Source organism: Erpetoichthys calabaricus, chromosome 13 (assembly GCF_900747795.2).
Source record: "Erpetoichthys calabaricus chromosome 13, fErpCal1.3, whole genome shotgun sequence".
Classification (NCBI taxonomy): domain Eukaryota; kingdom Metazoa; phylum Chordata; class Cladistia; order Polypteriformes; family Polypteridae; genus Erpetoichthys; species Erpetoichthys calabaricus.
Window position 1 is genome coordinate 92,866,545 of NC_041406.2, and position 139,284 is coordinate 93,005,828.

The 139,284-nt window shown below is 39.7% G+C and overlaps 2 protein-coding genes across 4 annotated transcripts; one reads left to right on the forward strand and one right to left on the reverse strand.

Annotated features, from left to right (window-relative positions):
• Positions 1-6,326: 6,326 nt before the first annotated feature.
• cep72 (centrosomal protein 72) lies at positions 6,327-47,045 on the forward strand. Its single transcript, XM_028817704.2, has 15 exons — positions 6,327-6,547; positions 6,705-6,954; positions 11,115-11,242; positions 11,941-12,133; positions 12,299-12,410; positions 12,957-13,129; positions 15,001-15,074; positions 16,763-16,808; positions 24,976-25,182; positions 28,728-28,945; positions 32,551-32,650; positions 36,591-36,781; positions 37,633-37,756; positions 41,070-41,181; positions 46,442-47,045. Exons 2-15 carry the CDS (start codon positions 6,882-6,884, stop codon positions 46,578-46,580), a joined length of 1,890 nt encoding a protein of 629 aa, XP_028673537.2. The 5' UTR covers positions 6,327-6,547; positions 6,705-6,881; the 3' UTR covers positions 46,581-47,045.
• A 16,804-nt stretch (positions 47,046-63,849) lies between these two features.
• LOC114663496 (tubulin polymerization-promoting protein-like) lies at positions 63,850-104,922 on the reverse strand. 3 transcript variants are annotated; one of them, XM_028817260.2, is made up of 4 exons: positions 104,778-104,922; positions 79,449-79,685; positions 70,617-70,770; positions 63,850-64,772 (listed from the first exon to the last, which is right to left on the reverse strand). In XM_028817260.2, the coding sequence occupies exons 1-4, from the start codon at positions 104,801-104,803 to the stop codon at positions 64,575-64,577; spliced, it is 615 nt and encodes a 204-aa protein (XP_028673093.1). In that variant the 5' UTR covers positions 104,804-104,922; the 3' UTR covers positions 63,850-64,574. The 3 variants fall into 3 exon arrangements, with proteins under 3 accessions (XP_028673093.1, XP_028673094.1, XP_028673092.1); XM_028817261.2 differs by lacking the exon at positions 104,778-104,922 and adding an exon at positions 92,037-92,071; XM_028817259.2 differs by lacking the exon at positions 104,778-104,922 and adding an exon at positions 83,959-84,189.
• Between the last annotated feature and the right edge of the window lie 34,362 nt (positions 104,923-139,284).

Here is a 139,284-nt window from a genome sequence, read left to right on the forward strand (position 1 = left end):
ACACAGTGTGGTGTAGTTGTTAAGGCTTTGGACTTCAAAATCTTGAGGTTGTGGGTTCAGATCCCACTACTGACACTGTGTGACTCTGAGCAAATCACTTGACCTGCCTGGGCTCCAAATAGAAAACCAAAAGTAATGTAACCAATTGTATCATACATGTTGTAAGTCACTTTGGATAAAGGTGTCAGCCAAATAAGTAAATGTATATATTATGCACAGTATGTGTTTAAGTCTGTGGATCAAAGTTTATAATAAGAATATTGAAAGGTGTGTAAGAGTTATGTAATATTTTTCCATGGAATTAAGTAAAGTTTTCTTTTTGTGCAATCTATATATACAGTGCCCTCTATAATGTTTGTGAAAAATTCACACACAAACGTAATTCTTTGCAATAGATAATGTTTGTAATAATTTATTTAAGATTAAATCAGTACATCAAACATTGTATTCCTCAGTAGCATACAATATAATTTCTTGCTAACACCACCACACCAAAACCCTGTATGGAGTCTGCATGTTCTCGACATGTCTCGCTGGGTTTCCTTTGACATTACAAAGATGAATGCATTACGTTAATGACTGACTATAAACTGGTCCTAAAGTTTTTGCGTCAGACCCCAATGACTCTGCGCGTCTGCAAGCTCATTCTGAAATTATTCACAGTCTAAACAAAATTACAACATATCCACATCCTGTGAGACCTCTAGTGGCAGCAAAGTGATTTCTAAAGCACACTGCAATCGAGTTTAATCTGCTATACATGTCAGGTGTAAACCGTAAATGCAAGAGATGTGGGAATCAATTGTAAATCACCACAAAGAGTTGGGGTTTAAACTCTAAAGCACACCTGGCAGTGTAGGTGTCCCTGCAGTGGAAAGCCTTAGGGGTGATCTGATGAAGCACAACCTTAAGAGTTCCTGACATCCTTTATGATCCATGGAATAGAAACACACCTTTCTTTATGCGTATTCCCTTCTGGGCCAATTAATTCTCTTGCTAGTTAAGATTTCTTGTATCACTTTCTGGTACAAAGAATTATAAAATAACAGCCTGATTGTTAATATTACTTCTATTCCTTCAGTGATTCCATACTGGAATAACTTTGTTAAAAATAAGACAAAACAAATATCTTTTAAGAAACTTTAAAGTACACTATATGGGAAGGACCTAGGTGTCATACATAGTGGACTCATTACTATCTACCTTCAGAGAGAGTACAGAAGCTATCAAAAAAACTAATAGGATATTAGGTGTGGACAGTAGGGGGCACACCAGCTCCCCAAACACCCAACATTACAGACACAAGGCATAAGTATGGCACAACAAACAATTTTATTTAGGTGTGGGAAACGCTTCCCTTTCATTTCCCTCCTGCACAGCACAGTATAAAGCACAAGCACAGTCAGTAAAACAGCACTCAGCACTTTTTCTCTTCTCTCTCTGTCTTCTCTCTCTCTCCCTCCGCCTCTACTCCTCCTCCTCCTCCACTGGCAAGCGTCATACTCTTCCTCCTGACTCTGGCTCCCCAAGTGAAGTGAGGCTGTCCCTTGTATGCTGCACCTGGGAGCACTTCACATGGCCCATCAGTGTTATCTGTAAGTACTCCCAGGTGTGGTAGAAACCCAAAGCAGGGCTCTGCAGCTCCCCATGGAACCCAAACTCCAACTCCCATGGAGCCCTGTGGGAATGTGAAGTGTCATTGCAACCCAGGAGGTTCTGTCATCTAGCTCTCCATGGGAGACAGTGTCCTGTGCACATCTGCACCCCTAATCCTTCCAGAATATCAGCCTCTTGGACGTCCATCACATAGGTTATATAGCACGATGTGTGGAGTACAAGTCAAGGGAGTTTATGATTAAGTCATATGGCACCCTAGTGAGGCCTCACCTGAGGTACTGTGTACAGTTTTGGTCTCTATATTATAAAAAAAAGACCCAGCAACGATAGAGAAAGTCCAGAGGAGAGCGACAAGGCTGATTCCGAGACTAAGACAAATGAGCTATGAGGAGAGTCTGAAGGAGATCAATCTTTTCATCTTAAGTAAATGGAGAATAAAAGGTGGCCTGATTGAAGTGCTTAAAATTATGAAAGGCGGACCCCTAACTTGAAACTTTAAAATTAGTTCAACAGGAACATGGGGACATGGTTGGGAACTTGTCAAGGGCAGATTTTGTACAAATATAAGACAGTTTTTCATGCAATGAACCATAGACGCATGGAATAACTTAACAAGTAGTGTGGTGGAGTGTAGGACCTTAGGGACCATCAGATCTCAACTTAATGTTAATTTGGACAATCGAGGTGAACAAGATGGACGAGCTTGTTGGGCTGAATGGCCTTTTCTCATCAACATTTTCCTAATGTTCTGTTCTAATTACTCTATTGGCAGCTTCTTACGGAAATATAAAGTGGCGTGCAAAAGTATTCAATCCCCTTGAAAGTCATCATAAGTTTCTGTATGACAAAGGATTTGTACACATATTTCTCCATTCAGTATTTTTAATGTGAACATTTATGCTGTAACAATACATCTCCAAAGTCCAAATAAACCATTTTACTGTACATATTTAATTGAACCCCTTCTCGAACCTCCACCTTATCGTGGTGGAGGGGTTTGCGTGTCCCAATGATCCTAGGAGCTCTGTTGTCCGGGGCTTTATGCCCCTGGTAGGGCCACCCAAGGCAAACTGGTCCTAGGTGAGGGATGAGACAAAGTGCGGTTCAGCAGACCTTCTATGATGAATAAAAAATTTAGACAGCGTTTTCCCTCGCTCGGACACGGGTCACTGGGGCCCCCCTCTGGAGCCACGCCTGGAGGTGGGGCTCGATGGCGAGCGCCTGGTGGCCAGGCTTGCACCCATGGGGCTCGGCCAGGCACAGCCCGAAGAGGCAACGTGGGTCCCCCTTCCCATGGGCTCACCACCTATGGGAGGGGCCAAGAAGGTCGAGTGCAGTGTGAGTTGGGTGGTGGCCGAAGGTGGGGAGAGGTGAAGTCTGGACATCTCTGCTCAAGCTGCTGCCCCTGTGACCTGACCTCGGATAAGCGGAAGAAGATGGATGGATGGATGGATATTTAACTGAAGAAGAAACTCCAAAGTGAGTGTTTGCATAAGTATTTAAACCTCTGTGCTTTGGAAGCTCCAGGCTTATACAAATGACAAATTAATCACAAACGACACAAAGGTGACAGTCACTTAACGTTATTAAAATTAGACACTACTTGCGAGTCCTGTATACTGACTCTCTCTGGAAAGAAAAAGCACCCGTTGTAAGGTCCATAGTCTTTGTAGGACAATCTCTGCAAAAATGAAGACAAAAGTAGCATTCTGTTGATGAGACAAAGTCACTGAAATGCACAAGGCAGAAAAATGGCTACAAAAAATATCAAAAGAGTTTGGATGTCCTGTTAAGCACTGTTGGATCCATCATCAGAAAGTGAAAGGTTCATCACAGCACCCTGACTCTTACTAAAAGAGTAAAGATCAAGATATGCAAGATGTCGACTGGAGAGAGAGGCTACTAAAAATCCAACCGTCACCCTCAAAAGTCTGCAGTGCTCTTAGGCTGAAACTGGACTGAACATGCAGCGGTCCACAATTTCAAGAGCTCTCCATAAAACAGTCCTCCATGGGAGTTGTCACGCACAAGCGCATAGGGAGCAGCTTAAAGACCCGACAAGCAGCACGAAATCTCATGTCAGGGGACAACGGCAGTGTTCTAACCTTTCTCTCTTTGTTCCTTCAGGAAAGACGAAAATACACCACTGTGAGTTCACCCGAACACGGTAAACAACGCAAGCCACTTCCAGGTTTCTTCCTTCCCTCTGGTCCCCATCTGATGACGTCACCACTACCCATCTACCACTGCGGCTCCTTCCCAGCATTCCATATCAACTTCCGTTCCCACCTCAAAAATTGTCCGCCTGTCATTGTTTTGGGGGTCTGTGTGATATGTACAAACCTGACCGCATTTACAGAGAGAACTTCACAGTATACAAGAACGGATTCCCCAAACCTTTATAATCTCTTGTGTTTCTTCATTTTACAGAGGGTAGTAAGAAAGAAGCCATTCCTTCAGTAAGTCCACAATGAAGCATATACGGCATTTGCTACAAAGAAGGAGAATGACCCAGTTAAGATGTGGGAGGAGGTTTTATGGTCAGATGAGACCAAAATAAAGATTTTTGGCCAGACTTCAAAAAAGGTTCTGTATGTGTGGTGTGAAACTAACACTACCTATGCCTCAAAAAACGCCATACCTACAGTGAAACACGGTGGTGGCAGCATCACTGGGACAGGGGATCTAATTAGAATTGAAGGGACAATGGATGAATACAAATACCACACTATACTGCAGGAGAACCTGTTCCATTCTGCTATAAACCTACAGCTCAGGAGAAGATCCATCTTTCAGTATGATAATGACCCTAAGCACAAGGCCAAAGCAATGATGGAATTGCTCAGAAACAGAAAGATGAATGTTTTGGAATGGCCAAGGAAAAGTCCTGATCTTCACTCTATTGAGAATCTGTGGCACTATTTGAAAACTGCTGTCCCACCAACCAAGAGGATCTCTTATCAATTCTGCCAAAAAGAGTGGGGAAGAATCCCTCCTGGACAATGTGAAGAACTGGTCCATACTTAACATACCCAATAGAATGAAGGCTGTTATTGCAGCAAAAGGCTTCTCGACAAAGTATGAAGGTGTAGGGATTTAATAATTATACAAACACAAACTTTTGGAGTTTTCTTCTTCAGTTAAATATTTGCAGAAAATAACTTATGTTACAGCATAAGTGTTAGGGTGTTGTACCGTGTTAGCCATTATGAATGTAGAGAAAAGCCAAGCAAAATGACACCTTTTACTGGCTAACTAAAAAGATTACAATATGCAAGCTTTCGAGGCAACTCAGGCCCCTTCTTCAGGCAAGATGTAATCAAGTAAATATACTGAATGCATAAATATGTGTACAAATTTTTTGTCATGCAGAAAATTACAATTATTTTTAAGGGGACTGAAAACTTTTGCACACCACTGTTGATATGACATTGACAGAGAACGTTCATTTTGTAAATTACCTCCAGAAACCGTTCTTCCTTTATTTTTGGCCTGCAGTTATACTCACAAATATTGAAAGATATCAACACCTCCGCGCTCCTTCACCATACTCCATAACCAGAAAGCATGGGGTGTCAAATCAGGGGAGTGTGGAGGACATGGCAATCCATCGACCTGGAAGGGTGTGGTCGAGATAAAAATAATCCATTAGTGTTAACATAATTTTGACTCACCCTGTATTAGGATTTTCTTCTTGTTTTAGAAATATTATTTTGGTTACTATGATCATGAAGATAGTAAAGAGAATGCTTTCTTCCATCCATCCATCCATCCATTATCCAACCCGATATATCCTAACTACAGGGTCACAGGGGTCTGCTGGAGCCAATCCCAGCCAACACAGGGCACAAGGCAGGAACCAATCCCGGGCAGGGTGCCAGCCCACCGCAGGGCACGCACACACACACACCAAGCACACACTAGGGACAATTTACAATCGCCAATGCATGTCTTTGGACTGTGGGAGGAAACTGGAGCACCCAGAGGAAACCCATGCAGACACGGGGAGAACATGCAAACTCCATGCAGGGAGGACCCGGGAAGCGAACCCGGGTCTCCTTACTGCGAGGCACCAGCGCCACCCACTGCACTTTCTTCCCTATAATCTAATTTTACATTTAGGAAAATTTCACATTGATAAATGCAAATTAAAATCATTTTATCATTTTTATGAAGAAAATAAAACATTTCTTAGATAAAGTTTCTTCATCCTTAAATAAAAAAGCAGAGCAATGGAAGTGTGTTTAGTTTATTAAATATTGACTTAAATTTAAAATGTATTGCCTCATACTTTGCACTTCTTTTCTTTTCTTTCCCATTTTTGTGTTTTAATATCTTACAATCACAAACGTATAGTAATTTGTTATGTGCAGGTATTACTGAATTTTGTATATCTCACTCCTTTATTTGTAGTTGCTCTTGTTAAGTAAACTTTTATTATTTAAATAAAACATTATTTAAATTAAAATAAGAAAAATAAAACGAATTCATGGTCACTCATACGGGACAAATTTGAGGTGGGAAACTTATGAAGACGCGAGGGCTACATGCAAAATCCACACTGGCATAAAAATACAGTACGAAACTATAAAGCAAAGCTTCACTTACACAAAAATAAAGCAGAGACCCTTCATCTCTACTTGTGCGTTACCTCCACCGAAATGTCTTGGGAATATCTGAAAGGATGGGAGTGGCTCAGGGTGGGAGGTAAAGCAGGGGAACATTTTTAGCGCCACAATAAGGGGGCTTGGCGCTTTGACAACGGCAGTCCATCCAACCAAATCTCCTTCCTCAGTTCTTCACGGCTGCTCGAGTCGCACAGAATTGATGCATTCTTATAAAGGTGGATCAGTCCGGCAGCATAGCTGAGTCAGTAGGTCGCTTGTATGAAATATAAACGCGTACCCGATGATCATGAACACCAAGCAAGGTAACGTTTACTAATTGATGAACAGAGCAACTGCTGCAGATCAATATCGCGACAAAGGCATGCATTAAGTATTTAGACATGAACTGGTAAATACATTTAAAATCGCCGTCTTTTTTCTGACTTTTACCGTTAATTCTAACTGCGTTTTGTCTTACAGTTTAACTAACCAATGACCAAGCTAACAGGAATTCCGGGTTCTGCTGTCCGTTTCCTAGACGACGCGTACCACCGCTTGATGCCATTTGCTGTTGCCAGGGACGCCCGAGTTCCTGTACGGCTGTCGGCCGTGTGCTTTGCGCATGCCTGAACTCAGCAACCTCTGCCTTTTGAAACTATGGCGGCGGAGACTTTGTCAATTACGGAGCAGTGGATCAGGGAAAGATTAAACCTGCAACACCGGAATTTAGGTACGTTTATACCTAATAACACGTTTGCCGATTGTTCACAAAAATATGTTAATCATATTTGCATGAAAAGTCGGTTTGTGCGGTTTTGTATGCAAGCTTTTGGTTCTTCAGCAGTTTACTTTTTGCCCAGCAGTGTTGTTTTTTAAACGTTTTGCCTCCTTTAAATAAAGCATATCTGCATCGTCTGTATAGTATGTGCAAGGCATATGTTCCCCATGAAGTACCCGTTTACATGGTGAGCAACATATATATTATCGTATTAGTAGCAGTAATATACTGTAGTTGCCTAACCAAGCGTCTTTAAATAAATGGTCTACAGTTGTTATTTAAAGCGTTTACATTTATTTGCATAGCAGACGCTTTTATCCAAAGCGACTTATAAATAAGGTCAACAGAATCACGTAAACCTCAGTCTGGGAAAATTGGAACAGCTGTTACAGGACGAGGGTACAAAGTTGACGCTCACAAATGAAGTTTAGTTTAAGAATGTACTTCGTTATAAGAACCAAACTGCTCAGTTAGACAGAAATTCACCAAACGAGAGAGTCTTGAAACGCTTCCTAAATACGCCGAGGGACCTCGAATGGAGGTGGGCGGTTTATTCTACCAGCCAGAAGCTACACATGATCAGAATCTGGATTGAGATTTGATGCTACACAGAGGTGGCATCATCAGACCTGAGTGCGGGAGAAGAACCTCACAATTATTTAGGTTCTGATCCATTGACTCCTCTGTAGGTAAACATCGAGGATTTGAACTCCATACGTGGAGCCAATGTAGTGATCTGAAAAGAGCAGTGACATGTGCCCACCTCGGCTGGTTGAACAGTAGATGTGCTGTTGCATTTTGAATTATCTGCAGTGGCTTTGTGATTCTTCAGCCAGCAGAGAATTGCAGCAGTCCAGATATGTCAAAACCGAAATCTAGACCAGGAATTGTGCTGCATTCTCTCTCAGATATGGTCTTACCTTGCCGATGTTGTACAGAGTGAATCTGCAAGACGGAGAGACCGTAGCAACATGGGCTTTGAAGCACAGCTGGTTATTAGCCACCATCTCAAGATTGTGTACTGACTTGGCGAGGGTTAGTGGTAGTGAGCCAAGCTAAACAGAGATGTGGTGCTGAATAGATGAACAAGGTGAGATAGCAAGAAGGTTTGTCTTTGCCAGGTTGAGCTAGAGATGCTGTTCCTTCATCCAGGTTAAAATATCGGTGAGCCTGATAGCCAGTAGTCCTCTGGAGTTAAATCAGTTCTGTAAATGAGCAAAGCTTCAGTTTCATAAGATTAAGGGAGTTTGGAAATGAAATTTTCTAACAGCAGCTCGTAAGATATAGAACATTCCTGCACAAGATCCATTCAGTAATGTTAACAAATCACAAATTAATCACAGTTAGATAAAACTATAATGCCAAGAACATCCTTGTCTGCTGTCTATGGACTTATATGCAAAACATAAGGGGTGTAGGTCTGACATTCGTTTCTGTTAATGCATTAAGTCAAATAGAAAAAATGATATGTATTCAATAAATTGAGGAAACTATATCAGACATTAGTGTGGATTTAATTATAACCTGCAGTTGTGACTTTTTCGATTTTGTCGACTTCATGCAACACTTTCTGTTTGATATAAATCAGTTTAAGTGACTTTTCTTAATTAAGGCTTATTTTTACGTTGTCACCACACTCAAGAGCCCTGCGGTGGGCTGGCACCCTACCCGGGGATTTGTTCCTGCCTTGCACCCTGTGTTGGCTGGGATTGGCTCCAGCAGACCCCCGTGACCCTGTGTTAGGAAATAGCAGGTTGGATAATGACTGACTGACTGACCTCACTCAAGAGTGCATATTCAGATCATGTGCCTAAATTGTAACAAAGACATATTATTATGTAAATGTTCGTGAAATTAATTTGTTACTTCATTTGTGATTAGGCTTTGTCATTTTTGGGATACATTCTCCTTGCTTTGAAAAAAAAAAATATTTAGTACAAAAGTGAAAAATGATCATTGTTACTTCTGAAATATTTTGATCAAACACAGAGAAAATGAAAAGGACGTGTACTGAGATTTGCTCTTGAGCAACGCAGTGGCAAAGGTTAGCACTACTGTGTCACTTTCCATCAACTGGTTTTGAAATCTGGACCAGTAACTGTTTATGTGAACTTTGCATATTCTTCCTTGAGCATAGGAAAGGTGCTATATAAATAAAAGTTATTATTATGTGTCTGTGAGCTTTCAACCAGCATTCTAGATTCCTAGCACATCCCAAAGGTGTGCAAATTGAATTATTTGGATTCATTGTCTGAAAGTGGGTTCCTCCCTTGTGCACAATTCCTGGAAAATAGGCCCACCAGCCTGTAATAAGAAGAAGAATTTCTGAAAAAGAATAAGTAGAGGTTTGTTTCAAGTATGCATTAAAACCTGAATCATTTTATTTCACTTTTAATTTTTTTTTTTTTTTCTAAAACCTGAACATTACAATGGCGTGATTAAACAAACAATAAAAAAATTAACTGATGCAACTATTTACTTCCAAATGAATACTTATGAAAGAAAAAAAAAAAAAAACATAAAGCAAAAAAAAAAACAAATTCACCCCCACCGAAGATAAAGAGAAAAATAAGAGAGACGTAAAAAATATGATAAAACAAATAATAACATAAGAGGGTCAATCACAGGCTCAGCATTCTGAAAAAATATAAATGAAGTCTTGCCATGTTTTTAAAAAGTTTTGGACATATCCTGTAAGAGAGAATTCGTTTTTTTTAATTTTAGATAATCTAGAATGTCAGTTAACCTCTTGGGATGGTGGGTTGGGATTCTTTCAGTTGATCAGGCCTGTGTAATGGTTATGTGGTATAGACCAGGGGTCGCCAGCTCAGGTCCTGGAGGACCACCGTCGCTGCAGGCTTTCATTCTAACCCTTTTCTTAATGAGTGACCTGTTTTTATTTGACTTGCTCTTGAAGACTCAGACCCCGTAATTGTTTCTTTTTCCTTAATTAGCAGCCAAACAATAATTAGATACAAATGAGCCAAAACAACTGGTGTCCATCATACAATATCTGAAAATATTTTACCAGTGCTCTTAGAAAGAGAAAATCGACAATTTCGGAAATGTCTGCTAATGAACAACAAGAGCAGCAACAAGCCATGAAATTAAAGAATTGGTTTAATTAACAACAAGAATCGGCACCTCATTAAGCAGCTGGTTGGAGTGAAACTGTTTGGAGTTTTAGGCCCTGACTTCGTTGGTATTCTGTTGGCTCCCTCACTTCACATTTCATTTCTGTTTGGGTGCTATTTAAGGAAAGAAATGAAGCAATTCAGAGGAACGATGAAGAAATTCAGGGGAGCAAATCTTAAAAAAGCAATTCAATTAAAATGAATTCACAAGAAGTTAATTAGCAGCACAAACAGGACATTCATTAAAAAAGGGGTTAGAATGAAAATCTGCAGCCACGGTGGTCCTCCAGGACCGACTTGGCGACCCCTGGTATAGACCATTACAATTGATTTCTCACTATGCATCTTATTTCCATCCAGGAGTACATGAAATATCACCGATAATGGAATAGGAATGCTTGTGACACTGAAGCTGTCCAAAGTCTTTCCCAGAATTATGTTAATTGAGTACATTCCCAGAACATATGGCCTAGAGTGGCTAGGTCTAGAAGGCAGTGCGCACAGGTTAGGTCTTGGTCTGGGTACATGTTGGACAACTTTAAATGAGATAAATGTGATAGATGAAAGATATGTAGTTAAATTGTGGAATGCTTGGCACATATAGAACTAGATGTGTTCTGTGTATGGCCGAGGTCCACACCTTTTTGGAGATGCCAATTGAAAGGTCTCTTTCCCATTATTCACATTTAAATTTTGAATGCATTTAAATGAAGACTCTTGATGGTAATATTGGACAAATTTCATTATTGCTGGTTTGAGGCAAAGGTACCCAGAGTGACTGGACAATACAAGTTTTCAACAGAACATTAGCTTTTACGAAATGTTTTTTGAATTGCTTTGGAAACCAGAGTCAATTGGCGCTGAAAATAAATATTAGTCATTTTAACGAAGAAGGGAGCTTGAAACTGTGTAGAAGTAATTCAAATTAACAGTATTTGCATATAAATACATGTGAAGTTTTGTTTGTTTGCTTTGCAGCGGATGTCAGATCACTGTCTCTGCCTGGGAGTTATGAAGGAAAAATTGGACACTTGGGATATTCACTTAAAAACTTTGTTCGTCTGAAAACTCTCGACCTTTCACGGAATTCATTAGTTTCTTTGGAGGTAACTTTTAAATATTAATGAAACAAGCAAAATGAATAATGCTTTTAAATACTGTATATACTCACGGATAAGTCGGGGCTTGAAACCCAAAAAATTGATCATAAAATCAGACCCCGACTTGTACGCCCGTTCAAAAATGCGACACTTAATTATTATTTTTTTTTTTTACGTCTTCTTGCTTCCTCTGATCTCTTCTCAGAGACATTGAATTTTGTTGCAGTAGCGCAGTTACCAGTTTCTTTCGCCACTTCAATGACTTTTAATTTAAAACCAGCTTCATATTTTCTTATGATCGAATGGTCCATCGTAGATAAGGGATGCTCTTATAATAAAGGTGTGGGAGGGTGTGACATACAAAATACACAAATCAGTGCAATCTTTGCTTTGTAATAGTTTGGGTATTACCTTCCTAAAACCAGAGGAAATAAAGGCCGTGTGCTTTGTGGTTATTCTCTCAGGTGGTCATTAGCATATCATAATCTCTTGGATCAATAGCGTGAGTTTTCCGCATTTGACTTATATGACCGTCATTATAAAATACTGGTAATTATACGGTAAAATCAAGCCCCGACTTATCCGCAGGAGAACTTAAATGCGAGTATATACGGTACCAAGCATTTCACAGTTTAATTTACTAAGTGTTTTTCTACTCTTGTTGCATAAAGCACAAGTTGACAAGCTTTTGTGTCTAATTTTAGGGCATTCAGCATCTAAAGCACCTGGAGAAGCTTAATTTATACTACAACTGCATTCCCTTGTTAAAGGAGCTGTATTATCTCCGCAACTTGTCCTCTCTTAAAGAACTTGATCTTCGATTGAATCCTGTTGTAAAGAATGAACCTGACTATCGTCTTTTCCTTGTCCACATGCTTCCCAACCTAAGAAAATTAGGTATGCAGTTTATGAAGCTGTTAAGTATTATTTTGCAATGGTACTCCTTGTATTTTGTTGCCATTTGCACTAGGGGGATGCTAATGAATTTTTTTTCTGCCATCATTATTGTCCAGACTGAAATTTTACACACAAATCTTTTTCTTGTCTTTGATTTTTGAGTAGATGATCGTCCTGTGAGGGACAGTGAGCGAAAAGCAGCCATAATGCATTTCTCTACAGAGACATTGTATGACAATCTCGACCAATGTCCTCAGAATGAAATCGGCAATCCAAGGTATGGAATGTGTTTTGCTGTGTTTCATTCTGTTTTTAGAAAATAATCAATAATTAATTAAGTAAAAGAAAATGCATTACAACGTAATAATTCAGATGTAGACATGCGTATCGATAAGCATGTAAAACAACTGTGGTCCTCATAGCTTTTTTAAATTTTATTTCAATTTGTGTTTCAATTACATTCATATATTTATTATAAAATGCTGACATTACATGTTCTAATTAAAGTTACTGCTGTTAAAACTCGTATCAATCCATTTTTTCTATTTCTTTATTGCATTACTAGTTAAATTATATAGGTTACTTAGATACTATATGCCTCATTTATCATACTGTCTTAAATTAAGTAAGAAAGATTTCTGAAAATCCAATTTCTATTTCAAATTTACTTTATGCACTCCTAAATTAAATTGCTCAGATTCACTTTTCAAAGTTAGAGTTAATAGGTAAGATTTTTATTAAAAATTCTTAAATCGCATGATGTAATAATTTTGTTTATTCTTGTACTTTAGTTATTTGCCTTTATTTATTTATTTTTTTGCAGGGCTGGGCAGCCTAGGGTATCCTATGTAAGCTCACTTTCTAAAAAGTTATCTGCTATTGATGATGATGATGAAGCAGTTTTAAATCTTATTGCAAAATGTAACTGGGACCTGAATAGGCCTCCAACTATTTCGGGATCAGTTCAGAAGACGCTGGAAGCTGAACTCTTACAAAGTAAGAATATCACTGCATTTGTATAGAAAGAGTTCTGTAGGCCAGCTCTTCATTCTGTAGTCTTGAGCTGCAACATTAAGCAGGTGAACACTTGTTCATGCTTGTCTAGTTGTGTTGTTGTTTTTTTAATGAATTGTGAGAAACAAGAGCTCTCTACCTTTTTGTAATACTATTAATAGTGCAGGGAGGTGGGTGTGAAGTAGTTGTAGTTCAACGGGTTTGCTGTATCACGTCCCCTGTGGTCCACTTTTTGTGTCTCTTACTTGGTGCCCTGATTTTGTGTTGCTGCTGACTGTAGTGCAGGTGTTAGTGGAGCTTCCAGTTTTGGAACCAAAAAAAAAATCGGGAGTGGTCTCACCGCGACTTCTCGTATACTCAGATTTGGGGATAGATATTTGAGGAGAAAACTTCAAGACAAAGATTATATTTTTATATTATGTACATTAAAGAACCATCAACATCAATCAGACTCTGCAGCTGCATGAATAAAAAAGTACCACTTCTGGTTAGTAGAAATAGCTCAAATATTGATAGAAATATACGTTTTGTACCTAATATTTGTGTCCAATATTTGGTTGAACTAACTGAAAGCGTACTTAAGTATTCGTGTTTACATACACACACTCACAGACACAGACGTACTGTAATTCCAAAAACTGGTATTTTTGGACTCGGGCAGGTCTAAAATGTCAAGATTCATCAAAATCTCGAGGTTGAATTTTTGGATGATTACAATACTTTCCCTATACTTTGTACACAAGAAAGTAAAAAATTCTGTGGACGTATTGTTACAAATTCTTTCTTAACCCATTTCAACTACCATATATACTTGCATATAAGTTCTTCCACGGATAAGTCAGGACTTGATTTTATCATATAATTTCTGTTTTTTTCTAATGTCGGTCGTATAAGTTGAATGCGGAAAACTCAGGTTGGCGTTAGCATAGTATAATCTCTTGGACCAATAGCATGAGAGAGTAACTATGGAGCACACTGCTTTTTTTTCTATGTGGGTGCAGCAGTATCTGCGCGTGCTCCTAACCCCTCTCTCTCTTTCTCTTTCTCTCTCTCTGTCTCTCTCTTGCCCACACAGTAATACCCAAACTATTCCGAAGTGACGTTTGCACTGTTTTGTGTTTTTTGTATCTCACACCCTCATACACCTTTATCGTAAGAACATCCCTTATCTACAATGGAACGTTCGATCAGAAGAAATATGAAGCTGGTTTTAAATGAAATGTCATTGAAGTAGTGAAAGAAACTGGTAACTACGCTGCTGCAACAAAATTCGATGCATCTGAGAAACTGATGTAAGATTGGAGGAGGCAAGAAGATGTATAAAAAAAAAAAAAAAGAATTAAGTTCTGTATTTTTGAACGGGTGTATAAGTTGGGGTCTGATTTTATGATCGATTTTTTTGGTTTCAAGACCCAACTTATATGTGAGTATATATGGTATACTGCCCTTATTACTCATACGTACTAATACAGTATTAATCTTTCTTAATATTTTTTTTAAGTTAATGTAAAGATCTTTTAAAGAAAGCTTTTAATTATGATATTTACACTACTGCACAATGTCACCTCTGATAGATGTGTGTATTTGGGTTTATACTGAGGTTAATTATTAATTGCCTTATTTCCATAAAGGTATACTTGATGTGCACAATATTATAACAAATATGGTAGAATCATAACTTTACTGATGGTTATCAGTGTGCATTCCAAGAACTATAAATTTGGTTTTTGTTTTTCATTCATAAGAATTTTAAGTATTTTTTTTTTTATATTTGCTAAATGTCTCTCCCCAGTTAAGACCATGTCACACTGAGAAACTTTGGTAGATATAAAGTTGTTGTGTTTTTTTTATAGATAACTCTGGTGGCAATGAAGTTTTGTGTGCTAATGGGTATCAGTCATCTGATGAATTAATTGCTTCAAAGAAGGTAAAATGAAATGTATGGATAACAGAATTGTGTTAAACTCCCATTCTTCATTTGAAAATAAAAGCCTTTTTATGTTTTAAGTCAGGGGTCCTCAATCACAGTCCTGGAGGGCCGCAGTGGCTGCAGGTTTTTGTTCAAACCCAGCTGCTTAATAAGAAAGCAATTCTTGCCAATAATTGAATTTGATTGGCTTTTTAGTTCTTTAACTCCACTATGTCAGCTCATTCTCATATCCTGGATTTTCCTCCCCTTTCTAAGGATATCATCCAAATGATTTGAAGGCTAAAATGGAGGAGTAATTCTCAGTCTCTGACTTTTTTCTCTTCACTTTCTTCACAAGTATTTAATTAAACCCAATAATGCATGATAAATACACACAGGTGTAAATGGTAACAAGCTAAATGGAGAAATGCTGGTGTCTTTTGTCATTAGCATGTTATTGCTAATTAGGAGCAATTAAAAACCAAGAATACAGCTGATTAAGACTAAAATAAGCAATAGGGGTTCAAAATCATAATGAGCAAGACAACTGAAGTGAAGCAGAAGTGTTACTTGAGCAGTAAGTGCTTCTTATTAAGCAATTGGGTTGGAGAAGAAACTTGCAGCCACTGCGGCCCTCCAGGACCGTGATTGAGGACCCCTGTTCTAAGTAACTAAGTATAAAACTAAATTATAATCTGCTGTGGACACCAGGGGGTGCTCCAGCTCCCCAAACACCCTACACAAAGACTTGGACACAAGCGAGCTTTAAAAACAATACAAGTTTTTATTTTGGGGGAAAAAACGTCTCAGTAATCGTTTCCCACACCACAGCCACAAGTACAAGTACACAGCAATATACAGCACCCTGTAATACTCTGTCTTTCTCCTCTCACTCTCTGTTCAGATCACTGCCTCCTCTACTTCTTCATGCAAGCTTAGTCTTCCTTCCTCCCAACTCTGGCTTGATTCGAGTGTGTCAGGCAGCTCCTTTTATGTTACATCCAGAAGCACTTCAGGTGTTCCGAAGCTGAAGCTCAGAAGCGCTTCCTGGTGAAGCGAGAGACCAACAAAATAGGGCTCCACTGTCCCCACAGAACCCCCTGACAGCACCCATGGAACCCAAAAGGGCTGAGCTGACAAACTCCAAGTCTCATGGTGCCCTGTGGGAATCTGTGGCAATGCCTGCTATCTGGGTCTGCTATCTAGCACTCTAGGGGAGACAATGTCCTTCCATCTTGAGGTCATCCCAGTTGGCTAAGGATGCCCGCTGTGTCCCTCACACCACTCTTACTTTAGCTGGTTTTTTTTTTTGGTTTTTTTTAAACAAGCCTAAAATGTGTTTGTAATATTTCAGGCTTCGGCAAACAAAACAAAACAAGACAGAGCTGCAAGTCTTTACAAACGTATCAAGATTCAGCACAGGTTTTACAATACACAGAATGATGGTTTCTTTTCTGAAATAGTTGCTGTGAGTGTACTGTACATTACCATCACAGGTACCCTGGTGTTAAATTGAGATTTATCTCTAATTAAAGAATTCTGTTTACGAAAAATATTCTGTTCCATTAAGCATATTTTGTCTACAAAACTTTTATATCTATATGAATTATATTTGATTATTGAGATCTTTTTCATTTGTAATAGGACATGATTTTCATTTTTATGCTCCTATTTCTAATTTATTTCCCCTCTTTTTGAAATTTTAGGATTTTCAGAAACAAAGCTATCAGAAGCCTCTAGACACCACCGAAAGTATGTCATATTTAATATATATTATTTAACTAGGGATTAATATTACCTGCTAACAGTTTATTATTCTTTATGTTTCTTCTTTTAGCAGGTGACAATCTTTGAAAGTGGCACTCTATGAATGTTCAATTAGTAAATCAGTTGCATTTCAAACCAATGCCATCTCTACCTGCTACTGTAATAGTACACATGTAATGTGTTTGCTTTTTTCTCTCTCTGTCTCCATCTCTAACCAATCCTTTTTCTTGTTGCTCATCCCATTCGGAAAATGAGCACAGATAAAGTACACACGAGTCAGAATGTATCTTATGCTACAAAAAGTCGCCTTTCATTTTAGTTACGTTTTGTTGTGCATTGAAAGCTGTGAAGAAAAAAAAGAAAGACACTGGCATCATGACAGGATGTCTGTCACAAATGAGAACTGAATGTTTGAAATAATCCATCAAAATGTTTTTAAAGGAATACTCCACCCCAAAATTATTTTTTATATGTTAATTAGCCCCATATTGTCTTGTAGAGATGGCAGAGAAAAAAATTTTAACCTCCTGTTTTCACTGAATACGGAAATAAAGCAGTTTGATAGAATGGCAGTCTATGATGACCAACGCTGGACCACAGCGAACGTTATTATCAAAAACATCCGTATAAAAAAAAAAAAAAAATCTCGCGTTACTTGTGTTGCATATTCCACATGTCCGTTATCCAGGAATTTGTTCACAACACATAAAACATGGATGTTGTTCTAAAATATTATTAAATAAATGCTTCTACAAAAATCTGCACAAGGAATAACACGTTTCTCATGGGATTGAGTTTCACTATGGACTGCCATTCTATCATAAACATGATGTACTCCATGAAAATAATAGATTAAAACTTTTTCAGTCATCACTACCACAAATACCTGGTGTAAGCAGCATTAAAAAAGGAAAGAAAAATCATTTTTGGGTGGCATATTTGTTTAATGATAGCTTAAAAAATTAGGATTTCCGTTTAAATTTTAGAACTAGCCAGTAGGTGGCAGTAAATCCTCAAGCTGAACAGCACCAAAACTGAAGCTCTTTTAATTGGCACCCCCTATCAACTTCATTCCTCTGTAAATTGTATTTCCTTATCTGACCGTACCATTACCCTCTACCCTTCTGTTACAAATCTGGGTGTCAAGTTGGACTCCCATCTGTCATTTGATATACATATCCATCACCTTTGTAAAATTGCATTCCTTCATCTCCGAAACATAGCCAAACTCCATCCCTACCTCTCCCTCTGTGATGCTGAAAGGCTGGTTCATGCCTTTGTCTCATCCAGACTGGACTATTGTAATGCACTCCTCATCGGGATACCCAACAAGAGCCTTCAAAAGCTCCAACAAATTCAAAATAGTGCTGCAAGAATCCTGATGAGGGTGCGGAAATATGAACATATCTCACCAATCCTTCGGTCACTTCATTGGCTCCCTATCCATCTCCGTATCGAATACAAACTCTGTTAGTTCACTCACCAGTGTATCCATGGAAATGCTCCACAATATCTTAAAGAACTCCTTATATTACAATCCACTACAAGAAACCTCTGTTTTACAAATACCCACCGCCTTCACCCCCCTGTGACCAAACTTCATACAGTGGGTGACCAAGCCTTTGCAGCCACTGCTCCACGGCTCTGGAATGCCCTACCAGAGAGCCTAAGAACACAGCAGATTGTGGGCTGTTTTAAAAAACAGCTAAAGACTTTTTTATTTTGGAAAGCTTAGTAACAAGAATGCTAGAATTATTGTTGTTTTATCTCTGTTTTTATCTTACCTTGCCTTTGTTTAATTTTTTTATGTTGCACTTTGAGATTTACTGCTAATGTAAAGTGCCCCTATTAATAAAATGCATTATTATTATTATTATTATTAAATCATTTATTATACAGCATTCCAGTGCTGCCTCATCAAGTATTTTAATATTTTTTTAACCAGGCATAGTTCATTTATTAATTTTGTTCTAACGTACTGCACATTAAGTAAGTAAGGTGCATAAAAGACAAGTTCATGCAAGTTCATTACAAACATTTTATACAGAAAGTAGGTAAGACAGCGCAAGGCAGCACAGTACAAACAATAAATACAAAAGATATATATATATAAATGTAAGCCAGTCAGTGGGTGAAATATAATATGAAAGAAAATATTGCACAGCGTTTTACAGTGATTGTGTTATTGCATTATATGGATACAATATATACAATGTAATATTGTACAATATTACAATACAATATAATGTAAACTTAAGACCTATTTGTGGTAATAAAGTGCACAGTAAGTAAGAGAGCAAAAGGTCAAAGATTATTTAACAGAGTTAAATTATACTCCTATATCACAGAATTTTCTTGATAGTAGAGTTTGCTGGTTTTCTCTTTTTCATTGTGGGACGAGGTTTTCCAATCTTTGCTTAATGCTGCCAGATTCATTAAGGGCTGCATGCATGAGTACATGAAATTGCATTGCCATTTCTATGTGTTGTTTTTATGTTGGATTTTTAAAGATAAAGACTTCAAACTTTATAATCAAATTTATAAGACAGTAGGCTCCAGACATACTGCATGTTTGAATACAGTAATCCCTCGCTATATCGCGCTTCACTTTATCGCGGATTTTAAATGTAAGCATATCTAAATATATATTGCGGATTTTTTGCTGGTTCGCGTATTTCTGCGGACAATGGGTCTTTTTATTTCTGGTACATGCTTCCTCAGTTGGTTTGCCCAGTTGATTTCACACAAGGGACGCTATTGGCGGATGGCTGAGAAGTTACCCAATCAGAGCATGCCGTTAAGTTCCTGGGTGCTGTTGGCTCAGCGACGGAGCAGCATTTGATTCTGCTTTGCGTTAGCCAGCATCTCGTCTCGCTCATTAAGCATCAGTGTGTTCCGCTGTGTACAGAGTTAACTTTTGTGCTCTTTTGTGTTTATCTTTGTGTGTAGTCAAGCCCTTCGTTATGTCTCCAAAATGATCTGCTCCTGCTACTGCCTTTGGGGCCGTGCCCAAGCGCCAACGGAAGATGCTAATGATTGCCGAAAAGGTAAAAGTTTTGGATATGTTGAAGGAAGGAAACAGCTACGGCACTGTAGGACGCCATTACGGCATCAATGAGTCCACAGTTCGTTATATTAAAAAGGATGAAAAGAATATAAGATCTATGGCCGCAGTGTCCTTTTAACCAGGGCGCGAAACAAGTTGTAAGTGGACGTAATAAGGCGGTTTATGCTGTATAACTGTCCGGGAAATGTTTATAAGATTGTGGCAGAGTTTATAAGGGCTAAAAATATATAAAAATAACCATATAAACATATGGTTTTTACTTCGCGGATTTTCACCTTTTGCTGGGGGTTCTGGAGCGCAACCACCGCAATCGAGGGGGGATCACTGTACTGAATAAATCATCTTATTGGCTGTGCCCATTCTTATTTCACAGTCATTGCCGTTTATCTTTTTTTTTTTTTTTTTCTCATGAATCTTTAAAATATTTATTTTGGATGTTTTATTCCTTTTATATTTTTTATTAATTTAATTTTTCAGTAATTTAAAAATAGAATTTAGATAGATAATGAAAGGCACTATATAATAGATAGATAGTTAGATAGATAGATACTTTATTAATCCCAAGGGGAAATTCACAAACTGACACAAAAAACAATATTAAATTAAAGAGTAATAAAAATGCAGGTAAAAACAGAAAATAACTTTGAATAATGTTAACGTTTACCCCCCTGGGTGGAATTGAAGAGTCGCATAATTTGGGGGAGGAACAATCTCCTCAGTGGAGCAGGATGGTGACAGCAGTCTGTCGCTGAAGCTGCTCCTCTGTCTGGAGATGACACTGTTCAGTGGATGCAGTGGATTCTCCATAATTGATAGGAGCCTTTTGAGTGCCAGTCGCTCTGCCACGGATGTCAGACTGTCCAGCTCCATGCCTACAATAGAGCCTGCCTTCCTCACCAGTTTGTCCAGGCGTGAGGCGTCCTTCTTCTTAATGCTGTCTCCCCAGCACCCCACTGAGTAGAAAAGGGCGCTCGCCACAACCGTCTGATTGAGCATCTGCCGCATCTTATTGCAGATGTTGAAGGACGCCAGTCTTCTAAAGAAATATAGTTGGCTCTGTCCTCTCTTGCACAGAGAATCAGTATTGGCAGTCCAGTCTAATTTATCATCCAGCTGCACACCCAGATATTTATAGGTCTGCACCATCTGCACACAGTCACCTCTGACGATCACGGGGTCCATGAGGGGTCTGGGCCTCCTAAAATCCACCACCAGCTCCTTGGTTTTGCTGGTGTTCAGGTGTAGGTGGTTTGAGTCGCACCATTTAACAAAGTCCTTGATGAGGTTCTTATACTCCTCCTGCTGCCCACTTCTGATGCAGCCCACGACAGCAGTGTCATAAGCGAACTTTTGCACGTGGCAGGACTCTGAGTTGTATTGAAAGTCCGATGTATATAGGCTGAACAGGACCGGAGAAAGTACAGTCCCCTGCGGCGCTCCTGTGTTGCTGACCACAATGTCAGACCTGCAGTTCCCGAGATGCACATACTAAGGTCTGTTTGTAAGATAGTCCACGATCCATGCCGCCAGGTATGAATCTACTCCCATCTCTGTCAGCTTGTCCCTAAGGAGCAGAGGTTGGATTGTGTTGAAGGCGCTAGGGAAGTCCAGAAACATAATTCTTACAGCACCACTGCCTCTGTCCAAGTGGGAGAGTGATCGGTGTAGCATATAGATGATGGCATCCTCCGCTCCCACCTTCTCCTGGTATGCGAACTGCAGAGGGTCGAGGGCATACCTGTGGCCTCAGGTGGTGAAGCAGCAGCCACTCCATGGTCTTCATCGCATGTGATGTCAGAGCAACAGGCCGGAAGTCATTCAGCTCACTAGGACGTGATACCTTTGGGACTGGAGTGATACAAAATGTTTCCCAAAGCCTCGGGACTCTCCCCTGTTCCAGGCTCAGGTTGAAAATGCGCTGTAGAGGACTCCCCAGCTCCAACGCACAGGCCTTCAACAGTCGTGGTGATACTCCATCTGGACCCGCTGCTTTGCTGGCACGAAGTCTCCTAAGCTCTCTGCCCACCTGCGCTGCTGTAATTGTGGGTGGGGATCTCTCTCCTATGCTGGTATCAGCAGAAGGATGGGTGGAGGGTTTAGTACTCCGAGGTGAAAGTGGGTTAGGGTGGTCAAACCTGTTAAAGAAGTTGCTCATTTGATTTGCTCTCTTCACGTCTCTCACGATGGTGGCACTATGCTTCGAGCTGCTGCCAGTGATGATCTTCATCCCATCCCACACTTCCTTCATGCTGTTATTCTGCAACTTCTGCTCCAGCTTTCTCCTGGACTGCTCCTTCGCCGCCCTGAGCTGGACTCTGAGTTCCTTCTGCACGCGCTTGAGCTCATGCTGATCACCGTCTTTAAAAGCCCTTTTCTTCTGGTTCAAAAGGCCCTTGATGTCACTTGTAATCCATGGCTTGTTGTTAGCATAGCAGCGTACTGTTCTTACTGGAACTACAATGTCCATACAGAAGTTGATGTAGTCGGTAGTGCAGTCAACAACCTCTTCAATGTTCTCACTATGAGATCCCTGCAGGATATCCCAGTCTGTAGTTCCAAAGCATTCTCTCAGAGTCTTCTCTGCCTCCGGGGTCCACTTCCTGAATGATCGTGTGGTTGTAGGTAGGACCCTCACTCTTGGTTTGTAGTGAGGCTGAAACAGAACCAGGTTATGATCTGCTTTCCCAAGCGCAAGCAGCGGGGTGGCGCTGTAAGCATCTTTAACATTTGCATACAGTAAGTCAATAGTCTTATTTCCCCAGGTGTTACAGTCCACATACTGGGAGAAGGCAGGTAATGTTTTGTCCAGCGTCACATGGTTAAAGTCTCCAGCAATTAGCACAAGCGCCTCAGGATGTTGCGTTTGTAACTTAGCAACAGCGGAATGGATGATGTCACCCGCTATCTCCACGTCCACACGAGGAGGGATGTACACGATGACAACAATGACGTGTCCAAACTCCCTGGGCAAGTAATAGGGATGCAGACTCATAGCCAACAGTTTGATGTCCCTGCAGCAAGTGGAGACTTTGACGTTAACATGTCCAGAGTTACACCACCGTGTATTAACATAGAGAGCAAGTCCTCCTCCTTTGTGCTTCCCGTAGGTACTTGCGTCTCTGTCCGCTCTAACTGTGCTAAACCCGGGTAGTTCCATGTTAGCATCTGGGATGGTGGTAGTTAGCCATGTTTTGCAAAAGCACAACAAACTGCATTCTCTGTAGGTTCTGACATTTTTCACCAGCGCAGCCGGTCCGTCGCTCTTATTTGATATTGAGTTTACATTTCGATCACAGAAGGCACCAAAGGCTTAAAACGCCACTTTCTCGCAAGCCGCTTCATTTTTAGCTTGGTGCCGGCTCTGCTGCCACGATACCACCTCCTTACCTCGTCGGGTAAATAGGGAACCACACCGACACTTGCATTTGTTCTCAGCGCTTGAAGTTGACTACTTGAATAGACGAGTCTCGGTGTGTAATAATCCATGTCCACGTTGTAAAAGTAAAAGTGTCCAGGGAATGAATCCACATAAAAGAAAGTGATAGGAGTGATCAATAAAAAAAGAAAAATAAAGTCGTACACAGAGCTGCTGAAAAGGCTGCCACTCTCGGTGGCGCCTGAGTCATACATGTCATAGTGTCACTGTCTATGATGGTACTGTACACCCATACAGTTTCTCTATTCAAATTTTCCTTTAACTGCATCATGAGAAGCCTATTCCTGCACCCATAGTTAACAGAAATTGACTTCTTTGACATATGTTTCATACATCAGTAAGCCATACTTGTCAGGTCACCCTCTCTGTCTATTAGACTGTGATTTGTGTATTCTGATGATGCCCTTACCTCCGCAGCTGTGCCCTTTATCTCCTTTCTTTTCCATTTAGATTCTGTTGAGTCCCAACAGAGAAGCACAGCAGTTAATAATAATAGATAAATCAAGAGTGTTACAAAAAAGTTAAAAACTAAATAAAGGTTATTGATAAAAAAATTTTAAGATTGTAACAATGAGAAAGGAAATATTTAGCTTGCATGCTATGGTCAGATGGCCAACAAAGAAAGATTAACAAAATCTATGGCTGGCAAGGATTCAGGAAAAAATAATGAGGTTTTATCTTAAAGGCAGGATAACTGAACTGGGATAATACCAAGTATAGTAAACTCTAAAGCCCCTGTCTAAAATGTAAGGTGGCTCGTCCACATTTCCACAAACACTCCACTGCTTACCATCTTTTAATATAAGAAAATGCACCCTCTTCACATCCTGGTCAGGCATATTTGAACTAAGATCCTGAAATCCCCAGTTACATCTCAGCAGCGCCCACTGTTGATCACATAAGGACAGTGCTTGCATTTCTTTTACACTCCTGTATATATCTTCTTTTTGGACTTCTGGCTAAATTAAAAATGAGCAGATGCAAAAGTAAATTTATGTGAAATCCAACCTGCATCCAGCCCTGCAAGCAGGTCCTTCAACTTGCAAGGGAAAATTTGGGGTTTGGTGGCAGGACTGGCACTCCAGCCACAGTAAAAAAAAAAAAAAAAACCTGACACTGTTCCATTTCATCCAGACTAGTGTGGTGTTCAGGTGTCACCCGTTGCACTGCTGCACTTGGGTCCTAATTTGGATCCGGAGGTGGCTCGTCATGTGGAAGGTGCGGCAACATGCTGAATCAGTGCACGCTCTCAACCTCTTTAAGTTTAATTAGTTGGGATGAAAGTCATTAGCTTTCATAAATTACTATGCATGTGAGCTACATTGAGTCTATATATCAAGTTTGAAAGAATTCATTCACCTTGGATTCATAATAGACATTGTGAATTTTGAGAATAATATGTACCTGTTAGAGTTTATAAGCTTTAACTTTCAAGTAAAAAAAAATTGCACTTTCTGAAATGTTTTGCCCTCTTCCTGATAAGGTGTCTCCGTTTATCGAGCATTTTTTTTTTTTTTAAGAACTGGCCAATCAAAATTTAGAAACACTAATTTCTGCCAATGCTTTGTTTAATTTTATTTATTTATTTAAGTATTCAATCATTTATTTGCTTGCTTACCTACTTATTTATTTATTTATTTATATTCCAGAGTTCCGACACCAGTCTAATCTTCCTGCGGCCAAAGCCACGTACAAGAAAGCGACAGAGAATGGAAAAAGAACTGGTGAAGGAATACGGGTGACCTTCACAGATGAGCAGCCAAAAGCATCATGTTTGGATACAAATCTGAAATTTCAAGATGAGGCTGAAGCTTACTATAAAATCACAGGTCGGGGGCACTTCACACCACATCCAGGTAACCTACTGGTAACAGTATTTCAAAATCGAATAGTCACTAGTGGTTTATCAATCAAAAACGGGACCAATTATAATAAATTGCTGAGAGAGCTTACATATCATCCTAATTTTCATTAGCTACTCTTACATCGGTGAAAGATTTGTTCTATAAGAATGTGCTTCACTTCTCATTGCATCCATAATGGCTAACACAGTACAACACCCTAATTCTATAACAATGTAAATAGACTGCTGCTGTAAAGTATACTGCTGAAAAAAAATTAACGGAACCCTTTTTAATCCAAATATAGCATCAAGTCAGTTAAACTTCTGGGCTATTGATCTGTTCAGTTGAGTAGCAGAGGGGCTTGTTAATCAGTTTCAGCTGCTTTGGTGTTTATGAAATGAACAACCGGAGCACTAGAGGGGTAACAATGAGACGACCCCCAAAACAGGAATGAATGGTTTAACAGGTGGAGGCCACTGACATTTTTCCCTCCTCATCTGTATTTTCACTCATTTTGCATTTGGCTATGGTCAGTGTCACTACTGGTAGCATGAGGCGATACCTGGACCCTACAGAGCTCACACAGGTAATCCGACTTCTCCAGGATGGCACATCAATACGTGCCATTGCCAGAAGGTTTACTGTGTCTCCCAGCACAGTCCCAAGGGCATAGAGGAGATTCCAGGAGATAGGCAGTTACTCTAGGAGAGCTGGACAGGGCCATAGAAGGTTCTTAACCCATCAGCAGGACCCGGTATCTGCTCCTTTGATAGATAGATAGATAGATAGATAGATAGATAGATAGATAGATAGATAGATAGATAGATAGATAGATAGATAGATAGATAGATAGATAGATAGATAGATAGATAGATAGATAGATAGATAGATAGATAGATAGATACTTTATTAATCCCAATGGGCAAGGAGGAACAGGATGAGCACTGTAAGAGCCTACAAAATGACCTTCAGCAGGCAGGTCACTGGTGTGAATGTCTCTGACCAAACAATCAGAAACAGACTTCATGAGGGTGGCCTGTGGGCCCACCATCCTCTAGTGGGTCCTGTGCTCACTGCCTGGCACCATGGAGCTCGATTGGTATTTGCCATGGAATACCAGAATTTGCAGGTCCACCACTGGCGCCCTGTGCTTTTCACAGATGAGAGCACATGTGACAGAAGTGAAAGGGTCTGAGGAAGCCGTGGAGAACGTTATGCTGCCTGTAACATCGTTCAGCATGACCGGTTTGGTGGCGGGTCAGTGATGGTCTGGTGAGGCATATCTATGGAGGGACACACAGACCTCTACAGGCTAGACAACGACACCTTGACTGCCATTAGGTATCAGGATGAAATCCTTGGACCCATTGTCAGACCCTGTGCTGGTGCAGTGGCTCCTGGGTTCCTCCTGGCGCACGACAATGCCAGGCCTCATGTGGCAAGAGTATGCAGGCAGTTCCTGGAGGATGAAGGAATTGATGCCATTGACTGGCCCCCACGCTCACTCGCCTGACCTCAATCCAGTAGAACACCTCTGGGTGGGACATTATGTTTCGGTCCATCTGATGCTGCCATGTTGCACCTCAGACTGTCCAGGAGCTCAGTGATGCCCTGGTCCAGATCTGGGAGGAGATCCCCCAGGACACCATCCGTCATCTCATTAGGACATTGTCAGGCATGAATACAAGCACGTTGGCATACAAACTACTGAGTACGATTTGGAGTTGCTGCAATGAACATATATATATATATATATATATATATATATATATATATATATATATATATATATATATACAGTGCATCCGGAAAGTATTCACAGCGTATCACTTTTTCCACATTTTGTTATGTTACAGCCTTATTCCAAAATGGATTAAATTCATTTTTTTACTCAAAATTCTACACACAACACCCCATAATGACAACGTGAAAAAGTTTACTTGAGGTTTTTGCAAATTTATTAAAAATAAAAAAACTGAGAAAGCACATGTACATAAGTATTCACAGCCTTTGCTCAATACTTTGTCGATGCACCTTTTGCAGCAATTACAGCCTCAAGTCTTGTTGAATATGATGCCACAAGCTTGGCACACCTATCCTTGGCCAGTTTCGCCCATTCCTCTTTGCAGCACCTCTCAAGCTCCATCAGGTTGGATGGGAAGCTTCGGTGCACAGCCATTTTAAGATCTCTCCAGAGATGTTCAATCGGATTCAAGTCTGGGCTCTGGCTGGGCCACTCAAAGACATTCACAGAGTTGTCCTGAAGCCACTCCTTTGATATCTTGGCTGTGTGCTTAGGGTCGTTGTCCTGCTGAAAGATGAACCGTCGCCCCAGTCTGAGGTCAAAAGCACTCTGGAACAGGTTTTCATCCAGGATGTCTCTGTACATTGCTGCAGTCATCTTTCCCTTTATCCTGACTAGTCTCCCAGTCCCTGCCGCTGAAAAACAACCCCACAGCATGATGCTGCCACCACCATGCTTCACTGTAGGGATGGTGCCAGGATTCCTCCAAACGTGACACCTGGCATTCACGCCAAAGAGTTCAATCTTTGTCTCATCAGACCAGAGAATTTTCTTTCTCATGGTCTGAGAGTCCTTCAGGTGCCTTTTGGCAAACTCCAGGCAGGCTGCCATGTGCCCTAAGGAGTGGCTTCCGTCTGGCCACTCTACTATACAGGCCTGATTGGTGGATTGCTGCAGAGATGGTTGTCCTTCTGGAAGGTTCTCCTGTCTCCACAGAGGACCTCTGGAGCTCTGACAGAGTGACCATTGGGTTCTTGGTCACCTCCCTGACTAAGGCCCTTCTCCCCCGATTGCTCAGTTTAGATGGCCGGCCAGCTCTAGGAAGAGTCCTGGTGGTTTCGAACTTCTTCCACTTATGGATGATGGAGGCCACTGTGCTCATTGGGACCTTCAAAGCAGCAGAAATTTTTCTGTAACCTTCCCCAGATTTGTGCCTCGAGACAATCCTGTCTCGGAGGTCTACAGACAGTTCCTTTGACTTCATGCTTGGTTTGTGCTCTGACATGAACTGTCAACTGTGGGACCTCATATAGACAGGTGTGTGCCTTTCCAAATCAGGTCCAACCAACTGAATTTACCACAGGTGGACTCCAATTAAACTGCAGAAACATCTCAAGGATGATCAGGGGAAACAGGATGCACCTGAGCTCAATTTTCGAGCTTCATGGCAAAGGCTGTGAATACTTATGTACATGTGCTTTCTCAATTTTATTATTTTTAATAAATTTGCAAAAATCTCAAGTAAACTTTTTTCATGTTGTCATTATGGGGTGTTGTGTGTAGAATTCTGAGGAAAAAAATGAATTTAATCCATTTTGGAATAAGGCTGTAACATAACAAAATGTGGAAAAAGTGATGAAGCGCTGTGAATACTTTCCGGATGCACTGTATGTATATATATATATATATATATATATATATATATATATATATATATATATATATATATATATATAATAAAATATACAAAATTATATATAATATAAATTTTGGGTGTGCTGAATTTCAAGCACTTCTCTTCTTATTATTTTAGGTTTGTCTGTGTCTGATCCTGTAAATGTAGAAAGGCCACTTCCACACCCTTCAAAATTAGCAGCTTCACTAGCTAATGAATCTCCTGCTTTTGTGATGAACCAGAATGGGCCCTCTGGGGGAAGGGAGCAGCAACAGACCATACCTGTCCATAATGAGCTTCCAAAAAATGAAACAAGAGCTGCTTATTCATATGCCAGTCAGCTCCCAAGGGATAAGGTACGTAGAAGCCATGTGAATGTGTGTAATAGTATATGTCTAAGTAGAACATTTATAGTGCCAATGAGTAGATTTAATAAAGATTTCAAGGATCTTTAATTGTATGGTAGTCTGTGATGAATTTAATAAAGCTCCCTATGTATATTTAAATTCTATATTGGGTCTTAAGATGAGATCCATGTTGATGGAGCCTGTTAAATTCTGATTTTCATTATATTGAGTTGAGATTAGTAAAGTGCACTCTTTAGCCATACCTAAACCCAGACTAAACATAATAAATTATTAATAGAAGCAAGGCAATTATTGTACACAGATGAAAACAAAATATAAAGAAGTGAAAACAAAAATAAAGTCACGACTACACCACTGCCCTTAACTAAAATGTTCAGCCCTTGAGTATCAGACAGGGTGCCTAACACACATCAAGCAGAATACAAAATTCACCTTCCTCACCTCTTTTCAATGGCCTTGCTGCCTCCTGACAGTTGAACAGTTGTTCTTCTTCCAAGAACTCTTTAAGTTCAATGGCATACCAGAAGAAAAGGGAATGTTACACAACCAGATTGAGACCTCTACCAGAAACTATTTTTCAGGGTCTATTATGTTGTACCAGTAACGGTGCACTGCACAATAATAAGCAGTGAATACGCTTGACTTGAGCATTCCTAGGTTTCATCCTCTTTCTCTGTACGTTTAGCATTTATTTGCTCAGAGGTTGATGCGCTTGCTGCTTCCTGAGCAGTTCTTCTTGTCTCCACCCTAGCGGTCCACTTCTTCTCTTCTTTCGTTGGCATCTTTTCACGTTAAAACTGATTAAGTCAGTGTTTGTGTTGCCCTAATTTTTCACGTAAGCTGGCACTTAAGTCTTCAATATGCCTCAAGAATGATTTAAGATATGAAGAGGAGGAGAAGTGACGGCGAAGGTGGTAGGGATGAGAAAGGAGCCCGTACCCATGTGCCATACGCTGCCAAGACTTGATTCTACAATAAATTAAAAAAGGGGAATAACCTTGGAGGTCAATCATTGCATCGAAAGCAGATAGTAGACGTCACGTAGTATATGTGTACCAAATTTCAGGTCAATAGGTCACACGGTTTGCGAGCTACAGGTGATTTAAAATCCTGGACAGACAAACGGACAGCCACAGTAGCGTGTTATATATAGAGATAAAAGCCTTCAGGCCATATGCTTAGAGCTCCTCAGGCCTCAGGTACCCCTATGCTACCAGGTTTTCTCTGTTAGTTAAGGGTCAAGTAACTGCCAGGACATCTTTTCATTATACTGAGGAGCAGGGTACCATCTCTTATATGTATTTGTTTTCTGGTTCGTCCTGCTTCCACTTCAAAACCGGTCCCGCTCACACGCAGCCGACACTGCATTTCTCTATTCCTATTAGTCGTCTTCCATGTCACGCACTATACTGGCCTGCTGAGCGTAATACATCCAACAAGTACTCGAGGTGCTGCCACAACGGTAAAGTAGCTTTACCACCCTTGCGGGAGCCACCTGTGTCTTTACAACAGCTTCTTACACAGCAAACATCAGAAGCTAAAAATGATCGTGAACACATTCAAGAATACAACCCTTCACTAGCGTTTGCTTCCATGGGTGCACAGATAACTCAACCTTCTGGCCACGGACCATACTGTTTTAAAATACACGGGCAAACTTATCACCAAATCTCTCCACTATACGCTAACACTTCTATCTCTCCAGGATATGGACAGTTGTATATTTTTGACACAGTGCAAGCTGCTAAAGTACACTTACAAAATAAAGCAAATTCTGCATGCAGCGAAAATGTACTTCTCCAGCTAGATTCCTTGCTCAGAACCATCAACCCCTTCGCTAAATCATACAGACACATACATGAAATCGCTCAGTCCAATCCAACAGCATCTGTACGAATGGTTTTCAAGGAAAACCTCTAGGCAGGATTTACGACGATACAATGCCTCGACATGTCACACCAATGTTGCAGCAATTTTCATCGGAGAAGATGGCGAAACGCCTGCCGAAAGGGACATTTGCATCTATCCCATAGGCAACTCCTGTAAACAGATTTCCACACTCAATATGAATTGCGATCCTATGGTTAACCCACTTTTATTCCCTTATGGAGACATTGGCTGGGACAAAGATTTACAACATGTTCCCGATAAAAGAACCGCCAAGCAAATAAGGCTTACTCAATACCAATTTTACGCTTACAGATTAGCAATGAGGAGTACATTTAGTATTTTGCACTCCAGCGGCAAACTATTCCAACAGTACGTCATAGATGCGTATGTTAAAACAGAGGGTGCACGTCTCAACTATCTCAGATTAGATCAACAAGATCTGCGCGTGGAACAATACAAAGGACTATCAGACGCACTGCAAGCAAACGCTGCAAAATGATCATATTACTGTCCACATTTCCAGGAAGTCTAAGATACATGCAACAAAACTATCCGGATGCCATGGCCATAGTACGTAAATTCGGAAAGCCTGATTTATTTATCACTTTCACATGTAATTCTCCTTGGCTGGAAATTCTATATGCACACTGCGTCTTTCAAGAAGTATTTATTTCTTCTTGACTTCTGAATTTCCTTTCTCGCCGTTTTCCATTCCTATTCTTACACCGCCGTATGCTATGGCGGGCGTCGGCTAGTTTATAACATAATAGGTCTTCCTGCCACTACCTAGTAAGTCTGAAACTACTGTTCACTGTCATTATTTTAACATTCTGAAGTGGTGATGATTTAGCCACACTAACACATCCAGGCAAGCAGTGCTTGTCAATGTAGAGTTAAATTGAACTTCTTCAAGTCCAACTCCCATCCTGAACCACATGACTGCTCCTGCAATGCTGGTGCCAACAAGGTCTCCTCCACATAGTTTCTTAATGAGTTTTGTATTCATTTAAGAGGAATTCATCCTCTTAATAACAATACCCACATATCAGTCACTTTAATTTAAGTCACTGGTTAGCAGCTGCAATTAAAATGTCATTGAAGAAATTCATGAATAAAGAGATATCACATAATGTAGGTCAAAATCAGATACATTTTATTATATATCTATCAAATTTATACCCATAGTTGATTATTTGAAAGCAATGTAATGGTGTGAAGAGAAAGTGGCAGGAATTCCAAATGGATTACTTAGCAGTTTTCCAGTTCTTCTTATGCAGCCACCGGGTGCTTAGATACAGTATTTAGTTTGTCCTCATTGTAAAGCCGAGGAATGCAGACACAATTTAATTCATCTTCCATATACAGTATGCTTTAAGCTGTCAGATACTCTCCTGCTGTTAGAGTAATGAAAATGGTATTGTTATTCTTTTCCGTTTTGTAGTGATGAGTCAGAAGTACAACAGACAGTCTAAACACAGATCAGTAAATGGCTGCCTACTTTTCTTCAAACATCTTTGTCATTAATAAATTAACTTTTCATTGTCATTTTGTGTCCTGTGTTATTTATAATTTATATTGCTCTTTTGGAGGGCACTTTCTTGTTCTTGTTGGAGGGCACTTTCTTGATCACAGTATTGAGTCGTGGTTTTCAGAATAACATCTTGATTGTTACTATTTAATTCTTATTTCTTATGATTTTGTAGAAATTCCGTATCAGTCCAGTTCACTTGGAGCCACTTTTGGATGTTGTGGATAAGTACTGGAATGGCAAGAAGTCACTACATTGCAATGAAAAATTTTTGAGTAAGTGTAATCTGTTTCAGTTTAAATTGCCTGGATTTTTCTTTGTTCCAGATTTTAATCAGTTTGCCTTACCCACAGAAAACAATACTGCGTTTTTTGAAGCATGCTGCAGGTTCGGGAAATTTATTGTAAAGCCAGGACTTGAAATGAAATGTAAATTCTGGCCAGTATCAAATAGCAGAGTCTACAGGCATTGTCATTGTGGCACAGTGGCTTGTGCCGCTGCCTCAAGGATCTAGCATGGGTTTAACTCTCAGGCTCAACCATTCCCACGCCTCCAAGGACATGCAGGTTATAACCGTATTTAATTAGTTTAAATGGGAGCAAGAAATTCAGAAGTAAATTAATAGAAAGTCTCAGTGCAGATCGCCCACATATATGAGCGAGAAGTGCATTACAAAAAGCAGCGTCACTTGGAGAGTGCAAACATCAGTTTTAGGGTCAGCACTCTCTCTTTGTTATATTTGTAGGAAGTCTCTATTGCTGGGATCTGATTTGGATTTATTTGGGACATGCATTTTTGTAAATTAAACATAGTGGGATATTTTATTTGATTACTTTTGTTTGGTTATGTCATTAACCTACAGAGAACATATACAGTTTTATTTAGTGGTTATGTAAAAGTACATAAACATTAATGTACATAGATTGGCTTTGTAAATGTAAAATATCCTATAACGTGTGTTTAATATATATATAATATATATATTGTGAGAAGCAGCCCGGACACAGACAGACGGACATCGTAAGTTCTCCCAACACACGTTTATTTACACTATTTACAGTTATTGCAGTCGCACAAACCCAATGCCTCCAGCACCAATCCCCCAAAGTCCAGGCCTCTCCTTCCAGTGCCTGCTTCCTTCAGGCTGCCTCCACTCTTCTCCACCAAGATTTCATCCACTCCTCGCCCGACTCCAGTCACTGTCTGAAGGGAGGCGGCCCCTTTTATGCACCCCCGGATGGGCTCCAGGTGCTCCCCGACACTCCTCCGCCGACACTCCCCTGTGTGGCGGAAGTGCCAGCTGCGCACCAGGAAGGACTCGGGGATGAGAAGAAAGGGGACACCCGATCACTTCCGGGTGTGGCGGAAGTGCTGAGGTCCAGGGCTCTCTAGGCACTGGGGTGGCCCCTGGCGGGGACCATGGGGCCCTACAGGGTTGGACTTCCAAACCCTGCACCCGTGGCCCCCAACACAACCAGGGCAGTCGCCCCCTCGTGGTCTGGAGGAGGCGCAAGCCCTCCTCCGGTCCTCTCGGGCGTCCCGGCTGGGTACCATCCCCAGCAGTCTGTCACAATATATAAAATACAAATAGTCATAAAAAACAGATGCAAGAGTCGTATAAAGGTTTGGGGCAGCCACCCGTATAATATTTCTTGGCTGCAAAAGGATAAATTGTTCACACTGATGTGCTCAGTACGGAGTCCAAAACAGAACAGATGAGTTAGGGTAAATATGACGGCTTTAAAGCTAGCAAGGGAAGTGAGGTCATTGAGGGCGGAAGCGGAAGGGTCCTCTTCCATAGGCACGGACCTAGACGTGACGTCCTCAAAAGGGCCGGGGAATGCTCTTTGTTCATAGGTTCCACGGCGGAAGTGACGTCATCAGACGGGCCAGCACCGGAAGTGACGTCATCAGGGCCAGGTGGAATCTCCCGTGAACGGTCTGCAGGAAAGTGGGGGGAAAAAAGGTCAGCGCACACTGCCACCCCCTGGTCTGGTGTGGAATTACTCTCATTTAGACCCTTTAGCTGCCTCCCATGCGCACATGTTGACTGTGTGTGTGTGTGTATATATATACTGTATATATATATATATATATATATATATATATACAGTAATCCCTCCTCCATCGTGGGGGTTGCGTTCCAGACCCCCCCGCGAAAGGTGAAAATCCGCGAAGTAGAAACCATATGTTTATATGGTTATTTTTATATTGTCATGCTTGGGTCACAGATTTGCACAGAAACACAGGAGGTTGTAGAGAGACAGGAACGTTATTCAAACACTGCAAACAAACATTTGTCTCTTTTTCAAAAGTTTAAACTGTGCTCCATGACAAGACAGAGATGACAGTTCCGTCTCACAATTAAAAGAATGCAAACATAACTTCCTCTTCAAAGGAGTGCGCGTCAGGAGCACAGACTGTCAGAAAGAGAGAGGAAAGCAAACAAATCAATAGGGCTGTTTGCCTTTTAAGTATGCGAAGCACCGCGGCACAAAGCTGTTGAAGGCGGCAGCTCACACCCCCTTCGTCAGGAGCAGAGAGAGAGACAGAGAAAAACAAACAAGCAAAAATCAATACGTGCCCTTCGAGCTTTTAAGTATGCGAAGCACCGCGCAGCATGTCGCTTCACTAAGCAGCTGCACAGAAGGTAGCAACGTGAAGATAATCTTTCAGCATTTTTAGATGAGCGTCCCTTTCGTCTAGGTGTGCGAACAGCCCCCCTGCTCAATCCCCCTACGTCAGGATTAGAGAAAGTCAGCGCAAGAGAGAGAGAAAAGTAAGTTGGGTAGCTTCTCAGCCATCTGCCAATAGCGTCCATTGTATGAAATCAACTGGGCAAACCAACTGAGGAAGCATGTACCAGAAATTAAAAGACACATTGTCCTCAGAAAACCGCAAACCAGCAAAAAATCCGCGATATATATTTAAATATGCTTACATATAAAATCCACAATAGAGTGAAGCTGCGAAAGGCGAAGCGCGATATAGCGAGGGATTACTGTATATATATATATATATATATACACAGTATATATGTAATATATTTACAGTAATCCTTCGCTATATCGCGCTTCGACTTTCGCAGCTTCATTCTATCGCGGATTTTATATGTAAGCATATCTAAATATATAACGCAGGTTTCTGCGGACAATGGGTCTTTTTACTTCTGGTACATGCTTCCTAAGTTGCTTTGCCCAGTTGATTTCATACAAGGGATGCTATTGGCGGATGGCTGAGAAGCTACCCAATCAGAGCATGTATTACGTATTAAATAAAACTCCTCAAATATATTGTGAGCAGGGGAGCTGTTCGCATTCCTAGAGGATACGGACGCTCCTCTAAAAAATGCTGAAAGACTACCTTCACATTGTTCCCTTCCTTGCTGGGCTTACTTGCGGCTGCTTTGTCAAGCGATATGCTTCCCGCACGGTGCTTCACATACTTAAAAGCCCAAACAGCACCTATTGATTTTTGATTGTTTGCTTTTCTCTTTCTCTCTTTCTGACATTCTCTGTTCCTGACGTGCACTCCTTTGAAGAGGAAGATATGTTTGCATTCCTTTAATTGTGAGACGGAACTGTCATCTCTGTCTTGTCATGGAGCACAGTTTAAACTTTTGAAAAAGAGACAAATGTTTGTTTGCAGTTTTTGAATAAAGTTCCTGTCTCTACAACCTTCTGTGTTTCTGTGCAAATCTGTGACCCAATCGTGACAATATAAAAATAACCATATAAACATATGGTTTTTACTTCTCAGATTTTCACCTTTCGTGGGGAGTCCTGGAACGCAACCCCTGTGATCGAGGAGGGATCACTGTATATATGTATGTATGCGTGTGTGTGTGTGTGTGTATGTATACATATATATTCATATGTTTCAAACCATTTCCTAACCTGTACATTTAGTTCAGGGTTGCAGGGTGCCACAATCCATCCTGGCATTACAAAGCAGGAACCAACCCTGGACAGGGCACAAGGTGCCACCCCAGCCACTCATTTTCATAACCACATTTACTCATTCAGGACAAGTTTACTAGGTAGCTTCATTTTTGGAGTGCAGTAAAGCATGCAAGCTGCACACAATGAGTGCTGTCGTTGGGACTCTGGAACTGTGAAACAGCAGCACTAACTAGTACCTACTGGGTCACTGTGCTTCACCATTTTATCAAAACTTTTAATTTAGCTTTGCATTTTTTTTTTTCTTTTCTTACAGGTAAAGCCGTTAGTGTCCTTTCAACAATCTACATGGTAGAAGAAACGGACAACCGAAAATATCGTGATGAAATCCTCAAGCTAAAAGAAGAAAATAAAGTACTACAAATTCAGAAAGAAAACCAGGAGAATATATATAAATCAGACACAGAGGGCCTGTCTGTTCAGCTAAATCAAGCACGGCAACAAATAGTATGTCACTGTGTGTCTCTTCTGTATATCTTTGTTACATTTTAAATCTTTCTCTTCACTAATTTTACTAGCACCAACCTAATTTCAAGGATTTGTTTGTGGAGGTGTGTCAAAGATTTCTAGGCAATGAACACCTCTTTTGTGCAAAAGATCATTTCTTTGTTTGATATAGTGCCTTTCATGCTGACTTTTATCCCCTTCTAAACCTTAATGTAGTCATATAATATAAAAGTAAGCAAATGCTGTAGACATTTGTAAAAAGTGGTTAGGGAGAAGAAACCTATAAGCTTACTGTTCCCATTTCCGACATCTTGGGTTGTCCCGAGTGAATCGCTTGATCCTCTGGATGCGTTGGTATCCTGTACAAATATCCTCTATTTTCTTATGAATATTTTGCTTGTTACTGTCGCTGTAAACAGCGACAGAATGGTTCCCTGTCAAATAAACATTGTACTATTTATTATAAATAACTAGGAATTTTGTGTTTTTTGCTATTATATACAAACTGTACTAACATTTCTGACTGTAGACAGTAAATGCTTAGCTGAATTTTTAATTAATGCAAATATATGGTAATGTGGACAGCGATATAGTCATTTTGGATGTTCCATTTGTGATCAAAATATTTGCTAGTATTGCAGTCAAATTAAGGGAGAAACAAGGATGGCTCATCTTTACAGTGGCAATGTGTTTATTTTTATAAAGCATATCTGAAAGAAAATAGTCACACAGATGTGGACAGGTCTTGAAGACTAAATATTAAATATTATACTTCTCAGAGATGTTTTTTTTAGCGTTTTTAATACAGAACATTGATTAATAAAAGATGTGTCTTTTCAAACAATTTGTAGGCTTCTCTGGAGAGGCAGTTAAATGTCAAAGTAGAAGAGAATTACTCCTTACATAACAAACTGACTTCTATGGAACAAGAGATCTTAAATGCCAAAAATCCAACATCAGATTTAAGACTCGGTGGTAAGATGTGTATATTTTTGTTCCCTTACAAATTACACTAATCATGTGAATTTTAAATTAAAAATTATTGCAATCAATCATATTTATTATCTGTTTAGCAAAGAAGAAATAATACGGAATTGGTTATTTTTTGATTTTTGCTTTAGTTAAAAGTATAGTCTCTTTGAACTTTTTATGTCCAGTTAAACACGTTAAGATTTCATATTACAATGCAGTAAAATCTGGACTAATCCGAGGTGCTTGGGAATGAGTACATTTAAAGCTTAGAAATACTCTCAGACGACACTTTATTAGATAGATAGATAAATAGATAGATAGATACATAGATACATACATACATACATACATACATACATACATACATACATACATACATACATACATACTTTATTAATCCCAATGGGAAATTCACATTCTCCAGCAGCAGCATACTGATACAATAAATAATATTAAATTAAAGAATGATAATAATGCAGGTGAAAAACAGACAATAACTTTGTATAATGTTAAATGTTAACGTTTACACCCCCGTGTGGAATTAAAGAGTCGCATAGTTTGGGGGAGGAACGATCTCCTCAATCTGTCAGTGGAGCAGGACAGTGACAGCAGTCTGTCGCTGAAGCTGCTCTTCTGTCTTGAGATGATACTATTTAGTGGATGCAGTGGATTCTCCATAATTGATAGGAGCCTGCTGAGCGCCCTTCGCTCTGCCACAGATGTTAAACTGTCCAGCTCCATGCCAACAATAGAGCCTGCCTTCCTCACCAGTTTGTCCAGGCGTGAAGCGTCTTTCCTCTTAATGCTGCCTCCCCAGCACACCACCTAGTAGAAGAGGGCGCTCGCCACAGCTGTCTGATAGAACATCTGCAGCATCTTATTGCAGATGTTGAAGGACGCCAGCCTTCTATGGAAGTATAGCCGGCTCTGTCCTTTCTTGCACAGCGCATCAGTATTGGCAGTCCAGTCTAATTTATCATCCAGCTGCACTCCCAGATATTTATAGGTCTGCACCATCTGCACACAGTCACCTCTGATGATCATGGGGTCCATGAAGGGTCTGGGCCTCCTAAATCCACCACCAGCTCTTTGGTTTTGCTGGTGTTCAGGTGTAGGTGGTTTGAGTTGCACCATTTAACAAAGTCATTGATTAGGTCCCTATCCTCATCCTCCAGCCTATTCCTGATGCAGCCCACGACAGCAGTGTCATCAGCGAACTTTTGCACATGGCAGGACTCAGAGTTGTATTGGAAGTCTGATGTATATAGGCTGAACAGAACCGGAGAAAGTAAGTCCCTTGTGGCGCTCCTGTGTTGCTGACCACAATGTCAGACCTGCAGTTCCCAAGACGCAAATACTGAGGTCTGTCTGTAAGATAGTCCACGATCCATGCCACCAGGTATGAATCTAATCCCATCTCTGTCAGCTTGTCCCTAAGGAGCAGAGGTTGGATTGTGTTGTAGGCGCTAGAGAAGTCTAGAAACATAATTCTTACAGCACCACTGCCTCTGTCCAAGTGAGAAAGGGATAGGTGTAGCATATAGATGATGGCATCCTCCGCTCCCACCTTCTCCTGATATGCAAACTGCAGAGGGTCAAGGGCGTGTTGAACCTGTGGCCTAAGGTGGTGAAGCAGCAGCCTCTCCATGGTCTTCATCACATGTGACGTCAGAGCAACAGGCCAAAAGTCATTCAGCTCACTAGGATGTGATACCTTTGGGACTGGGGTGATACAAGATGTTTTCCAAAGCCTCGGGACTCTCCCCTGTTCCGGGCTCAGGTTGAAGATACGCTGTAGAGGACCCCCCAGCTCCGATGCACAGACCTTCAGCAGTCATGGTTCTGTCTTTTAATTGGCACGAATAGGCTGTTTCTTCAAACAGCCCATCATGCCACTCACAATGAACTGAATGCAGACACGGCCAAGAGGCTTAGGCATGTTTCAACCAAAGATTACAATTAGCAACGCGCATGACGTAAATGACTTAGACGGCGGTGTGATTGTTGGTCTCAAACATTGTGGTCCCAGCATCTCTGAAACAGCTGTGCTCCTGTGAACATCGTAGACAACAATCTGGAATGGTGCGATAAATAAAAACTCCCCAGTGACTGGCATTTTCCATGGAGAAAACACCTTGTTAATGAAAGAGGTCTGTTATCCTTAAAGCTAACAGAAACGGCAGCTACTCAAACGACATCTTTTTACAACAGTAGTGTGCAGAAGGGCATCACTAAATGCACATGACAGTCGGTGTGGAAGCTGATATTGTTATGCTGCTGGTATGACCTAACAGAAGGCTATAGTGGGGATGTGCTCACCAACACCGGGTGATTGAAGATTGGAAAAAAGTTGCCTGCTCTGACAAATCTGAATTTCATGGATTCATGCTGACTTGTGTCAAGATTACAGTCTGACAGTGATAGTGTAATGGCGTGGGTTTTATTTATTTTTTTGGTGGCACACATTAAACTACGGGTGGCACAGTGGTGCAGTGGTAGCGCTGCTGCCTCGCAGTAAGGAGACCTGGGTTCGCTTCCCGGGTCCTCCCTGCGTGGAGTTTGCATGTTCTCCCCATGTCTGCGTGGGTTTCCTCCCACAGTTCAAAGACATGCAGGTTAGGTGCATTGACGATCCTAAAATTGTCCCTAGTGTGTGCTTGGTGTGTGTGTGTGTGCGCCCTGCGGTGGGCTGGCGCCCTGCCCAGGGATTTGTTCCTGCCTTGTGCCATGTGCTGGCTAGGATTGGCTCCAGCAGACACCCATGACCCTGTGTTAGGATATAGCAGATTGGAAAATGACTGACTGACATTAAACTACTTATTACCAGGTAAGTGCCAATTGAATGCCATAGCATGCATAAACATGATTGTTTTCTCTGTGCGCATTTAGTTATAGCCACAGTCCTTTTTCAGATGGGCACTTCCATCAAGGTAATGCACCATGCCGCAAAGCAAACCTAATCTCACAATGGTTCCACAAGCATGACTTCACTTTACTCCAGCAGCCTGCACAGTGCCCAGCACTCCGTGTAGTTGAGTACATTTAGGGTGCGGTGCAAAAGGAGGTTCATGGTATGAATGTTTGGGTGAAAAATCTGCGGGAACTTCATGATGCTACTGATTTGGCATGGACCAAAACTTCAAAGGAACATTTCTAGCATCGTGATGAATCCATTCCTTGAAGAGGCAAAAGGGGGACCTCACCCAATGCTAGATAGGATTACCTAAAAAGTATCTTTCGTGTAGATCCCAAAATATTTGTCTTTTTGTGAAATCTTGCTACTATTTCTTTTCTGACTTGAGGTGTTTTCATTTAGAGTTGCAAAGTCACAATCAGCAGCTGATGATAGAAATTGACAGCCTGAAGAGACAACTTCAGCATTTTGACACAATACAGGAGTTAACAAGTATGCTACAAGAAAGTCACAGGTATGTTCTTAATAACCTTTCACAAAAACAGTTAGAAGTAATGCTGTTACCCTTCATTGGAAATGCTATCATTGAAAGTCACGTGAAATTCAGCATTCATTAAAATATGAAAAATAACTCATTAAGTTAGCCTTTTATGTCTGAGGAAGCTGAATCTTTTTAACAAGAGTTTTATGTTATTTTTTTTTTTTTTTTTTTTTTGCCAAATAATTCTTATATTTCATCAAATTAAACTTAGCACCTCAAATTGTGACATGGAACAAGAACATGAGTAACTCCTATTAGCAATATCATTGCAGAAAGCAGATTTTTTTCTTTTTGGGCAAAACTCACCCACTGCATCAGAATCTCAGCTGGCACGACCAGTGCAGGGATTCAAGTTAGACGATAAGAAGCAATGTCATTCGATATCCTTGCTATTAAAGGATATAAGTAAGGAATGTTTGAAGTCCATTATTTTTTCAGAATTGTGGCATACATTCAAGTGAAGCATGATTTGTAAAATGAAAAGAGCATCTCCCCCGGTAGCTTACCGTGAGGGTCAATAAAGCACTTGAAGAAACATGAAACAAAAGCCTTAAAACCTACCAAATACAGGTGGAATACTTTTGTAACAAAACTCTTGGGACCATAAAAATATTTCGTTGTACTGGAAATTTTGTTATAATGAATATGGGGAAAACACGTATACTATTGTGACTAGGGTCGCCAGTGATTTGCCATCTCTAATGGCACCAGCACTAGGACAATACCGTGGCTGCTTTGCTGTGTTCTGGTAACCAGTAAACCAAGGGCAAAGTAATTGGTTGAAGTAATGGCTCCAATTGTGAGTGAAGTCTTGAGACTGTTCCTGCCTTCTCTACACAGTAATAAAGTATCTGTATTTTCCTTGAAAACCTGGACACCGTCCTGTCTCTCAAGCAACTCTGTGACCCAGGCTCGACAAAACTTGTATAAAAAAAACTGCAAAAAAAGGTAGTCCCCAGGTTAAGGACATCCAACCTGCGACTTACGAACGAGGACACAGCTGCGACACATGCGCCTCAGTAACTGCCGCTCCATCAACTTCGGCCCGGGGATGCTGCAAGCGGTGGCTAGAGGGGTGCGATTTCGCTGCTCATGCAGTGTAGTGTTCCTTAGGTGGCTCCCGGTGGCAAGCGGTGACCCGTGGTCCATAGTCACCAGGGCCACAGCTGTCGCTCGTGTGCAGGACGATGGTTCGCTGCCCGCCCACTATGCCGCCGCAGGTTCTGCTCCTGACTGGACGCAGGCTGGAAGGAGCGGAGGGGGGCTTTTTACTGCCTGCCCAACACACACGGCTGGTAATGCTGCAAGCGGTGACCCAGTTGTGGCTGAACGGGGCAGCGGGGGTAGCATTGTAGTGTGCCTCGGATGGCTGCCTGTTGAGTTTGGGTTGGGCGATTCACTACACGCCTTTGGCCACACCATGTTCATTCTCAGTGAGCGGACACTGCAAGCAGCATACTGTAGTGGAGGTGACTGTGAGGTGGGCTGGTGATGAACCGCCCCTCGCCGCCCCCATTCATTCTCAATAGCAAGCCTGCTTGTACTGTTACGCACATAGCAGGAAGTTGTGTTATGTCAGTACATCAGACGTGTTGACAGGTGCCTTCCTGCTGTGATAGCGTGTACAGTGCTGTGCAGAAGAGCTCATCTTAACCTTTTGTCTTCACCCTTCAAGAATGTCTCTGAAATACAAATGATGCAAATGCTGGTGATACAGTAAAGAAGAGAAAAACCATCACCATTGAAAATAAAGCAGAAATAATAAAAAGGTCAGAGAGAGCTGACACTCCATCATTCATTGGCAGAGCACTTGGTTACAGTCGGTCAACAATACCATTTATTAAAATATGTACCTGTTCCGACTTACATACAAATTCAACTTAAGTACAAACCTACAGTCCCTATCTCGTACGTAACCCGGGGACTGCCTGTATATTTAACTTTTTTTTTATAAAAATACAGGAATGATAATACAGGATTAAAACGAGACATTAGATGAAGTGAAGGCGCGTTTACGAATGCTTTCTCCACATAGTTTTTCTTCATTCCGTTATCAAATGTTTCCAGAATTGTTCATTTTTTTCTTTCAGCGTAAACGGACGCTGTTTCTCACTTCTTTTGTTTTTCATCTCAAAGAACACATTGAGAACCACTAAGAAACTTGGAACACTACAGTATCCGTACACGACACAACTACCCACGTGGTGCATGTTGGAGCACTGCTTCAGAATTTGGCTATTTGTATGATCAGAGTTGCGCAAGGTCACACCTCACAAGAACTAGCTCAAAGTTCAGTTCACACAGATTAAAGTTCAATTTTGAACTCGTTCATGTTCAGGTCATTTTGTTTTTTTTAAGGAATGAGAAGAAATGACCCGTGAGCTTACTTTTTTCAATTTTGCATGCCTTATATTAGGTTATTACAGTGTTCTTGAATTAAATACAATAATTATGAAGACTTTTTTAATGTAAATACACTTTATTGAGTTATAACACGTATAGCCATATATGCTAATATTCTCCCAGTCAAAAATGAAATAGATGCAAGTATACATATAAATTACTGCTCTATTTCAAACTGTGTGACACAAATGGTGACTGTGGGACCAACGTGTAGGTAAACTAACTTATTACACTGCCATTCAAAATTCATGTCACATATCGCATGTCCAACAGGGAAAAATATAAAGTTGCCTCGCAAAGTACAACGTTTTCCTAAAAGCAAAAGCGGAGCTTCACCGCATGCTGTGTCAGCGGGGGTGCAGTGTAAGCACAAGCAGGCAGACACAGACAGCGCCTGTTTGATTTTACGTTATTTTTTCCGATTACGAATAAATTGCAAGAAATTCGTACGAAATAAATACAGTGGAACCTCGGTTCACGACCATAATTCGTTCCAAACCTCTGGTCGTAAACCGAATTGGTCATGATCCGAAGCAATTTCCCCCATAGGATTGTATGTAAATACAATTAATCCGTTCCAGACCGTATGAACTGTATGTAAATATATTTTTTTAAATATTTTTAAGCACAAATATAGTTAATTACACCACAGAATGCACAGTGTAATAGTAAACTAATGTAAAAACATTGAATAACACTGACAAACACCCAGGCTCCCTGCTCAGCTGCACGTACAGGCTCGCTCTCAGCTGCACGCGCTCTCTCATCAGCACACGAGCCTGCCTGCTCTCTCTCTCTGTCTCTCTCTCTCTCATCAGCACACGAGCCTGCCTGCTCTCTCTCTCTCTCTCTCTCTCTCTCTCTCATCAGCACACGAGCCTGCCTGCTCTCTCTCTCTCTCTCTCTCATCAGCACACGAGCCTGCCTGCTCTCTCTCTCTCTCTCTCTCTCTCTCATCAGCACACGAGCCTGCCTGCTCTCTCTCTCTCTCTCTCTCTCTCTCATCAGCACACGAGCCTGCCTTCTCTCTCTCTCTCTCTCTCTCTCTCTCATCAGCACACGAGCCTGCCTTCTCTCTCTCTCTCTCTCTCTCTCATCAGCACACGAGCCTGCCTGCTCTCTCTCTCTCTCTCTCTCTCTCTCTCTTTCATCAGCACACGAGCCTGCCTGCTCTCTCTCTCTCTCTCTCTCTCTCATCAGCACACGAGCCTGCCTGCTCTCTCTCTCTCTCTCTCTCTCTCTCTCTCTCTCTCTCATATCAGCACACGAGCCTGCCTGCTCTCTCTCTCTCTCTCTCTCTCTCTCTCTCTCATCAGCACACGAGCCTGCCTGCTCTCTCTCTCTCTCTCTCTCTCTCTCTCTCTCTCTCTCTCTCATCAGCACACGAGCCTGCCTGCTCTCTCTCTCTCTCTCTCATCAGCACACGAGCCTGCCTGCTCTCTCTCTCTCTCTCTCTCTCTCTCTCATATCAGCACACGAGCCTGCCTTCTCTCTCTCTCTCTCTCTCTCTCATATCAGCACACGAGCCTGCCTGCTCTCTCTCTCTCTCTCTCTCTCTCTCTCTCTCTCTCATCAGCACACGAGCCTGCCTGCTCTCTCTCTCTCTCTCTAGCACACGAGCCTGCCTGCTCTCTCTCTCTCTCTCTTACATTGCAGCAGTTCACGTCTGACCGAGAACAATGCAACACATGCAGAAATCATCAGCGCGCACAAACCGAAAGGGAAACTGGCTTGTTCGTATACCGAGTGTGTGGTTGTGAACCGAGGCAAAAGTTTGGCGAACTTTTTGGTCGTAAACCGAGTTGTACGTGTACCGAGGCGTTCGTGACCCGAGGTTCCACTGTATTTGTAAAAATCCACTGTTTGTGCTTATCTGAATACCGTATTCGGATTCGCCTCCACCCCTACATTACAGGGTAAAGCAAAACATTTAATCTGGAGCTAAACCAGATCTAGAATGTCACATAAAACTGAACAAGCTCACGTTCAAGTTCTTCACTTGCAAATAAGTAACGTTAAGTTCACCATTCTTAGAAAAATGAGCTTGTTCAATGAAGGCGCTCTTTTGAACTCGTTCAAGCACAACACTGCGTATGATGCCACGTTTACACTCTCGCCGAGACCAGAAATTTCGCAACAGACAGTCATTTTGTTTGAGACAGCCTGTTGGAGGGTTCCCGAGATGCAGCGTGGAAAGTGTGTGTGTTTTGGCATTAAATATTCTTTGCATCGCATTATTATCTTCGTTGGCCATTTTTGGTCGAACAAAACGTTTGTTACACTGAAATTTACATTTCATTAAAATGAAATGTTGTATGAACTTTTGTTCAGGCCAACAAAAAGTATTCGTTATTCTTGAAATTTCATTACTTCGGTATTCGTTATAATGGGATTTTACCAGTGCATCCATTTCGAAGCAGCAAAGGTTGATGTAATAAAACGTACTTTCCATGTTTGTATGTTTATGACAACAAAAGAACGGCGGAAAAAAAATGTATTAAGATTCTCGGCACTGTCTTTCCAGCGGGAAGGCTACGTTTCTCTTTTCTGTTCATGGTGACTGGCATGGGTGGAGTTTTCATGTAAAAACAGACTAGACGCACTGGAGTGGAGGGTCATTCAGTTGTATTGAAAGCAACATTCTTCACAAATGTAAAGTCCAAAGAACGCAACGCTTTGTTTATTGGGCCGGAACGATTTACATTTTATTTACCGTTATTTTTGTCTCCTATGAATGAATAAGCAGATGCTATAAAGAACACAAGCAAAAGTGGCTCGGGTGGGCACAAACATAACAGACGCTTTTTTTGTTTTTTTGTTTCCCCTTCAGAACATTGGTTTCGACAAATGAGCATTTGTTGGCAGAGCTGGAGGCGACGCGTTCTCGTCATAAGTCGGAAGTGGAGCAGCTCCACTGGAGTTACAATGAACTTAAAAAAACTCTGGATGTTTTCCCACACCGAGCTTAAGCACACCACCAGCCTCTTCGTTTTCTAAGGTCACTTGTCCAGTTGTTGTTATGTTTGAGTATCTGTTATTATGTGTATTTTTAGAATGCTTTAACAATTTTATCGTAAAAATCACTGTGTCTTAATTTAAGAGCTTTTGTTAAGTCAAAGCAGATTCATTTTACTGTACAGGAGCATGTAAATAGGAAAAATAATTATTTTTTTATTTTCTTTATAAATTTAGCTGTTAATTAAAGTTGCTTACCAGGAATTTTTTTTTTTTCCAGAACTTTTTAGGTTTGGCTGCTTTGATATTTAACTATGATAATTGTCTTCTTTTGACTATGTAATGTTTAAAACATTCCTAATTATGAATCGTTTCTTAATGACTTACTAATTTATTATTGTGTAATATAAATGTGACTCCTAAATGTTATCTGGTGAGAATGTCGTGTTTTAAGTCTTAGATGTGTTCAGCATTAACGTATGTAACGTCACTGTATTTGTTGTCTCTGTGACTAAATGACAAATTAGCGCCCGATGCCTCCTATGACACTGGACTGAAGTAAGCCGTTCTCGTAATCGATTGAGAGAGTGCGTCTACAGTGTCTCCACAAAGTATTTGGACCCCTTCGCTTTTAAGACATTTAGTTATCTTGCAGTTTTAGACAAAAATCATTTAATTTTTTTTTTCCCCTCAAGCTACACCCAATACCCCCGAATAATAAAGTGAAAATGGGATTTTTGGCAAAATTTTTTTTTTTTTTAATAAAAAAAATGAAATTTCCCACTGACATACGTACTCGGACCCTTTCGTTAATACTTAGTTGAAGCCCCTTAGATTTCAGCCCAGAGTCTTCCTGGGTCTGACGCGACAAGCCTCACACAACTGCATTTTGGGGATTCTCCTCTGTAGGTCTTCTCAAGTTCTGTCAAGTTGGATGGGGACCTTTGGTGGTCCACTGCCAGAGATGTTCGATTTGGTTCAAGTCTGGGCCACAAAAGGAAATTCCCAGAGTTGTCGCTTAGAGACATTGTCCTGTTGGAAGGTGAACCTTCCGCCCAGTCTGAGGTCCATAGCACTCAGAGGCAGGTTTTCATTAAGGATAATTTCCATACTCTTCCACCCCATCTATCCATCCATCCATTATCCAACCCGCTATATCCTAACTACAGGGTCACGGGGGTCTGCTGGAGCCAATCCCAGGCAACACAGGGCGCAAGGCAAGAAACAAACCCCGGGCAGGGCGCACACACACACACACCCACACACCAAGCACACTCTAGGGACAATTTAGGATCGCCAATCCACCTAACCTGCATGTCTTTGGACTGTGGGAGGGAACCGGAGCACCCAGAGGAAACCCACGCAGACACGGGGAGAACATGCAAACTCCACGCAGGGAGGACCCGGGAAGCGAACCAGGGTCTCCTAACTGCGAGGCAGCAGCACTACCCACTGCGCCACCATGTGAATTTCCCATTGGGATTAATAAAGTATCTATCTATCTATCTATCTATCTATCTATCTATCTACCATGCCACCCTCCTCCCCATTCAGCTTTCCCTTAAACCTGACTAAGTCTCCGAGTCCCTGTTACTGAAAGGCAACGCCACAGCATGATGATACCGCCATCGTGTGTCAGTGTTGGAATGGTGCTGTGCAAGTGATGAGCACACATGATGCTTAGAACTGAGGTCATACAGTTGAATCAAACCAGAGAGTCTTATTTCTTGTATTCAGAGAGTCAGGACGGGGAGCATACAATGGTACAGCATTTTGCCGCACCCACCACACGACAAAACTGCTCGGGATCCCTGCTGGCAACCCCCCAGGCAGACACGCGGCCCAATTCCACCCACCGGAAATGACCCACCATCTGCCGCAAGCAGGTGTTACGTGGGCATCCCCTTGGCCTGCTCCAGCCACTTGGGCTCCGTTTTGTCTTGGTAGATTATTTATATTACTCCACTTTCCCATTTTGTATTATTAATTTGTAGCCTTTGCAGAATTCCTCAAATCCCACAAATCCTACAGACTTCGCACTGTTTATAAGGTACTGTACCATATAACTTCTCCCCACCATCCCTTTTATAACCTCAGGAAATTAGACGTAGTAAAAGACAAGGAGTTAAGTTACAATTGGATAATGTATTATTGATAATATTCATAAACAATAACAATAGGTAAAGTACAAGTGAATATTGGCAACCATACAACCTGATAATTGTTGATGTGTAGTTTCAGGCGGCACACAAACTTGTTGGTTACTTAAAAATGTCCCTAGTTAAGGCATCATTTGTGGTCCGCTTTCTCCAGAACAGGCCGCATGCCTGTCTCAATATGCCTGCCTGGCTGTGCTCTTCATTGTGTTGTCTGTTTCAGTTCTTGGTGTGTGAGATGATCTTTCATCAGTTTGGTAAGAGAGAGAGAAATATATAGATTTTCTGTCCAACCCCTAAAGCCAATAGGGTAGGGGTACTCAAACGGCGGACCGCGGTCCACAATCCGGACCACCAAGACGTTTTTGGCGGACCGCGACTGTCTTCTGCGTAAGTCAAAAGTCCGAATATAAAAGCACCAAAATTATTGTTGTTTTATTATTTACTCTGTAGCAGGGTTGCCAACTGGTATTTTTTATGCCAAATAACTGAAATCTGGCATTTTTGAAAACTGTTTGGCATATAAAATTTGCGTTTGGTCATCTGGCATTTTTTGGTCTTTTTTACAATGCGAACTATCCACCAAAGTCAGAGCTCCGTTCGCATAAGATCGACGTCCTTAAGTCGTCGTTGGTAGCGAGTTCATCGCTGATGACGAAAGCGACCACCACACAGTCAAATGTTACAGAAGCTTCGCTACGCATTGTTTGGGTTCTTGGCAGACATAAGAAAGCATTTACTGATGCAGAGGTTGTTAAAGAATGCATGATGTCTGCTTCTTCGGTTCTGTTTAGCGACAAAAGTGTGTTGAACTGATTCAGCAGATACCATTATCAGACAGTACTGCTAGTCGTCGTGCAGATGACCTTTCTGACAATAGATAGATAGATAGATAGATAGATAGATAGATAGATAGATAGATAGATAGATAGATAGATAGATAGATAGATACTTTATTAATCCCAATGGGAAATTCACATGTGGTCGGTGGTCAGTTAATAATCAGATCTTAAACAGGCTAAATTGTTTGCTCTCGCGTGCGATGAATCCACTGATAAAACTGACATGTCTCAACTCTGTATGTTCACAAGATTTTTTTGATGGCCATAATTTTGTTGAAGAGTTTCTGGCATTACTACCGCTAGCAAAACAGACCCGCGGTGAGGACGTGTTTTCAGCATTATCGCAGTTTATGCACGCAGCTGGATTGGATGTAACAAATATGGTTTCCCTTACAACAGACGGGGCACCAGCAATGACTGGTAAAGATAGGGGACTTGTCACTCATATGAAGGCACTTCAGCCCAACCTTGTTGCTTATCACTGCATCATTCATCAGTCTGCCCTCTGTTCAAAACTTTGTGACGAACTGGCGGAAGTGATGTCTACTCTTGTGAGATTAGTGAATTTTTTACGATGTAATTCGTCTCTGCAGCATCATCTGTTTCGTTCTTTTCTTGAAGAGATGTCTGCAGAATTTGGAGATTTGCTGCTTCACAATGACGTCAGATGGTTAAGCAAGGGCCGTGTGTTGGAAAGGTTCTGGAATCTCCGTGAAGATGTAGCTGATTTCCTGCAGTCCTTGAATACAAAGAAGCTGCAGAATTTTTAACATTTATTCAAGACAGTGACAAGGTCGCACTGCTGGCATTTCTTGTTGATATTATGGGACATATAAATACACTGAATTTGTCACTTCAGGGTGCAGACAAAACCATTGTCGAATTGCAAGAAAAATGTTGTGCCTTTGAAACAAAACTGAGCATTTTCATCAATGACTTGGAAGGTGGCAAGATGCTGCATTTCCCAAACCTGAAGAGCTGCATGACAGCTGATCAACAGGCATGTTTTCAGTTGATTTCCACATTTCTACATCATTTGAAGGTCGAGTTTGATGAACATTTTAAGGATTGCAGAAAACTGAAGCCTGTGTTTTTGTTTGTTGCTGATCCTTTCATTGTCCAGCCTGACGGTGAATGGACTCAAACCTGTCACTGTTGCAAATGGAAGCAGCTGATTTGCAAGCTTCTCACGTTTTGAAAGCAAAATTGAACGAAGTCGGCATAACAATTTTTTGGTCAAAGTTTGTTCCAGATTCTCAGTATCCTGCTGCAAAGAAACTGGCGATTTCCGTGCTCACTATGTTTGGTTCAACATATTCTTGTGAGTGTGCGTTCTCCACTATGAACACTATCAAGACGAAACATCGAAGTGTATTTACCGACCAGAACCTCAGGAATGCAATAAGAATTGCACTGACTGGTTACTCACAGAACTATGCTGCCATTATGAAATCGAAACAACAGTTTCACACTTCACACTGAGTGACAATCATTTACGTACCAACTGTTGTAATTGGTGTGTTAATTGCAAGTAATCATGTGACTTTTTTTAATTGTTTTCCATGTTTTGTGCATGTCTTGGTCTTCTGTAAAAATGTTATCATTTGCGTTGAATCTATTACTAGCCTCCTACACCTACAGTCCTACAGACCTACACGGTAAACCTGGCTATAGCGGACCCCGATGGTTGGTGGCGAACTGAATGTGGACCGGCATTCAAAAACTTTGAGTACCCCTGCAATAGGGTGTCATGGTACTTAAAGGCTTCTGATACAGGCCAATTCCAAACAGCCATACTTCAGACCAATGGGGGGGACAGAATACCTTCACACCTGCCACCCCCCAAAACCATTTCTTGAGCTAAAGTTTACCAGCTAGGCAGTCTGGCTTTCCTGTGGGGGTTGAGAAACATTTACCAAACATGTTTTAGGCACTTCACCCCAACCCTGTCGTAAAATTCAAAGAGACTCGTTCCTTAAAGGGGGATAAACATGAATGCTTCTCACTAATGTAACACTAATATTACTTTGCTTAAGTTACAAATGAAGACATACAAAATATTTATCAACTTGTACGCAAAATTTCACATCACAACAGGTCCTCAACAATGAGGAATCCTACAAGCCGGATCACCATCGGGTAATCGCACCACATGGCTATAATGTCGTAACTGACGCTCCTTCACAATCCAGGTAATGTGCCTCATTCGGGACTCCATGAGCAACACAAAGTCAAACCAGCGGTACCCAATGATTCTCTGAAGAGACACAGTAATGAAGGAGTCCAGTCTTCATCTCAGATCACTGGATGGCGTCCATGTCTCACAACCATATGGCAAGACAGGAAGCACCAGGACTCTAAAGACTTGGACCTTCGTCCTTTTGCAGAGATATCGGGAGCGCCACACACCCCTTTCCAGTGACCTCATGACCCCCTCCATGCTCTCCTAATCCATCTACTGACTTCATAAGAAGAGTCACCAGAGACATGAATGTCACTACCAAGGTAAGTAAACCTCTTGATGTGGTCGACACTCTCTCCGCAGACAGACACACTGCTGATGGCCGTGCCCAGGAGAGTCCTTTAGGTGAATTTGTGCAAACTCCAAGTTGGCCTTTATGTGTCACCTGGCAGTCTGCCATAAAGCTACCGGATTAGTGGAATGTTACAGTGATGGTTGTCCCTTCTAGAAGGTTCTTCCATCTCCACACAGGTTTTCCAGAGTTCAGTCAGAGGGACCATCTGGTTCTTGGTCACCTCTCTTAACATGGACCTTCTATCCTGATTGCTCAGTTTGGTTAGGTGTCCCGCTCCCACTCTCTAATGTTGTTTCAGTCTCACTCCGTTTAAGAGTTATGGAGGCCGCTGTGCCCTTGGGATGCTTTAATGCAGCAGAAATGTTTTTGTAGCCCTGCTCGACACAAACCGGTCTCTAAATTCTGTAGGCAATTCGTTTGACTTCATGATTTGGTTGTTACTCAACAGCAGGGCCTGCTATTGACAGGTGTGTGCCACTCCTAATATACAGTAGGTCATCAGTTGAACCGAACCACAGGTGGGCACCACAAAAAGGTGTAGAAACATCTCAGTGATGATCAATAAAATGGGGTACATCTGAGCCACATTCCAAGTGGCATATGAAAGGGTCTGAATCCTTGTGTCTACAAATTTGATAAAATTCTGCTTTCGCTTTGTCATTCTGGAGTACTGAGTGTTGTTTGAGGGGAATTTAAATGATTGTAGCCGAACAAAATGTGATAAAAGTGAAGTGAAGAGGGTGTGAACTTGAATACGTTCTAGACCAGGGGTCCCCAACTCCGGTGCTGGAGGGCCGCAGTGGCTGAAGGTTTTCATCTATTATCCAACCCGCTGTATCCTAACACAGGGTCACGGGGGTCTGCTGGAGCCAATCACAGCCAACACAGGGTGCAAGGCAGGAAACAAACCCCGGGCACGGTGCCAGCCCACCACAGGGCACACACACAGCACACACTAGGGACAAATTAGGATCGCCAATGCACCTAACCTGCATGTCTTTGGACTGTGGGAGGAAACCCAATGCAGACACGGGGAGAGCATGCAAACTCCACGCAGGAAAGTGAACCTGGGTCTCCTAACAGCGAGGCAGCAGCGCTACCCACTGCGCCACCACGCCGCCCGGTTTTCATTCTAACCCTTTTCTTAATTAGTGACCTGTTTTTGTTGCTAATTAACTTCTTTTACATTCATTTTCATTGACTTGCTCTTGAAGACCCAGACTCCTTAATTGTTTCTTTTTCCTTAATTAGCAGCCAAACAATAATGAGATACAAAATGAGCCAAAACAACTGGCATCCATCACACAATATTTGAAAATAAAGAAAGGTGAAGGTCTCAGGAATGCTGATCTGCTCAGATCCCCAAAACATTTGACCAGAGCTCTTAGAAAAGAGAAAATCATCAATTTCAGAAATGTCTGCTATTGCACAATGAGAGCAGCAACAAGCCATGGAATTAAAGAACGAGTTTAATGAACAACAAGAATCGGTGACTAATGGAGCAAATGGTTGGAGTTTGAGGCCCTGACTTAGTTGGTCTTCTGTTGGCTCCCTCACTTCACAGTTCATTTCTGTTTGGGTGCCATTTGAGGAAAGAAATGGAGCAATTCAGGGGAACAATGAAGAAATTCAAGGGAACAAATCTTAAAAAACAAGTGAACGAAAATGAAAGGAAAAGGAGTTAATTAGCAACAAAACCTGGTCACCAATTACGAAAAGAGTTTAGGAAAATGTGTACTATTGCACAATGAGAGCAGCGACAAGCCATGGAATTAAAGAACGGGTTTAAATTAATAAAGTATCTATCTATCTATCTATCTATCTATCTATCTATCTATCTATCTAATGAACATCAAGAATCGGCACCCAATTGAGCAACTGGTTGGAGTTTGAGGCCCTGACTTAGGTGGTCTTCTGTTGGCTCCCTCACTTTTCACATTTCATTTCTGTTTGGGTGCCATTTGAGGAAAGAAATGAAGCAATTCAGAGGAACAAATCCTAAAGAAACAAGTCAAAAAAATGCGAGGAAAAGGAATTAATTAGCAGCAAAAACAGGTCACAAATTAAGAAAAGCGTTAGAATGAAAACCTGCAGCCACTGCGGCCCTCCAGGACCGGAGTTGGGGACCCCTGTGTTAGGTGTAACGTTGCTGATAAAATTAACAGCTTCAAGTACTCGCACTTCTCTGCACCTCTGGACGCTGAGTGCTGTGCCTTCTGTGCACGTCCGCTACATTTTATTGTTTAGACCAGCAGGCCCATCCTGCATGCTCCTGTATGTTCCCAATGCCATTGTCTTGTCTGTGTAATCTCGGATGACCGGACCTCTCTTTTCAGAAGCTGGTGTTGCCCCTTAATCTTAAAGAAGGCCAAAGGTGATTCATTTGCTTATAAAGATGGTTCCTTCAGTTTGTTTTTGAGCCTTTCCAGAAAATGGCTGGGCTGACTAACAAGATTCTTACCTGACACGTTATCAAAAAAAAAACCAAAAAGCCTCGCTTCTGATTTCTTAACTGTGGTGAGCACATCTCGAAAATCACTTCACGCTGGACCTTCATGTCATGTAAACTGGTTGCACGTGTCTCATTATTTATTATAGTTGGTGCTGTTTTTCTACTTTGGCAGTTTGGTCCTGGGGTGGCCAGTGGCTGATAGCGCACACTTCAGGATAACATGAACGTGCAGTTGTAACTGTGTAACGCTGCTCATTGGAGTCACAGATAAACAATTTGCCAAAGTTTTCTCCTTTTTAAATTGGGTGTTGCGAGTGTGGACTTGGCACCTTATTCGCAAGTTCACAATAATTTCTGTCAGATTAGGGATCGGCTCTGAGCCCTTTCTTATTTGTAATGGTGATGGACAGGTTGACAGATGAGATTAGACAGGAGTCCCCGTGGACTATGATGTTTGCTGATGACATTGTGATCTGTAGCGATAGTAGGAAGCAGGTTGAGGAGACCCTGGAGAGGTGGAGATATGCTCTAGAGAGGAGAAGAATGAAGGTCAGTAGGAACAAGACAGAATACATGTGTGTAAATGAGAGGGAGGTCAGTGGAATGGTGAGGATGCAGGGAGTAGAGTTGGCGAAGGTGGATGAGTTTAAATACTTGGGATCAACAGTACAGAGTAATGGGGATTGTGGAAGAGCAGTGCAGGATTTACGTATAAGCTACACAAGCTATAGCTTGGGGGCCCCCAAAACAAATTGTCCGAGTGAGCAATTGTCATATATACTTAAATATACTACAGCATTATTTGTCCCAATCAGGCCCGGCCTTAGGCATAGGCGAAGTAGGCGACCGCCTAGGGTCCTGGTGTCCGGGGGGCCCCGGATCGATTCCTTGGTCTAATTTTCATGCATTTCACAGAGCTTCCAGGGGGGCCCCTGGACCCCCCTTTCACCTAGGGCCCCATAATACCTAAGACCGGGCCTGTGAAAGAGAGGAGAAAAAGAGAGTGCAGGCAGGGTGGAATGGGTGGAGAAGAGTGTCAGGAGTGATTTGTGACAGACGGATATCAGCAAGAGTGAAAGGGAAGGTCTACAGGACGTTAGTGAGACCAGCTATGTTATATGGGTTGGAGACGGTGGCACTGACCAGAAAGCAGGAGACAGAGCTGGAGGTGGAAGAGTTAAAGATGCTAAGATTTGCATTGGGTGTGATGAGGATGGATAGGATTAGAAATGAGGACATTAGAGGGTCAGCTCAAGTTGGACAGTTGGGAGACAAAGTCAGAGAGGTGAGATTGTGTTGGTTTGGACATGAGCAGAGGAGAGATGCTGGGTATGTTGGGTGAAGGATGCTAAGGATAGAGCTGCCAAGCAAGAGGAAAAGAGGAAGGCCTAAGCGAAGGTTTATGGATGTGGTGAGAGAGGACATGCAGGTGACGGGTGTAACAGAACAAGATACAGAGGAGAGAAAGATACAGAAGAAGATGATCTGCTGTGGTGACCCCTAACGGGAGCAGCAGAAAGAAGAAGACAGCTCTGGGATCTTCATCCACATGCCAGTGATGTGCACTTTAGGCCGCTCAAAATTAATAATCCGTGAGTGTGCCTTGGAATAGAGCGGTGTCTTATTATTGAGATGAGTAAATGAATATACAGTGTCAAAAAAAAAAAAAAGTAGTCCCGTTCCCCTGTGGCATTTTTTTGTTATACAACATTAAATCACAATGGATTTGTCAGCAGCCACCCTACATGCACTTCAGGAGAGCCCCCCCCCCCAAGTAGGGCTCAAGTGCAGCCTCTCAACGGGTGACCCCTCAGCACCACATTAGGGTATCTATAATGTCCACCACAAATTGAGTGGCACAGTGTGAGGTTTTTCTTCGGTGGCTGGAGTGCCAGTCCTGCCACCAACGCCCAAGTTTTCCCTCTAAGGTAGAGGACCCGCTTAACGTCACACTCAGGACGGAGCAGTTGCAGGTTGAGGGTCTTGCTCAAGGGCCCAGCGGAGTGGAATCACTTCTGGCATTTATTTGATTCAAACCGGCAACCATCCAATGGCGTCTGAGCCACCACTTGTATAAAGTGTGCTGTCATTTCTACGTGCTGTGACCAAAATGTCAGCAAATCCCCTTAAATGAAAGCCTGTGATGTGCATGATGTCTGAATTGTATGAATTTGTAATTTTAAACTGTGAAGCAGAGGAGTAAATCAAGGAGAAATGGGTCACTGGCCCAAACACTATGGGGGGCAATGTACACCAGTTCTACCAGCTCAGCCCACAGTGCTTATACAAATCTTGTGACATGAGCGCGTCTTCCTAAATTTGTATTTAACGTTGTATTCCCTGCAGGAAAAAAATAATCTGAACTGAAGCCAAGACCGCCTGACTGGGTGGCAGTGACGATGACAAACCTAACAGACGAATGGCAGTCCGTGACGGCGATCGTTCGGTGCGGGCCATACGCAGATGAGGCGGCTGAAACAGAACTGAAGATGGCGGACGGGAGCTAAAACAAGGCAGGCGAGTGACAAACACACACGTGTTACGTGCTGAAAGCGAGCTCCTCGTGTTGAAGAGAGTAGATGAGCTCTGCGTCTTTCTGTTCTATTGCTGTAACTTTTAAAAGAGTCGGGCTGAGAGACAGGTCAGCCATTATTAGCCGGTCGTCCATTTGTAAAAATGTCGGATCTCCAAAGTGAGATTCTAAAGGGCTGTTCATCTCCTTTCAAGTGCAGTTCTAAGAAACGCTGATGTCCGACTTGAAGTTTCGGAGCTAAACGGAACGAGCAGCCCACCTGACAATCCTCCAATTTCAGTACACGCGTACTTTTAAAAATAACGGGATCAAACCGGAGCAATCCAGTTCGCGGCCACAGCAAAATAATTCAGTTCTGGACGGGTCACCAGGGTGGTCCAGGTTGGCGCCACAGTCCTTGGGCAGCCATCAATCACGAAACTGAGGATGAGTCGGATAAAAGGGTCTAAAGTGTAGTGCTTCGGTCTTCTTCTATAATACGCTACCGTGGCTGTTCGTTTGTCTGTCCAGGATTTTAAATCACCTGTAGCTCGCAAACTGTTTCACCTGAAATTTGGTACACATATACTACGTGACGTCTACTATCCGCTTTTGGGGTGATTGTAACAATGTGATTATTTGACTCATGTTGTAGCACGGACCTTTTATTATGTGGCACTGTTCAGTAAACAGAGAGTTACGAAACATAATGGTAGTGGTCTGAGTTATTTATATACTCACTCTAGAGAATAGACAAGAGTGAAACAGTGATGATTTGTATTACTCTTTTTATTTTATTTTATTGTTGAATCAACTCTCGGCACCGCGCAGCTGGGCGGCCGTGCGGCGCATGCGTATGGGCGCCGTTCTCATTCCCCCACCACCTTCGCTAATCATTCTTGAGGTAGATTGAAGACTTAAGTGCCAGCTTAAGTGAAAAATTAAAGAAAACGTACTAAGTAATTGCAACACAAAAACTAACTTAATCAGTATTAACGCGAAAAGATGCCAACGAAAGAAGAGAAGCAGCGGGCCGCTAGGATGGTGAACTGAAGAGCTGCTCAGGAAGGAACAAGCGCATCAACCTCTGAGCAAACGAACGCTAAACAGAGACGGAGAAAGAGGAGGAAAACTAGGAATGCTCAAGTCAAGTGTATTCACGTTATCGTGTAGTACGCCGTTACTGGTAAATAAATAAAACAAAATCAAGATGATCAATGAGGAGGTCAAAAGCTATTAAACAATAAATAATCTTTAAAAACGAGGTTTATATCCACGGCTGACTCCACGATGCTTCTTTCTAAAATCGACATCTCTGCTTATACAAGATGGATTCCTTGCAGCAAGAGGAGACGTCCTCCCACCAGGGGCACAGTCACCCTTCTGCCAGTCTGCGGTCTCCCACCAAACTGTGCTCCTTCCTCTTGCCCGCCATCCATTGGCTTTCGGTGAGAGCCCACTCGCAGTGCTTGGTCACTTTGCTCCTCAGAGAGCTCAGAAAGATGATCCCTCTGCCCCAACCTCGAGTGTCAGGCGCACACTCCACTTCTGGGGCTTGCTTTCCTAACTGCCTGCCTACCCTCCTAAAGTATCTGCTCCAACGTGATTCTACCCGGAGCCCGTAGCGTGGGTGGTGCCAACTGTGCACCCGCACCAGGCGCAGATCGACAACGTGGTTGTTTTGGGTTAAAAAAAGAACAATAATTAAAAACTTAATTTCAATGAAAATGAGTAAAACTTTTCCTTTACTTTTTATGATTGTGTAAACAAATTGCTTATTGAAATGTGTTCTTTTAAAAAACAACTCCAAACTCATCTGTTCAGGAAGGCTTTTAGCTCTACTTGACTTTATTACCCTTCTCTCAGTTTACTTCTTTGTCAAGGTGCCAATGTAACCTGTGTGTGTGTGCGAGACCATCAATTATGTTGTCTGTTTCTTTTTTTTTTTAAGAATTCACTGTCTTAATCTTCTTTATTTATTTATCTGGTTTGTACAATGCTATATACTGAATACGCTGCCGTTCTTTATTATATTCTGTAAGTGCCTTGAGCATGGGAAAGGCGCTATATAAATAAAATGTATTATTTTATTATTATATTATCAATTTACAATCACAGCCGAATTATTGGAAATAAAAGTGCAGTTCTAAGTAAAATAACAATGAGAATGACGCACAGCTTTAAAAACCGCTACACCACTAATATGGAAACGCACGACTGAGCGGTGCGCGCCTTTCTCGTCGGTACTGCGATGCACAACCCGACATTACGCTCTCACAGTGATAAGTGAGCCTCTGTCCACTCGTTCTCTACGCTCTCGGCGCGTTTGAAGCTAGTTAGATTTTAATTAAGCTTAGGGTTGCCAGACGTCCCATATATACGGGACATGTGCTACATTTGATCATTTGTCTCCTGTCCCGTACTGACCTTCCAGGGACACCCACATGTCCCGTATTTAGTTCATTTTCAAATTTCGTAATAAAAATATATTTTCACTACCTTCTTACGGTACTTAGTTGTAACTTTATAAGTAATTATACTTTCTTTTCTCAGATTCTCTTGATGAAAATAACCCAAATGTAACGAGGAAGCTCGTGTTTGCTGCTTGGCTGATTGTAACTTGTTCAGTTGCTCTGATTGGCTGAGGACAGCGACACTCTTACCGTGTTCCTCTCCAGCCGCGCTGAGGTACAGTTCTGGATCAGCATTGACACTTACAGTGACTGTCAACAAAGGGTGCTGTTACTGCTCGCCACGGCCCACTTTTTGCCTCTATTAAATAATAATAATAATATTTCTCTGTTGTCTGTATTAAATAAATATTTTCAAATGATTTCACTTTTACAGAATTTATTTTAGCTTGTATTAAATAATTTTCAAATGATTTTACTTTTGTTTTCTTCACAACCCATTAAAACCCTTGCTTTATGTTTTTAACTTATGTCTCTGCTTTTATAGAATATATTGTTCTGGGTGTGTAGGGGGCATGTATACATTTATATACATAATTATAGTGAGAGAGATTTTAAGAGTGTCCCAAATTTCTAATTTTCTAATCTGGTAACACTAATTAAACCTGATAAGGCGCAATGCATTCGACCATTACAAACGGCCTAATTTTGTTCTGTCATGAATCTTTTTTTATATATTGTGTTAATTTTATCAGACGTTTTGTAAATTGTTTATGTAAATAAATAAAAATGTTGTTTTCTTTGTGAATATAATAACATTTGTTTTATCCATTTAGATTGAAGAATGGCGCTTATTTTTACCTTTCAGCACCAGACGTCATTTTGCCACGCTACGACACTGATTCTACCATCTTTGTCTTGTCTCGTCCTCTTCTTTTGTTCCTCCATTGTTTCCTGTCGAATTCGTGCAGGCTCGCTTTATATCGCCAATCGGGTGGAGGTGCTGCCATCATCTGCTCCAAGGGGTAAATGAAGAACTTAACGGTCTTGCCACACGTTTGCATGGGACACCCCAAACAACTTCGGAGCAGCGACTGCAAATTCCCATGTGCACCTGCACCCACTTGTACGCTCCGAGACTTCCAATTATTTATTTAAAATGCGCAGCGCCACAACCCTCTCCCCCTACAATCAATCACCAGACCCCGAGATGTCTCACAAAGGACTCAAGGTTGGTTTCTTTTTTTATTCCCAGCAGTCTTGCATTTACTTTTCCTTTCTGTCTTGATGGCCAAATCAAATTCATCACATCTTCTTCGTTCGCGTGACTAGAAGAAGCTCCGGTAAAATGACAAGCGGTGGGCCGATGGGTCCCGGTGGACCATCTACAGCAGGACACGGTAGCCGAGGTTTGGGGCAGTGATGTGACAAAGATGACATGGTTTACAATTTCCATGCAAAGGTTTGAAAACTTATTGGTACTTGATAACGATCAGTAAATACAAACTAAATATCATTTCTATGACAATGTCAATGTACAGCCACAAGTTATTTGATGAACTATAAAAAATAAAATATCTAAAGAGTGTTTGAGCACCTTGTATGTTGTAAGCTCTCAGAAAAAGGTGCAAAGTTTAAAATCAATCCATCATAGGTAAAAGTTTGTGAGACTTTTGATACTCTGGCTTTGTGACAACACTTTATGCTGCCTTTTTAACTTAACCCTTTACTAGCTGTGCTACTTGTCTATGACAAACTGAAATCTAATAAGCAGTTACTGTACTCTCTGTTGGACGTATTCCTCATTAATGTTTGCAGGTCGCCATCTCTTGAAATGTATTTTATAATGAATACAGCGCATTGCTGCACCCACCACATGACAAACCAACTCAGGATCGCACCCGAGTGTAGCCATGAAACAGGTGACACCTCAGCACCACACTAGTTCAGATGGAGTGGAACAGTGTGAGTTTTTTTTTTTTTTTTAAATGGTGGATGTAGTAATAAAATACATTATTTTTCATTCCAACAGATGGCACATCATAAATATCACTGGTTTTACGAATTCCAAATTAAATGGCATATAATAGAGACATAGTAACCAGACAGACATGCAAACACTTGTCCTTTTATTAAGATGGATACCAGGGGTCTGCAAAGTCTGTCCTGGAGGGCCATAATATATAGCTGCAGGTTTTTGTACCAACTTGATTTCTCAATGTGAAGTCAATTCACGTTGTTGAAACACACTTGTTCAAGCAACATTTTTATGCTTCATTTTAAGCCCGTGTCACATTAGAATCATTGCCGTCATTGACCTAAGCTCAGTGAGTGGGAATCTGTCAGTGGAACAGCCAATCCCATAATGTGAAATACACCGCGACTCACTCCAACTTGTCCACAGTGTGCTCCGACAGAATCAAACACATCTGATTTTACCATTAGAAGTACGGCTGGGCTCTGTATGCACAAGAGCCAACACGATGAACACTCATCCAGAAGTACAATGCATGACTATGGCAGGGAGGAATAAGGAACAAACGTATTTTGGACCTCACAAACACTAGAGAAGCTTCTCTGTCTGATTCCTCATGTTTTACGCACCAGGAGAGGATGGAGAAATTAAATTAAAAAAAGGCCTGTGGTTGAGGCTGAACTCTCTGTAGCTATTACAACAAAACCCTTTGTACAACATCGGCACCATCAGGCAGCATACATCAGGCCGTTAGAAACGGGGGCGAGCCAAAAGACTTCACTGGAAAATAGGCATGGAGTCGGTAACACTGATATACCCAACGATTTTCAGACATGGTCCGGTGACAAGATCAGCAACTGCCGTCAGCAAGTTTGACACACCCAACAACTAGAAGTCATGCAATGTAACATCGGCTTTAATGGCCTCATTTGTGAAGATGTACCACCCTTAATTGCTTATTTCAGTCATAAACAGAGGCATTCACTGTTTTTAATTGCTCCTTATTAGCAATAAGACACAAATAACAAAGGAACTGGCAGTTCTCCATATAACTTGTTTCCATTTACACCAGTGTGTGTGTTCATCATGAACTGAATCCAATTTAATAAAATATTTATAAGGAAAATGTAGGGGAGAAAAATGAGAAGAGCTGAGAATGACGCACCTAATTCAGTCTATAAATCATTTAGGTGGTATATTTGGAAATGAAAAAAATCTACAATATAAAAAAAATAAGCTGACCTGGCAGAATGAAAATACTAATATGCCATAAAATGAATTAAGGTCTGTTATCGGCAAGGACTGGTTTCTAATTAAGCAATCAGGTTGGAAATGGCCTGTTCTTGTCAAAATTGTTCTAATGTTCGAAGTCAAATCATTTCTTCAATATTATTATGCTGAAATTGTACACTTTTTATACTTTTACTTGTGCCTTCGGCGCCCAACTCCCCCAGCATCTTTGGCACCCAACCCGAGTTGTGGCCAGAATATTAGTAAAATCTGTAAATGTACAAAAGAAAAATGATTATTTATTGGAGTCAAAGTCACGTAATTCTATAAATATCCATCCATCCATTTTCCAACCCGTTGAATCCGAACACAGGGTCACAGGGGTCTGCTGGAGCCAATCCCAGCCAACACAGGGCACAAGGCAGGAAACAATCCCAGGCAGGGTGCCAACCTACCGCAGTTCTATAAATATGTAAAAGAAAAATTAATTATTATTTAACAGAGTAAAAATCATGAAATGAGAAAATATTTACTCTCTTACCGATTGGCATACTCCTATTAAACTGAGGTCCACTCTGCTCAATGATTATTTATAAGAGACTAAAGAAACGATCCATTTGTTTTAACTGACATTCTTAATATAGATAAAACTTTTTTTAAAAAACGACTCATTTAAATAACAGGAAAAATCAGGTGAAAACTAAAGTGGTCTGCAAAGGGTCAGCTAACTAAATCACCTAAATACAAACATTGGTGTTATGAATACATCTTTTTTTTTTTTTTTTAACAGTTTGTTCCTGTGAAAGAAAATTTACTCAATAAAAAATAAAAACCATGACTTTCTTGAAATTTTAGTTTACAATTTAAAAACGGAATAAGAATCTGAAAATCTATTATCATTACATTAAAGTTCGATAAATTCTGAAAAGAATGATACCAAACACATATACTGTATGTAGGTTTTACAATAAGCCCGATTTAAACCGTGACATAAAATCGTTGCACTTTTCGGCTTAGGATTTTATATACTGTATATATAGAGTAGATATTTGTAGTTCTTAAGTCACAAACCTGCAAAATGATCTCACATGTCCAGGATAACAATTTCAAAAATGATGACAAGATAGGCACAGCATAAACAATCTGCAAAGAATGACATGCAAACATCTGACTGTTTAAATCTTTATATTCTAAGTTTTGGGGAATATAAGAAAGCAGGGACTATAACTAAAACAAATTAAAAAAAACACAAAATACCTGAATTTTTTTGGAAACAGAGTCCTCAGCAATACAGCGACATTAGTAGGTATTATAGTTTTTATCTGTGGGTCTTTAAACAGAGATTAAACCATAAACGATTGTTTAGTTTAATATCTATCAAATTGCATAGAATTTTATACTAATCAGTGCATTGGCAAAGCTGCAGCTATTACTGTTCACAACATTATTTTTGTAAAACCCAGTTCAAAGATGACATCTAACAGCTGTTAACAAAACATTTCAGTTTTCATAAACCTTTCCCAGCTTACTGCACCCCAGTATCTAAAATGTTGCTAAAGTTATGTTTTCGGTAACTTGCAACTGTGGCCCACCACAGTTTATTTTATAATTTAAATTTATATTTATTGGCCCACTAGCACACAGTTGAAGTAGAAGGAGAATGCAAATGCAGGCAATTGAAGACCAAACTCGGGTGTTCTGTTATCCAAGTAACTTGCACACAAATGCCAGGCTTGCGGAATGTCCTGTCTGGAAGGGTCTCTTCAGAGGGATGAGCTAATGGATTCCAGTTCATTTCTGAATGAGGCTCCAGTGTAAAACTGCCTTGCTTTCTGGAGCATACACAGCTTACTGACTTCTCTCTTTCGGTATCATTTTTACTCTACTTTACATTTATTTTGATCTTCCTTTTACCTTTTGTTCATATGTACCAGCATGTTTATACCCAGATACATAACCAGAGTCATCTACTATTTCCACACGGCCAGCTTTGCCTTTTCCTTTGCCACTCTCATCAAATCGCTCTTTATGGGAACCTGTGAACTTGCTGGTATCGGTCAGCCGGGATACAGTAGGAGAATCCACTGCAACCTGTAACAACAGATAATACAGATCATGAAACAGTATGATCAAATATGGTGCAAGACAATCACTGCTAATTACTTCTTATTTCAACACAAACTATTATTCTGTGACTTGAAACGTCTATGAAGTTCCCAGATTATTGAAGAACTGCACAAAATAACATACAAATGAGAAGATCGATAAGGTTTTATCAGCAAAATTGTTTTTATACTTTCCCATAAATTTCCATACGGTGGACAAAATAATGGAAACACCACATGAAAAAGGAGATAAACTTTGAAGTAAGTATGTCACAGTTACAGAAGCAGCTGCAAAGATGGGTCATGTGAGGTGGTGTTGGACTATAAGCAGTAGGTGCCACCTATAAAGAGGTCAGTCAGTCAGTCATTTTCCAACCCGCTACATCCTAACACAGGGTCTGCTGGAGCCAATCCCAGCCAACACAGGGCGCAAGGCAGGAACAAATCCCCAGACAGGGTGCCAGCCCACCTACCCACACACCAAGGGACAATTTAGGATCGCCAATGCACCTAATCTGTATGTCTTCAGACAGTGGGAGGAAACCCACACAGACACGGGGAGAACATGCAAACTCCACGCAGGGAGGACCCGGGAAGCAAACCCAGGTCTCCTTACTGCGAGGCAGCAGCGCTACCAATGTGCCACCCCTATAAAGAGGGCTGACCATTAATTAGCACTTTAACAGGTGAATTATCAAAGCGACACAAGGTCACTAACAGAGTTCAAAGGAAGGTGTATAATTGGTGGCCAAATTTTAGGTGTATCAGTCACAAACCTGCAAAATTATCTCATGTGTCCAAGATAACACTATCAAAAATGAGGACTGCAAATGCAAAGCATAAACAATCTGCATCGCCAAAGAGAAAGAGCGGCTATAAGTAGATGATCACCAACAGTTCACAGAAACAGTTCACAAAAATTCACAGAATTTTTGCTAAATGCTACAAAAATCAACATTAAAAATGAAACTGAATCATGCCCCTCCGACCCATTTTCAACAAACAATTAAACATTGTGAACTTCAAAAATCTAGAATTTACAGCAGTGCCGCCTTTCTGAAACAGTTTGTATGGAAGGCCATTGCACGAAGGCCAATGATCTGGTGTAAGGAGCAAAGAAGCAGGGCCCATCTTTCAGTCTATTTCCCATATCAAATCAAATTTTATTTGTTACATACAAAGTATCTATCTATCTATCTATAAATACAGTACAATATGTAGCAAAATGCTTAGTTGCTCAACTCCAATGACTGTCCATATCTCTCTATTATAAAAAAAATCTTGGAAGGAGACGATACGTGATCTTCTCGGAAGACAATTTGACGTCCTGCGAGAAACACTTTAACGTCACGCGAGACAAGGCAGTGAGACAAAAGGACAGCTGCTGTACAGGCTTTTAAATGATCGACACACAGCGCGACAAACAGAACATGCAGCTCGGCAGCAGCAGCAGCAGAAAGACAGCAGCGGATCAGACCACATCTCCTTACCGTGCGTTCAGCCCCCCCTTGACAATGCGAGCGGCACAGACACAAAGTGGCTGGAGTGTAGCACACCCAACATGACTTTATAAAATATCAAAAATTTTAAATGTGTGATAAATAAGAACTAAAAGATAACTCAAAAGACTCAATGCAAGAGAGTTAACAAAAGGGTATCATGTATTTCTAGACACTTTCCTTATTCAAGTTGCATATGGACTGTGGACAGGGGCGCCTCCTCAGTCTTTCTGAACCTGACTTTAGGCAGCGGTAGCGTTTACTGATTTTCTTTGCTATGGTTTGACTCTGCTTGGTGTAAATACCCTGGAAGTTACAGAGTCCCCACCCAGTGATGAGTTCGGCTGACCGCACCACTCTCTGCAGAGCCTTGCAGTACTGAGTGGGAGAAGTTTAAGTTGAGATATAACTAAAGGATGCTTTCAATCCACAATGGCTATTGCCAGCTGTTGAATATGGTGGGCTGTCATCTCATGGGACGCAATAGATCTGATAATTGCTCGGCGTGGTCATATAATTGCCAAGGAAAATGAAGCCCTTTTACAGAACCAAGTATTTGGAGAAATATTTCAGATAAAATTAAATAAATATGCAAATAAATAAAAGTCCTGTGAAACGTGACAACAAATAACAACAACATGAAATACATATACTTGTGGGTTGAAATAATTAAATGTGCCATGAAATATATTTTTGTTGCATATTTCTTTATATATTTATTTCTTCATTAATTTATTTCAGTGGCACATCATGAAATAAACAACAAGAAATAAGCTCTGCAGTTTCACTTGTCAAAGTTAAGATTGAGGATTCTAACGAGTCCTGTGTTTTGACTGGTGAATTGCCCATAGAGTGGACTTTTGCGCTTTGCTTGACTTGGAAATCCTGTGGCAAGAAAAAATTGCCCCAAAATTGCTTTGTAAAGCAGCTACTTTATTTAAAGAAACTTCAAATTTATCATCATCTGAATTGCCTGCATTAAATGTGGCTCTCGATGACTAAAGGTTTATGTCCACTCTAGTGAAAATTCACCAATCAAAAAACAGTACTCTTGTTAGAGCCCACCTTCTAGAGAAAGTGACAATTTTTAAGTACAAGGCTTATTTCATGTTGAATATGCGTCACAGAAATAAATACATGAAGAAATAAATAAATACATAAAAAAAATACGCAACAAAAATATACTTTGTGAAGCATTTATATATTCTCACATTTCATGATGTTATTCTATATTTATTGTCACATATCACAGTACTTTTATTTATTTGTTTAATAGTATTTCGAGATATTCTTCCATACAGATGCAGCTTATGATACAAACACTATTCCCTAGTGATGTTCCCCTAATACATAATGATAATAATGCCTCTGTGCTATCTGCTAAACTAATTCATACCTGGAGGAATTCAAGTGCCTTCAATGGCCTTCACAATCACCAGATCTAAACACCATTACACCTTTACAGAAAGTTGTGGAACAGCGCATAAACAGGTCTTTCACTCCCTTTGCCCCTCAAAGAACTGCAGACCCTTTCTCTTGAATAGTCTAATATCCCACCACACAGTACAGGTATAGGACATCTAAGATGGACTGAAGTCACTCTGAAAGCAAAGGGTGGCCCTATTCTTCATCAGGTCCTTGATATTAATATACTATATTGTTGAGTGCTTGATTATTTTATCCCTCCCTATAGCTTTATAATGTTTTAAATCGTTTTAAAAGTAAACTTTACATTAATCTACAGTTAACTGCAGCTTTATTTTTTTTTACATGAACAAGCTTTAGAAAAATATACCAGTGTTGGACTTGCCATATTATGCCATCAGACAGTGATGCAGATATAATGGCTTCCACACGCAAATCTGAATTCCGTTATAAAACAAACATTTTTTAATCTCAGTCTTAGAGAAAATTCTTTCCAGTGTCACAACTGCACAAAAATAGAGAAGCTTGGTGTAGGTGTGTGTCATAGACAAGACAGCTGCACTGCAGATGTTGTGCAGCCCAGAATAGTTTCTACCTTTTAGGAAAATGCTTCACACCCTGAAATTAATGTTCTGCTTTAAAGCAAAAGAAAAACGCAAACTGGCCCAAGACTGCTATGCTCCACACTTTTAGCCTCCACAAAGTCAAATGTCCATAAACATAGTAACACTTATGAATGTAGTCTTTATTCTAAATGAGGTCTGAGGGAATGTATTGTATTTTCTTTTTTTCTGCTTGAATGAAACACAGTTGGCTTTGTCTTTTTTAATAAGCAATTCTTCTTCATGGACTGCTGCCATGGTTGTAATGAGACAATAGCAGTGATTAAAAAACAGGCACAAAAAAAAAAAAAAAAGTACAGCTGATATGTTGATAAAAACATGTGGGTTATTTCAGGAATTTTCAAGGTCATGTGAGAAAAATTTGGCTGAATATGCACAGAAAGTTTGACATAGTAATTTACTAGAACAACAAACAGCACCGTTCCTTGGAATACACCACCTCAGTCTTGGTGTCTGAGCAAAGGTCAAATATGCTGATGATCCTAACAGCCCTATACATGTTGTGTATTAAGACAAGTGAATTAATCAAAAGTCACACTCGTAATGATGAATAAAAGCCAAGGACTTGCTTGAAAGTATCCAAACTCAACAACAGAATTAAAGTGAAATTGTTACACAGATGTCTGAAAAAATGTTATTTTAAAATAAGATCACTACTATCCATATGAGTAAAGGAGAAATTACAAAAACGTGAAAGAGATTTGTATTTCAGACACAAAAGTGAACTTTTACACTGAGTTCCTGTGGGGGTGCCACCAGGGAGGAGATCTGGATGGAGATAGACTCATGGGAGCTGTTGTTTCTACAGGCAATCCAGTATGGACACTGGGTTAAGGAGGATCGCAGGAATCATCGGATATTGGGGTTCTTTCATCGGATTGGCTGACCCAGCACTGACTCAGCTGTGGAATGGCCAATAGAGGGAGGCAGCTTGATGGCCGAGGTCTCCAGGACTCTGTACAAATCGGAATCTTATTATGTGATATCATCTACTCTTGAATTCTGCTCTGTACCTGTAATATTTTTATTTTACTATTGTATTGAGGATACTTTTGTTCTGTTCTGTGTATTGTATTATATTGACCCCCTTTTTTTTGACACCCACTGCATGCCCAACCTACCCGGAAAGGGGTCTCTCTTTGAACTGCCTTTCCCAAGGTTTCTTCCATTTTTTACCCTACAAGGTTATTTTTTGGAAGTTTTTCCTTGTCTTCGTAGAGAATCAAGGCTGGGGGGCTGTCAAAAGGCAGGGCTTGTTAAAGCCCATTGCGGCACTCCTTGTGTGATTTTGGGCTATACAAAAATAAATTTATTGTATTGTATTGTATTGTATTGAAACACCTAGCACATGTACAAAGTATTACAAAAAGTATCTGCTAATTCTAAAGAATTACCCATGGCAGTGAACATTGGCCCGAAGTAGTGGAGGTATTATTTTGGAAAAACGTTGCACATCTTCAAGAATTCTTTGCTATGGTGTGATTACGAGTATAATTGTTGCGAGTTGTGCTTATTGCCAGCAGCAGCAATGTTGACAAGGAGTTACCAGAAAAATGTATTTTACCAACCCAGTTAAGGTCTCACGAAAAATAGTAGATTTTTCTTTTTACTTATTTTTCTATCCCTGGCAATATTTGAATTTGGCTCAATAGCAACCTCTAAAGACAACAACTGATGTATGTAATGCTGGACATACTTACCATACTCATAAAGGAGTAGATAAGCTGATTTGTGTTTTCTGTCAAATAAAATTATGTATTTTAACACTTTCTTATTTATCATGATACCAGAGAGTGTACACATGTTGCACATTGGTTGGATATGCAAGTAAGAATTTCACTGTACTCTGCACACTACTGCTATTTTATGAAGTACATGAATTTGCTTGGTATGTACAGTTAGATTGGGTTCATTTTATACAAACAAACTACTGAAAAATATAATTGTGTGAAAATCAATAGTAACCAGAGCAAGCAAATCACTTGTTCACTGCTGTTTGGCTACATTTTAAGATAAAATCAGCATCCCAACCCTCTTAAGACTGTAAAGTACAAAATCTGTTGACCCAAAAAATGAAGTGTAGTCACCCTGACAACTATGAATATGTGAATACTACCAATATCCTGGGATTGTTAATCAGAAATATGTCCAGTGAATTCTATTGGATTCCTGGGATAGTAAATTCCTACATCCCAGATTGTCCAGAAATGTTCTGGATTTTATATGTGAAAAAGTGGTTACAATGATTCATTTGTAATCATCAAAAAAGTCTGCATTGTGTACCGTTATTCCAGATACAACAGGTCCTTTTCCTTCAATCATCTTATAAACCTGCTGTACAGCTTCTTCTCCAGTTTTTTCTTTAAAGCGCTTTTCTGCAAGTTCTTGTAGAGCTTCCTTGAACTGTTCATATGTGATTGTTCGACCAGATTTGTTCCTAAAACATAAACATAGAAAAATAACTCATAGCCATATGATAAATATTTAAGTCAGAATTACATTTTGAAAATAAAAACTCAAACATAATTTGGCACATAGAGAGAATGTAACTTTCCAACTACAAGTATTTGTAAGTTATAAGCTTCAATACAGAAAACCTAAATAACTGTAGAAATTCTACAGGGAAAACCTACTTCTATTCTAGTTTGTCCCCAAAAGGTACAATTTCCTTCCTCTACCATCACCCAGCCCAAGACAGGCCCTTGACCAAACTCGCTCTAGTGGCTCTTCTGCACAGCTCTTGTGTCCTTCTTTGCCTTCTCATTTTCTCCTCTCCCTTTGTCTTTTCAGACATTCCATTTAAACAAGGCACCCTGTGCAGCAGAGCCCAGTCCGACTCTACTTTGTCACACTAAGGGCTTTAAACATTATAACGAGCTACACCTGTTGAAATTTCACAGTTTGCCTTCAACTTTTTTTATTGTTCAATGTAATTCAAAATTACAGAAAGATTAACAGTATTATAGAAACTGCTTTGTGTCTTTAATAATTTCTATGTTTAGAACTGATCATATGACAAATGTTCAGTGACATCCTGTATAAGAATAATGTGAGTATCATTGAATAAAAACAAATCAGTGGAAGAGTTTAATGCACAAACAAGAGATTAGTGTAAATAAAAAAAAAAGTTGCAATCATGCTATCCCCTCATTTTGTAATTATTGTATAAAATAGACAAGAAACCTGATGCAGTTTTAGAAAGGGGTGATCACATTATCTGACATATGAACCTCCTGCTTCTCTTAAGATCATAAAAGACAAGTGTTTAAAGAAGGTATCAGCTGCTTTAAATGCATCTTGGATTTTCAACTGCTATACAGATGCCACCATTATTTTGAAATGTGACCATTTTTAACCTCAATGTAGTAAAACCATGTGAACCTTGATAGCCTTTTCTTTAGTGTGTGTGTGTGTGTATTTCAGTGGCAGACCAAAAAAGGACATTAATATTAATTGCTGGCACATTGTTTTACTTTTCAGTTATTTAAAGTTTCAGATAAAGTATATCTTTTAACTAGCAATGTTGTTGCCAAGGAAACAGGAATCCACACATAGCAACTTAAAACAAACATGCTGCATGTTGTCATGGTGACCAATTTTCTAAACATTGTCCAAAGTCTGTTGTCACCCAAGACTGCATGCTGCCATGGTAACATGCCAACATAAACAGCAAACGTTTAATTGCATTTTTGTAAAGCATTTTTTAACATCTTCATTAATTCCAAGGGTAGTCACAAACAGAAGTGTCTTGCATGGCAAATATTCACATATTGACAAAAAATGGCAGAACACAACATTACTTCATTTCTCCTTTTTATTCTTTTTATATTTATATAGCGCTTTTCTCACTTCTTAAAGTGCTCCACGCAGGGAGGACCCAGGATGCGAACCCATGGTCTCCTTATTGTGCCCCGGTTCTCAAAGCATTTCCCTGTAGAGGTTATGCTTTATACATTTGAAAACTGCCCTTAATATTGGTCATTTCTTCATGGTGGTCACTAGACAGCTAAAAGGCACTAGTGCACATATGTCACACCCCGGTCCTAAAGGTCTTGAAGGTCTGAGAAGTATTAAACTGTTCCGGGCCACAAAACATGATGATGGTGCTCTGAGAAAAAGACAATCAGCACTTTGGGAAATGTCTGGTGTACCACAATGAGGGCACTAAGAAGCCATAGTATTAAATAACGTCTTTCATTAACAGCAGGAAATAGCTTAAAATTAAGAAGATGACTGAAGCAAAAATGGAGATCGAGACTGCCGAGTTAGCTGGTCATCTGTTCAATATGTATGTCATTATTTAAAGCAGGGGTGAGCAGCATCACTCCTGGAGGGCCACAGTGGCTACAGGTTTTTGTTCCAACCCAGCTGCTTAATTTGAAACCAATCCTCACCAATAACAGATCCATGGCTTCTTGGAACTTCAAGTCCATAATATCAGTTCATTCTTATATCATAGATTTTTTCCTTTCGAAGTGTATCACCCAAATGATCTGAAGCCTAAAACGAATGAGTAATTTTCAGCTCTTCACTTTCTCCTCTTTAGTTTCCTTCTGAGTACTTTATTAAGCCAAATAGTGCATGATGAATAAACACAGGTGTAAATGGAAACAAGCTAGATGGAGAATTACTGGTTGTTTTGTTATTTGCATCTTATTGCTAATAAGGAGCAATAAATAACTGACTGTGTGAATGCATCTGTTTAAGGCTAAACATAAGTGATTAAGTGTTTGGAATCTTAACAAAACAGAAAACTAAAACATGTCACTCGAGTAATAAGTGCTTTATTAGCAATAGCTGACTTCTTCTTAAGCAACTGGACTGGAACAAAAACCTGTAGCCACCGAGGCCCTCCAGGACCAACACTGCTCACCACCTATTTAAATCTTAAAAAGCTGGTAAATTAAAATTAATGCAAAATTATCAGTTCCTTCAGCAACAGAAAATGGCTGCTAATTAAAAATGTACCTGCAGCAACTTCAGGTTTTGGATTTTGGCACCCCTGAAGTAGTGGCACCTTCAGCCATATTGTACCAGATTAGCTGAGCATTGAGTACTCCAGGTTCTAAAACCCTATACTAGAGTCCAGTTATGAGATTACAACATCTGACCCTTAGGAACCACATTACCTCATTTCTATACACATGATTCAACAGTGATTGATTTGTAAAATAGTCCTTTATAGTTTTTGTCCAACTGAGCAATTATTGCTAAGCATATCAGTACTTTTAAGATAAAATGCAAGTCCTAAATACAACCAAATGTGCAAAAGGAGTGTCAATGCCAAGTCATCTGCTCTGAAGTAAAATAATACTATTAAGTCTTTCAAGGATTAGATCATAATAGAGAAACAAAAGGAGATGATTTCTAAAAATAAAGTATTAACAAAGAAAAATAAAACTAGTAAAGAGAGAATTCAGAACCACTTTGAAATTTGTAAGTGGCATGGCCAAAACTACAACCTGCATCTTGCAAGGCATTACAGACAGAAATTCTTTGTATAAAACAAATGGGCATTGTCACTCTCAAGCAAACTAACCAGAATGCCTCAGGTTTGACATAGTAATGCCAGTTTATGACAATGTGTAATTGTCCCTTTTGTGATTGTGTTTTAAAGGCTTTACTGCATCATCTCTATTTATATAGTTTGTTTTTTTTCCTTGGTGGTCTGTTTAAAAGTCATTGATTTATATCCTTTGCTCTGGGTACACCACAAGATGATGCCAGATGTGCCTAAAGTGACTCTGAAAGATTGTCACTCATTACTATATTCACTCATTGATTGGCAGCAGTTTGCATGGTTAAATATAATGTCCTTACAAAATGGTAAAGTCATCCATACTTGCCCAACAGATATCAGGTACCTGACTGCTGTCATGCCAACATTGCTACCCAATACCAAGAACTCATACAAACAAGTGGGAAATACATGAACTAACACAAAAGGCACCCAAGTAAGTGCCGTCACCCACTAAGTTGCCAAATATGTTTTATTTTCTTAATTTATTAAGCTGATCAGAAGTCCAGTAATAATTTGAAGAATGAAGGAGGAGAAACATCCTCAGAAGAAAGGTACTGTTAGTTTAGTGTCCATTCCCCAATCAAGTCAAGTAATGGGATGACTCAAAAGATGGACATATAAAATTCTGACCTGTAAAATGGCATCTTGCACTTTAATGAGCCTAGCTCTCTGAAATTGTTTGGCAAGGGAAGCACTACTCACCATCCAATTCTGGAATTCTGGTATGTTCCTTCTTGTTTACATTACTTTACAGATTTATTTTTCTCTCCTTTATATACTACACTCTGTTAACTGAAATAAGCATACCGGATGTGGGATTATGTCATTAAAGGTCCTAACTATTGCCATGTATCATTGCATTGTTGCCCTGTGCTGTTTTTGCGAGGATCTTTCAATTTAAAACCTTATGTCACACCTTTAGCATTCAGTAGCTCTGAAAGATTGTTGATTTAAATGGATAACAAATGGGATGAAAAGCAAACAGCAGAAATGAAGAAAATGAATTTGAATTGGTCATCTCAGGGCAGGCATGGACTGGGGACAAGCAAACAAAACTCTAATTAAAAATACAAGTTCATAAATACAAAGAATGAAGTTCAAAGAGGCACACCAGTATGAGTGGCTGAAAAAGAAAGCAACATAAAAACAATCAGATATGAAGCAATTCTTACTTAAGTATTTGATTAATTACTAACTGGCTGCATGTGAAAAAGAAATGAAGAATCTGCTCCAACCAGCTAGAGCTGTTATAAAGGCAAAACACCTGTCATTTAGTTAAGGAAAGACCATTCACACAAAGTCCACTGATTGAACACTGTCCCCATTTCTGGTTGCAGGAGGACAAGGATAAAAAGAAACGTCAAGCTAATGCAAAATCAACACAAATCACCAATTAGAAACAAAGCAACACTTTTCTAAATATACCACTGAGGAAATCAATAACAAGCAGCTAAAGTTGCCGTAAGAGGAGAAAAAATGACAACAAGACATGACCTTGGCAGATAAAAATGAACAGATTCTCAAGTCAGTGGCCATGGAGTAAACGATGCAACAGTGTCTGTCAGTGTTTAAAGGCTACATCAATAATTACTTTTACTAATGCTATTTTACTAAGATTTTCAGAAATCTGATAAATTAATATGGCTCTGAGGCTAAGGATCTGTGCTGTCATCCACAAGGTTGCCGGTTTGAATCCCCGTCACTGCCAAAAGAGATCCTACTCTGCTGGGCCCTTGAGCAAGACCCTTAACCTATGCTTACTCCAGGGGCGCTGTACAATGGCTGACCCTGCGCTCTGACCCCAAGGGGTATGAGAAAACTAACAAATTCCTAATACAAGAAATTGTATAAGGTGAAATAAATAACAGAAAAAAAAAATCTAATAAATTAATATGTCTTCTAATGGTGGAATGTGTTCTGATATTTTTCAAGTGGAAGTTTCAAGGTTAAGGCTGTTGAACTCATTAGTCATGGCAAAAGAGAGTGGTGACATTTATATATTGATTAGCACATGCAAGTTAAGACTTTTACTGTATTCTGAACACAAGATAATAATGACCCAATCATCAACCTATGATCCTATCAGCAATCTTTAAAAAACTGATACAACAATACCATATATTATCTTTTTCATTTTTCACATTAAACTCCCATTCCTTTCACAAGAAAGGATAACTTAAAAAAGAATTTATCAGGAAAAACAAGCAAGTGAGAAAAAAACTCTGCAGGAATCAAAAATTCACTGGTTTGGACATGTGGCGTGTCGGCAGTAAGAATATGTGGACCAATGATATACCTGGAGAGAGAAGAAGAGGAAGGCCAAGAAAAAGATGAAGGGGTGCAATTAAGACTGAGATAGGTGATTAAGGGTTTGAAGAGACTGAGGCAGTAGATAGAACTGAAAGGAGGATGATGATCCACTGTGGTGACACCAACAGTGTATTGAGTTAAAAACTGAAAGGAGAACAGCAGCTGAATTTTCTTGTTGAATGCTATGTCACAAAAAGCCAGTTGTAGTCTTGAGTGTACTCTACATATAAATATGCTTGCAGCTCGGTACTGTTGGCTGGAAAAAAAAGTTTGTAAATAATAATAAAGGAAATCTGAATGTGAATTATACAGTTAAGTGAAGTATTGAAATGGCGCCTCCAGAGAAGTGCTTGTTGGTAAACAGTGAGGAAAAGAAATAAACGGTACAAAACTGAAATTAATCAACTTTTAAGTATACTGAGAGCAAAAATCCACAGATGTCTCGTTGCAGTTCCATCACTGCAGGACAACATATTGGTGGGCTGCTCTTACAATCTGAGATAAAATAACACTGCACAATTAAATGTGAGCCTTATGAAACAAGTGACAAAATTCTTTAATTAACAAAGGGATTCAAAACATGACCAGAATCCCATCCATTTTTATTCCTAAATGGCTAAGGGGAATTGTTCAGTATTTTAACATATAGGCCCTCCTTATACTTGGTTGATGTCCTTTGCTAGCATGACTATTTTGAATAAGATACACTAAAATGAGTAGCAGATAATCAGGATATACATTTAGAATGTATAAATTTACAACAAAAAGAACAGGAAGTAGTGTCAGGTTAACATCGGAAAGGGCAAAGACAAGACTAATAAGCAAACCTCTTAACAAAAATTAAACATTTTTGCATTCTTTCCTTTTTTTTTCTCTGACTGTTTATAGGTGTGCCCCTTCCTGTAGTATTTTATTTCTCTTGAGTTACTTCTCCAGTGACCACTTCCATTAGGTTCCTAGATCTGGAATGCTAAGTTGCTGGCCTTGGAATTTTCACAGTGAAGGATTTAAATCCCACTTTTGACTCACTGTGTAATGTTGAGCATGTGTGCCAGGGTTGCCAATGTCTTGTTCCTTGTTGAAAGTATAATTGTTTTACATTCCATTGCTCAAGTACACCATTTTAAGATTAGATCTTTCAAATGCTGTACCTCACAACTTGAACATATAAAAGTGAATATACACATTTTAGTGGATATTTGATAGGTGTATCTATCTCACCTATGTCTCAACCTGTATTTTCTAATTAAGCATGACATAGCCTATCCAGACAGCATTATGTGTTAGGCAAGATGTAGTATGCACACCCAAACTCATTTTTGGCCAATTTAGAGTTGCCAGTTAATCCAGAATACATGTTTGCAGGTCCTGGAGCCTGACATAATGATTTTTTACAATGGTCACAAAATAGTGGCACAAGTGAAAAAGTCTAAAGATAGTCAAATTGGGCAACTAAGCAACTGCATTTCTGTGGTGTTGGGGAGGAAACCCACATGAAGAATGTGCAGAAATCACACAGAAGCCATTACAAGTATGGAGTGAGCAACAAGATTACCAATCACAGAGTGGAGGACCAATACTCTTATTCAAAATGTTTCACAGTGCTAAATGTTTCAACATGATCAATGAAATGTGTGGTGTATTTCAGCGCCTTATTACGTCTATATTTTTAAAGTACAGTCTCCAATTGTGTGTTTAATTCTCATGAGCAACTTTGGGCACAAAGATACTTCTCACTACAAGCTTAAGTTCAGAGTAATGGTAAGAAATACTACATTGTGATCTATTAATAAAGAAACTGTATCACACAGATGGTGGTGTAGTGGTTAGCATGTTTGCCCTTCTACCAAGCACTCTGATTTTGATTCCTGCTGTTACTTTTCCCCTTGCTGTTTTTTTTGACACTCTTAGTTGGGTTATTTATTATAATTTGGGGTCGCAAGTGTCATCTCTCACTATTAAACCATTATTACAATCTGTCCTGATCTATTCCTTTGTTATATTTAAACCTGCAATACAAATAGCATCTGGTCTTGCACCCCCTGGAAAGTGGCAGGGGCAGCTCAGGGTCAAAGTGAGTAGTTGTAACTGCACAGATTACTCAGATTTCATTAACATACTATATCTAGACTAAACAATATCACTTTTTTCTCCTACTTTAAATTTTCATGCCTCCCCAAATGGACCACATAAGTCCATAGACAGCAAGTACAGTTTGGTGTTCTTTGCACTAGAAGGGAAAACCAAGAAATACTTTATGCAAATAAGCTTTAGAATACTAACAATAGCTGTGCATTAAATGCGGTATGTTTTAAGGGCAATAATGTTTGGTAATATAAAATTTGCAATTACCTTTTTACTTTGTAGTTTTTCACCCAGGTAAGACTGCAACTTTACAATAGCTTAAGGGCATGGCACAGTGGTTAACATTGCTGCTTTATAGCTCTAGGAGTCTTACACTGGGCACTCTTTCTTGAGGAGTTTGCACATTCAACATGTCTTTTCATGTGTGTTTTCTTCAGATGATTTGTAATCATCCCAAAGACATTCAGGTTAGGTTGATTGGTACCTTTAAATTGGCCCAGTGAATGTGAGTGAGTTTTGGAAAGGATTGGCACTCTGTTTAGATTAGGTGTCAGTCTTGCACTTCATGTTGTCAGAATAAGGTTTGATCTGTTACTGTGACAGTGAGATTCAAAGAGGGTCAATTAAATTTAGTAACATGAAAGTGGCTGCACTGTAAGTGTATTTTAAAATAATATCACAAATGCACCTTTCTTTGAATAATAATACATTGAAAATCAAAACAGTATCTGTAACAGAAGAAAAATGAAGGGCATGGTTTTCTTGTCCCCTATTTTGACCATTAATTTTACTGAAGGAGTGAAAATATGTTTTAAAAAAAACATAGCTGGGGCAGAATGGTGGTGCAGCGGCACCAGTGCTGCCTTGCAGTAAGGAGATCGAGGTTCACATCCCTGTTGCTCCCTGCATGGAGCTTGTATAGCATGCCAGTGTCTGCATGGGTTTCCTCTCACCATCAAAAGACATGCAGATTAGATGAATTGGTGTTGCTAAATTGGCCCTAGTGTGTGTGTTCATCCTGTGATGCACTGGTGCCCTGGCCAGGTGTTGTTACTGCCTTATGCCCAATAATTGCCAAGGTAGACTCCAGTTGCCCTGTGACCCTGCCCTGGATACAGGTTACGAAAATGGGTGGGTGGGTAATATAGTTTTTTGATGAGGAAAGGCCTAATTGCAGACAGCAAGAACAATTTGCTTACTTTACTTTGGAGAAGACAATGTCTACATCTGTTATAGTGACATTTTTTCCATCAATAATGCCACAATCTTTGCAAAGTTTTGACCAGTTCTTCCCATTCAATTCTCTTCCTGTTGCTCGGGTGTCCCCATGAACTGCAAATTTTCGGAAGGCTTCTTCTAACTCTCCAATCTCATTAGAGACAGACCCTGCTTCACTTGTCCCATTAGAGTCTGGGGTTTTGTTTTCAGCCATTGCCCTATAAACACAAAAAATACAGCAAAGTATTACAAAACAATCATAATGTATAGCATGGTTAATTTAACAGCAAAGACAACATTTGTAAGCTGTTGTTAGTTTATTTTAATGTATGCAAGAGTGTTTCCCCACACAAAGACTTAAAACACATGATGCCATTGATTGAGTTAGCACATCATCCTTCTTCACCAGCAACAGGTCCCATTCACCATCACTCAAGTAGTATTAGAACCAAAAAAAAAACATTGTATTGTTTTCAGAACTTTCTAAATGTCACAATTGTGCATAGCAGATTATGAAATTGTGTCTACAAAAAACAAGTTTTCAGTTATGTAAAAGATGTAGTGCTTGTCCTCCAGCTCTGTGTAATTCTTTGTTTAGCATATAATAGTCAATATTCAAAGAACAAGCTCACATATATTTTGTGTAAATTTGTAAATACAGCAAAAAATTGAGCATTTAAACAATACTTCAGAGTATTATTTATTAATCACTACAATCTGTCATTATATTTTATGTTATTATCAGTATTACATGCTTTAACATCCATCCATCCATCCATTATCCAACCTGCTATATCCTAACACAGGGTCATGGGGGTCTGCTGGAGCCAATCCCAGCCAACACAGGGCGCAAGGCAGGGACAAATCCCGGGCAGGGCGCCCGCCCACCGCAGCATGCTTTAACAACAAATTTAAAAATATCCAGACAGGGCAAAATGGACTAAACAAAAGGCAAAGATAGAACTGTTAAGTCACAACAGATGAATTAGAGCATATTTCCCAATTACACAACTAAAACTCTCTCTGACTTTTCTGGTCCTTAACTACATACACATTTGTCTATACTGTGTCTTTAAACAGATTTCATGACAGGCCCACAATTTTTCTTAGGACTGCAGGTGACATTCCTGTTACTGAGCATCACAACTCAAGCCATTACCACTCAATCATGACAGACTGTAAGGCAATGAGTGAATACCTATGGAGCTACACACAAGTCTAATTGTTACGAGACATGTAGTGTGTCTTAGCGATTATTGTAAGTAGTCAAAAAGACTGGGTGAGAAGACTTTTAAAGAGTAAACAAAATTAAAGGGGTAAGAATCAAATGCAACATGAACGTCAGAAACTAAAATACAAATCCTAAACCTTGGGCCTACTTGAGAAAGTAAGTTTACTACACTAGTGAAACAAGACAGTTTGTATCCATTGAGGGATAGTATATAGTATAGGTATCATGTTTTTACAATGTCATTTTCCGTGATATCACCATTGTGACAACAAGAGTCACGTGATGCATTTCCAGAAGCATTTTGATAAGCAAAATGGAGAAAAAAAGTAAACTTTTATAAACAACATCAAAATGAATAATGACTCACAAGAATGGAATCCTTGGGTTAAAAAAACCCAAAAAACAACTTATATGTATAATAAATACTTTGTACTACAGCAGTGAGGTCAGGGAAGTGACTGGACAGGCAAGGGGTCATTGGTGAAAGAGATGGATCAGCATGGCAGAAAAGGAAAATACTGGAAAAAAGTAGCAACTTTTGTTTGAGGATGCAGGAAAGATGCCAATCAGCAAGAACCAAAAACTTGAAGTAGGTCCAATGTGGTCAGTGTCATGTATTTAAAGCAGGTTCTTTAACAGTTACAGTTACATAATAGAAAGCTGGTCTGGCACGTGCACTCGGAACAGCCTGGGTTTATTAAAGACCGGGGTCAGGCAGGGTGCCAAAAGGAATACTTGGGTACTAACACGCTATGCTGCACACTTGCTGATAGCAGATTTCTACAATAAACAGTTTTCCATGGTTATGCTAATGGAGCCACTTCAGGACTTTCTTGAAGTGGATTAAAGGCCAGAAGTCCACATGACCGTCATCATCAAGTTCTTCCATGTGAACCCTGAATACCATGAGTTCTGATTGTGAGGTCATTTATGTTAGGTAGAATGCCTAGAGGGGGCTGGGTGGTCTTGTGGCCTCGGGACCCCTGCATATTTTATTTTTTTTCTCCAGCCGTCTGGAGTTTTTTTTGTGTTTTCTGTCCTCCCTGGCCATTGGACTTTACTTTTATTCTATGTCAATTAGTGTTCCCTAATTCTATTTTCTTATTTATTTTGTCTTTTTTCTCTTTCTTCATTATGTAAAGCACTTTGAGCTACATCATTTGTATGAAAATGTGCTATATAAATAGATGTTGTTGTTGCTGTTGTTTCCTAGCCTTGTAGCATGGATCATTTATCAGCTGAAGACCATTCTCAGCTGTCACATAGACATGCATCCACTTTTACGGATTTCCTGTGTCCTCCCAATGCTACTTTTCCCATATCAAGAATGCAAATGTATTTCATAAAGCCACATGTTACACTGCCATAACTGCATGCCTGTATTGTTGCCATCCATCCAGATAAACATATGGGGAGATCACCACCTTATTGTATTCCATCATCATAAACAGGACCTTATATAACTGGGAGCTTTTTGAGTGGTGACCAGTACTCAATCTACTGCATTCCATATACTCCCATGTTAAAATGCCTGACACCTCCCTCATGTTCTTTTTAAAGCCCCTTAAACATTTAGTCTTGCAACATTTTCAGTCTGAATTACACATCCATACAAACAGTTGTTACTGCCCTACCCATTTTAAATGTTACTATCTGTGGTTATATCATGGAAGTGAATCAGCCACTCAGTGAATTATGGGCAAACAAGAAAATGCACCTAAAGTATTAAAAGAGATTTTGCTGTAGTTCACATTGGAATATAACACAAATTCAAATATTTGTTACACAATATAATTTAACCTGAATCCGTCAAAACTCCATGCAAGAATTGAGCAAGTAATGGACTTGCTCAGAGTCAAACAATGAGCTAGCCAAGAGAATTGAAATGACAGAATTCCAGTTGCCCTTTTCCAGTTAATGTAAGTTGTGTGTTAAATAACAAGCCTTTAATACACTATATACTGGGACTAACAGATTAACCAAAATTTAAGGCTGAATATTTATAATAACATGCTTATTTTAGCCCTATATGAAAATGGGATTGTCAGTAGGCACAAATTTACATGATCAGATAGAAACAATTTTTTTGCTTTTTTTGTGCAAATTAGCCTGATTGGATTGGCTCCAGCAGACCCCCGTGACCCTGTGTTCGGATTCAGCGGGTTGGAAAATGGATGGATGGATGGATGGACAAAGATGTTAAACACAATAAAAAATGCATCCATTAGACAACAGAATAGGTGTGCAGGACTATATCTGACTTGATACTTCTTAGCATGGGACGAAATTCAATTCCATTTCACCTTTTTATAATAAAGGAGAGCTTAAAATTCTGAGAGCTACATATGTTTTATATTTATACTATTATTACAGACATTTTTACTTGCTTAAAAGATGTACATGAAGACTGAAACTAATATGACACTTAAAAACACAGCACTTCACAAAGACGGGATTTACCCCCTGTGCAAAGTAACATGATCAAATAGAATGCAGACCCCAGGGACACTTTTCACTGCCCGTAATACACATAATAAACCAACATAAAATTTCTTGTGACTGTTATAAAATGTTACAATGGTTTTTCATAGCTGGAGGTCAGAAGTAATAGGAAGTCTGTCCACCTCTCTTTTATTAAACTGAGGCACTGTGAACCTGTACATGTTTCACAAATAAAAAATAATGCAACAATAAATACAATCAGTTGTTTCTCCACATTACTGTTCATTTAGTGGACAGCTTCACTTGCAGCAACTTCTGCAAATATGCCAAAATAACTCGGTGCATATCAACAAACTACCAAGTTAACAAGCAATACAAAACAGGTTGTGAGATACCCTGATGATCTTAAAGCAAATCACAAGAACAAATGATAGTGATTTACCAGTTGTGCTGGACCCCGCTTGATACCTTGCAGCGTGGAACACTAGTTCAATGCTATAAGCAGGAACAAATAATCAAAATATGATATGCATAACTAAGCTAAACTGAATTTCTCTTTTTTTCTCCCTTTATGGTTTCAGCAGAAATGTAATAGAGTTGTGTATCCAGCAGGGGGCGCATGCACCCTGGGCATGTGTTCTGTTAAGATTGCAGTTATACTCAAGACAACATATCCCTCCCAAGAACAACGGCCGAGATTTTAAGACAAGAAAATTATGATACAAAACAAAGGATATATTTAACTTGCTTCTAACTGCCACATTTACTCCTACTAAGAAATACGTGAGGAAGCATATAGGACGGTACAATTAACTTACAATGTTTCAGCAGGGTCTTCGACGACAGTATGCCCATCTTCGGAAGAGCGAAGGCATGGTCCTAGGCACAAACAGCAGGGCATGACTCCCATCCATCCATAAGAAAGGCATCAATAAGTGACAGAGGAGGAGGGTGGGACAGAGCTGCATGCTATTTATTACCCATAGAACAAGCTCTTTGTTCAAAACTGACCAATCAAATAAGAACACCTGCTAACATTACATCATATTCCATTATGATGTTGACTATTAGCTCTTATTAACTATTAACAGACCAGTTCTTTTGACCAACTATTACTTTAGTATTAGCTTTCTCCATTAGCTATATTGACCATTAGATTTTAACCATTTACATAAAATACACCAATTAGCTCTCTTTTTTTTAGTCCTCTGGTTGACCCTCCATTAAGCCAAATTGACCTTCAGGGTACGTTTTCTGCTGTCCATCTAACTCTTTAGCCTCCAACCACAATAGTCAATATCCAGTTTATAGTCTACGGCCTCATCATATCCAATCATCCACCCTGAGCTGGGTCACAGGGAAGCTGAAGCCCATCCCAACAAGCATAAGGCACAAAGAAAGAACAATCCCTTGACAAGGTGCCAGTCCATTGCAAGATGAACACACACACACATTAGGATCAATTTATCATCACCAGTCCACCTAACCTGCATGTCTCTGGACTGAGGGAGGAAATTGTAGCACCCAGAGGGAACCCACGCACACACAGGGAAAAACAGGCAAACTCCATGCTGGATGGACCTGGGATGTCAACTGTGGTCTCCTACCTGTAAGGTAGTAGTGCTACCATTGAGCTACAGTTATGTAGTTGTACATTAAGTTAAAATGTAATTTTGTATCTTAATTGAATTGCTCACACTGAAACATTTAGACTTACTGTTTTATGCAACATCTGTATATTTTAACCTATGGGCACATTTTAGTTTCTCAGTCTATAAAGTATATATTTACTGCATATATCAAACTACATTTAAAAAGCTGGCTCACAGATCACAATGCATTGACTAAGTTATTTTATATCTCTGACCACAAGGTAAATCAAATATACAGTGTAAATGTTTAAATTATGCCTATATGTGTTGCTAAAGTAGCTAAATGACCATTGCTGACCTGCAAAAAGGTTTTTGTAAATGGTAATTTTGAAGCCATTATAATAAGACGACCAAAATTATAGCTATAGCGGTTATTTTTAATTCCTTTTAGTGATACTATCAGCAACTATCAATCAGCATCAAAGATGCAATACCTAAAATACCTAAAATAAGTCAACATTTTAACAAGTACAAAGACAGAGAAACATCATGCAGGAAGAGCTACTTGAGACCTGAGATAATGAGAGTATTTATTGTTTTATTCACAGCACTGCTATTTAAATCACCTACACCACGAGTGTCCAGTCTCTAGAAAGAGGTGGAACATAAGGGATGCTTTTAGAGATTTTGCTGCCAATCAGGTAGCTTTGGCTCTGCCCTAGCAATGATCTGCCCTCATCAGCTTATCACCACACTATTATCTCTTAACTTCCACTACAATATTTGCAAAAAGACAAACTCTTGATAAGGTCAGACTTCTGACTCCCACTAGTGGATCGGCCAGTGGTGGAACAATACTGTTGTAATTTGCTGCAGGGGGTGTCCTCATTAGGCCCCTGTTGCTCCAGGAAATCAATGGCTTTTCTAAGTATGCCAGCAACTTTATATTATATATATATATATATATATATATATATATATATATATATATATATATATACATACACACACACACATAAAAAAAAACCCAAGCTCAATGATCACATTAAAATGACCATGTTTTATACTCAATATTTAGAAAGTTAATGCTACAAATATTTTCATCTTCAATATTAACTGCAATGAATAAGCAGCAAATAACAGACTACTCAACCTAACAGTAAACACTATCAATGAAAACGAGACTACACCTGTCACATTTTTATTAAATCATGTATTATCTGTTGAAGAACACATTTGTAGTGAGTGTGTGTGCCAGAACACCGTCGTGAGCTCAACTCCTTCTTGCCCCTACTGTTTATGTGCTTCGCCACACCTGTTGATTGATGCTGATTGGTAATTTGATTTCTCTTTGGTTTAGAATGATCATGAAAGGAAATGCAATATGCTCCAACCAGACACTAAGGGAAATGTCATATGTCTGCTCTATTTCTAGTTAAGAAACTTTCGGAGCACAATCAAATGGACATGGATTAAAATATACAAAGCCTCTATAAAGCATTTCATTGCACATTGTATTGAAAAGCCATGAATCATTTGATTGACCTCTTAATTACAACACAAAACAAAAGTCATGCCAAATTTAATGCATTTTACATGTTAGAGTCAATTTCATTTTTGCAGAAATAATCTTAAATACTAACTACATAGAGCCTTTCGTAGCAACAGCTGATGCAAGAGTGGGAACCAGTCCTTGATATAACACTAGTCCTTACTCATAACAGTCCAGTTTAGAGTTGCCAGTTAATTGACATGTATGATTAGAATGAAGAAAAAAAAAATACAAGCATACAAGGGGAATGTGAACATTACACACAGACAGTAACAGGGTTACGCAGTGAACCCATATGGAGGAGGCTTCACATGTGGACTTCCCTCTTCTACAATGTCTTTATAAAGTTATAATTAAATAAATTTATAATTCCAACAGTAGAATTGAACCCAAAACACAACAAACACTTAAGTGTATTCAAAGACAAGCATTTTTCAATATAAGCAAAAAGTACAGGTTAATTCTAGATTTGCCATTTTTATTAACTGCAAATTTATTAAACAGGCCTATGCATACGTTTGGCTTAAAAGGCTTAAGAAAATCTTTTTTAACTTACTGGGCTTACTTTTTCCTTGGTAAATTATCAATTCATAGCTTTACTGTGCATTCATTCCAAGGCCCACATGTATCAAGTTTAACAATGTTTCACTCTTTTACCCAAATCCATCTCTCCAGTTTGTCACTTCTTGAAAACAAAGCCCAGCTAGCACTCTTGGCGACATCTCTGTTGAATACTGTTCCTAAGCCAACTTCTTCAGACGACACATTCATATTTTTCCAAGTATGTAGTACACAACTGTATATGTCTTCATCTATCAAATACTGACTTGTTTATGCATTTTGCCTTAGTTTGCTTCTACAATTGTGCTATCCAACTCAAATAGAATGCAGATTTCATGCTTTTGTAAAATCTCAGATTGTTAGAAGGTTGATTCTGTAGTATTTTTGTGGTGTTGAAAGGTTATTTATGCAGAAGCATCTTTAAACCATTGTCATGATTCACAAAAAGGCTATTGTTCAACATGAAACGAGTGAAGTGCACATCATTTTGCTCTCTAAAGTCAAGAGCAAAACTTGTAAAATAATTAACGGATAAGGACAGATAAAAACTTCTACTGTATATAACCATACAATTAAAGACATTGGGAATCATCACTCCCCAACTGCCTTCAGACAACCAATTTAATACAAACACACAGACATATTAATCTGATTATTAGGGATAACTCTTGAAAAGCAGGATGTTATACGTTTGCATTTAACAGCTAATGGATAAGTACTTTTTGTGAAATCTGCTAGTCTTGTGTCTTAACTGACCTAAGCTAAACTAGAGGACAGCTACCAGGATATGATGGGTCAGAAACGTGTATTAGAATGGGTTGTTTTTTACACTGAAACATATCATTGCATAGCTAGCAGTGGCTACAGCCATCTCTGAGAGTCACCGGTGCAGTGAAATGACAGAATTGCTGTGCTATTCCGATGATTATTCACTGGTCAGCCAAGTTTAACTTGAGTTTTAATACCAAAATACTGAAAGGAGAAAAATGCTGGCTATCTGTAAAGAGACTGGTCTATTCTTTTATGCATATGCTGGCTGAAAAAACAGTACTTCTATACATTTCAGAACAGAAAAAACCTCAGTATGATTACAACATAAAACATCAAGTATATTGTTCACTCTTTCATCCATTTTCAAATCTACTTAATCAATTCAGGATCTCAGAAGGCCGATGCCAACCCCACCAGCATTAAGTCAAAGGCAGGACCAGTAATGGAGTACCAGTTCACTCTTAAGCAAAAGGCCATATTCAACTCATACCTGCTAACTTAGTGGTGCCACTCAATCTAATATGCACATCTTTTTGGAGAAAAACAGTAAACCCACAGAAAAAAACAACACTGTTTTTGTATTTCAGATCTTGCACCCCTAGACAACTAACATATGCATCCAAACCCCCTGCCCACCCCATACTATGCTTCAGTTTATGGCACAAGACTGAGTGAGAAAAAGTGGGATGTGTAGAATTGCATCACATTTTGGGTACATGTGAATAGTTACACCAACCTGTTGCTGTCTTCTTATATTCATGATTTAATGTAATAATGCTGTCATGTTGGAAGTCATCAACCTATCTAACCAGAGCACTTGGACATACCTGGAGAGGAAAATCCGGAGTCTCAGACAAGAAACCTGCCTTTGTTCTTGTTGTAAAAGAGACACTAGTTTGATTATGTTGATATGCTGCCTTCACAGCAGTATGTTTCAAGATAAACCAGAATTAAAAGAAGAAATAAATTCCTTTTATTCTAACGTTTCACTGTTTTTCTCTCCACTGCCTATTTGGAGGTGTGTGTGATTCAGAGCTAGCACTGGGCTCAAGAGTGAACATGTAATCGTGACATTTTAAAGTAAACTGGGTAAGAGTACAGATATTGTGGCAGTGTCAGATTGGAAATAGCCTGCAATGTGGAAGAGAATAGGCAATGCCTAAGGGGTTAGTAAGCTTGGAAACTGCTCACAGTTTGAAATGAATTACCTAACAAACAAGTAAATGTGTCCTGGAGTTGTAAGGCTACAGTGCCAACCACCCCGGAACAACAAAATAAAAGTGCTATATTACCTGACCTCCACTAAGTACACCTTCTGAACAGTAAAAACTATAGTGTAATTAAGATTTTAGGAAAATAATATGGATGGGACACTATGCTGTATTGGAATATAATCAGGTTATCAAAAACGCTTACACAGATTTATGAACTACTTATTTGTGTGGTAAATTTTACTAATATATTACAAAATTCCAACCAGTTCACACAATGAGAGTCCAACTCTTGTCTGCTTAGAATACAAACTATATTGAACTTTTATTATTTTTTTCTATGGTCCTAAAATTCATGCATTTTAAATTTCTGAAAAAGGTCACAAATATCTATATGTTTTTTTTCAGCTTATTTTAGATTGTTTTCTTGTTTATTTCAAATGAGCTACTTTCTGATTAATACAAAGTTGTGCATGCCGTTTGATTTTTGCTATTTTAACTGGGACCAATTAAAATTAATTTAAAGGGTATAACCAAGAATAAAAGAACAAAAGTTGATCAGGTCATTTTCTATACATGCCTATCCAGAGATTTAGAATATTATATTATATTATATATATATATATTATATATATATATATATATATATATAGATATATATATCTATCTATGGTTGGTTCCTGCCTTGTGCCCTGTGTTGGCTGGGATTGGCTCCAGCAGACCCCCGTGACCCTGTGTTCGGATTCAGTGGGTTGGAAAATGGATGGATGGAGAGATATATATATATATATATATATATATATATATATATATATATATATATATATATATATATATATCTGTCAAGACCAAGATCTTACAACCTCATACATTCCAGACATTTAAAAAAATTTATTTAGCAGCAACCTCAGAAAACTGACCTATGTTTGCAGAGTGAAAGAAAAACCAAAAGAAAAGCAACAACATATGCTAAGCATCAAGCAAATCACAGAACTTAACTGTGTGATGAACAGCACAATAATAAGCGGAGTGGTGACATCTGCCATGCGTCAAGTGTGGGATACAGAATGCAAGAACAACAAACACGGAGAAATGCATGGCAACAGCAAAGTGACCAAAAAACAAAGTTCTAACCCCCATAATGGCAAGAAGAAAAAGAGCAGACATCTGCAGAGTGTCAAGCAAATCGTAGAAGGCACTTAATTGACAAAGAATGAGAAACAATATGAAGACACTGAAGCACATAGGCAAGCAAGAAGTGATCCTGAATACACAGAAATTGAGCAGCAGCAAGACAAAATCCAGGAAACAGAATGCAAGAAAACCAACAAAAGAAACGTATGCTGACAAACGAGAATGTGTATACTCACAATTTCCGACCATATGCAAGCATTGCTTTTGCATTCTTAGAGCAATGTTTGTTTGAAGAGCACTACTTAGGAAAGACAGATCACCAAAGTGACCACTGTGAAGCTGTATTTTCTAATGGTTACAGCAACAGAATGTGTTGCCAAAATGTAAAAGTTCAGCTTTCTCTATTGTAGCAGTTGAGGCGTTTAGCGTCCTCTTGAACCCTCAGGTACCACTCCAAACACCAGGTGTAAGTTCAATTATTATTTATTAAATAATAATCACGTGCACAAAGCACCCTCCACTCCACACTATTCATACAATAAACAAACCAATCACAATTCTCTCTCCTCCGCTCCCAGACACTTAGCCACCCTACCTCCCAGCTCAGCTCAGCGTCTGGGCTTTCCCAGAGTCCTTTTATACCCCCTGACCCGGAGGTGTTCCTGCCCAACAGTCCACAAGTCCTTATTACTTCCGGGTCAGGGTAAAAGTCCTTTTCTTCAACCTGGAAGTACGTCATCTCTCCTGTTCACGTGACCAGGACGTACTTCCAGGTTATAGGGCACATAAGAATCCATGAGCCTCCCTACAGCGACTCCCGGTGGTCCCCAAGGTATCCAGCAGGGCTGTGTATAAAAATTACAAAGTCCATGAGGCCCTGCTGGACTTCGGGGCACGTCCATGCTGTCGGGAGAGCTCCTCCTGGCGGCCTGGGGGTGAGGGCCTGAAACTCTCGCCAGCCATCCATCATACTATATAAACCACCAGAAGTAATACAGCATGTTTTTAACTTCAAGAGGAAGTGAAAGAAGTAACTATTTATAGAACATAAATACTATCAACAGCTCTTTACCTTTTGCATCAATGTGAGCATCTATAGATATCCCCCAGGATGCAGTGCATAGGTGTCCAGAAATTATAATCAAGTTCATCATTATATCGATTAACTACACCCAGTAGCATATATTTAATTTACTTCACGTTTGTATTGTCCATTAAGGCAATTATTTCCTTTTTAACTTGCACAGCCTCCACAAGCCCATGTTCAGCTTGCTCTATACTGTACAAGCCACCACAAGTAATAAAATATATTATAACTTCTAGAGAAACTGAAAAAAGTAACTATTTAGAAAACATAACAAGTATGAACAGCTCCTTATCTTGAAGTAGGTTTTATGTGCATTTTACTTTAGAACCTTATGTCTGCATATTTCACCAGTATTTCTAAATGTCTTAGAATCGTGAATCACACAGCCAGGTAGGTCATCAGTTTTATTTCTTATTCCAATACATGGTGTACAGTTAAAACATGAAATATTCAAATTCTAGTGCATCCTTTATTAAATACTTTGCATTTAAACTTTTATTTTCCATGAAAAATTAATGCCTTAAGATAATAAACTGAATATCCAAACTGACACTATCAAACAATTTCACATCAAGACATGTCAAGTGAAGGAAATCTCCACAGTAATAATATCACAAGACCCCACAAACAAAAAGTTGTGTCTGTCAGGGATGAAAGCTCCTTAAAATTTCAGATTTGTAAACTGTTTTTAAATGTGCCTACAGCTTAGTTCCAGAAGCCAACCCATATATCAAATGTTTACGGTGAACTTGACCTCAACTCCCGCTCCTGCTCAAAAAACCTTAAACAAATTACAAGATGAAGAGGAAACCTAGCATAGTTTACAGAAAAATTCAGGAGCTATTATAAACTTTAAAAATACATTTTTGGGGGAATCCAACATGTTTTAGAGACTGGTAAACATTTGACTTAATATTACTTTAATATAAAAAAGCCTAAGCAAAAAATGTTTTATTTTACTAATGTTAGAAAATGGAAGGCTACTCACCTTGCACAGACACTTTTCATAGCTTGATCAAAGTTGGTTGCACTTAGACTCTCACAATAAAATTTCCTAGCAGATTAGATGAGTTCATTTTATTATTTTTTTTTTTTTTGCCCAAAACTGAGCAGATGGACATACTTACACACAGCACATATCCATACAAACAAAAGCTGACAAACTGAATAGTGGAATTTAAATCACTTGAAGGACAAGCTCAATGGAAAGCTTTGATTCACAACTGAAATCCAAGATATTTCATGGAACCAGGTGCTGTAAAAAATGTAGCATAATAAATACAATAGAATTCCAACTCTATCATTTTAGACGCATTAAATAATTGGGACTTGGTAAGTTATAATGAGTGAACATTTCTGTTGCTGCTAATTTTCTAGTGTAGTTTTGTTTGCACAGTTCTAAGTTCCGCTGACAAAATTTATTATTCTCTACTGCCTGTGTTGTTAAAACAAATCATTTAATTACTTTAAAACTGTGATACTTTTAAACAATCAGAGATATTTAATTGTCTTGTTATTGTTTTTGCATCTGCGTTGGACAATATCCATGGGGATGATGCTACGGCCCGAGGAATGCAAAGCGTGGATTCACTCATTCATATCTGTTTTGTACGAAGCTCCAGCCCACATGGCACCGTTTGACCCAGTATAAGCTGTACGTTATGACTTCATCTGCTGTGGAACAGTCAATGCCTGGCATCCCACGGCCCTTTATTACCGCAAAGAAAATACACAGAAAAAAACAACACAAACAACAAAAAGCTTAATCTATGCCTCAAGTTTTGCTTTGTTTAGATATGCAAAGGAAAATGAAAATAAAGCTTGACAAAGACGTGCCGCTCTTGAGAGCTCTACATTATTTTATTTTTTTTTTTTTAAGATGTAAAATCTCCCCGTGGTCTTGAACTAAATAAGTGGTTTAGAAACGGATGAAATGTTTGAATATAAAAACTCTTCAGAATACTATAGGGATGTTACTATGTCACCAATAATGGTTTTCTTTGTTAAATCTTTCAAGATTGCACTAATTATGAAAAGATCATCCAGCCATTTCCCAGAGACTGCTTTCCTCATTACAGAGTTGAAATACATCCCTGTAGCATTCAGTACAAAGCAGGATTTAAATATAACAGACAGTGACACCATGCCAGCAATTCACACACTTGCACAGTTGCAGATGCTAAGCCACATAAAAGTCATGAATTAACCTGGCATTCAAGTCTTTGGATATATATGAGGAAAGTGGTGTTTTATATAGAATAACCAGACAAAACTCCAATAAGACAGTGACCCAACCAGAAAATTAAACCCACTACCTGAAGCTTTGAGATTGCGGTGATAAAGCACAATGCCAACGTGTCATCCACTACAAAAGGTGCTAAACAGTATACAGCAGTAAACACAATCAGAAAGATTGTGCATGTTTCCTTAAACTGCTACATTTTGGAGTGAGATACCATTACCTAATAGTAGCCATCTTATGAGTCTCAAAAGGGATTTCTACTAAATGTGTGTGAGTTTTTTTTGTGTTTTCTTTCCCCAAGTCTGGCTGATTACTCATAATTCCGTATAACATATATCCAAGAAAGAATCACAGTCCATGACAACTACTGCAATGTTTATAATGCCACCACTCTGGTATTTGTATTTCTGGAAGTTAGAGTGGGTGTTATTCTCACGCTGGTGATGGGAAGAGCAGCAGTAACAGAGATTCAGGTTCATTAAAATATAGGTATTACAATTCATTAAAGGTCCTTATTGTGGAAATTAGTTCACAATTTAAACATTACAGGTGCCCAAATAATTGAATAAAAATACACTGAAAAGAATTTAGAAGAGGATGTACAAAAGTAACTAAAAATTAGGCTTTGCATATTACATATTAGGAGTTCAATGGAACCATGGCGCAGGATTTGATTGCCTAATAAAATGCACATCCAGGACCAGGCACCATCTGTGAGGAGTATGCACAATTTGACTGTGTCTACCTGGGGGTCTCCTCCTACATCTATAAGACAAGCAGATGATTACTGATTTTAAATTGACAGAGTGCAAGTGTAAGTATAGGTGTGTGTATAAGTGGGCCCGGTGGTGGACTGGCATCCTCTCTGTGGTTTTAATCTGCTTTAGACCATATGCTGTCAGGATAAGCACCTGTGATCCTGAACTGCGAAAATGGGGATTTGAGAAAGTTATTACAAATTGCAATTGCTCTTTTGCAATAAAAATCCATGGACAAGTTTCCTAATAATAGGTGAAAAAGTAAAAAGACCCTTTAAATCCTTATGAGAAACATTGATTTTGTTACAAAAGGGAAGAGTCTTAAACACTGATAGTTACAATTGTATTATAATCATTTTTAATCTATTGATTGACTAATTGTAGTTGCCACATAATACACTGATACATTCATTAACTGTTCAGTAATCTTTTTTTGCATCACATTAAAATGCAAGAATTTTCAAGAATAACTCAAAATGTCAAGCTGGTCTATAGTTATTACAGCACATTAATAACCAGTATAAACATTTTTTCTTGTTGTGACCCAGTGGTGGTTTATTTTCTTCCAATTACATTAAGAAAAAAATGCAGTCCCAATAAGGGTTAACAGAGTAGCTGAGTGTGGAATGTTGACAGATTAACAAAATATTTATTTAAACCACATCCAGATGGAAATTTTGCACTATACAAAATGTGACAAATGCTGTATTCTCAGCTCTGATTAGGCGAGAGCTAAGTCATTAGCTGAGGAGATCTGCCATATTCCAGCTCAAACAAGGTAAACTATTCATCCTATAAACAAGAGAGCTCATTCTGCCATGCTTGATTAAACTCTGAAAAGCTGCCAAATGTCTTAAGGGAAGTATAGGCAAACTTACGTCTTTAACTTAAAAGAATATAAAGACCTAGCACAAGTGTGTCCTCTTCTACTTAACATACTGAAGAGCCAAGGTTATGTTAACGGGCCATCAACAAATGATGGAGCAAAAACAGAAATAGAACTGTAGCAGCAATGCTGACTTAGGCCATGTACTTTTAAACAAAATTCACACAGAGTAGTTAATAAATTGTAATTTACACACAACTAGTAATCAGCTGTACACTTCTTTATATTAGGAGGTAGCATATTTCTATTATTTTAATTTTTCAAATTATTTTTTTATGCTGTGTCAAGTGTTTAAATGGTTTAAACCTGGTTATGCATTAATTTTAGTATTTAGAAAACACAGAAAAACTTGGAAGTACTGTAGTACACAATACCTTACTAGATTTTGGATGTTCATTTAGCCATGTATACTCAGAAAGGCTTGCTTATAAAATTTCAATATATTTCTTTTATATCATAGTTATACATTAAGAAGGCAATTATTTTTGTACATATGCTTTAAGTGTCAAATTTTTCTAACCTAAACCATAAAGGGGTATTCTCCATTTTTATAAATGGACAAAGTTTAGCACCTATGTACTAAAATAAGTGAATTACAACTTTTGAGCATCTGGGTTTAATCATGCATGTTTTTGTTTTCGGAACTATGAGAAAATCAATGTTGAATACCACAAAATCATTTAACCTTTTTTTAATTTTGTTAAAGAACAACACAGCTTCTCAGATTTTTTTTTACCTAGTCAACTTATATACTAGGACTATTTCCCATTCATATGCCACAGTCAAGAAATGAGCAGAAGAATTCCAACATGGCAGGATGTCTCTCAAAGATGAGCCAAAGTCTGGCTGGCCTTGATATGCTGATGTCTACCATGGAGCAATTCACAATAAAAAAAAAAGGGTGACAATGTGTGAGACAGACAGCCAATAGCCAATACTATTAGGCCTAGTTAGGGATGGAACCTATTCTTCATGAACAATTAAACACAAGCTAGAGCACTTTGTGTTTCCAGAGGGTTGATTTTTGAAATGATGAATCCTTGTCTGGCTTTTTGGAAAGAGAAGCATCCATTTTAATCAAATGTCGTTATCAAAGCATACACCAAAACAACACAAATATAAATAATGAATTTTACACTATTTACCCAACACTTAACTGCATATGCAAAATGTTAAAAAGCACTGCTTAATACTGCTTTAGGGCAGCATGGTTGTTGACGTAGCTCCACAGTCTTATGTTTAAATCCCAGTCTGGACACTGTGTAAAGTTCACAAAGTCTCACTGTGTCTGTATGAATTTTGTTTTTAACTTATAACATTAAGCTGGTATGAGTTGGTGCGGGGGAGTGAATGATTACGATCTGCAATGGACTGCTTCCTCTTTCAGAATTCCTCCAGTCTTGTGCTCAAAGTTGTCAGGATAGGCTCACTTTAACAATTAAATGGAATAAGTAGGTCAGGAAATGGAAGGATGCATGGCTTTGGAAAATCAGTGAATGAATAAATAGGTACTGTCTGTGTGCAATTTCAAACTTGTCTATTGGGAGTTTTTAGCAAACATGTCTCTCTGCTCAGAGGCGTTTTTTTCAGCATGAACTGGCTTATCATTTTAGTGCAAACATGAGCTTATCTAATAGATGAATAGATATGCTACTACAATCACTGCAATAATAACACTATTTAGTAATGGAAATGATAAATTGAAGAGCCTGAATTTTAAAGCTATGTTAAGCACTGAAACAAGGATCATCTTCATCTAAATATACTATATATTATGTATAAGGAGTATATTATACCTCCATATCGAGCATAATCATTAGGTTGGCACCACTTCAGTCTTCCGTCTCAATGTTGAATTGATTACCACTCTTAATAAGATTAATATATTTATCAGCATTAAAAAGTACAATTTCATTTACAATTACCAAAAATTACCAAAAACAAAATGCTACTATAAACTAAAGAAACGGGAAATTTGAGTAAAATAACAACAGAAAATTGTCTAGGTGCTTGGTATTCTATATTCATCTATGCAAAGAGCGACAGCCTGTGTTGAGGAAAACTATGAAACTGTTTACACATCATTTAGAAACATCCCATTTTCTTCTGATATAATATTAGTCTATACTTCCTTAAGCATCACATTCTAAGAAAGTGATGACTACATCTTATCTTTAGTCAACAGCTTGAACTCTCCAGCATTCGTCAAGTTATCAGATAAATACAAAAGAAAATATAATGATGTTACAAACAATCCCACAACAAAACAAATAGAATAAACAGTGAATACATGTATGCATCATTGTAACATACTAAAAAAATGTGCCCCGTATGAGCAAATGCACACTGTGAAAAATATGCATCTTATCCATGGTTTGTTTGTAAATTGTGAAATAAGCTTTTGGCAAAAGCATATCTGAGCAAAAGCAACAGTTTATTGCATTATAGTGGTCTTGAGCAACTAGAATGTGTAAGTACTTAGGTTTAGCATGTCCATTTCACTTAATATCTTCTATTAAAAGGCCATGCATCTTTTTGACTTTGGATGGCCTCCCAAAAATAATGCAGCATATACTGCCCAATATGAATGTGACAGTTTAATGGTGGTAGATACAGTGATGGCAGGATGGTTCTCATCAGAAATGATCAGGGAAAAGCAGAGGAATAACACTGCTGCATGATTGGGTGAGACTGCATCACTGTGACTACACCAGTGTTCACCACAATCTGAAGAAACACATCACTCTCCATGTTACACCTCACGGGACAATAACTCCCAGAAGAAGGACTCCATTGCAGGGTTGTGCCCAGGAAGTCGAATACATGGATAACCATATCACTGTTCAAGCATTCAATGTAGACAGAGGGAGAACTTGCAAATTACACACAGAGAGCACCCAGAATATGTACCCCAGTCTCCTTGTTGCAAGGCAGCGGCACCACCACTGCAATCACATGAAATTGACGCATCCTGCAAAACAAGTTGGCCCAACAACATTAAATTAAAGCAAACTTTAATAACTGCTTTTACTATCTCAGTTAGAAATTCAGTCTTAGCAAAATAAAATATTAGAACTGATCACAAAACCATCACTATGGGACATGCTGTCTCTCAGTTCTGTCAAAGGTAAAAGGCCTTATTAGTTGTGTTGAGCCATGGTATAAAGATCTACAGCACCACTAAGAGAGGAGAAGAGCAATATGAAAAAAAAAATAGCTATGGTCACCAAAATACAGCTCCATACAAAATATTACAAACAAATGTTTATTGGGAAGCAACTAGTCCAATTCGAAAGAAATAAAATTATTTGCATGCACAAATCAGTTGAATCACAAGGCGCATTATATGCTTTACCTTGTCAGGGCTTGAATTTCAGGATGGGGTTACATGAATCACACATTTTATTTATAGATCATGCAAAGTCTAAGTCAGTGTAACTGGAAAGTTCCATTGATTTTTAAAATAAAAAAACAAACATAACTAAAGGGCAACAGTTAACAACTTCAGTAATGTGCTATTATTTGTGAGCAGCTTATACCATTATAATAATAATAATAATAATAATATACTGGAACATACAGATATTTGGGAAAAGAATTTTGAGTAACTCTGTATTTGTATCTGTTCCTTAACATTTATGGATATTCGAATATGAAAAAAAATTCAGAATGCACACTCATACTTCATTTTACAGTGTCTATTATACACTGACAACACAGAATTGCCTCCCTTAGGAGTGAAGCTGACAAACATCACATTTGCACATGGTGGTTACACAGAAAATTATTCAGTTCAGACAACATCAGGTGTTACAGTGGTGGGCACCACCACTTATAATATAAGGGGGAGTGAAGCTAAAGTTAGAAAATGGGATTTATTAGAAAATGGAACAAACCTTAACAAAACTGATAATGTAATTTCTCAATGTAGCCTACACCTATCTCAATGCACTGAACAACAGAATTCAAGAACTCAGATGGTTTTGTATTTGAAGATCAGAATCCCTCGCCAGTTGTCTTCTCTCTTCAACAACGATTTTTTTCTTGTATAGCCCAAAAATCACACAAGTAATGCCTCAATGTGCTTTAATACGCCATGTTTTTTGACAGCCCCCTAAGCCTCGACTCCCTAAGACGACAAGACCTATTGTCTTAAAATCTTCGTAAACAGCCTGTTACATTGGTAAATTTACTTTAGATCTCTCCATCCATCCATTTTCTACCCACTTGACCATAACATTTTCATGTATCCAATTCAGAGTCATGGGAGGCAGGAGTCTACCCCAGGAAAAACAAATGTAAGGTACCAACCTATTTGAAATGAGACACTAACATATGCATGTTCAATTTAAAAACACCTGTCAGTATACCATGGCACAGTAGAAAGATGCTTCTGTCTCTAGAAAGTACCAGAATGAAGACAGGGAGTACATGGAAAATTCAAATTGAAAGTATCCTAGTAGGACGTGGACCAGAGTTCAGAAATTAACACAGCACACCACAACCTGGCGAAAAAAAGTATTTCAACTTGATTTCAAGCCAGTTAAAATATCCGTATTAATGAATCCTGAAAACAGCTCTACTGGTCTTTCATGGAAGAGTCAAGTATGATTTGTTACATGTCTAAACCAAAGGCACTGTTGCCAACAAGTATAGATTTATTGAAATTCTGCAATGTGTGCACTTTAATCATGTCTGGATTGTTTGATTCGTAATTTTAATCTGTGGAGCACAGGGGTAAACCAAGGAAAAATGTGTTTTTGTCACAAATAATATGAAGGGCACGATGAATAGATAGATGACAGAGGCACTATTTGAAGATGATAGATAGATAGATAGATAGATAGATAGATAGATAGATAGATAGATAGATAGATAGATAGATAGATAGATAGATAGATAGATAGATAGATAGATAGATAGATAGATAGATAGATAGATAGATAGATAGATAGATAGATAGATAGATAGATAGATAGATAGAATTAGAAATTGAATAAGCTTCTGGCATACAGAAGACATGAAAGGCTCACAGTACAAAGCAATCACAACAGTGACTGGTGCTATGGGAACCAAACCACAAAGGTGCAGTGCTTCACCAAGGCTGAGTTTAAACTTTATAGCAAAAAAAGTTGAATCAATTTTGCAGTCTTTTACATAGATCCTTTCGTAAAACCCCTGCTACAAAGAGGTAAATTAATATTATCTTGCAAGAAGTGAAAGATTGTTTCTCTTCTTTTTAAATTATTTGCCTAACTTTTTTCTGGTATACTCTGGTTGGCCCGCACATGCTCTCCCTGTATAAAATTCAGAATGACTGTGGATACACATTTTGTGTTCTGTAACTGATTTATCACACATTTTTCCTACATTCTCAAACCTGTTTAATCCAATTCAGTGTCACACAAGGTTAGAGCCTATCCCAGCGACACTCGGCGCAAGGAGAGAATCAGCCCTTGGCAGACTGCTTGTCCATTACAGTATCACATGTACCGTACAATCAAGTTTTTACATTAAAGTTAGGATACACGTTTGTTAACTAAATTTTATAGCTATAATACATTCCTTTCTTAAGTGAAATCCTCTTTCATGAATGCACAACTCAAGTGCAGATACAGCAAGTAAAAACTCTACCAAAGCTGAGTTTAATATGAGAAGGAAATTAGTCTGAAAAGAAGAACTATGTGCCAATCACTGTGGCCTTGCAGAAATGGGCTGGGAACTGCTGACGTGAGGTTTCAGAATATTCATTTTCATGGTAAGATTATTAGATTGCTGAAGGGGGTTAAGCCCTCATGTTGTAAAGGCAAAAATCCCCAGAAGGAAACCTGAAAGCCACACCAAAAGAGTAGCTGATGAAAAACAACGACTGGGCAAAGTTAAAACTTCCTCATACCGAGTGACATTTATTAACTGCTGAAATGCTTTCTCAGAATACCTAATGGAAACTGACAGCCCAACTTGCTGCCTCAGGACTCTAATAAAATAATCTATCCTATTACCCTTGAGTTCTTATAAACGTTTCTCTTGGCACACACCATAATGCATTTTTTCCTCACTTTTCCAATTGGGCGGTGTCACTCTACATAAATAAAGAGACAGAAATAATTTTTCAGCATACTGATGCTAAGGTGAATGATCTGCTTTGATCTTAACGTATGTTACACATACTGAAGAAAAGCTAGAAGGAAATGTAAAGTAGTTATATAATTTAAAATTTTAGAAGATTTCAAGAAAGGGATTGCAGGGCTTAAAGACAGCACCAGTAGAGGCATGGTATGCAGGGCTGGTGGGATCATTTCACATTGGTCTGCCCCTTTTTTAATACCTTGTTATGATCTTCCTTGCTAATTTGGGAACATTTTTAAGGCAATCCTCACCTCAAGTCTCTCTGCTCATGTGTAATATTAAAATATTACATGCAGCGTAAGAGCCTCCACCTGCAAAATGTCCTGCAGCAACTCAGTAGTAATATAAAACAAGGACGATTTAGATGTACAATTCTCTGCAAAATCAGCATGCTGTATATATAACCAAGTTTTACATTAAACATGAGTCTCAGAAAGGCACTGCAAAAGTGCACAATAAGATAAACATGATTGGTCAGTACATACGAATTAATGTAATAGTTCAAAACATATTTCAATATATTAATCTTCAAAAAACATTTAGACAACAAAGAAGGTCCCATCTTAAGCTTAACAAGTTGCCAGTTGTGCATGTTCAAGTTGTAAAAAGCATGTACTATCATTGCACTCGATATCAACAACCTACATGAACACATCATGCTGTCAACCCTCACTACTGGTTTGAGCTACCTTAGGGTCTACTTATTAGTCCACTTACAAATACCATTTCACCCACCTATTTTTTAATCTGCCTTCCCAATTTGGGCCAAGAGTTTACCCGGCAACAATAACTAATACCAAATTATCCAATTAAAGGTCTGCAGGAAGACCCAACCATCTTCCAAACAGAACACCAATCCATGACACGGCATACCAACACACACAAACCTGCTAACATTTACAGAGTTAATTAACAGTCATCCATGAACACAGCAGATAATTTCAGTTGTGAGAATAAAACCAGTGTACCCAGTGAAATAAAATCATGCAAAGACGGAATGAACTTTGAAACTACACAGAGATAATAACCAACTTAGGATTTAGACCCAATCTTCTGTATCCTTGAGGCTGTGGGCTATTTAGGGCCATGCTTTTAAAAGTAAAAGATTTGAATATTTAATACAATTTCTGCAAGGTACATCAGAAGTGGTCCAACTACACAAGCTTTCTGCAGACAGCAACCATGAACAGGTTTCTGATTTGACTCATCTTTGCATTCAGAGAATACCTCACTATTTTTCTCTTGTCACATTTCTTATTAGGTTGCTGCAAAGTCCTTCACGGCCATCCAATGTCACCAGGGCTCTTTTGCTGACGTACATGCCACGTGCTTGTGCGGCTATTCCTTTCTTCTCAGATGTGTTGCACTGCACCATTCTCTGCGTGAAGGACCCAAACTTAGCAGAGGAAACTCACATTTCTAATTCTTTGGCCATTTATGAGTTTCTGTTGCATTCAGAGTTCATGACTGGCATTTGCGATGAAAACTATCAGTTTACCTGTACAATGTGCTTTACTGTGTCAGCTGAGCTCACTGCAGTTCTTTTGCTGTCATTAATATTGTGTACCTGACTCCGTTTGTTTTCCTGTTGGCCACAGCACACAGCTACGCCACCACTTGTTGAGCGAAGGACCCAAAGCCCAACTACATGGCTGAGGAAGTCCACATCTCCAATTCATGGGTTGGGCTGTGCAAATCTTGGCATAAACTCTCAACTGAGGAACAGGATTGTGGATCAAGGCCCAGTGGTTCATGGGTTTTTGCATAACAGACAGATAAGCCTTAGCATTTTATAGATATTGATAGGTTTTCTTTTACATTTTAAAATAATTAAAGATCTTATATCATTTTACCGATATACTTCAGAAAGGGTCCAACTGTGCAGGCACAATCTGCAGCCAACATCCATGAACAAATATTACAGCAGACAGGGTGGATTTAAGTTTCTTATTTGACTCACCACTAGATTCAGAACACTTCTAAGTTATGTTGTTTTTTCTCGTTACTGTATTTTTTATAGGTTATCTTATACATTTTAAAAATCACTGAAGGTAATTAAATATTTAACTATTTTATACAATAAAATATACTTCAGAAGGGGCCCAACTGCACAGACTCATTCTGTGGCCAGCAACCATGAACAACATTACAGTAGATAGGCAGGAGTCAGATTTCTAATTTGACTCACCATTAAATTCAGAGTATGTATCTAACTTTAATTATGTTTCTCTTGTCACTATTTTTAATAGGTTATCTTCCATCCATCCATTTTCTACACCAGTATTTTCTTGATCATGGCCAAGGGGAAGCTGGAGCCTATCCTAGCAACCATAGGACGCAAGGCAGAAACAATCACTAAGGCAGAGCACCAGTCCACCACAGGATGAAGACACAGACAACTGGCATTTGAAAATTATCAATCCACCTAAATCTGCATGTTTTCAGACGCGAACAAAGGCCTCCTTGTTGTAAGGCAGCAGAGCTACCACTGCGCCGCCATGCCGCCCTAACTTATCGTCAACATTTTAAGATCACTAAAAATGTGTAAATTAACTTTATGCTACTGCAGATATATTTAACCATATGGATATCCTAACATGTATTAATGAATGTAATCAACTTTTTAAATTTACTGAAAAACAACTGTGTATTAAAAGGTAATATTATAAACTTATAAATATAAATACATTCAAGTATTTGTTATTCAAATTATGCCAAAATATTTTTTTATATCGCTTATAAAAAGTTGAAACGATCTTGGTAGGCATATGGAAAATCTAACAAATACTCTATACATCCAAAAATAAAAGACCGAGCTATAATTCCACAGTAAACAAATGAGCGTGCCCTATTTTCATATAATAAATGGTCTTTGAGGTCTCTAATAAATGTAATGTGTATCCCTGTGATTTAAAATGCAAACCAAACGCAAATAAATGATTCGAATAGTCTTAAGAACCGAGGCTGTGCATCTCAGCGTCTCCTGACCTAAACTACAATCAGGGTCTTAAAACAGCTAAAAGAAAAGCGCTCAGGGGAGCAGAAGCAGTTTTAAAGTGACATTGTTTCTCTCCTAGCATTTTCAAATTGCAGGGGTAAAAACATTCAAGCGGGTGATAAGTCAGCACTACAAAAGCAACACGCTCTGAACCTGACAACCTCCAAATGGTTTTGCCCGTCACATCGTAACCTTACCTGCTTCGGTCCCTCAGTTTCTCATTGTGTACTAGGCAGAGACTTGAATTGCAGGGCCCCTCCCGCCAGTGATTTGTTTTTTTACATTTAAATGCCAGACTTCTGTTCTCTAATGGCAGACTGGATTCGCATGCAAGACGTGGTAGATTGACAGCCGGAACCGAAAGCAAAAGTTGTGAGTGAGACGAACCCCTGGCGTATCATACTCAAAACAAGCCGACTCGAAGAAGGAGAAATGAAATACAATGGAATGCATTAAACGTCTCCTTAATCTGATTACGTTTGGAATACATTAAACGTCTCCTTAATCTGATTACGTTTAATCGAATGGGAACGAATTCCACTAGAGCGCTCAAACACAGGTACTATGCTCGACTTGGACATTTAGTTTCAGTACTCAGAATCCGCTTCGTATCGCATCGAAAATTAAAATCACAGCCGCGAGCAAAAGAAGCGCCATCTACACTTCACCGAGTTAGATTTTTAGTCTGTAATGACACCACAATAATGCAACGATACCTTTTCAGCGGAAACGACTTCGCCATCGCTCGCCGGCAGAGTAACTCAACATAAACACGAACACGCGTAGTAAGCCGCTCTTCTCCCGCTCACTTTCGTTATTACGAAATATTATTGGTTTGCAGGCCACTCCTCGCTCTCTCATTGGACGCGACTGTTTAGTGGCTGTTTGCGGAGTTTGTGTGACACATTTTAACAAACACTGAGTTTCTAACCTTAAAAGGAGGGGGGGAGTAAAAATGTTATTCTTTATTACTTTCATTTCAGTTTTAAAACACACACGGTCATTCATTAATTTTCCTAACCGGCTTAGTGAGGACTTAAAGAAGTAAGGATGCGTGCAGATAAGCATTGTCACCGACAATGAGAAATCCTGGACTGGACGCCAATTCATTGACGCGCGCATGCACACACGCATACAAACTCACATGCGCGTGCACGCCCCGAAAGCAACATTGTCTGAAAATGTAATTGTATTTAAAACGACCTTACTTGATTTCTACCGAAAGCCGAGAAAAGCGTGACAGCAATGTAATATGCTAGACTAATCCGTAAAAAATCCATAAAAAAGACTATAAAAAAACAAGAGAATCAAATGTCCAGAAACCCAATACAATCATCACGTTTTATAGCGCCTTATATCAATCATTCAAAGCTTTATTGTTACATATGCAGAGTACATTGTATACGTATACTTTAATTCTTATTTGAATGTCCACCTTGCAGAATATAGCTATCGACTAACAATTAATGGTACGAATAACAGTTCAATAATGCAACAATTAATACTACAGGGTGCAGAATGCTGAGCAATAGCTAACAACATACAGCTCGGAGGCAGAATATGACAGTAGAACCAAGTGACCAGTGCTGTTAATTGAGGAGTTGTAAACACTTTGCAACTGAGGAATTAACTTAATAAACTGATATTTCTGCCATTTTGCTGAGAAGAACTGAAACGGTAGCCATAGTAAGTATACCTCACAGATAAATGACAGTTCTTGGACTTGGCAGTGTACAGTAAGCGACTTTGCAAGATAATGTACTGCAAAATACGGCATATTGATTAGAGATTAAGCAATAAATAACAAATATTGACAAAATGTGACATGACTGTACAGGTCACTACAGAGTCAGATAAGGTACAATGGAAGAAATGTACAGTTTCTAAGTGTACGTTGATGGCTAGGGGGCAATCAATATATTTCCAATCAATGCTTGTTCATCAGTCTTATTGCCCGTAATAAAAATGTCTCTGTACTTCGTCGTCCGTGTATAGATGGTCCTAAGTCTTTTTTTTTTCCAGAGAGAAGGAAGGAGACTCTAGGATGGCCGAAGTCCATCATGATGCGCTCAGCCTTTCTGCGGCAGTGGGTACTGTGAATAGTCTGGATTTCTGGTGACTGCTTGCCGGTAATTTTCTGTTGTTTTCTCGCAACTCATTTTAGGACTTTACAATCCTGTGCAGAGAAGCTGTTAAACCATTTAATAAAATAAAAAGTTCAACGTAATCAGTCCTGTCGCCTTCACTGTAATCTAATGGCATACAATATAAGGCAAAGTTTATAGCGCTTTTTATGGAGTTTACTATTCCTCAAGTGATTTAACGAGCAGGATACGCGACCACTAGCAAAACACTTTCCATACCATTAGTTTAAAGTCAGAAATCTAAAGATTCTAAGCTCCTAAACACCGTGATGCAGTGTCATGACATACTGCTTCACGTCACGGTGCCATTTTATGGTGAAGTGCAGACCAATGCCGAAATGTTTAATAGACAATAAACGCAGTCGCCGCCGATCCAGTCTCTCCTCTGGTAAAAGTTTTACTTTTAAACGCTTTTTATTGTGAGTGCCATGAAAAGCATTTAATGAGAAAGAAACGTGAGAGCCCTCATCCATTCTCTCTCACGGGGGTAATTCGATGTTTTGAGACCACAAAGAAATCTTTATATTTATTAAAGCTTATAATTGCTTACTTTAAAGAAACCGAAATGCGAGCGCTATAATCCAGTTTAATATATGGTAGTTTAATGTCAAAACACGTTAGTAATTCTTTACTTTATTTAGCACTCCAGAGCATCGAAGTGATAAAGAAACACAAGCGTGTCCTTTTTGATGGTAATCTAATGCCATCTGTAGTTTCCACAGCACAGGAGACAGCGCGTATTATGGACGCTAGGATCAAACAGCTTCTCCTGCTATAAAAATGCGACACCAATACAGTAGCCTTGATTAAATATCGGTCACTGTCATTAAAGTTAAGGAAATAAGCATCCGGAAAATGAATCGCAACTATTCCTCGTCACAGATACGTAAAGCGTATTTCTCGATGTTTTCTTTCTGGCATATATTTATGTACATGAAAAAAAAAACTCACCTGTGTGAGTAATAATACTGGAGGAAAATAAAAAAGCACCCAGTTCTGAAATTCGATAAATCCGCCTTTTCGTTAATTAACCTAACGATCTTCCCACGACCACACATCCGAGTTTATAATTTACCCACAGAATTGCTGGATTATGTACTTAACGTGAAGATCCCGTGCAAGAATGAGGTTTGCAAGTTGCCGCGTGAATTATGAATTAATTATAACTTCATCAGGGCAACAATTTTCAGCTCGTCACTTTGTTTTGTTTTTTTTGTATGTGTTTCTGTGAGTGTTTTCCCTAAATGCCAGAAATACTGCATTGCGATCTCATTCAAATTAAAAGGTCACTGACTTTACATCGCTTATAACTAAAGTCGCAAATATAGTATTTTCCATGACTACAGTATTATCCTTTTTCCAATTAAAGTTCGCGAGCGCCCTGCTGTTGTAGAGAAACAGACTCCATTGATAATCCGACTCCCCGGTACCATGTGCGCATGTGTAGAAGATTCAAATATGATCACTACACCAATAGCTTCTGGGCACACAATCCAGGAACCAGCTCAGGGCCAGGTGCCAGTCTGTCGCATGGCAGGCTCTGGCAAACACCCATACTCATATGGGACCAATTTAGGTTCTTAACCCACCAAAAGATTTTTGGGATATGGAGGTGAAACCAGAGCAAGCAGATAAAAACAAATAAACACAAATATGCCAGAATGTAACATACATAATATTCCATTCTCAGAGCTGATTAATTTAATATAAGGTATTAGAGGCTTATCCCAAAAGCATTGGCACAAGGCAGGAAATCATGGACAGGACCCAGTCAGTCCGCTGCAGGGCCCGCTTATAAAAAGGCTGATATGTCAAGTGCATGGGATGATGACATTTATGTGTAATACTCAGAGAAGCATCACTTCTGATTATAACTCACTTAATAATGTATGTTTAAAAGATGTTACATGTACCATGCCGTACCATTTTCTAAGTCGGCTTAACCCTGAGCAGGGTCACGCTGCCAAAGAGATTCATGTTAGTGTAACTGGTGACTATAAGTGAGTGGGCCTCTGTTCCTAAGTGTACCCTGTACATGGTTAGCCACACTTCTCAGGTTGGCCCCCACTTTGTGCACTATACTAGTCGGTTAAACACCTACTAATCTCATATTTAAAGTGGCTGGATGAAAAGGTTTACTCTATAAACCATGAATATAACACAGAGCTAAATAATATATATTGGTCTTTAGCTGCAACTGATGGTTGGTCTTAGAACTCTGCATTTCAGTCAAACCTGAAGAAGTGTTGGGGGATGAAAGCACCCTCGTTTCAGCTCCTCCAATTTTAAGCCTCTGTCGCAGCTTGTAACACCTTCTTCTTTAGTTTCTTCTTTTTCTGTATCTGCTAATATTGTATATACGATCATAATGCACACACATAAAAATACAAATCAGATAAAACACAAAGTAAAACAAAGCAATTTCAATCTGAATGACATGAAAGGATTATTATCCATTATTATCATTGGTCCATTATTATCATTGAGATATAACCAGTTGACTTGGTGTGTCTTTTCTTTTACTTTTGAATGAAGGTTGAATATCATTTTTTTTTTACTTATTGTATTTCATTTGAAGTAAATGGTTATATCTGGTATGTTATTAATATATGTTTGATTACTAGAATGCTGTTGTAATGTTCTGGTTTTCAAAAATAAAAAAAGGAAATATGGCCAGCTGACAATGGAGGAGAGGAAGTTACACTTTACTTTAGGTATCCATTATAAGCAGCTATTAATAATCTCCATGCTGTTAAGCCTATTATGCAATTTTTCAACATATAAAAATGAGAAATGACTAACATATTACAAGATTCTTAAAATTCTTAATAATAATTTGCTACTGTTAATAGCATATCTCTCTATTATAAAAGAAAATCTTGAGACGAGATGAGACTATTGCCAAGAGATTTTTTTAAAGTCCCTTCCTCCTCCCAACCATTTCAGGTTAACGGCCCATGCACATGGTCCTCTCACCTCTCATTCATGTGAATGCTTTTGTCAGACACAGTTCCTGCACGCTCAGCTCTTATAAATTTTTACAATCAAATTGGCAAATTGGTTAAATGTGCATCAATAGACTATGCTGTAATAGTTGGTGGTGATTTTGTGGAAGATGATAGCATCAACTTACAATATCCCATAGAATACCAACAACCGTTAACACCATCCGGTCTTCCACCGGTTGAATTACTGTTGAAAGAAGAATGTATCGTAATGTTATTGCGTAATTTATGTCTGAGTGATGGGCTATTCAATTGGACAAGATTAGATGTATTTAAAATTGGTGGAACAATTCTGACATGTAAAATTTGAACAGGCGACAAGAAAGGTAATGTAGTACATCTTCAGGGCATAACATTAGACACCAAAGGAGATCTTGATATGCCATTCGTATTAAAATGTTTACGGTTTCCCATTAGAATAGCTTTTGCTATAATAATTAACAAATCACAGGGATAAACATTCAAAAAAGTCGGTTTATTTATTGGAGAGGAAGAAATGATATACATTCACGGGCAATTATATGTTGCGTTGTCACGATGGAAGTCCAAACACGTAATCAAAATTCAATCCAATATTGACAAAAAGTTAATTCCAAATATTGTTTTTACTGGAGTTTTACAGTAAAAGTGTAAGTTTAAAAAGTATTTGTGGGTTAATTTCAAAGCCAAACAGAATGAAAACGTGTAACGCAACAAATAGCTCTAACACAACATAACTTTCTTTCAATTTATTACGTTTTACTATTTTTTACTATGGTTAATTACTCACTGTAATGTAAAATAGTTAGTTCTATTATGCATATGTAACAATTCCCATGAAAATAACAATCTGTTTAAATTGTACATCCGCTTCCCTATACACGAGCGACAGAGCCGTGAATTGGCTAGTGTGTAGTGCCCGCACGGGGGTTGGCAAGCAAAGCGAGTAGGGGGCAGAGCCCCCTAGTTTAATAAAATGTTCCCAGACTGTTAATAACTGGTTCAAAATGGATACTTAAACTAAGTGTGACCTGAGAGCAAAACCAAAACTCCAGTCAGTGGCATTCCTGGGTGAAAATAATCCTCTGGGGCAGGCCATGGTCAGTTATTACAAAGAAAGTCAAATGACAAAGTCAGACGTGGCTACAGTCCTAGAGACCTCGGCAATTTAGCTGCCCTCCTGGGCAGTATAAGTAGTCTAGTAAAATGACAGAATCTTTTCATCCTCTAATTTCAAGTCTCCCAGTATCTCTTTGGCTTTCCCGTGGACAGGATAACCACTTGGAACATACACACACATACAGTATGTACTCCTTATTCAGCTCTTTTGCAGTCAGGAAAAATTATATGGGTGGCTGCCCCAAACCTTTTGCCGACTCTCTTGTCTCATCTTTGACACCTTATAGATCTCCACAAAATACAAAGGGAAAGGCACAAAGAAATTAGTAAAATGTGCCAATTATATCAGCCCCATTATTTAATACCCTCTCTATCTTGCACTTGCCGCTGCCATGATAAGCTTGGCCTCTCTGTGACTCTGAGCTGGATGGAGGATGTAATAATGTCCTCTCCCCATCTGTTTTCCGCCACAGCCACACACCGAAAAGAGAACCAGAATAGAAGATGGTTAGTAACACTTCTTAATTATTACTAATATTTTTTATGTATGGCCAACAAATTTCAATGCAAATCAGGGTATGCTAGAGTAAAGTAGTGAGTTTTTAGCCTGGATTTACATTTGAGACTGATGGAGCATCTCTTGTACAATTAGACAAATCTCTGCACAACTTTGGGGCCCTGAAACTAAAGGATTGACCTCCCACTGTGATTTTTATCAAGCTTTGGAATCTTTAGTAGGCCAGCATCTTGAGATCTTAACACACGCTCTCATGTGTAATTAATGGTAAGCTCTAATAAGTAAGTAGGGCCGAGGCCATTTAAACCTTTAAGAAGAAGGCTTTGCTTTTGAAATCAGTTAGTCATTTTCTTACATGTTAAGTCCTGAACAGGGTTGTGGGGGTGCTAGACCCTATCCCAGCTAGTATAGGGCACAAGGCAGTAACAAACCCTGGACAAGGTACTGGTCCATTGCAGGGCAAGCACACACCTCAAATACACTATAACATTGCAAATTTACCTAACCTGTATGTTTTTTGGACCGTGGAAGGAAACTGGAGCACCCGTGGAAAACCCGCACAAACATGGTGAGAACATGCAAACTCCACGGAGGGAGGATCTGGGATGCGAACCCTGGTCTTCTTACTTTGAGACAGCAGTGCTACCACTGCACCACCATGCCTTTGAAATCAGCCCTAAACCTAACTGGAAGGCCATGTAACAACTTAAGAACAGAAATATCTATGGTTATATTTTCTTGTTCTTGTAACAATTCTTGGAGCAGCAATTTAAATTAAATGAAATCTGCACATGGAGCATTTTGAACAGTGTATGAATAATACATTGCAGGAGTCAATCTTACTTGAAATAAATACATAGATTAATTTCTCAGCATCCTTCATATTTAGAAAAAACAGGTTTAGACTTCTGTCTTGTGCCTGATGCTTCTTGGATTAGCTTCAGACTGGAGAATTCTGAACTGAAGTAAGTGGATTAGAAAATGCGTGGATGGGAAGATTAATGTAGATGTTTAAAACTAACCAATGAGAGCCTGAGTGAAACATTGTCACTATATATAATAATTTTTCTTTAATTTTCGCTTGAGCATTTGTAAAGTTTTAGTTTCCTCCTGGGACAAATAAACTATCTATCCAGCCATGCAAGCAGGTCTTCCAACTTGCAGGGAAAACATGGCGGATGGTGGCAGGATTGTCACTCCAGCCACCATAACAAACCTTGCACTGTTCCAGTGAGGTGTCACCCACTGCACTCGGGTCCCAATCCAGGTGGTTCAGCGTGCAGTGGGTGCCACAATTTGCTATCAGCACATGCTCCCAATATACATCCATACATATCTATCTATTGTCACACACGTGCGCATTGGAGGCAGCTAAAAGGACCAAAAGAATGTAATTCCATGCCAAGCCCGGGGGTGGCAGGGTGCAGTAAACGTCTCTTTTTTATTCCTGCAGACCAAACACGGGAAATTCTGCCTGGACCCAATGACGTCGGTTCCGGTTCTGGCTACGATGACATCACTTCCGCTAACCTGTCTTAAATACCTGTCAACTTCCATTTTGGACTCAACCTCTACACAACTGTACTACCAAATTGAATTTCTTTTCAGCCTTATTCAAGTATGAGTTGCTGTGTCTAGGCATTTCCTATCTATCTATCTATCTATCTATCTATCTATCTATCTATCTATCTATCTATCTATCTATCTATCTATCTATCTATCTATCTATCTATCTATCTATCTATCTTATCCTTCCTACTATGCTAAAATTAAAATCTATCTATCTATCTATCTATCTATCTATCTATCTATCTATCTATCTATCTATCTATCTATCTATCTATCTATCTATCTATCTATCTATCTATCTATCTATCTATCTATCTATCAAAACACAGGAAGTGATGGAGTGTTGTGTCACAATAGCAGGAGTAGTGAGCTTTTGGAAACTGGGTTGAAGTCTTAACATGCGTTTGCTGGTTTTGCACGATGGTCAATGACAAGCTGGGTTCCACCATTAGCTGAACATTTCCAGTTATTTTTTATTTATTTATTTGTTATTAAATTTACTTTAATTAATAGCTCAGTTCTTTATTTTCTTGTTTGGCTAGGGCTTGTGCAGGCAGGGTCTATAATTATTTTTATGTATATACGCCCTCTGGCTCTTTAGAACTGATTCAACTACAGAGAAAGCACAATGTCAGACAGATTAAATGATATTACATTAGATACACTTTTTTTATCTAAAGGGGAAATTCAGATGCATACAACAGCAGAAACATAAAAAATAAGGATAGAGACTCATGGGACAAGTAACACAGCCAATCAATCCATCAATCAATCAATCAATCAATCAAGCAAGCAATCAATCATTTGTGGTCATCTGAGGGAATGGCAGGCTGATACTGGAACAAATTTTTTGAGTGCCAGCCTGGTTGTCCCTGTTTACTTACAAAATGAACCAAAAACATAATGTGATGGAAACAAAAAGGCTGCCCTATAACAGATGAGTCAACGTGATTAAAGCAATTATGCGGAGCTCTTCTCCTTAGGTCACTTGAACCAGAAGTGACATGTCTTTCTGGGCAGTTACCCTCACTGGCCGGTTTCTCAGAACTGTGGAGGAAGAACAAGACAAGACTGTTAGGGGCAGTGCCCCCTTTCTGCTCTCTAACGCACATGTGTGACACAAAAAATGTATATTATGTAGAAATTTCAATTTACTGGTTTAGTAAATGCGGAATCACCTGCAGTTCTACATAAGCCTCATATCTCACATTAACAGACACATTTATAACTGATTGACTAATGCGAGTAGTTTACTTCCCAGATGAGCTTTTTTTTATCTTGCAGACCATTCACAGAGCTTGGTGTCCCACCCATCTGCAGCGTGATAGCACTGGTGGAGACGCCTTTAAATTATTTTAATTTCCAAGAACTCGTGGTTGGAGTCAGAGAAGTAAAAAAGTTTATCATGTTTGCTGTGTGCCCTTAAAAGACTCCAATACTGTCCCCTCAACTTCAAGAATAAAGTGTGTTTAAAAGGATAGATAGATAGATAGATAGATAGATAGATAGATAGATAGATAGATAGATAGATAGATAGATAGATAGATAGATAGATAGATAGATAGATAGATAGATAGATAGATAGATAGAGGGAGAGGTTGGCAGTATGCACTGATACAGCTCTTGCCACACCCACCACAAATGAACCACCTCACATACTTTAATTGTCCCTAAAAAGAAACTAGAACTTTACAGAAGTTGGAGAAAGAGAATGAGAAATGTATAACTAATATATAAATAATATAAGAAATAATAACAACCCCTTAGACACACATAAGAACCTCTGGATCGGGTACTGGAGAACTGCTGCAGTCAATAATAGGGCTCTAGTGGATGGTCAGACCTGTCCAGATATTCATTCATCAATGCCTTTGAGAATTTTGAAGATCTCAATTAGGTCCCCATGCAGTTTGAATAATTGTGTTTTGTTCCATGATTTTACTATGAAGGAATTAAGTTTATTTTGTACTGTTACGTTTACATTTTCTAACGGGATGTCGGTCATGGATTGATATTCTTCTTGAGTAAACCATTGCTACACAATGATACTGTTTACAGATGTCGATTAGTCAGCATGTGACGTTACATGAACCATCTTTATAAGAGAAATTCTCAATATGGATCTTCGTTAAAAGTGTTTTTAAGGAAGAATAATGAATAGAGAAGTCATTAGAAATGTTTTTGATACACCAAGTAAGCAACATCTCAGCACTGTGATCAGAGGAGCAAATCCAAAAGCATAAGGCATCATACATACAATCTATTCGCTTAAGAAATTGCAGTTTCACTAAAACCTTCTATTTATTTTCAGAAATGTTCAGGCAATCTGCTACAGTGCTGACTACACTTATAAAGATGTCTTCCATGATGTCACACACCACATTATACTATAATATACTGTATACTATGACCAAAGGAAGAATTAAAGGGAATAATTCTGAAAGTACAACGTATGTTCCCACCTATATATAAGTTCAAGATTCAAGGTTGCTTTATTTAGTCCTATTTACACAAGAAAACATGAAATTTGCCTTCTCAGTTGCATCTAATAACAAGACGGAAAGAATTGTAACAAAACAAATAGAGACAAGACAGGTAAGGCAGTTTGCTAATGCATATTTACACAAAAATTGTTACACGATACATATCAAACCTTAATCATTTTCTCCAATATTCCTTATTAAAAAGTCATATAGCACTAGGAAGAAAGGAATTTCTAGATTGATTTGTGTTGGTTTTCGAAGCGACTATCCTTCCTGATATGTGATGGATATCCGTCGTCAGTTGAGATTATTTCTAGTTTCTTTAGCATTGTCTCTGACACACACTTGCCAGATCATCTACATCAGTCCCAATAATTTTAGCTGCATGCTTAGTAATCTGCTGGAGCTTTTTAAAATTTTGGTTTGTTAGACCACTCAACCAGGCAATGAAACTGAAAAGGATGTTTATGCATGGCTTTGAGCCCCCTGTCTAAAGTCAAGCCACTTTTGAATATTTCTCATTTCTTTCTAATGGCTGAAAGTAGTTTTCAATTTTAATCAAGGGCTGATATTAAGTTTAGGATTTTTGGTAAAGATGTCGGATCTTAATTACATTTAGTTTTGTTTTGTCCGGAGAAATCTGGGTTGAATCTTAGTGTAACCTATTGAGGAAACATTTACATTTTTTGTCATTCAGAATTTCTGCATCTGATACTTGTATTGATGTTTAGATTCTGAGTTTTTCTTTTCTTTTTTTCTCAAGGAAAGAATCCAATGTTTAATATCTCTCTCCCTCTCTGTCTCTAACTCTGTATCACTCCCTCTTTCTTAATTAATCCTTTTCCTCCTTAGTGTCTGTTGTTTGAGGTTATGGTTGATGAAGAATTAATTAAAACTGACCTTGCATCTTTTTGCTAAAATTTATAACCCAGTGCTATTACGCTCAAAGCCAAACCAATCACCTTCTACCTATAGAATCTGTTTGGCAAAGTGATCACGCCATAGCCCCTTGGCTTTCATATTTTTTTTTAGTTATTACCATTTTGTCAGAGAACACCAACCTTTGAAATATTTATTTCAAAATAGTACTATGGTTATAGCTGATCCCTCAAAGTTGATTCATGATGGGAGTGAGCTGAGACCTCTTCTGCCTTCTTTGCTAAGCTGGGGTACTGGGCACCTTCCCTCATAAGTTGGAATGCCCCATTGTTGCTGAGTTTTGGCCTCTTGTTGCTACTTTTATGTCTTCCATCTTCTGCATCACCATACCTTTATTACCTCATATGTTTCTATTGCTGAAATGTGGCCTCTTTCTGCCTTCTTTCTCTCAATTATATGCAATAAAACTGTTTTCCCATCCATCCATCCATCCATCCTCTTCCGCTTAAGCGAGGTCGGGTCGCGGGGGCAGTAGCTTGAGCAGAGATGCCCAGACTTCCCTCTCTCCGGCCACTTCTTCTAGCTCTTCCGGGAGAATCCCAAGGCATTCCCAGGCCAGCCGGGAGACATAATCCCTCCACCGTGTCCTGGGTTTTCCCCGGGGCCTCCTCCCGGTTGGACGTGCCTGGAACACCTCACCAGGGAGGCATCCAGGAGGCATCCTGGTCAGATGCCCGAGCCACCTCATCTGACTCCTCTCAATGCGGAGGAGCAGCGGCTTTACTTTGAGCCCCTCCCGGATGACTGAGCTTCTCACCCTATCTTTAAGGGATAGCCCAGACACCCTGTGGAGGAAATTAAAGTCAAATTAGCTCGGCCCTTCTGCTGCAACTTTTTGGATCCTGTTTCTTAATGCTGGGAAAACATTTTTTCTCACTCAGACCAGATTAGTATTTTTAGCAGCAAGGATTAATTGGGGTATCTGGGGCCCTATTGCCATGAGGCAACATCTGGTGGATGTAATACATCAAGTGATAACAGGCCACCCATGCTGATTACTGGAGAGGCATCCCAAGGGCTGTCAGTCTGCTAGATCACTGGCGTCTCCTCTCTTCTATTCGATCAGCTCAGGCATCTTGAACTGCAGGCAAAAAACTTATACTTTGAAGAACTAAGTGAGTGTGGATAGGAGGGCAGTGCTTGGAGGAGGATTGTTTCTTTTTACATAACTAGGGGGCTCCGCCCCCTGCTCGCTTCACTCGCCCTCCCCCGGGTTTGGTTTACCGGATATACAATTTAAAGAGATTGTTATTTTCATGGGAATTGTTACATATCCATCCATCCATTTTCCAACCCGCTGAAACTGAACACAGGGTCACGGGGGTCTGCTGGAGCCAATCCCAGCCAACACAGGGCACAAGGCAGGAACCAATCCCGGGCAGGGTGCCAACCCACCACAGGACACACACAAACACACCCACACACCAAGCACACACTAGGGCCAATTTAGAATTGCCAATTCACCTAACCTGCATGTCTTTGGACTGTGGGAGGAAACAATTGTTACATATACATTATTTTAACTTTTACTTTAAAACTTTTGTAAAAACAATACTTGTCCTTTATTTCCAGCCCTGGGCATGGTTAAATCTCTTCCTCACAGGATGTATAACGCTGTTCGCGTTCGATAAATGCAAACTAAGGAGAAGCGGTTGGATCATCTGCTGGCTTGCTGCGTCTTCTGTTTGTTGCGCTGTGCATCAATCATTTAAAAGCCTGTACAGCAGCTATCCTTTTGCCACTTTGTGTCTCTGCCACTTGCATTATAAAGTGGGGGGGGGGGGGGGGTAGGGGGTGGAGGGCTGAACACATGCTAAGGAGAAGTGGTCGGATCATGTGCGCGCTTGCTGCTGCTGGCGAGCTGCGTGTTCTACTTGTCGCTTGTCATTGTTTTAAGAGCTGGGAGCACATGAAGCATGTCTGCCAACAGCAATCCAACAACTGCTAGGTTAGATGTCCATGAACTTGTTTTAAATGTTGTCTCACTGCCTTGTCTCGCGTGACGTTAAAGTGTCTCTCGTAGGAAGTCAAATTGTCTTCTGAGAAGATCACATCTTGTCTCCCTAGTCTCCCTCCCAAGATTTTTTTTTATAATAGAGAGATGTATACCTGTATTTGGTTAGTTTTCAGTAAACATTTGATTCCAAATAGATAGATAGATAGATAGATAGATAGATAGATAGATAGATAGATAGATAGATAGATAGATAGATAGATAGATAGATAGATAGATAGATAGATAGATAGATAGATAGATAGATAGATAGATAGATAGATAGATAGATAGATAGATAGATAGATAGATAGATAGATAGATAGATAGATAGATAGACAGGTGTCATGAAATGAGCTACACTTTTATAATTGCGGATAAGAGAATCTGCAGGAATGGAATCTGTGGATAGTGAGGATAAACTCAAACAACATCTAGCTTGGCTAATGATAAGACATCTGCTTCCTTCTAATAACAGGCTTGTAGATGGGTGTAAAATGGATCAGGTTGTGGTTAGATTTGACCTGCTGAACCTCAGGTTGACATTTAAAGGTATTTAATATTTAAATAAAGCAGATCCAGCTTATCTCTCTCTACATAAAATCCAACGTCTGTCTGTTTGTCTGTACAAATTTTGGAGTGTACCTTGCCTCCGCTTAGATAGTGATACCTGTTTGTTTATTGATTGTTAAAGTTTGTCCTGTTTCACTACTACAAGGTGCGGGGTACAGCTAGTTGTGTATAAAAATAGGGTTGGAAGGTCAGAATGATTCACCATTAGACTGTTGGTAACTGTTGCTGAGTCTCTGTCTTAAATATATTCCCTGTGATATTATTGTTTTGTTGATTTATTTCTTACTAGTCATTAAGCCCGTTACAATAACAGGCGCTAGAACAGTAGTGCATAAATATTAGTAGGAACAGTCTATATTAAATGGCAAGGAACCTTGACCTCATTCTGTTTGTTGGTCGTATTTTTCTTTCTTTCAGCCTTTCTTTTGTTGATGTTTACTTGCTGAGCTGACCGTTCTTCGTGGGCTGCCGCCGTGTATTGTGTGTCTTTAATCTTTTGTGACAGTAATACTGTCTTGTACGTTTGCTGGCTTGTACGTCCATAATATACCTTTAATTTTCTCTGGCGGTAATACAGGCGTGCGCGTCGGTAATATGCCTTTAATTTTCTCTGACAGTAATACTGGCTTGCATGTGGCTGTAATATGCGTCACTGTATTGTGTACCTTTAATTTCCTCTTGCAGTAATACTGGTTTGTATTTCCATAAAACGCCTGTAATTTTCTCTGACAGTAATATCACACATCGCACCGTGCCCCGCGCATGCGCACTTCACCAGAAGACACACACAAACAGACACCTGAACCCACACAGGGATTTTATTAAAGAGCATTACTTCCTCTGTTGTTCTTGAACTTTTTTTTTTGTATTAATAATGATCCTTATTGCGCATTTAAATTAGTGGTTAAGGCGGTGACAGTTAGTTATTTTAGGACTTGGAGTTGGGTGGCTCTTGCGTAACTTGTTACAGTCTATAGAGTCTCTGCCTGACTCCTGAAGCAAACGTTTTGGCAGGGACAAATCCTGAAGTAACAATAAACAGAAGGCAAACTGATGGAACTGTTCGACTGAAAAATTCATTTGTTGGCTTCCTTTATTTATAGTTACCTAAGATAACAGGGTGGACCCCAGCAGAAACCGTGAAAGAAAAGGAAAGACAGCCAATTTGCTGTGGGTTGCCGCCATGTGAACTGTGCCAGGTGGAGCGCAAGGACTGAACGACTGTGCTAGTCTGTAAATGCAGTAACAGATCTATACGATCTGTACAGATGACAGTCTTGTTCAGTTTTAATTATGCTTTACTCAAATAACCACACAGAGAGACCAATCATGCAGACAGGCGTTCTGCAGACGCTCCCATGTGACCTGCCCAGTCTGCAGAGTTTGCTCTCTTTCACACTTAATACAAATCTTCCTCCTTTCTTAAATCTATCCTGATTCCATCACTAAGCTTTCATTCTTTCATGTCCACTGAAGGCTCATTGGATGGCCCTTATCATTTCTGAATCGTACAGAACACTAGGACACAATTAGTAAGTAAATAGCTAAGTCCTGAAAACCAATCTTCTTATTCAATAAAGTCAACTACCCTGCCCAGACAGCAGTAAAGTGGGCATCACCAGTAGAGATATAACTCACTGTCCACTATATTAAGTACACCTTGCTAGTACCTGGTTGGACCCCCTTTTTCCTTCAGAGCTGCCACAATTCTTCATGGCACAGATTAAATAAGGTGCTGGAAACATTCCTAAGGGATTTTGGTCCATATTGACATGATGGCATCATGCAGTAGCTGCCGATTTGTCGGCTGCACATCCATGATACAAATCTCCCATTCCAACACATCCCAAAGGTGCTCTATTAAATTGAGGCCTGGTGACTGCGGAGGCCATTTGAGTCCAGTGAACTCATTGTCATGTTCAAGAAACCAGTCTGAGATGATTTGAGCTTTGTGACATGGTGTGTTATCCTGCTGGAAGTGGCCATCAGAAGATGGGTACACTGCAGTCAAGAAAGGATGAACATGATCAGCAACAATACTCAGGTAGGCTGTGCCATTTAAGAAATGCTCAGTTGGTACTAAGGGGCCCAAAGTGTGCCAAGAAAATATCCCCCACACCATTACACCACCACTAGCCTGAACTGTTGATTCAAGGCAGGACGGATCAATGCTTTCATGTTGTTGATGCCACATTCTGACCATACCATTTGAATGTTGCAGCAGAAATTGAGACTCATCAGGTCAGGTGATGTTTTTCCAATCTTCTCTTGTCCAATTTTTGTTAATTGTAGCCTCAGTTGCCTGTTCTTAGCTGACAGGAGTGGTACCCGGTGTGGTCTCCTGCTGCTGTAGCCCATCTGCTTCAAGGTTTGATGTGTTGTGTGTTCAGAAATGCTCTTCTGCATACCTCAGTTGTAACGAGTGCTTATTTGAGTTCCTGTCACCTTTCTATCAGCTCAAACCAATCTGGCCATTCTCCTCTTGACCTCTGGCATCAACAAGGCATTTTCACCCAGAGAACTGCTGCTCACTGGACATTTTCCCATTTTCAGACTATTCTCTGTAAACCCAAGGGATGTTTGTGCGTGAAAATCCCAGTAGATCAGCTGTGAAATATTCAGACCAGCCTGTCTGGCACCAACAACCATGCCATGTTCAAAGTCACTTCAGTCACCTTTCTTCGTCATTCTGATGCTTGGTTTGAACTTCAGCAGGTCATGTTGATAATGTCTACATGTTGCAATGCATTGACTTGCTGCTATGTGATTGGCTGATTAGATATTTGCATTAACTCTTTCAGGGCTGATGTCGACTTTTGTCAAAAGGAGGAGTGGACAATAGTAATCGACTGTAAACTGTGACAAAACCAACCGTTATGTTTTAGTTGGACTCTCGTTGCTATAAGGAAAGTTAGATTCATTGGTATGACCGAGATTTCCTGCGCTTGCGTGAGTAGCAAGGTGCAAACAACGGCAAAAATGGCATTGACATCTGGTGAGAGATCAAAGCGAATGCGTAAAGCAAAATACTCTGTGGACGACGTTTTGCCTATTATCTCTGAACTGGACTATAACTTGTCCGACTCAGATTTTGATACAAGTGATTGAAAACGAATGTGAGATTCCAGCTTCAGCTGGTCCCCAGCTAATCGTTGTACTGACATTGTTCGCCGGGGAGGACTGCCACTTAACAATGATAAGAGGTAGAAACCAGATTGCAATGCACTGCAACTTTGTCCCAGCCACACAGACAGCCTGCCGCACATTCTTGGCAAACTGGCAGCCACAGCATGCAGCAACAGATGTTTTACATTGATTTCTGTGTGAAACCATTGCTTTTCACAAACTATGTTTTTTGGAAAAAATATTCAGCCCTTAAAGAGTTAACATGCAGTTGAACAAGTGTACCTAATAAAGTGGCCAATGAGTGTAAATTTTGTTTTTATGGATAAAACTATTCATCTGAATTAAATGATCACTTCTACCATTATTTTTTTGCTGTATATGTGTTACGCCAGGGGTTGGGTAGCACAGTGGTTAGCACGACTTACTGCCTTACAGCTCTTGAATCCTGATTTGTTGTCTGTGTTTCTGTAGTTTGATCAGACATTTTCTTGACACTTCAGTTTTCTGTCACATCTCAAAAGAGTATGAGATTGGTTAGTTGAACCTTAAACTGCCCCAGTATGAGTAAATGACTTATGTGGAGTTGTTTCCTGTGCTGCAACAAATTTTGCTATGATAGACCTCTCAGTTGGAATAAATGGTGGTAGCTCAAAATAGTCAAGCTCAAATCCTGGCAATGTCTAGGTGGAATCTGTGTGGGGTTTTCTCCTAACTCTCTGGTTTTCCATTCACTTTCCAAGGTTGGAACAGTTTAGGTAAATTGACAAGTTAAAATACGTGAGTTTATGTGAGTGTGCTTTGAGACTGATGTGAACTCCATCTAGAACTGCTTCTTACATTTGATGCTGCCCAGATAGGCTACAGTTATTCAAACACCATGAGGTCAAAGGAATTACCTGAATGGCTTAGAGACAGGATTGTGTCGAGGTACTGATCTGGGGAAGCCTTCCAAGAAATTCTTGCAGCATTGAAGGTTCCCAAGAGCACAGTGGCCTTCATAATTCTTAAATGGAAGAAGGTTAGGACAGCCATGACTCTTCCTAGAGCAATCATGGGAGAAGGGCCTTGATGAGAGAGGTGACCAAGAACCAAATTGTCACTCTGGCTGAGCTCCAAAGAACCTGTGTGGAGATGGGAGAAGTCTTGCAAAGGACAACCACTATTGCACCACTCCACTTATCTGGGATTTATGGCAGAGTGGCCAGACGACATATGAAAGCCCACCTGAAATTTGCTAAAAGGTAACCAATGCACTGTCAGACTATGAGAACCAATATTCTCTAGCCTGATGAAACCACGACTGAATTGTTTAGCCTTGGTTCTAAGCGTCATGTATGGAGGAAACTTGGCATTGCTCATCACCTGTGCAATTCTGTACTATTCCAATGGTGAAGCATAATGGGAACAGAATCCTGATGTCAATTTTTTTTTTTCTCATCAGCAGGACTGGGAGACCAGTCAGAGCTGAGGTAAAGCTGAAGGAAGCAAAGTACACAGATATCCTTAATGAAAACCTACTGCAGAGTGCTATGGACCTCAGACTGGGCTGAAGGTTCTTCTTCTTCCAGCAAGCCAAAGACCCTACGCACAAAGTAAAGACAACACTGGAGTGGCTTTGGGACAACTTCACCAATGTCCTTGAGTTGCCCTGCAAGAACCCAGACTTGGATACAGAGGCCTGAAAATAGCTGTGTACTGACGGTCTCCTTCCAACCTGATTGGTTTTAGAGGATCTGCAGAGAAGAATGACAGAGAATCCCCAAATCCAGATGTGCAAAGCTTGTCACAACAAACCCAAGAAGACTTTAAGCTAATAGAGTATTGAGTAAAGGATCTGAAAACTTATGTCAGTAGGCTATTTTAGTATGTCAAATGTCTAAAACTCTGTTTCGCCTTGTCATTCTGGAGTATTGAGTGTTGCGCGATGAAGGAAGAAATGAAGTTAAATGATATTAGCATAAGGCTGCAACAGGGTAATGTGTAGAAAGTGAAGGGGTCTGAATACTTTCTGAAGGCGGCACTGAACATCTGATTAAGGCAGTGGTTCTCAAACTGTAACAAAATGTAACAAAATTGGGGGCGCGAAGATGTGAAAAAAAGAAAACATGAATCGAAAATATGAAAAATACATCTATTGAAACCAAAACAAATTAGCTTAAACTACATTCTGATACTAGAAAAATAAATATAGAGTTAGATAAATGTCGATAAAAGTTAAGTAGGTATAATAAAATATGCATATATGATATATCATTAATTAAAAAAGAACAAATTGGTATTAGTGGGCTCCTTTACATTAGGGGAGCGCGATTAAAACTGTTATGAAAACTCTGGTTGCAAATACTTAAAGGTTGAGAAACGCTGGCTTAAGGTATCCATCCATTATCAAACCTGCTTAATCCAGTTTAGAGCCACTATTGTGCTGGAACCTATCATGGCAGTATTTGACGTAAAGTGGGAACCAACCCTGGGAAGGGTGTCAGCCCACCTTAGGATACTTTCAAACACGTCGCCCACATCCATTTACAGTGGGCCAGTTTAGAGCTGTTAATTAACCAGACACAAATGTTTTGGGGATGAAGGAGAAAACTTAAGAGAGACACAAGGAGAACAAGCAAATTCCGTGGCCATTCTGTCACTGAGCATACCCACCAGGCCTTCTCTGAGTCACCCCTTTAGTACTGTTGATTAGTTCATTTAACATCAATGTTAAATCTCATGTTCAAAGTTTTATTTTTTTATGCATTATATTTCAGTAGACGATTAAAGCAGTAAATAAAATGAAATGAGTATTGCGACATGTAGTGTCCTCACAGGTGGTGCAGTGGTAGTGCTGCTGCTTTGCAGTAAGGAGACTGTGGAAGATTGTGAGTTCGGTTCCTCCCTGTGTGGATAGTGCTTTGAGTACTGAGAAAAGCGGTATATAAATGTAATGAATTATTATTATTATTATTATTAGTGTGTAAGGCACTATACAGCATACCATATGAAGTAACAAAGACAATGCAGTATTAAATATCAATGCTGCTAATGTCTTTCCTACAGAATATTATTAGCTTCATTTATCTTCTGCTGTATTACAGGTTGCAGCTCTTGTTTATCTAAGCTTTTGGAAAAGTTAACGTTCAGTTATTTTAGTCCCAGGGGTTGAGAAGATCATTAAAATTATTCAGAGGAATGCACACTTGGAGATGTTCCAAGGACGTTAAGTCCAGCCACAGTAAACTGAATTGACCTTTCACTGTGCCATTTCTGTTGACTTCATTTTTCCCATGTTTATAAGATCGAGATTAAAGGAAGTCTTGTTAGAGGCTCGACATGTGCAGTTAACCATGATAAAATTGTAGTACAATGAAATTACAACACCTGCAGGAAAGGAAAGAGAAACATTGAATCATTTTTTGGAGATGTGACATTTGGTGGAGAGGGAAGGGGTGGTGAGTGCTGCTACCTCACAGTTTAAGGACCTGAGTTTAATTCCTGGCTGGTCCCTATCCTTCAGTTTCCTCACGTAACCCAAAAAAGGAATGGATAAACTAGAAATTATATTTTTATATAAAACTGGTGGATGGATAATCCAAAAATTACATTTCATATATGACAGATGGATAGATAAACTAGTAATTACATTTTGATCTAAAATGAATAGGTGAATAATCCCATATTTACATTTTATATAAGACGATAATGTGCAGTGAGTTCACTTGACTTATAGTTCTCATCTTCTTCCTCTGTACATTTAGCATTCATTTGCTCAGAGGTTGATGCACTTGCTGCTTCCTGAGCAGCTCTTCTTTTCTCCACCCTAGCGGCCCGCTTCTTCTCTTCTTCCATCGGCATCTTTTCTCGTTCAAACTGATTAAGTCAGTGTTTGTGTTGCAATTACTTAGTACGTTTTTCTTAATTTTTCACTTAAGCTGTCCACTTAAGCGTTCAATCTGCCTCAAGAATGATTTAAGATATGAAGGGGTAGGGGAAGTGACGGCGAAGGTGGTAGGGATGAGAACGGCGCCCGGACGCATGTGCAACACGGCCTCCCAGCTGGCTGCTGCAGAGAAATGATTCTACAATAAAATAAAATAAAAATAAAAAGCATAATAAAAATCATCACCCTAAAAGCGGACGATAGAGGTCACGTAGTATATGTCTGCCAAATTTCAGGTCAATAGTTCAAACAGTTTGCAAAGTACAGGTGATTTAAAATCCTGGACAGACAAACGGACAGCCACGGTAGCATATTATATAAGAAGACTAGCTGTCCCCCGCAGCTCCACCAGTTTCAGTAGTGAAGCAGGACAGTGAGGAGGGCCCTGCCCGGCTCCCCACTCCTGATGTCATGCTTCCCGCACCCCTCGGCCCACAGCCTCTGTCTCAGATTAGCGCGAATATGTCACTCCTGCAAGCAAACTATGATTCTTAGAGCGATGAATGAAGTCGCAAAATCAACCGAAATGTTCAAGGAAATTATAGAACAAAAGCCGATCTAAATCCGTTAAGTAGTTCTCTCGTTCGCTAACTAAGCAGAGGTAAGGTTACCCCCCGAGACTGGCATGTGAGTGAGGAGGGCACTGGCCCCGCCCCCCTCCCCGCGGCCCACTCTGTCTCTCTCGAATTTGCGCAAGCGAACTCTGATACTTAGCGCAATGAGAGAAGTCACAAAATCAACCGGAATGTTGATGCTATAACAAATTATAGAAAAAAAACCCGATCTAAATCCGTTAAGTAGTTCTCTCATGAAAAGCAGACAGACAGACAGACAGACAGAGACACAGACAGATGTTGGATTTTATATACATAGAAATGGACAGGAGTTCCGGATGTGTGATTCAAGAAATGTGGTTCTTATGTTAAGGCCCAGTTGCTAAACTGCAAAATTCATGTTGCACATGAACACACACACACACACACACACATCCTGTCATGAACTTGGAGTTCCAAAACACTTCCAATAATGCCCAATAGAGTGGTAAAACTCTCAAAGCCCAGCTAGTAACAGAGCAAATGCAGGATCTTTAAAAAATAAAAGATTTTTTCTTTACAAAACAGTATTCCAATAGCAATGAAACTCTGTGGTGCACAAAAGGCAAGATGGAATTGCCCGAGGCACACACGAGTAATCCAAAGCAATATAGAAAATTAAGGAATCATCAAAATCAGAGACAAATGTCAAAAATCTAGTACTCTACAAAAAGTATAAAGCATAGTGAAAACACAGAAACCCACCAAAAAAAACGTGCTAGTACATTTGAAATGAACCGCAAGGAACTGTGTGAGACCCTCCAGATTTATAGGGTGGCAAGTGTGGGACTACCCATTGTCACACACATGCAATTAAGAGGAAGCTGAATGGACCAAGTGGAGGTAATTACCTGCCAGGCCAGGGGGTGGCTGAGTGCACTAAACCTAACTCTGTTATCTCTGCAGGCCAAATATGGGAAAACCTGCCTGATTCAACATCAATGACGTCACGTCTGGTTCTGGCGCCCAGAACGACGTCACTTTCAGATCCGGCCCTAGATGAAATCACTTCCAGTTTTGGCTTTTAAAGCCGCCATCTTTTCCCTACTCAAGCAGTTCAGTTTTGGACCTCAAACAGAGCACATCATTACTTATTTCAATACCCTTTTGCAGCCAGGGACAATATAAGGGTGGCTGCCCCAAACCTTTTTACGTGTGTTGAGACTGATTCTTTCTCTCCACAAAACATCACAAAACATTAACCATAAGCAGCTTGCAGACATAGACACAGTCAAAGAATAATGCAAATAATCAACAAACGTAACATTGACATAAATAAAAGAATCAAAAATGAAATAAACAGACCTAAAACATGAAAATGAATGCCAGTCAGTGGGGGAAACCCCCTGCTGAAACACAACACACCCAATGGTACAGAGAACACTGCAGGGCCGATTGGCCCAGAAATAAGCTTGCAGCACCCAGCTTGATGACCATTTCTCATTCTAGAAAAAGAAACATTTTTTAGATAAGTAATTACGTTGAGCATATTAAAGAAAATTGAGAAAAAATAATTACAGAGACAAAAATGTGGGTTGGTAAAGACACGGAGACATTTGTTGGTACCCTTACAGTTCATTGAAAGGGTGCTGTATGCCCCCTGAAAAGTAAAGAAATGAAAAGCAAGTGTCCCATAGACACATACCTGCATACCTTTGACATGTCATTGAGAATAAGCAAAGTAAGAGTGAAAAGGGATAAAGTATTGCTTATTTAACAAAGGTATTCTAAAATGGTCTGGACACATTTGTTAGTACCACTAGAAAAGATCGTAAATAACTGGTGTGATGGAACCGGGCCATCAGCGAGCCCCAAACACGATCACACAATCACAGTCCTGGGTTTAAATAAAGGTATGTTTTATTACACAATAACTCCAAAAAGTTGACAAAAGCACCAGTAATCCCTCTCTACAATTAATTTCTCTTCACAGTTCCTCTCCTCACCTCTTACCAACACACTGCACTCCTCCAGTTGAGTGTTGTTCTACATCCTCCCAGCTCTGACTCGCATGAACAAAGGAGTGCGGTCCCTTTTATTAAGGACCCAGGAGTACTTCTAGCACCAGGGCTACTGCCCAATGGAAGTACTTCTGGGTCATAGAGAAGTCCCATATATTGGGGAGTGCCTCTCCCTACAGTGCCGTCTTGCGGCATCTATGGACCCCAGGAGGGCTGGGCTGCCGGACTACAACTCCCAGTATTCCCTGCTGGTTCCTGATTGGTCGCCAATATGGAGGGGAATAAACACCCCTCAGAGACAATCCTTCCCTGTCTTCTTTTATTTCGGCTAGGGAAGGTGTTACACATGTGTCTGTTCGGGGTGCCTGTCCATTTTCTTGGGGCTTCCCGGTAAGAAATTATTCCTTCTATTGGCTGGGATGTCCATCCATCCCTTTGGCTCGGGTAAATTACCTTTTTCTCTCTCGGTCAGAATGTCTATTCATCCAATTGTAAGATAAGGTAACCTTCCCCTGTTCTGGTAGGGATGCCCGTCCATCCCACGTGGCACTCACACTGGCTTAGAGAGATTTTTCAAACAAGCTGCTTTCTTGAATTAGCATCACATGTGTCTCCAATTGTGCAATTAGTCATTCAGCCCATTTAAATGGAGAAAAGTCGTCACTATGCTGTTTGGTATCATCGTGTGTCCCACCTTGAACATGGACCAGAGGAAGTAAAGGAGAGAGTTCTCTGAGAAGATCAGAAAGGAAATTATAGAAAAGCTTGTGAAAGGCGAATACTAGAAGACCATCTCCAAGCAGTGACAACTGTTGCAAATATTACTAAGACATTTAAGGTCCATGGGACTGTAACCAACATCGCTGCATGTGGTTGGAAGAGGATAATTGACTCCAGAATGAGCAGAAGGATAGTGAGAATGGTATCCAAAAAACTAAGGATGACTTCCAAAGACATACACGCTGAAGTCCAAAGTCAAGGTCCATCAGTATCTGATCACACCATCTGAGTGACAGTGGGCTCAATGGAAGGAGACCCAGGGGGACTACACTGATGCAAGAAATACATAAAAAAAAGACTGGAATTTGCTAAAATACATATTGACAAGCGCAATGCTTCTGGAAGAATGTCCTCTGGACAGATGAGACATAACTGGAGCTTTCTGACAAGTCCACAGACGAAAAAATAAAAAGCTTTCAAAGAAAAAACTTCATACTTACTGTGAAACATGGAGGATTCTCATGTTTTGGGTCTGCTTTGCTGCATCTGGCATGAGGTGCCTTGAGTCTACGCAGGGAACAATGACAAGTCAAGTCTATCAAGACATTCTGGACCAAAACGTACTGCCCAGTGTCACAAAGCTTTGTCTCAGTCACAGGTCATGGATTATCCAACAGGATAAAGAGCCAAAACAGACAGCTAAAAAGCCCCCAAGAATGGCTAAGAACAAATCATTGGACTGTTGTAGGAGTCCTCGTTTAAATCCTATCAATCATCAATGGAAAGACCTGAAACATGCAGTCAAGAGAAGACCCCCTTCAAACCTGAGAGAGTGGGAGCAGTTTGCTCAGGACGAGTAGGCCACACTACCAGTAGACAGGAGCAGAAGTCACATGGAGAGCTCCAGGAATTGCAGTAAAGGTTGTGCAACCAAATATTGGGTTAAAGGTCCCATCACTTTTCACCATTGTTATCTGAAATATTCTTTTATATCAAAACTCAAAAGCAAGGTCCAATTTTTGTTAAATATGGGATAAACAAAGGTGGGTGCCCATTAGTTTTGTTAGTGTCAGAGACAATTGTGGGTTCTTCTTTCTTCCAACAAATTTGTCCATGTCTGTTTAAACATTTTAATAATGCTTCAAATTACTGAGGGAAACATCTCTCTATTATAATAAAAAAATCTTGGGAGACGAGACTTTATCTTGCAACGAGATGTGATCTTTTGAAGAGAGACACTTTCATGTCCCGCGAGACAAGACTTTGTGCCAAGAGCTTTAACCACGCCCAGGGCCGGAAATAAAAGACAAAGAGTAGATGACAAAGTAGAACGTCGTAAAGAATTCAAAAATGTTGCCGCGATACACATGCAGAGCAGGTTAGAGATAATGGAAGTACGAAAATCCGAAAGTCTCAGAAAAATAATAGTAATGCTCGCATTAGCACTAACAAACAGAAATTATTACGCAGTAAAATAACGGAACAGTGAAAAGAGATCGAATATAATGTTCAGATTTAAACTTTAAGTCGGAGACTTGTAGATCGTCTAATTTGTGTTGTCATCGGGGAAAAGTAGTGTTTCTTCCCAATGAAGAGGTGTATCCACGAAAATTAAAAGATTTGTTCTTTGGTGAAAGTGGCACAGAAGTAGTGCTGATGCTTTGCAGTAAGGAGACTGTGGAAGATTGTGGGTTCGCTTCCCAGTTCCTCCCTGTGTGGATAGCGCTTTGAGTACTGAGAAAAGCGCTATATAAATGTAATGAATTATTATTATTAAAGTGAAATCCCGCGAGAGAAAATTTCAAGGCACAACATCTGGTAGGACTGCAGGATTGGCACTCCAGCCACTGTCAAAAACCACCCACTGTTCCAGTGTGGTGCTGAGGTGTCACTCGCTGCACTCGGGTCCCAATCCAGGTGGTCTGTCATGTGATGGGTGAAGCAAAGTGCTATCAGCACATACTCTCTGGTAGGACTGTGCCCCAGTGGTCTTTAATACACAAACACTATTGTTTTCTTTGGTGAATTCAATGGAATTATGAGGGGATAATAAAGACGAAAATACAACTTTTAAATTGACAGAGAGCTGAATTATTTGTAACGAGATTCTGAATTTTTTTACTTTTGCTTCCTTATACATATGATATAAGGTTGAGAAACAAGAATATATACTTTTTCTTAATATATTTATTTCCTTTTTGCATTTCACAGCACAGATCTGCCAAGAGAGTACGTCCTTTTAATTTCTTATACCAGCTATTTTTAAAAAGATGCATGCCCTCGTCCTGTCTCTGCAATTTATCCAAAGCACTGGTGATGAATCTTATTTCTTTATTTTGATGAACAAAGCTTTAAATAAACCACAGTCAGTGAGCGAGTCAGGACATTCTATTTTTCGGATCGAAGACAACGCAAATGTCACTTAGCAGAAGGAAGAGTGGCTGCCTGGCTGAAATAAACAGGAATTCAACAATGAGGTCAGATAATAAAATTGGTTTATAAAAGCATCCTCAAGGATTTACAGTACGTGAGTAAGTAAATGGGGTAAAAGGGACAAGCCCCTCGAGCAATGGATTCTAACAATCAGAACACCAAGACAAGTACAAGACAGGCAGGAAACAGGAGCAGCTTAGTTTAAAATTTTAAAATTAAAAAATTTAAGTTTAGAATTTCCCATTGGGATTAATAAAGTATCTATCTATCTATCTATCTATCTATCTATCTATCTATCTATCTATCTATCTATCTATCTATCTATCTATCTATCTATCTATCTATCTATCTATCTATCTAAAAGAGAGCAAATGGTTAAGAAGCAACGTTAACGAAAATGAATCAAAAATTACTTACATACCACAAATAAACAGGTTTTATATGTTATTTTAATGGGGGTTTCCTATCACATGATTGGTTCGGCTCTTTTAGATAGTAAGTCCAGCTGTGGATATAATAACAAAACTAATCACACATGTACTCAAATGCAAAAAAACACACAATAATGCAGTTAAAATAATAATCATTTACCTTCTGACTGTCACATAGCACAACATCAGTGCAGTTGGGAATAAAGTGTATGACTGTTTGTTCAGATAGAAAATCCAATTTCACACTATCATAGTGCGACCCCTTCTGATTGGGTGGTTCAAAGCTGACTTGTAGATTATCCCACCCAACATACAAACTCAGTCACAAAGTGAGAATAAGAAATCAGACCAGGACAGGGAGATCCTTTGAAACTGGTCTGAATCCCAGAATTTGGCTTTGTCCACAATAAGTGGCATTTCTTCACTGAAGGCAGGGCCAATGTAACAGCATTATAGGCCACCCGGGCAAAGCAGTGCACTGGGGCCCCTACCTACACAACCACTCACAGGAATAAAAATATAAATGGTCGATGAAATTAAACATATATTTATTGTATTGGTTCTTCCAACAAATTCAGTGTTTAAGCATTAAAACACAAATGAACTCTTTCAGGACTGATGCCGACTTTTGTCAAAAGGAGGAGTTGACGATAGTAACCGTGACAACTGTGACAAAACCAACCATTATGTTTTAGTTGGAGTCTTGTTGCTAGAAAGAAAGTTAGCTTTGCTGGTTTTGACTGAGATTTCCTGCACTCCCATGAGTAGCAAGGCACAAACAACAGCAAAAATGGCCCTGTCACCTGGCGAGAGATCCAAGTGGATGTGTAAAGCAGAACACTCCGGAGGTGACGTGTTGCCTGTTCTCTCTGACCTGGACTATGACTTGCCAGACTCTGATTTTGATACAAGTGATTGAAGATGATTGTAAGGTTCTGGCTTCAGCTGATTGGTCCCCAGCTATTCGTGGTGTTGAACAGGTTCAAGTAGCTGACACGCCTATGGCACTGTTCGCCTGGCAGGACTGCCACTTAACAATGACAAGAGGTAGAAGCCAGATTGCAATGCACTGTGACAGTGACCATTGCTGCTGCCCTAGCCACGCAAAGGCAGCCTGGCAGCAAGTCTGCCGCACATTCTTGGCAAACTGGCAACCACAGCATGCAACAACAGACATTTTATGTTGATGTCTGTGTGATGCCATTGCTTTTCAGAAAACAATGTCTTTTGGAAACAATATTCAGCCCTCAAAGAGTTAATCAACACAAACGTTTGAGCGATACAACATGAGCCTCGAAAAACACAAACATTTCAACATATAAATGATACTCGATTGGTAAACCATACAGACAGAGGTGACACAGTATGAAATTACTATGAATTATTTATTATTAATCAAGTGTTCAACACAAACATTTCAACATATAAATGATACTCAATTGGTAAACCATACAGACGGAGATGGCACAGCATGAAATTACTTTGACTTATTTATTATTAATCAAGTGTTCAACACAAACATTTGTGAAATTTCTTTGTAGGGAATTGAGTTGAAGTGATGTTAACATATACACTTTTACATTATGTAGTGCATGAGAGCCGTACACACACAAAGGCACGTGAGGTTGCAGAGGTAACCGTGATACTAAATCAGAGGCGAATGCCAATTTCCACTTGTAACACAATAACAAATATTTACAGTTTAGTATAGTATAGTGTGGCGGACAGCTGGGACGCCTCTTCTTTATATGGTCCGGGGGAACAAGCATGGACAGAACAGTGCCTCCCCCGGGATGCTAGACCCACTCCATGGGTGGCAGTGGTGCCTCAGATTCCCCCAGGGCTCCATGGGAGATGGAGTTCTCTACAAACCTGTTGGGATCTGGGGGCACCACCAGGGGGTGCTGTAGTTGTTCCTGACCCCGTGTGGGCAGTTCTTCCGCCACACCCGGAAGTACAGCCGGAAATAGGTCATCAAACCCCTGGAGCACTTCCGGGTGGGTTATAAAAGGAGCCAGCAGCCACCACTCCGAGAGCCGGAGTCGGGAGGAGGAGGACGAAGCCTGCTGAAGGGAAAGTGGAGGAGAAAAGAGAGCAAGAAGAAAAAGAATTATTAGTATTGTGCTTTTGTGCTTGTGGGACTGTGTTGTGCCTGTGGGGAACGGGGAAGGCGTTGCCCACAGGTGAAGAAATAAAAACATTTATTTGTTTTATCAGTGTGCCTCCTGCGTCTGTCTGTATCGGGTTGAGTGCTGATATAGCGGCATTGTCACAATAGTATTTATTTATTGACAGCAAGTCACAACATTACATAGATTAGCATGGGGCCTCCGGACAACTGCCCAGAATACCCATGCGTTAAGATGGTACTGACTGAAGGACCAGTGGGGACACAGCCCCACCAGATATCATGCAAGGTAAGTAATAAGTGACCCTCAGTAATTGAACTCATTACTGAAAGGTTTATAACAGCCCTTTACTTTGTTTTCTTAAGCAGTTGTTTTTTTTCTTCAATTTTGCATCATATGTGCAACGTAATTCTTATCCAGAACACATTGCTTTTTGATGACAATTGTAAAACCAGAAATAATGTGTGGAGGTGAGATATGGGCAGTAAAGGTAGCGCAGGAGAAGAAGTTAGATGTGTCAGAAATGAGCATGTTGAGATGGTTGTGTGGAGTTATAAAAAAGACAGAATAAGAAATGGGGCAACCAACAAGGAAAGTGGGAGAGACATCAAAGAAAGTACAGGAAAGGAGGTTGAAATGGCATGGACATGTAATGAGGAGAGACAATGAAGAATGATGGGAATGGGAGTACACGGGAAGAGAAAGCGAGGAAATCCAAAGTGGTGGTGAATGGATAAAGTAAAAGAAGATCTGAAGAAAAAGGGCCTGACTGGCGAGGAGGTGCAGGACCAAGCTGTGTGGAGAAGGTTGATCAAACACATAGAAGTGGGCAAAGATAAAGACGAAGAAGAAGACGAAAAAGAAGCATGTGAAATTGTCTTTGTGTTGGGAGCTGCAAGCCAGCATTTTTAATATATGTAGCAAACATCTGGAGATGTTTTACCAGTCCATGGTAGCCAGTGTATTGTTCAACATTGTGGTCTCCTGAGGTAGCTACAAGAGATCAGTGATGCAAAATGCCTGAACAACATTATTAGGAATGTATGATCTATCATAGTGCGAATCCTGGACACAGTGGAAGCTGTTGTGGAGAAGAGAATAGTGGCAAAATTGAATGCCATCATAATAAAATCCCCTCTTTCCCTTACAGGAGCAGAGCAAGTCAATCCATTAGGTGACATAGGTGGTTACCTAAGGCAGAGTCATCTGTGGGGCGTCATTTATGAAGGTTAAGGGGTGTATGCCCCAGACACAGAGGGGGACCAGGTCATCAAAGTCTAATTCTACCGAGTATCTGCTATGTACAAAAAGGGATGATGTCTGTCCACCCCACCCAGGGCTCCACATGGGCTTCAACCAGCACGGTCCAGGACGTGCTTTCTTTGAATACTTTTATTCACAGGCTCATTCCTCCATGATATGCTAAGAAGATTTGCTCTAGAGATTTCTGCTCACTGCTATCAGGCAATCCAATGCTTTTTTTCTCAATGTCCTATACTAAATGCTTGTATGAGTAATCTTTAAGATCACTTACATTCATATACAGTATATACATTCATTAATATATACGTATTTTTAAAACGTGTTTAATTTAATTTTCTGTACAAACTACAATTAGTCTCCTTCAAAGTACTCTCCATTGGCAGAAATACACTTATCTAACCGTTTGTTCCATTGTTTGAAACATTTTTTAAATTCGTCTGAAGTAATGCCCATTAATGCTCTGGTTGTTTCTTGTTTTACCTCTTCAACATCAGCAAACGCCTTCCTTTCAAGTCTTTTTTCATCCGAGGGAACAAAAAGAAATCACACGGAGCTAAATCCGGTGAGTAGGGTGGGTGGTTCAGGGTTGTCATACCGTTTCTTGCCAAAAATTGGCGAATGTTGAGAGCAGTGTGAGATGGAGCGTTGTCATGCTGAAAGAACCAATCGCCCGACTCCCACAAATCAGGGCGTTTCCTTCTCACACTGTTGCGCAACCTTCTTAACACTTCTAGGTAGAATGCTTGGTTTACAGTCTGACCTGCTGGAACAAATTCATAATGCACGAGACCTTTGACATCAAAAAAGAAATCAACATTGTTTTCACTTTTGATTTCACCTGCCGAGCTTTTTTTGCTCAAGGAGAATTTGCGGTTTTCCAATGACTGGACTGCTGTTTCGACTCAGGATCGTAACTGTAGCACCACGATTCATCTCCTGTAATAATTTTGGAAAAAAAATCTGGGTCATTATCAAACTGATCCTTCAGCGCCTCTAGCACTGACGTCCGAGGTTCGATTCCCATAAGGGAGTGCAGTGAGTGTGTACGCCTGATGAGCCCAGAATTAGGGCGAAACACGTGTCGCATACTCTTTGCATTATTTGACAGTAAACTATTTCAACCATTCTATGATCTGCTTCTCACAACTGAGTGCACCGTGGCGGATGTTAGCTGACTTGCTGACCAACCACAAGCGTTACCTGGTAGGTAACCACCCATACAATCAGATTGTGATTCAGACTACGAATGCTGTGAATATATATACAGTGGTGTGAAAAACTATTTGCCCCCTTCCTGATTTCTTATTCTTTTGCATGTTTGTCACACAAAATGTTTCTGATCATCAAACACATTTAACCATTAGTCAAATATAACACAAGTAAACACAAAATGCAGTTTTTAAATGATGGTGTTTATTATTTAGGGAGAAAAAAAATCCAAACCTACATGGCCCTGTGTGAAAAAGTAATTGCCCCCTAGTTAAAAAATAACCTAACTGTGGTGTATCACACCTGAGTTCAATTTCCATAGCCACCCCCAGGCCTGATTACTGCCACACCTGTTTCAATCAAGAAATCACTTAAATAGGAGCTGCCTGACACAGAGAAGTAGACCAAAAGCACCTCAAAAGCTAGACATCATGCCAAGATCCAAAGAAATTCAGGAACAAATGAGAACAGAAGTAATTGAGATCTATCAGTCTGGTAAAGGTTATAAAGCCATTTCTAAAGCTTTGGGACTCCAGCGAACCACAGTGAGAGCCATTATCCACAAATGGCAAAAACATGGAACAGTGGTGAACCTTCCCAGGAGTGGCCGGCCGACCAAAATTACCCCCAAGAGCGCAGAGACGACTCATCCGAGAGGTCACAAAAGACCCCAGGACAACGTCTAAAGAACTGCAGGCCTCACTTGCCTAAATTAAGGTCAGTGTTCACGACTCCACCATAAGAAAGAGACTGGGCAAAAACGGCCTGCATGGCATATTTCCAAGACGCAAACCATTGTTAAGCAAAAAGAACATTAGGGCTCGTCTCAATTTTGCTAAGAAACATCTCAATGATTGCCAAGACTTTTGGGAAAATACCTTGTGGACTGATGAGTCAAAAGTTGAACTTTTTGGAAGGAAAATGTCCCGTTACATCTGGCGTAAAAGGAACACAGCATTTCAGAAAAAGAACATCATACCAACAGTAAAATATGGTGGTGGTAGTGTGATGGTCTGGGGTTGTTTTGCTGCTTCAGGACCTGGAAGGCTTGCTGTGATAGATGGAACCATGAATTCTACTGTCTACCAAAAAATCCTGAAGGAGAATGTCCGGCCATCTGTTCGTCAACTCAAGCTGAAGCGATCTTGGGTGCTGCAACAGGACAATGACCCAAAACACACCAGCAAATCCACCTCTGAATGGCTGAAGAAAAACAAAATGAAGACTTTGGAGTGGCCTAGTCAAAGTCCTGACCTGAATCCAATTGAGATGCTATGGCATGACCTTAAAAAGGCGGTTCATGCTAGAAAACCCTCAAATAAAGCTGAATTACAACAATTTTGCAAAGATGAGTGGGCCAAAATTCCTCCAGAGCGCTGTAAAAGACTCATTGCAAGTTATCGCAAACGCTTGATTGCAGTTATTGCTGCTAAGGGTGGCCCAACCAGTTATTAGGTTCAGGGGGCAATTACTTTTTCACACAGGGCCATGTAGGTTTGGATTTTTTTTTTCTCTCTAAATAATAAAAACCACCATTTACAAACTGCATTTTGTGTTTACTTGTGTTATATTTGACTAATGGTTAAATGTGTTTGATGATCAGAAACATTTTGTGTGATAAACATGCAAAAGAATAAGAAATCAGGAAGGGGGCAAATAGTTTTTCACACCACTGTATATATATATATATATATATATATATATATATATATATATATATATATATATATATATATATATATATTGTCACACACATGTGCTTGGGAGGCAGTCTAAGGGCTTAACTGAGGGTAAGACATGGAGTAAAGGGTTAGTGAAGTGCACTAATGCCTCTTCTCCCTCTCCTACAGATCGCCAGAAGGGAAGCCCGGCTAAATCACTTACAGCTCCCACACTCCCTTCCTGACCACGCCCTCCTGCTGATCTCACTTCCGCCAACTCCCTCCTGGACCCGCCTCTTCCTGCCCACTACCTATAAAATCCAACCACCTCACCTTGCTAGTCAGTCCCGATTTGGACTCTGTTAACAGAAAGTACTCTGGCGCTTTTTACAATGGGGTGGATCCCCAAACCTATTCTCTGTTTGTCTCTGTTTCTTACAATATAGATATATATATATATATATACATTTTTTTTGTACACTCTATATCTCTCTTTTATAAAAAAAAATCTTGGAAGGCTTGGAAGGAGACGATTCATGATCTACTCGGAAGACAATCTGACGTCCCGCGAGAGACACTTTAATGTCACGCGAGACAAGGCAGTGAGAAAAAAGGATTGTTGCTGTACAGGCTTTTAAATGATCAACGTGCAGCGTGACAAGCAGAACACGCAGATCAGTAGCAGAAGCAGAAAGACAGCAGCTGATCAGACCGCATCTCCTCAGAGTGCGCACAGCCCCCCCTTGACAATGTAAAGCGGCACAGAGGTGAAGTGGCTGGAATGTAGCACACCCGGGGTTGAAAGGGAGGGGGTAGGCGAGTGAAAATGTATTGATTAAGTGTATTATTTGTCCTGTGAGTCTGTATCTTTGTTTTTTTTCATGTTTTTGAGGCTGTATGCATCTAAATTTTCCCTTGGGATTAATAAAGTTTATCTAATCTAATCACCTGACTGGGAGGTAATGCGACCAGAGTTATGGAACAAACACATAGAAACACAACAGTGCCATTTGGTGTTTTATACCAAGTTAGACATTAAATGAAACTCAACAGTAAGCAGTGGTGTAGCTTGAGAGGATATACAATGAAGCATCCGCTTGTTCACAGAAAACCAAAAGCGAGCATGCAGAAAAGCAACAATCAAAGAGTTAGGCTAAACATGGACTCTAAGGATAAAACACAAAGATAATTTAGAAAAATGGGACTCACAAGCAAACGCCACAGCCGCATTCTGATGAGAAATGAGGCATAGCCAACAGAAAACACCACAGCAATGAAAAGTATTGATGCATATTTTGCATATGGCTTTGTGTGTCACATCTGCTGTTAGGGTGTTGGACCACTAAAATCACTTTCCATTCAGATAACAACTGTTAACCTTGTACAGAAATTCTGCCTCATACAAGGCACAGTTGGTAATGCAGAAACGTGTATATACTGTAGTTATGTAC

Coding starts and splice junctions, on each gene's coding strand:
- cep72 (XM_028817704.2), top strand. CDS start 6,882: ATGGCGGCGGAGACTTTGTCAATTACGGAGCAGTGGATCAGGGAAAGA. Junction 16,809..24,975: donor GCCTCTAGACACCACCGAAA/GTATGTCATATT, acceptor TTTATATTCCAG/AGTTCCGACACCAGTCTAAT. Junction 36,782..37,632: donor ATCAAGCACGGCAACAAATA/GTATGTCACTGT, acceptor AACAATTTGTAG/GCTTCTCTGGAGAGGCAGTT.
- LOC114663496 (XM_028817259.2), bottom strand. CDS start 84,050: ATGGGAGTCATGCCCTGCTGTTTGTGCCTAGGACCATGCCTTCGCTCT. Junction 70,771..79,448: donor ATTGTCTTCTCCAAAGTAAA/GTAAGCAAATTG, acceptor TTTATGTTTTAG/GAACAAATCTGGTCGAACAA. Junction 64,773..70,616: donor CTGTTGTATCTGGAATAACG/GTACACAATGCA, acceptor CTGTTGTTACAG/GTTGCAGTGGATTCTCCTAC.